Source organism: Rhinoderma darwinii, chromosome 1, assembly GCF_050947455.1.
Source record: "Rhinoderma darwinii isolate aRhiDar2 chromosome 1, aRhiDar2.hap1, whole genome shotgun sequence".
Classification (NCBI taxonomy): domain Eukaryota; kingdom Metazoa; phylum Chordata; class Amphibia; order Anura; family Rhinodermatidae; genus Rhinoderma; species Rhinoderma darwinii.
The window spans coordinates 44,978,472-45,122,650 of record NC_134687.1 but is presented as its reverse complement, the minus strand read 5'-3'; the positions used below and the strand labels follow the sequence as shown (position 1 = coordinate 45,122,650).

Below are 144,179 nucleotides of genomic sequence, written 5' to 3'. Positions count from 1 at the left end.
TATTTCAATACCAGCACTATTTACTTTGCTTTCATGCTGTTCTTAAGTGCTCGTATGTTAGCCGCCCCGAAAAGGGCGAGCAGCGCATGAGCATGGAGGAATAGCATGAAGGTGAAGTAAATAGTGCCGGCATTGAAAGATAAGCAGAGAATGAACGGGTCGGGCATTGAGGCTGTGGACCAATAGGATGCCTGAGACCCGGGCAGGGCCGGCCTTAGGGGTGTGCGACCTGTTCCATTGCACAGGGCACATCACTCCAGCAGGTGGAAGGGGACACTGTGCTGGCTCCCTTCCACTGCTTGTTTCAGAAGTGCCCGGGCCCAGTGACTCAGCAGCCACCTTTCTGCCTGGGCGCTTCTTCACTCAGTGGCGTCGCTACCACTCTAGCAGCCATAGCAGCTGCTAGCGGCGACACCAGGCATGAAGGTACCCAGGACTGCCCCCCCCCCATGGCCGGCGGCGCCGTTAGTAGCGACGTCACTATAGCAGAGCAAAGGGGTATCTTCCTGCTCTGCTATCTACTAGCGCCACTGTAGCTCCCTGAAGGAGCGGAATCCCCGTGTGGCCAGGGATTCTGTTCCTGGACAGAGCGCTTGATGTCTCTGTCTCTCGATGTCTTGATGTCTTTGTCTGCTTATGCTTCAATGCCGGCAACATTTACTTTGCTTTCATTCTATTCCTAAGTGATGAAAGCGAACTAAATGGTGCCAGCATTGAAACATAAGCAGAAAATTAATGGAGTGGGCATTGAGGCTGTGGACCAATAGGATGACTCAAACCCCGGTCTACGTCAGAAGTCCAGGGTTTGAGGCATCCTATTGGAGCACAGCCTCCTCAATGCCAGCGCTGGTCATTGTCTGCTTATGCTTCAATGCCGGCAACATTTACTTTGCTTTCATGCTATTCTTAAGTGCTTGTGCACTGCCTGCCCCAAAAAAATGGCGAGCAGCGCACGATCACGGAGGAATAAGCATAAAAGCCAAGTAAATGGTGCCGGCATTGAAACATAAGCAGGCAGGCATTGAGGAGGCTGTGGACCAATAGGATGCCTCAACCCGGAACTTCTGACGTAGACCTGGGTTTGTGGCATCCTATTGGTCCACAGCCTCCTCAATGTCAGCGCCGTTCATTCTTTGCTTATGCTTCAATGACAGACCTGTGTCGGTACTCAGTGAGGTATCGACACAGGTCTGTCTGCATAATAATGCTCGTACATGAGCGTGTGTCGAAGTAAAAAAATGCATAAATGAAAAGCTGAACATCCGGATGGCAAAAGGTAGGGGGAATAGGAACAAATGTGTTCCGATTTTTGACACAATTTATATTATGAACTTTATTGAATTTAGACATAGAATATAAGTGTAACAATGTTGTATCCCTGGAAAAACCCCTTTAAAACTGCCTGAGAGGTTCCTATCAAACATACAATGAATTGAAAACAATTCCATCTTCCCTGAAATTTTGTTATTGTAAATATATCCTACATAATTACAGCTCTGACATATATACAATACAAGAACCAAGCTCAATACATATATACAGCACCAAAACCAAGCTCAGTACATAATGTATATACAGCACCAGAACAAAGCTCAGTACATACATACAGCACCAGAACAAAGTTCAGCACATGCATACAATATCAGAACCAAGCTCAGTACATATATACTGTACCAGAACAAAGCTCAATACATATATATACAGCACCAGAACAAAGCTCAGTACATAAATACAGCAACAGAACAAAGCTCAGTACATAAATACAGCACCAGAACCAAGATCAGTACATATATACAGCACCAGAACAAAGCTAAGTACATATATACAGCATCAGAACCAGACCAATACATAAATACAGCAACAGAACCTAGATCAGTACATAAACACAGTACCAGATCCAAGCTCATTGCATAAATACGGTACTAGAACCAAGTTCAGTACCTATACACAGCTCCAGAACCAAGCTCAGTACACAAATACAGCACCAGAACAAAGCTCAGTACATATATACAGAACAGAAGAAAGATCAGTACATATATACAGTACCAGAACAAAGCTCAGTACATAAATACAACACCAGAACAAAGCTCAACACATAAATACAGCACTAGAACCAAGCTCAGTACATAAATAAAGCACCAGCACAAATACAGCTCAATTTAGTGCAACCCCTGCCGTATAGGTTTGTAGAGCGTAGAAATACAGCTCCCAGCATGGGCCGAACTATGGCAAGGATATGCTGGGAGTTGCTTTTTCACACAAAAAAATCATACCACCCATCATCTCACTGCATATAATACAGTGACCATAGTACTGATTAGAGGCAGAATAAACATTCACATTAAGTAACTCACAGGTGACATCTCAGATTTTAGTTGTTATTTTTCTCTTTTCTTCTCCATCCGGTCCAGACCTCTATGATGACTTCTCCCAGCCACTGTCCATTTCTGTAGTTTGCCCCTCAGATGTCTTCATCTTCTCACTTTTCAAAGTGCCCCACGCACACACAGAGCCCCCTGTAGATGGTACCCCCACAAAGCTCCCTGAAGACAGTGCCCCACATAGAGCCCCCTGTAGACAGTGCCCTACATAGATCCCCTGTAGACAGTGGCCCCCTTAGATCCCCCTGTAGATAGCAGCCCCTGTAGATACTGCCCCTCATACAGCCCCCTGTAGTTAGTGCCCCACATATAGCCCACCTTAGATAGTGCCCTACATATAGCCCCCTGTAGATAGTTCCCCACATATAGCCCCCCTGTAGATGGTGTCCCACATATAGCCCCCCTATATATAGTGAACCACATATAGCCCCCCTGTAGATAATGCCCCACATATAGCCCCCTTGTAGACAGCGCCCCACATATAGCCCCCTGTAGATAGTGGCCCACATATAACCCCCCTGTACCTAGTGCCCCACATAGTTTTAACAGAAAAAAAAAACGTTACATACTCACCTGATTCTGTTCCCACGTCGTCCTCTTGCAATGCAGACCTGCTCTCTTCTGAGCATGTCTGCTGGGGCCGAGCAACACAAGCGGCACATTGACATCATCGCTCCGCTTGCGTCATAGAATGGCGCTGATTGGCAGGGTGCCTTGCCCTGTTATTCAACTACGCAAGCGGCGTGATCACGTCATTGTGCCGATTGCATCATTAAAAGGCGCCTTGTCATTCAGTGCTAATGCAACGCGTATGCAGGCAAATATATCTGCGTCCTATAGACGCAGGTATAATTATAGTGCAGGTGGGGGTGGCGGCGGGCTGGTTGCTGATCTCGCCTAATGGGCGGTGCGGCCCTGACTACAATTTACATAATGTGCCTCTCTAAAGGGCCAGAGAATAAAACATTTTTTGTGGGAGTGCTTCTTTAATGTGTATGTGCACCCAGATACATTCATTTTTTTTAGTATATTCAATACATAGAGACATTTTTTGATAAATGCTTTGCGCACATACAGATAGAAAGTAAGCAGAGGAACCTTGACTAGCTACTAAACTATGGTAAATTTATGTGGGCCAAAGAAAAATACCACATTACATTACAAGTTTAGATGTGTAGTTACCTTGAAAGTATGATGTAACTATGGAAATACACACAAATTTGTATATTGTAAATCATCATAGGGTCAGATAGTTTAGAAGCTATAGAGAAGAATGTTCACTCTGAGGCTCTATTCACATTGCGTTTGGTTCATCCGTTTGACATATAAAATACCCTCAAGTATAACTCCAACGGATGCCTCCAATGTATACATAATGCTATACTGTTTTGCCCCCATTTGTAAAAAATAAGTATACTTTTTTGCACTGCCCGGCTATGTAGGAAAGTGCAGCAGGCCATGCTTTTCTTATGCAGTGAAAAAAAAGATATACCAATATATAACCACTCTTGGGTCTATGAAAATGTTTGGCATATGTGCTAGTAGTATTTCCTGGCACATACACTGATCTTACACTGCAAATGCAGAGTGAATAGACCATAAGATGGTTGGTTGCATATTGGGTTAGAGCATGGGCAAAAGGGTCAATTGCCCTACCATGTTCCCACCATGCAGGTTCTGCTCTAAAGATTTTCCCTGTTAGGTCTAGAACTTACACCATGATACCATCTGTGATATTATTTAGGCAGAGCAGAGCATTATTATTTTGGCCACTATATTGTACTACTATGCTTTTTTTGCATTCCACTATCATGGGAGAATTATGTATTTACTGTTTTTAATAGGTACAGAAACACGTCTGTCTAGAGTGACTAATGGTCTCCAACCTATACTCTCCAGCTGTTGCAAAACTACAAAGTCAAACATGCCCTGACAGCTGCAGGGCATGCTGAGCATGGAGAAGCTGGAAAGCCTCAAGTTGGAGTCCATTGACCTAGACAAATGGGCAAGAATTCTTGAATTTGGATGTATTCTGGACTGCAGAATGAGTATTCAATAGCAAGACACAGTTTGCAGAAATAATGGTCCCCCAACATTTGCTGCACTCTGCAAAAGTTATTCATGGACTAGCTGGAAAATATAGTAGGCACACATGTACTATCTTCTAGCCATGGCAGAGGTTGGTGCAGCTGGTGTATTTTGTTGAGCAAGCTACAGTAATAACTTTTAAAAAAAACTTTTTACATGTAAAAGTGACGTGTCAGAAATTTTGATTAGTGGGGGTCCGAGCACCCCCACCGATCACTAAAACAAACCAGCAGAAGTGGTCGGACGGGCACTATGCCGCTTTAGTTCAAAAGGGTTTTTATTGTGCAAAAGTCGTAAAACATAAGAAACCTCTACATATGTGGTATCGCCGTAATCGCACCGACCCATAGAATAAAGGTAACATGTTATTTATGTCGCACAGTGAATGGCGTCAATTTAAAAACGCATAGAACAATGGCAGAATTTCAGGGTTTTTTTATAATCCCCCCAAAAAAAGTTAATAAAAGTTAATTAAAAAATTATATGTACCCAAAAATGGTGCCATTAAAAAGTACAACTAATCCCGCAAAAAACAAGTCCTTATACAGCTATGTAGATGAAAAAATAAAAAATTTATAGCTCTTTGAATGCGACTATAGAATAGCTTGGTCATTAGGGCCTAAAATGGGCTGGTCACTAAGGGGTTAAACTAAATCAAACACACACCGTTATATAAGAAAAACTTCTCTGTTCCAATGGACAGGGCACCTAGAAAAATTTGTAGTTACTGGGTACATTGTATTTGCACTTAGTGTTACACTTTTCAGCAGGATTTGTATCTTGTTTTGAGCTGATTACCTGTAACAGCTCCTACTCACAAAAATATACACAGATTCCATATGTTTATCTGACAAGTGTCTCAAACCAATTTTTTCTTACTCTGATTTGTATTGCATGGGAAGGCCTCTCTCAAGATCCCTTCTCTTCGTGGGAGGCGGGTATGATAAAGTTGGCACCGGTCTGCCAGGACTGTTCTGAGGCAAATCAAACAGCTCTAACAGAATTTAGCAGCAACAGTTGTAAAACCTGGGACATACCAATTAGATCTTACCAAATCGATCCTTGCAGTCTTGGGGGCATATATGAGGTCACACACCGTCAATGCAAGTGCCATCAAGAGTGCCTTGGGTGCTACCGGCTTACCTTCCTTATCAGTCCATATTCTGTTAGAATCTGGTTTTCACGCCTTCCGCTCCCAGTTGGACACTTACTGTGGATAACAATCTTTTCATTGCATAATCATTAATTGATCTTAATCAGATAATTCAATTTAAGAAAAACATTAACAAATAACATCCTTACATTAAACGTTCACATTGAGCAGTAACTAGAAGTGATAGATGCAAACAAATTTTTCCTCTTTATATATATATATATATATATATATATATATATATATATATATATATATACTGCACCGAATTTTCTGCTCTAAAATTTTACTTTCACAAAAAAAAAATTTTTTCAAATGGGAATATTCCACTGCTGTACTTTTTATCTGACGCATGCCTCCAATAGTCCAATGCTAAGGCACGCTGGTCTAGAACTCTACATAAAACTTAACCTTAGTGTTTAATATTCCCACAACACTTCTTGAATATCATTATTAACCAAACTAACTTTTGAATTACATCTGGAGAACTGCTGATATATTATCATTGTACAAACACCATTTCAATACTTGGGGTAAAAACTGTTCCCCTCTCACTACACACAACTTCTGCAGTGGGGAAGATACTGGCCGGGCTTCAGGCCACCCTAAGAACAGGTCTACACATACGAGCACATTTTCATACACACCTACCTCGGGTAGTTGTATGTTCTGCAGTCACTGGAACAGGTTATCTGGCCGAGCTGCACTTTTCACAGGTACCTTTGCTGTTTTACCTATGTCATGCCATGTGCACATCATGCAGGCTGCTACAAACCTAGTGGTGGCATTATTGAATCCAGGGACAAGCCAATTTTCTATTACCTGGCTGCACATACTCTTTTTGTCAGATCTGTTATCTCTTGCTCTCTCAATTGGCTTACCCGATGATCCAACAAAGGTCCTACTACCAATGGGCTCATAATTGTGGATGATGCCAAAAGCGTACCTAGAGTCAGTGTAAATGTCGGCCGTCTTACTATTGCCAGGTTACAAGCCTCAGTGAGCACCTCCAGCTCCGGCTTCTTGAAATGAACAAGAAGGTGAGAGTGGTTTCTGGATGATTTACCTTGTGCCTCATATCCTGTCTTGTACATACTGTATATGATGAAGAATCTCTACATTTCAAATTTACATTGGAAACCCATATCGACAGATATTTCAAAAGGGTGGAGTCTTATTTTTCCACATTCATCTGATGATCCAGAACACTTATAAATCCCACCCCCACCAGGTCCTGTAAATACCTGATTAATACAAAAACAAACAAATTAATTGACTAAAATCAAGCATAAAATCAACAATGTTCAGACAAGTTTTGCCTCCTTCCCATCTAAATCTGTAAAGACTCATCTGTGGGTGGTGTCACTTCGGCCTCCTGTGCAGATTTGCTGGAAGGGGATGGTCTCTTACACAATACCTCATATTGGGTGGAGACTACAGCACAGCATACTCCACTGTCAGACGTATGATGGAAACCATGAGTAGACATCAAGAACATGAAACATATTTATGGATGTAAATGTGCCCATTAGTTTAGCCTTGCCATATTACAACAAAATTTCCAAGATACAACCTACATCTAGTACAACGATCGTACTATATCCATTAAAATTTACATCACAATTACAATTAGAGACAAAAGAGGCACAATAATTATCTGAATTCATTCAAAGTAAATCAGCACAGCCATTGTAGTTTGCAACCAGACATTTCCATTGGTTCTTGTAGATATAAGAGTTTGTAACCTCCTTCTCGAAAATTCCCCTTTTTCTTGCCACGAGGCAAGTTTGTCATATAAATGGCTTTCTTTAAATATTTGCAATGTCACACAGATTATACAATCCCCTGCAGAGCGCTGCATCAATCCTCATTTCAAATTACATTTTCAGAAAAATTGATTCCAACACATTTGCTCGTGAAAAAACAGAAGGCTAATACAAAACAGAAAATGTCAGGCAGCAATAAAGTCTAAAATGTGATGGAAACTCGGTGTAAAACTAATAGCACATTCTATGTAATAAAAACTGTGATTCAGAACAGGAAGTCAATTTACTTATCTATTCAGGTAAATTAACTCCTTGAAGCCACATACCTGAAATAGCACAGCATCCTCTATAATATAAACCATATGATGCCAATTTAATTAAAATCAAATTAAATGGAGAAAGAGTCCCCCCACATTAGAGTATCAGTACAATGTCATATCAAGAGTAAACTAATTGATCCTCTAAATGGCTCCACAATATATCAATCTGAGGTGCAGTAGAATAAGACCATATTCACATTACGTTTTTGGTATGAAAAAGCTTCCGATGCATAAGTTAAATGGATGCCTGTGGCAAATGCCATAAGAAGCAACCATCAACAATAGGCTATTATGGAATCCGTTAAACAGATGCCTGCGACGGATGCCATAAGGTGGAAACCATTGCCCATATGCACACATATTAGAAGAACGTATACTGTACAGTATAAGTTTTTTTTAAATTGAATTTTGGTAAATGAAATAGCATAATCTACAACGCTATTCCATACCTTTTTCTTTTTTTGCTGTGTACTGACATATACTGTACCAGCCACGTAGAGGCCAAAGGGACACCTTTTTATTATTTTGCTTCCATCGGGCTAATGTAATTCTGAGGACACATCTAGCGTGTACACCGGAAACTTTCCTGGCATACATGCTAAACGTACTTTACATGCTAAACGTACTTCCCACATGTGATGTGAACAGGGCCTTATACAAAGGGGGAGATTTGTCAAACGTGCTGCAAAGTAAAAGTGGAGAAGTTGTATAACTAATCAGATTCCAGGTCTCATTGTCTAGAAGCTTTTGAAACTTTGACTGGTTGATATGGGCAAGGGACTTTTTCCCTTTGCACTAGTTTTGATAAACCTACCCATTTATTCAAGCAGCCCTAACATACTTGCTTACTTTTTAGAATTACTTATGGAGGACAGAGTGAACAGGCTGCAGAAAATTTTCAGACATATGTCCTAGCCCTTAAAATAGAGGTCATGCCCTCAATCTAATGCCCTTGAGCACACAACAGTGCCAGCCGTAGTACCGCCACAAAAGTGCCAGACATAGTGCCCTTAAAATAGTTTCAGCCACAGCACCCCTAAAACAGTGAAAGGTACAGTGCCCCCAAAATAGTAACCATGAAAGTGCCAATTTTAAAGTGCCAGCTACAATGCCTCTTATCTTTTATTGGTGGTTAAGTGATGACAGCAAGGACCACAATCCCTGCTGCCATCACTGAACCACCAATAAACCAAGCTAATCCAGTAGAAAATCCTTTTCTTCCAGGAGTCCAGGAGGTCTCCCCTTTTTTGGGGAATCTCAGGACATTCTGGAGGGTAGGTATCCTTAGCAAAACAGGAGTGGCTCACTTATTCTGTCCACTAGTTTGCACTTTATTGGGGTCATTTTCTGAATACATTTGTGGCCTATAGTTCAGATTTGATAAGATATTCTATATGTCCCCTAAACATAAGGGAACCTGCCTGGGTGGCAAGTCTTAAAGTGCATGTCTACCTTTTAAAACCATGTCATTTTTAGGTGCAACTTCCTGTGCTTATTAATTTCTTAACATATCTTTATAGTAATAAAGGTCAAAATCCCCTTCATAGACCAATACAAAGCTTACCTATACCTTTCAGTGACTTTTCAGAATAAGCTGTCGTGTGTGTACATAAGGAATGACTGGTATCTTGCCATTTTCAGCAGTTTCCCCCTTTTATAGGCTCTATTTTAATTGTCAGTTTTCCTTAACCTCAGTTCCAGAGAAATAGTCTGTCATACACAGTCTCTGTGAAGCGTATAGGAGACATGAAAGCAGCTAGGGAGAAGAGGAGAATCTTGCTCCCCTATCTCTACCTATCACACTTATAGAAGAAGCAGCAGCATTTTGCCCTGGGCAACTTCATACAGCAGTAATGAGCACTGTAGCTGTGAATCCAGCTCTGGACTAAGATAAAACACTTACGAGAAGCTGCAGCAGCGTAGGTGTCTCTCTCCTCTATGTTCCTATAGTATATCCCTCCTCCTCCCCTTTCCATAGACTTATATGAGCAGAAGCTGTAACCAGATGTCTCAGAGTACGGATTCTTGTGTACGGATTCTTTTAGTAATTTCTGAGTAGGTGAACAGTTCGAGGGAAAACAGCTCCTGATTTTCAGACGTTTTTTGAGCAACTCGCGTTTTTGCTGCATTTCACGGCCGTTTTTGGAGCTGTTTTCAATACAGTCTATGAAAAAACGGCTCTAAAAATGTCCCAAGAAGTGTCCTGCACTTCTTTTGACGAGCTGTCATTTACAGCGACTCGTAAAATAAAGGCTCGTGGGATCAGAACATCGTAAAACCCATTGCAGGCAATGGGCAGATGTTTACAGGCATAATGGAGAAATCTTTTCAGGCGTAATTCGAGGCGTAAAACGCCTGAATTACGTCCGAAAATAGGTCGTGTGAACATACCCTTAGGAGGTGGAGAGAGGAGTTTGATTTTACACGTTTAATACTATAAGCATTCAATAGGTACCTGGGAAACAAGGTCTAATCTATTTGCCTTCGGCAATATTGATGTGTTGAGTTTGATAACTGGAGCGAGAAGCATTTTCTTTTTTTAATAAGATATATTACAACGTTTTTTATATTCACATGTACTATTTAGTTATAAGAAAAAAGTGTAATCTATAAGAAGTAAAAAAAATATAGCTACCAGCACCTGCCACTAGAGGGAGCTCAGGTGCTTGCTGCATACTGTTTTATTATTGAGTATATAAACTTATGCACTAAGCTCCTATGCTTGCCCTTTTGGAACGTTTTAGATAAACAATAAATACCATGGTGCTTAAAGGGATTGTTTGAAGATTAAATGTTGTCTCCTAACCACAGGATAGCTGATAACATGCTAATCAGTGGGGGTCTGAATGCTGGGCCCTGCCTGAGATAGCCGAGTGGTGTACTTGGCTATCTCCGGCAGTTCCATAGACAGTGAATGGAGCAGCGGTGGGAATGCGCGACCTGCCGCTTAGTTCATTTAGAAGGTCCCAGCGGTCGGACCTTCACCGATCAGTATGTTATCAAATATCTCATGGTTAGGAGATAACTTTTAATCTTGAGACAGTACCTTTAAGAGTTTACATGATTCATAGTGTGCTTTTTAGCACAAGCTGAACTGAGGCCATTATGTGGCTTATGGTATGCATAAATTTGCATTAAATCAGGAATGTGACAGTAATTTTACCTATTTTTAAATGACCTTTGTCAAAAAATTATTTTTCTTTCGCTTCTGTTTATAAATGATAGAAGCGCCATGAAGGTCTTGTGTAAATGATGAAGATAAGTACTTACATGTTTACATAATTGTTTATTAAATGTGCTAATCAAATAAAGCGTCAGAAAATTGATTCATAATAGCTATGACCTTCACAGCATGTCAGCAATAATTGATGATATGTCAAAGCGCCGACTTTTAAAAGCAAAATATAATTAAATTGGGTTAATATACAGTATTAAAAAAAAATACGTAGCCCGAGTAGAACGGTGGATTATTTCATATTAGAAATAAAGTAATCAAGCATAGCAATTTTTCAAAAGGATGACATTATAAAATATTAATTGAAGGTCATATTCTAAGGATTTAATATATATGCTTTATGAATCACTCATCATATACCACTCAGAAAGCAATTTTAAAGCCTGCTCACTAACAGAATGCTGTGCTGACAGAATAGTAAATATGTGGCCATGTATCGCTCAGTTAATTGACTTGCTAAAATATATGCATTGACGTAGGGATCTTGATTATTTTGCACATATATACGCAACAAGCTGGAATCGAAGATATAAGACATAAAGAGAGTGATAAAGGAGCAAGGATGTATGTGAGTATTGTGACGCTTGGTGCAGCAAGAGAAAATGATGCTCCACATTTGTAGTCTGGCCCCATGCACACAACCGTAGATTTACGGACCCATTAATATTTACTGGAAGGTGTCCGTGTCATAGAAACCTTCCATAAAAAATAGGACATGTCCTATTTTTTTATTTTACGGACCGTGCTCCCATACTTTATAATGGGAGCACGGCTCGCACATGTGGACGGCTGTCCGGCGGCCGTGCCCGTAATCATGGACCATGAGAGCGGGCACGGTCGTGTGCATAGGGCCTTAGTGTGGTGAGCTCCTTGTAGAAACACACTGTAGTTTATATATACAGGTGTTACATGGTGGTTTTATTTATTTATATTTTTAACACTTAGCAATGTATAGACATTGTAATATAGACATTGTAATATATCTTTACAATATTCTGATTTCTGTTTTTCTTTTACCCACCGGCAAATTACTGTGAAGAATCAAATTACATCCTACAGTGCTGACTCCCATACTAGAGACAGGAGCCTTGGAGACAGAGCAGGACGCCTGTCTCCTGATGCATACTTATGAGCGGCCCGCAGCAGGGACTAAGGTCGGTTTATGCTGCTATATAGAAGCAGAATCTGCTATACAATTTATTTTGAAAAACGATCATTGTGCACACTCCTTACTGCATGCTGTGTAATTATTAAGATTATTATTGTTATTATTTTTGATATCGTGTACTAACCAATGTTCCCTCTAAGTCTTGGCAGCTCCTGAGCGGAGCAGTTAGGGAGCTGGACAAGTCTCCATCAATGGTGGGTGATCTGATGACCAAATGTCATACCCCCAGTAAACGCTAATGTAGCGACTAAATAAGAGAATAAGAAAACTTATTTAAATTTGTTTTAATAACTTTTTTAAATACTATAATATTACAAGTCCACCAGTAAAATAGAAAGTTATAAACACCAATTATAGGCATCAATGAAAGAACGCCTCTTAAACAATTGTCCCCATAGATAGCGCCACACAGACTCCCTATAGAAAGCCACACAGACCCCCTTGTAGAGAGTGCCACACAAACCCCCTGTAGATAGTGCCACACACAGCCCCGTTGTGTATATATAGTGCCACACAGCCCCCATGTATATATAGTGCCACACAGCCCCCTTGTATATAGTGCCACACAGCAATCCCTCCTGTATATAGCGCTACACAGCCCCCCTCCCCACAGCTCCTTAAAAAAAAAAGATTGTACTTACCCCTATTTCCGCGACACACAGTGCGCTACACTGCCTCTCCGGCGGGACGCATGCGCAGACCGGCGTGACATGACGTCATCACACCGGCCTAAGCGACTGCCAGCGCCTTGTAGGCTGCAGGCTTAAAGTGGTCTGCAGCCTATACATGGGTGTAACTAAAGGCTCATTGGCTCCGATGCAAAAGTTCCTCTTGCCCCCCCCCCCACCAAACTTCTGATTGCCGATGGCCCGCAGCTTTCAGCTGCATCGCTGAAGTCACTAAGGACTTAAAACATCAGGGGGAATAGCCCCAATACATATGTGCCCCCCCAACGAAATGTGTGCGTATATGTACAGTGAAAGAAATAAGTATTTGATCCCTTGCTGATTTTGTAAGTTTGCCCACTGTCAAAGACATGAACAGTCTAGAATTTTTAGGCTAGGTTAATTTTACCAGTGAGAGATAGATTATATTTAAAAAAACACAGAAAATCATATAGTTAAAATTATATATATTTATTTGCATTGTGCACAGACAAATAAGTATTTGATCTTAATACTTGGTGGCAAAACCCTTGTTGGCAAGCACAGCAGTCAGAAGTTTTTGTAGTTGATGATGAGGTTTGCACACATGTTAGATGGAATTTTGGCCCACTCCTCTTTGCAGATCATCTGTAAATCATTACGATTTCGAGGCTGTCGCTTGGCAACTCGGATATTCAGCTCCCTCCATAAGTTTTCGATGGGATTAAGGTCTGGAGACTGGCTAGTCCACTCCATGACCTTAATGTGCTTCTTTTTGAGCCACTCCTTTGTTGCCTTGGCTGTATGTTTCAGGTCATTGTCGTGCTGGAAGCCATTTTTAATGTCCTGGTGGAGGGAAGGAGGTTGTCACTCAGGATTTGACGGTACATGGCTCCATCCATTCTCCCATTGATGTGGTGAAGTAGTCCTGTGCCCATAGCAGAGAAACACCCCCAAAACATAATGTTTCCACCTCCATGCTTGACAGTGGGGACAGTATTCTTTGGGTCATAGGCAGCATTTCTCTTCCTCCAAACACGGCGAGTTGAGTTAATGCTAAAGAGCTCAATTTTAGTCTCATCTGACCACAGCACCTTCTCCCAATCACTCTCAGAATCATCCAGATGTTCATTTGCAAACTTCAGACGGGCCTGTACATGTGCCTTCTTGAGCAGGGGGACCTTGCAGGCACTGCAGGATTTTAATCCATTACAGCGTAATGTGTTACCAATGGTTTTCTTGGTGACTGTGGTCCCAGTTGCCTTGAGATCATTAAGAAGTTCCCCCGTGTAGTTTTCGGCTGAGCTCTCACCTTCCTCAGGATCAAGGATACTCCACGAGGTGAGATTTTGCATGGAGCCCGAGATCGATGTCGATTGACAGTCATTTTGTATGTCTTCCATTTTCTTACTATTACACCAACAGTTGTCTCCTTCTCACCCAGCGTCTTACTCATGGTTTTGTAGCCCATTCCAGCCTTGTGCAGGTCTATGATCATGTCCCTGACATCCTTAGAAAGCTCTTTGGTCTTGCCCATGTTGTAGAGGTTAGAGTCAGACTGATTAATTGAGTCTGTGGACAGGAGTCTTTTATACAGGTGACCATGTAAGACAGCTGTCTTTAATGCAGGCACCAAGTTGATTTGGAGCGTGTAACTGGTCTGGAGGAGGCTGAACTTAATGGTTGGTAGGGGATCAAATACTTATTTCTCTGTGCACAATGCAAATAAATATATATCATTTTGACTATGTGATTTTCTGTTTGTTTTTTTTATATAATCTATCTCTCACTTGTAAAATTAACCTAGCCTAAAAATTCTAGACTGTTCATGACTTTGACAGTGGGCAAACTTACAAAATCAGCAAGGGATCAAATACTTATTTCCTTCACTGTATATATATATATATAATATATATATATATATATATATATATATATATATATATATGTATATATATATATAGAATCCAAAAATCAGGCAGCACTCCAAGGTATAAGCAAGGTAGAAAAAGGTGCTTTATTGGTCCATATACACACAACATTTCAGCTCAACACAGGAGCCTTTCTCAAGGCTCCTGTGTTGAGCTGAAACGTCGTGTGTATATGGACCAATAAAGCACTTTTTTCTACCTTGCTTATACCTTGGAGTGCTGCCTGATTTTTGGATTCTACTACAGCAGGTCTGTTAGCCCTGACCTGGGCAGGTCGGCACCCACCTACGATTTACAAGGCTGTGCGGCTGACATTGTATTTGGACTTTTATATATTTATATATATATATATATATATATATGAGACAGCATATCTATAGCAATACGACCCTATATGAATAGGATAAGATACAGTGGCTCAGCAGACAGTATCACACATTATAGGATTAGGTACAGTGGCCCAGCAGACTGTATCACACAAGATAGGATTAGATATAGGGCCCAGCATGTAAGGGGGTCGAATACTGTACTTCCCCTTACATAAAAGAACTGAGTGTATGCTTTTTATTATCTCCTTCCCGACCGCCCACAGTCTTTTGACGTCGTGTACATTAGGCTGATGAGCGCCCGTGTGAGCGCTCATCATCTAAGCAGGAGCTGTAACGAACAGCTGATCTCAGAGCAGCCTCCTGAACACAGCTGGGGTCGGAAAACATTCGGACCCCAGCTGTTTAACACTTTGATTGCCGTGGTTCGTGACTGCGGCATAATCAAAGGGAATTCCCCTCTTTAATCGCATCACTGATATTCCGGTGAAGCGATCAAACATCGGGGAATCCCTCTGCAGTCAGCCCTCGGGACCTACAAAGGACCCCAGGGCTGTCTGTTCCGTTTGCCTGCTGTTGGGGCACACTATGTGCTGCCCGACCAGCAGCCTGTGTCATAGTGACACAGGGGAATGTATTAGCATACAGGAGTATGCTAATACATTATAAGTAAAAAATAAAGTTGTAAATAAAGTTATCCCTTAATGGGATTTAAAAAAAAGTAACAAAAAAAAAGTCCCAATATAAAGACATTTTTATGCATTAAATATATTTTATTGCCCCCACATTACGTAAAAACAAAAAAACCTACACATATTAAGTATCTACACGACCATAATCACCTGACAAATTAATTGAACAGGTTATTTATCATGAAATGTGAACAGGATAAAAAAGAAACAAGAAAAACAATGCAGAGAATTGCTTTTTCCTATATTCACGGCGCAAATTTTTTTTTACCCTCAAACTGCGTGGAAAAAAAATACAATTTCTCTCACATAAAACAAGGCCTCATACAGCCACATCAATGGAAAAAAAAAAAGTTATGGCTGCTGAAAGGCAGAGAGGCAAAAACAGAAATATTTAGTAAATACTTGGATTGCTAAGCGGGGCATAAGCCACGGAGTACTGCTCGAAGTGTATGCCAGACGGGGCGGGAGCCGTTAAGGGCTGTAAACAGCCGGATTGCCAAGCGGGCGGGAGCCGCTGAATAGGCCTAAGTGCTGGATTGCCAAGCGGGGCAGGAGCCGCTGAATAGGCCTAGTGCTGGATTGTCAGGCAGGGCGGAAGCCGTCAAGGGCTGCAAACACCCGTATTGCCAAGCGGGGCGGGACCCGTTGAATAGGCATTAGTGCTGGATTGACATGCGGGGCACAAGCCGTCTAGGGCTGGTAATGACCAGGTTGTCATAATCACCATCAGCCAAAGTATATAGTTGCATTTATTAAGAGACTGTGTTATTGCATTTGTAACGTTGAAGAATTCTGCCTCTCCAAGAGAGTTTATCTCCAGTAAAGTTTGAACATTGAATCAACTGTGTTTGACTTGTACCTGTATAAAGGGGGCCATCAATTTCTCCTGGTGTGGACTATTTAGTTGCAAACCAGACCTGATAAGTTAGCCATGTGCGACTGCGGTCCCGTCCCCGTCCCCGTGTACCGTCTAACAAGCAGACTGTATCTCGCATGATAGGATTAGATACAGTGGCTCAGCAGACAGTATCACACATGATAGGATTAGATATAGGGCCCAGCAGACAATATCACACATGGCCGGCCTTAGCTACGTGCGACACGTGCGGTCGCACAAGGTGCCGAAAGCCATGCTCTAAGGGGGCGCCAGCGGGTGAATTTCTCCTGCTCTGCGGCTACTGCACTCACTGACCTCACTACTGGCTTCCCCGTGCCGCTCCTACCACTCCCCCTCCTCATCTTACGTCCCAAGTGATAATCAGGCGTGATAACATCACTCATGACGCAAGACAGGGAGGAGACTATCTTACCATGCGCTCCTGGTCTGGCTATTTCCCCAGGGCTCCACTCCAGCAGCGTCAGCGGGCACAGTGCACTGTAAGAAGTCCAGCAGGTCAGTCAGACTGTGGGCTTTGGTTGTATGGGGGCACTGATGGGGGTTTAAAAAAGGCAAATGGGCAGAGGATTCAGTACCACCTTGGTGCCCATTTGCCACTTATTGCCCCTTTAGTGTTCTGTTCAGTGTCCCTTCGATGCCCATTTGCCATTTATTGTTCTTCTGTGACAGAGGGTACTAAAGGGGCAGTAAAAGGCAAATATGAATCAAGGGGGAACTGAACATAAGGACACTAAAGTGGAAATAAGTGGAAAATGGGCACCAAGGTGGCACTGAACAACACTGTTAATAAATGGCAGATGGGCACATTGTTCAGTTGCTCCATAGTGCACATTTACCATTTGTTGCCTTTTTAGACCCTGTGCACATTACGTTAAAGTGGTTAAAAAAAAATTCTGTTGAAGCAGTAGAGGAGAAGTTCAAATTAAAAAGACGTTATACTTACCTTTCTCCTCCCAAACGTTCCTGCGCTGGGGTCTCCCGTCACCTTTCTTCACTGTTTGTATACAGAGCAGCTGCAGCGGTGATGTACTGTCGACGTGATGTCACCACTGCAGCCGCTCTGTATACAAACCGTGAACCAGGAACCAGGAACCGTGAACCAGGAACGTCTGGGAAGAGAGAGGTAAGTATGGGCTGCTTTCTTATTTTAATCCTTTCAGGACTGAGACATTTTTTGCTTTTTCATTTACGTTTTTCACTACCCGCCTTCCTAGAGCCACAACTTTTTTTTATTTTTCCATCAATAGGGTGGTAGTTATTATTTGCGGCATGAGTTGTAGTTTCTATTGGCACCATTTAAAGTACCATGTAATGTACTGGGAAACTTAAAAAAATTCTTTGTGGGCTGAAATTAGAAAACAACTGTGATTCCTCCATAGTTTTTTGGGTTTCGATTTTACGACTTTCATTGTGCGGTAAAAACGACAACTTAACTTTATTCTGCGGCTCAATACGATTACGGTGATACCAAATTTAAATAGGTTTTTTATATATTTTACTACTTTTACAAAGAAAACTATTAGTTAAAAAAAAATATGTTGTTTCACCACATTCTGAGACATAACTTTTTTTATATTTTGGTCTAAGCGGTGTGAGGGCTTATTTTTTGTGGGACGGGCTGTAGCTTTTATTGGTACAATATTTTGGTACATGCAACTTTTTGATAATTTTTTATAAATTTTTTTTAGAGTTAATGTGAACAAAAAAAGTGATTTTGGCTATTAACTTTTATTTTTTACGGCCTTTACAGTGAGTTGAATAAGAAGTAATAAAAAGTACCAACATAGCCCACGTGGACAGCCGTTTTAATAGTTTTTCCTGTTATACAAAAGATAGCCTTTGAGTAAACGGAGTAAGGGCAAGTTCACACGTTGCGTAAATACTGCGGATTTTCCGCAACGGAATTCGTTGCAGAAAATCTGCAGCAAATACTGTAGTAGCAAAGTGGATGAGATAAAACAAATCCAGGTAAATACAGAGCGTAAAAAACTGACCTGAGGTGCAGAGTTTTATTCTGCAGTATGTCAATTGTATTTGGTAAACGCGCCTTATTTGTTGCAGGTTTTCCCCATTGTATTCAATGGGGAGGTAAATTCCACACCAAATAGCAGTTGTTGTGTTTTTTGGGGCGGGTTCGCAGCGATCCTGCCGCAAAAAAACGCCACTCAGAAAACAAACAATATATTATACTTACCTAGGAATCTGTGTTTTATCCTCCTGGGATGACGCTTCATCTCATGTGACATCCGCTGCAGCCAATCACAGGCTGCAGTGGCGGTCACATGGATGAAACGTCATCCCAGGAGGCCGGCCTGGATGATGTCAGAGGGCCAGCCTCCTGGGATGATGCTTCATCCCACATGACCGCTGCTGCAGCGGTCTCCTGGGATGAGAGGTCATCCCAGGAGGCCGACGTGCAAGCAGGCTGGCTAAGTGCTGCAGTTTTCCGGAGCAGATATTCCAGGCGAGAAACTGCCTCACAGTTTGGTGCTGTTTTTCACCCCAAATTCCCTGTGGCGCACAGGGCGAATACACTGCGTTCTTTTACGCAGCGTATCCTCCCCGTGTGAACTCAGCCTAAGGCCTTATTTACACGAGCGTTGCACACCTCGGACGTGAAAAACGGCAGTTTTTCACGCCCGAGGTGCATCCGTGCTCAGCGCTGAAGGAGGCGATGTCTCGCATCCCCCATAGATGAGTCTATTGAGGAATGCGTGAAGCGTGAATAAATAGGACATGTTCTCTTTTCTCACGGACCCTTCACACGGTCCGTTGAAACAACGGCTGTGTGAACGGCCACATTGAATTACAAAGGTCCGTGGGACGGCCGATGTTTGAACGGCCGTCACACGGACATTTAACACGCTAGTGTAAATAAGGCCTAAAGGTAATTTCACATTACATCCTGCCCATCCGTGTAATGTATGCACCGGGAAAGCTCCCAGAACGTAAACAGACCCATACACCTGATGGAGGTTAAAAAAGTCTCAGTTCGGGTGGGACTGCGCAATTTTATGTAGTGGTGTCCAGTAAAAAAAAATTATACTGCATGTTTTTTGTGTCCATTTAATGTATGCGCCAGGAGCTTTTCCGCCGCATATCATAAATGGACAGGCAGGACGTAATGTGAAAACAGCCTTACCAAAACATAGGCCTTGTTCACACTGTGCTAAAAACGGCGGAAAAATTGTAAGCGTTTTTTACGCGGCCGTTTTGCAAAACGGCCGCAGAAAAATACGGCCACGAAAAAGAAGTGCATGTCACTTCTTCAGCCATATTTGGGGCCGTTTTTCATAGACTCTATATAAAAACAGCTCCAAAAACGGCTGTTAAAAATGCAGTGAAAAATGTGACTTTGAATAATTTGAGTATTCATCGCGTTTTTTGCACGCCAGAACTCCCATTGACTATAGAAATTAGGTGCAATTTTGGCGCATTTTCGGCACGTTTTACGTGCAAAAGAATTGACCTGACGCTTCTTTTTTTACGCGACACATTTTTAAACAAAATGTGTCGTATGCACTAACGGCGCGCTATATCATTGATGTCAATGGGACGCTTAAGGCTGGGTTCACTCGACCTATTTTCAGACGTAAACGAGGCGTATTATGCCTCGTTTTACGTCTGAAAATAGGACTACAATACGTCGGCAAACATCTGCCCATTCATTTGAATGGGTTTGCCGACGTACTGTGCAGACAACCTGTCATTTACGCGTCGTCGTTTGACAGCTGTCAAACGACGACACGTAAAAATACAGCCTCGTCAAAAGAAGTGCAGGACACTTCTTTCAGATGTAATTTGAGCCGTTCTTCATTGCATTCAATGAAGCACAGCTCAAAATTTACGGCTGTCAGAGAAGCCTCGCAAAATGCGAGGAGGAGCATTTATGTCTAAAACGAAGCAGCTGTTTTCTCCTGAAAACAGTCTGTCTTTTCAGACGTAAAAGCCTGCTACCATGTGCACATACCCTAAACCAAGCATTTTTTACGCGTTTTTAGGCGTGACAAATGCACAAACAAAAGCACCAAATGCCGACAATACATTACAATGATAAATGGAGTGGGGGGCACCAAAGGGCAATTCCGCACGGGGCACCATGTAGCCTAAGGCCGGCCCTGATATCACACATTATAGGATTTGATACTGTGGCTCAGCAGACAGTATCATACATAATAGGATTAGATATTGACATTACAGCTCCAGCGCTGGACCCAGGGAAGGTAAGTATAAGAATTATTTTCCTTTTTTCTCTGTTACTAATTATTTTTGTGTGTCTGTGTTTTTTTACAAGTTCAATTGTTGGACTACTTCGGATTTAAGGACTTCGATAACTGCGTTTTTTTTTTATTCTCAATAAAATATATAACGAGGATTGTGCGTGGGATTTTTATTTCCAATAAAATATTTTTTATATGTCTTTGTATTTTTTTAAACTTTATTACTACCACCTTAGTAATGGCTGCTGGCTGATAGACAACGCCCATTACTAAGGCGGGACTTAATGTTAGCAGGGCTTAATAGGAACACAATGATGGCAGAACTAAGAGCCGTCTTTAGGCCCCCAGGCTGCCATGATGACCATCGGCACCCCGCAATGTCATCGCGGGGAGGGAAGATGGCATGTCAGAGGGACCCCCCAATCTAATGACTTAGATGCTGTGGTCGCTATTAACTTCGGCATCTAAGGGGTTAAACGAGCGGTCGTTCTATGGAGTGGGTTCAGCCTGTGTTCCGCTATAGACTCCCCCACCCGACCTCCGCCGTGAATATACCGCGGATGTCAGGAAGAGGCTATATTATATTCTCAGTCTATATTGGACAAAAGAGATATTTGTGTTTAGCCTCTACACAGGTGACTCTTAAACTTCCCCTAGAGGTTATACAGGGGATTTGTAGCTCTGTATAAATTTTTATTTTAGAACTGAAAACAATGAATACAAGGAAAACATTTACTATAAATCCGTCTTTATTAAACTGACCTTTTACCTTGACAGACCCATTGCCATTAGGAAACCTTAAAGATAACCCAATAATGCTTAATTCTCCAATCCCCCTCTCAACACACACACACTTTAGTCACACTGGCTTTAGTCACAATATTGGGCTCCTCAAGAATAGTCTCAAGAATAGCCTTGTAATATATGGAAGTTAAATGGGGTTACCTGGGTTCTGAATTTTTTTTAAATTTTTTTGGTAATGGCTGCAAATGAGATAAATAAGCAAAAGAAGCAATACTTACCTATCCTTTTCCTCCATGATCCAGCGCTGACGCTCCGGTGGCACTCGCTATGATTGTTGACCTACACAAAGCATGTGACCGATGCAGTCAACTAGAGGGCTCAGCGGTCATGGGTTGTATTTCTGGTATTAAGCCAGAAATACAATTATTCAGTCCTGAGCCCTGCTGAGCCCTCCGATTGGATGCAGTGGTCACATGCTACATGAATGTAAACAATCACCGTGAGTGCCTCTGGAGCATCAGCGCTGAATTGCCAGGGAAGCGTAAAGGTAAGTACTGCTTCTTTTGCTTGTTTATCTCATTTGCAGCCGTTAGCACAAAAAATTTTTAGAGCACGGTTAACCCCTTTATGGGAAAAAGTGATCTCTTAAACATCAATCCCATCTAGATACTCGAATGATAATTTTGTTGTTCTATTAGAAAATGTTTTATTTTTTACCTTGCTGCAGCAAAGGGTAGAGAGATGTGGTATAAATATGTGTGTTGATGTTAGCACAAAAAATCCTAAGTCTCCAAAGTGCCAATCAGGGGTCTGGAACGCAGCTTTCTATATGTGCCCCTGCCCCATGTGGGCCCTCTTAGTTTTTAGCATTTTGAATGGATACGACATGCTTTAGAACAATCCTGACTCCTAAGAAATAGGAGGTTAGTTACCTGTTATCTGAAAACGGCAAGCTTCATTTTTTCTAGGCCCCTTGCCTGGCACTTCAGGGAGATACTTTATCGTAGAAATTGTATTATTTTCACACCTTTTCAAACATAAATGGGACAGAAGCAATTCCAATGACTGCAGCCTATATTGCAGCAAAGGAAAAATCCACTCAATTATTTATTCCAGAAAGAGTAATGACTACGGGGAAGGAATCGCTTGTTCAGAGATTAGTATTTTTTTTTTGCTATACTTTGGTTATTTTTCTAGGTCCCAATACTGTGAGCAAATGTCAACCGATGTCTGTGTGTTACAAATTTCTTGAAATGTATCATTTTAATGTCATCTATATAACTTTCTTTGACAAATGTTATCATTTTAGGGTAGCAACTATATAAGTGACCCTACATCTATTAGATGCCACTCAAGTCATGCACTACCAGGGACGACTAAAGTGTTTAACGAAACTGCCGTGGTAGGAGCAAGCCAATTGTGTATTGGCTAAACTGTGTTAACTCCTGATTGGATAGGACAGGTTTGGTGAATGGGTGTCGGGAGAATTTAAATACCTTCTCTCCCAGGAAGTGGGTCTCATTGGCCGCCGGCAGCATTGAAGAAATTGACCGCCCACCCTGCCCCTATTGTTTAAGTGTGATTTTTTTCTGCTTGTTTTCTTGTTTTGCAGATGTCACAGCTCGGCGGGAAGTCTTGCCCTAAAAAGTGTCGGGCGCTACACTTACCTACTTGCTGATCGCCAGCGATTCAGCATTTTGTGAGATTGTTTATGATTTACGGCAAGCATAACAATGTTAATATATTACTATGGTTACAATGTTTAATGAAGCCACTCTCACTTTACCAAAAAGAGTTGAGTGTTTTTCTTATTTACATATATTAGCGAATGCTGGGGTTTTTTCTGCGGTTTACCTTTTTCCATTCAGTCCATACCACTTCAATGGGATTACACAGAATCCTTAAAAGAAAATCCCTTAAAAACTAGAAAGTGTCCAAAATTTAATTTCAACTTCCTAGCTATGTAGGACTATTCAACTCTACAAATTAAAGTTGTACCTTTTTATCTTCAAAAACGGCTTATAGAAACCAAATGGGGAGAAGAGGGCAGTGAAGGAGCCAACAGTAAAAAGGACAGGTCAGTTTTCAGGATTCTGGGATATTAATGGTATGTTCACACGCCCTATTTACGGACATAATTCAGGCGTTTTACACCTCGAATTACGCCCGAAAAAACGGCTCCAAACTATCTGCAAACATCTGCCCATTGAATGTGTTCTGTGCAGATGGGCTTTTTTTTTACGCGCCGTCTTTTGACAAGATAAAGTGCATGTCACTTCTTGGGACGTAATTGGAGCCGTTTTTCATTAACTCCAATGAAAACCAGCTCCAATTACGTCCGTAAAAGACGCCGCGAAAAACGCGTGCACTTGTCAAAACGTCTGAAATTCAGGAGCTATTTTCGACTGAAAACAGCTCTGTAATTTCAGACGTAATTGGCGTTGCCATGTGAGCCTACCCTTGTAAGGAGTTGATGCTCAATTTAGTATAACAAAATGAGTTGACGAGTTTGTTGATGTGTTTCTAAAGTTCCACCGACCATGTTCTGACCTCATCAAATTCCAGAGTCCTGCTACTCATCCGCCAGTTGCGTTATAGTGTCAGGAACCTGGTGATATCAACCATTAAAGGGGTATTGTTAGCCGCCATGCTGCGATATTCCCTATCTAACCTTTGGTCACTGCGCTATTCTAATTAAGTGCCATGATGTTTGCTCCATTTTATGGTACTGGTTCAACCTCTTGTCCTCATCTGACTTTGTCTTTCTTCTTGGATAAGCCTTTGGCTTGGTTCTGGTCTGTCCCTATGGTCTGTTTTTTGGATATGACTTTGGCTTCCTTATGTGACCATTCTTATCTGTTAAGTTCATTCTGCCACTCAGCTTCTGGTAATGACTCTGGTAACATCCCAAACCATCTCTTCAGTTTTAACATTTTTCTCTCCTGGTATCATATCAGAGATTATTTTCAAGGCCACGGCCTGGAAATTCCCAAGTAGGAGTAAAACTTGCCTCATTACAGAAATTAAAATTATAGACCAGGGTTTTCATATATTATGTTCCTTAGTCTAGCCTGAGGATCCCTATCCATGTCCATAGCAATCACACTTTTTTATTATTTGACAATTGGTTTAGCTGAGAAGGGACAAGGTGTGTAGCAAAGTCATTTTTGAAAGAGAAGATTCCTTAGGACCCTATAGTGTTTAAAAGCTGTTCCATGTAAAATGATGTTGTTTTATTAGATGCATGGTGCATAGAGCATCAAATGTTGCATGCCTATAGTTTTACCAAAAACCGTCTTGCTACAGCATGTGTTGAGCACAAGATTTGCGGTCCCAGCACGTGGCAGAAGTGAATCTGACTTGCTGGCATTTCATGGAGGAACCTTGGTTAGCAGTAATTTGTCGACATCATAGAAGGTTTATCAACAGGAGAATGCTGTAGATGTGGAGTTTTGTGCACTTTTTATGTGTTTAAGGCCCCATGCACACGACCGTGTTTTTGCGTCCGCAATTCCCCCGCAAATCCACGGGAGAATTGCGGACCCATTCATTTCTATGGGCCCATACACACTATCCGTGTTTTCACGGGTCTCCGCATGTCCGCACATCCGTGCCGCAGAAACTCCGGACATGTCCTATTATGGGCCGCAAATGCGGTGCGGACATGCCAATAGAAGTCAATGGGCCCGTGGAAATTGCGGATACACCTCCGTGTGTCATCCGCAGTTTTGCGGATTTGCGGAAGTGTTGCTAGGCGACGACCGGGAATGAGTTCTGTCGTCATCATGTTTTACCTAGGCTTTTTTTTTTTCATCCGCATTTTGCGGATTACATACGGATGAACTGCGGAGGACATACGGATGAACTGCGGATGACATTTCACGGAACACGGTCCTGGAATTTGCGGACCAGAAAAACACTACGGTCGTGTGCATGAGGCCTAAATGTGGAGAATGTCTTCTCCACATGAGCTTTACATGTCATCCTTATAGAAACATTCCTCCATTTGGGCTTCCTATTTGATATTTCTTGAACTTGACGTAAAATATAGAAATCCTGGGATTCTTTTTTATTAATACTGTAATAGTTCTATATCCTGTTGTTGTACATAGGAACATGTTTTTATTTATATCAAAATCTATAAGAAAAATAATTGGACTAAATGTAATAGAAGATGCCCCCCCCCCCCCCAAAGACCTTCATTCTTATTAGCTAGAGAGGAGAGTGGCTAAAAAAGAGTGTCTCTCAGTCTGGAGGACCCAACAAATCCATGTATTACACAAACAGCCTATTGATTTTAATGGGCACTGTGTAATGCTTCATTTCTGCTGTGGGGGTGCTGCAGGGGAATTCACACACACAATTAACAGCTGATTTTTGGAGGTCCCAGCAGTGGGACACCCTGTGATCAGTTTATCATTGGATTAACAAAAAGCCATTGTTAAAAAACGCAACACTTTTAAGACATTTTCATCGCTTTTGCTACATTATTCCGAAAGGATTTTTTTTTTTTACACTGCATTTATTCAAGTTTTCTATATTTAGGTCTCTTATACAGCAAAGAGAAGAAGGGGTGAAGAGATAGGAAGAAGGGAAAAAGGAACTTTAGGGATGAGGAAGGTTGTATTGTTGGGGGGCTTCTAACCTACCGTTCCTTAGAACGTCCTAAATGGCAGGCCTGACATTAGAGAAATGGCCACATTGTGCATGGGGAAAAATCACATGACAGCGTCCAAAGTTTAGATTCTATAAAGCAGGAGTCAGCAACTTTCGGTTCTACATTTTTTTTGAGAAACAACAACTCCCAGCATGCCCTGACAGACAAAGGCTTTATTATTCCAGCCCAAGGCCGTCAGGGCATGATGGGAATTGCAGCTTTAAAACAGCTGGAGTGCCGAAAGCTGCTGACCCCTACTGTAGAGAATCACAGAGGCTGGAGGCTGGAACTTTTTGACCTTAGACTGGTTTACAATTATTTCTTAATCCGCCTTAGCCTCAGTACAACAAAGTTTCTGATATAGAATTAGTCTGAAAATGTTTCACAAAACTGTACGGCTTTATTTTTTATTTGGCTGCAATGCTTTATTCATTTGCAAGGCAAACAATCATCAAAGTTTTTGTACAATAGTGGTTTATATGGGTTACCGCCACTGACCAGCATAGTATGGGGGTCCTAGTAATCCTACATGAAACTGTTTAAAGGTGAGTCATCTATTTAATTATGAAAGAAATGCATGAAACGTGAAATGGGATGAATTTAGAAAGTCCCAAAAAATTTTGCAAATCTAATTTTAAAAAATAGAATTAGTATTATCCTCAAGGTAAAGCAAAAAGTATTTATCAATCTCCATGACCCAATGCAGCTTGTGTACCGTACAAAGCAAATTAGATCTCCACACAAGAGAAGCATTCAGCTTTGACCAGTCTCCTCTGAGTCATAAACTGCAGAAAAACAAACAAGAAATGTAAATGTGCAAACATTCTGGCCATAATCAGATCATTGGAGATATGAGTAGTCTGAAATCTTGCCTTCATTCTTTCACAAAGGTCATCTTTTTAACTAAAATGGGCACACAACCAAAAGAATAAAAGGAAAGTTTCCTCTGCAGCTTCAGTGAACTTGGCACATCACAGTGAAATTAAACGCCATGCATATAGCACTACGCAGGTCGCCTCAAGCACAATAACATTTTAATTGCGAATTTAATCCATTATGCAGATTTTGTATTTATGATGCTGAAAGGGAAAGACTGCCATCTGCTGGAAGCCAGGCGACCTGCAGAAAAATCTCAAATGTATACATTTATACATGTACCTGTATTAAATATTATACTGTGACTTTTATCTACATGCATAAAAAGACCAATACACTTAAATATGCAGCTTCATTGTCATCAAATGTTTGTAACCTCCAAAAAAATACGTTTTTTTTTTTGTTTCTCCCCCAAGAAATCCGTGGACATACAAAGTTTTTTTTTACTACTGATCAATGGCACAACAATGCAAGATACTCTGCTATGTTATAACTTTTATTACTATGATTCGTTTAAGTCCTCTAGACTAGATCATATACATAATTGTGAAGAGCACAGCAGATGGATTAGAACAATCACCACTGGGAGGATGGCTGTGATTGAGTCGGCTGAACCCATCAATTTTTTAAGCACCACAATCAATACTGATCCTAGTGCTGTCAAGGGGAGGGGGCTTTCTCTGATGCTTCTCCCAGAGCTGTCCAGTAATAATGTCTGTTAGGGCATACTTTACTTGATCAAAGTCATAGACTAGTAGCCCCCCTTCTCCAAAGTATAGTGTGGCCATTATCCTTACCTCCCAACTTTTTGGGTGGTCAAAGAGGGAAACTTATGGTTCACTTGTTTGAAAGATCCATTTTTTTTATCCACGTCTACATGTTTGAATAGTTTTTCATAGACATGTAACACAAAACCAAAAAAAGAATCTGAATGAAGAAATTGTTAACGTTCAAATTGAATCAGATTAGGAAATAATGTACATGTTGTGGGTTGGACCCAATCTGAAGCAATATGGTAAATATATTCATTTAAATCTTTTTATCAGTTCAAAAAGAGGAACATCGAAGGAGCAAAGAGGGACAGATGGATTTGGGTTAACAGTAGAAGGGATTGTCCCTCCAAAAGAAGGACACATAGGAAGTATGCATTATCTGGCATCTGCCTAGACAGCCGCTCAAGTATAACCCAGGTCTCGACAACTGATTTGGTTTGACACCCTAGATCATATATCGCCACACCCTGAAAATCCTTGTGGCAAAATGAGGATGTCACTAATGAACCACACCAAATTTCTAGAATTTTTTCAAAATTTTTTAATATAAAGAACATACACACAGATAGATAGATCGATCGATCGATCGATCCAAAAATCAGGCAGCGCTCCAGAGATGTAGCAAAAACGTTAAGGTGCTTTATTTAATCCATCAGTCTGGTGATTGACTGATAAAGCACCTTCACGTTTTTGCTACATCTCTGGAGCGCTGCCTGATTTTTGGATCTACACACTTGGGTGACTTTGGTCATTACCCTGGTGGGCTTGCACCCTATCACTATTTTTTGACTGTGCAGCTGACATTTTTTTGTATTTTTATATATATATATATATATATATATATATATATATATATATATATATAAACAGCTTAATAATCTTACAGGCTATAAATGAAAGGGGTTTTCCAGAGGAAAAAAATGCCCAAGATGTTAAAAATTATAAAATTCCCAATATACTTAAAGAGGCTCTGTCACCAGATTTTCCAACCCCTATCTGCTATTGCAGCAGATCGGCGCTGCAATGTAGATTACAGTAACGTTTTTATTTTTAAAAAACGAGCATTTTTGGCCAAGTTATGACCATTTTTGTAGTTATGCAAATGAGGCTTGCAAAAGTCCAAGTGGGTGTGTTTAAAAGTAAAAGTCCAACTGGGCGTGTATTATGTGCGTACATCAGGGCGTTTTTAATACTTTTACTAGCTGGGCGCTCTGACGAGAAGTATCATCCACTTCTCTTCAGAACGCCCAGCTTCTGCCAGATCACGCTGTGACGTCACTCACAGGTCCTGCATCGTGTCAGACGAGTGAGGACACATCGGCACCAGAGGCTTCAGTTGATTCTGCAGCAGCATCGGCGTTAGCAGGTAAGTCGATGTAGCTACTTACCTGCAAACGCTGATGCTGCTGCAGAATCAACTGTAGCCTCTGGTGCCGATGTGTCCTCGCTCGTCTGACACGATGCAGGACCTGTGAGTGACGTCACAGCGTGATCTGGCAGAAGCTGGGCGTTCTGAAGAGAAGTGGATGATACTTCTCGTCAGAACGCCCAGCTAGTAAAAGTATTAAAAACGCCCCAATGTACGCACATAATACACGCCCACTTGGACTTTTACTTTTAAACACACCCACTTGGACTTTTGCAAGCCTCATTTGCATAGCTACAAAAATGGTCATAACTTGGCCAAAAATGCTCGTTTTTTAAAAATAAAAACGTTACTGTAATCTACATTGCAGCGCATATCTGCTGCAATAGCAGATAGGGGTTGGAAAATCTGGTGACAGAGCCTCTTTAACTTTTTTTCGTTAGTAAACTTAACTTTTTCACCATTGCTCCAATGTTGGAGGACCCACTGTTCAGGTCCTGCACCACATCCTACACAACATCTCTCTTTACACTCTTTTGTGCTGATGTGTCACATGAGCAAGTTGGCCACTGTTGATCACAGTGACGTCAATATAGTGGCCTGTTACTGGCTGGCCCAATGTGATGTAATGTGTTGCATCATGGATGACACGTCATCACGCAGTCGTGATAACAGACATGCAGCGGGGAACCAAACAGCAGAAGCAGGGAAATGAAGAACTCAAAAGGTATTAGAATACATTAAGAATTTACCTTTTGAACATCTCGGCCAATTTTTTATTTTATTTTATCACTAGAAAGCCCCTTGAAGGTGAAGAGTCTGGTATATATTCCTGATTGGTCATTGATACCAGATCATGTTTCACACTCTACAGGCATAAATGCAATCAAACATGTCATTACGTTGAGAGCTATGGCATTGACTGCCCCATGATTGACTGCCACGGGGGCCTGGGAGAAGTAAGGTAAGGACTCTCTGGCTTACCAAGTAACAATAGAATTAGCCCTATGAGAGCCAATATGGCAGACAATGGTAGCTTACAAATGGACACAGCCAGGCCAGAAATGCTGATGAAAGGGCGAGCAGGTGCTTTAAATAATAATAGCCACTCCCACTAGTCTTGAGGGGAGTGGTATGTGGTGCATGGGATGTGTAGTAAGAAATAATAAATGAATAGTGTGTGTGCAAGTGTAATACTATAAGTGAAATATAGGGGGCAGTAATAAATGAAGTGCCTCAATAGAAATAAATGGATAATGGGGTGCAAGTGAGTGAAACATGGAGGGATAGTGTGTACGTCATGAGGCACAACGTGTATAGCCAGGTAGAAGCCTATTTGTGACGCCTTGATAATTCATAGAGTGGGCTACCCTGCTTGCTATGCCAAACAACAACACACCATGCTCTCCCAGCATCAAAGACCCGGCTGTGTCCAAGAGAAGCGAATATACATAATAATCAAAAATACCTGGGGTATTGGTAATCATTTTGGCCAAAAGGACGCAAGCTCGCAATCCACGACAAGGATCCCCAGACTTGCGAGTCCCTAACTTCTTAAATGGAACAGAACGTTCCTGATGTACAAACAGGGCCGATGAAAACAAGGGGACATATACGAAAACACAGAAAAAGGCCATACTTACAAATGGACACAGCCAGGTCAGAAACGCTGATGAAGGAATGAGCAGGTGCTTTAAATAATAATAGCCACTCCCACTGGTCTTGAGGGGAGTGGTGTGTGTGGTGCATGGGATGTGTAGTAAGAAATGAATAATGTGTGTGCAAGTGTAATACTATGAGTGAAATATAGGGGGCAGTAATGAGTGAAGTGCCTCAATAGAAATAAATGGATAATGAGGTGCAAGTGTGTGAAACATGGAGGGATAGTGTGTACGTCATGAGGCACAACGTGTATAGCCAGTTGTTGTTTGTACATCAGGAACGTTCTGTTCCATTTAAGGAGTTAGGGACTCGCAAGTCTGGGGATCCTTGTCGTGGATTTCGAGCTTGCGTCCTTTTGGCCAAAATGATTACCAATACCCAAGGTATTTTTCATTATTATGTATATTCGCTTCTCTTGGACACAGCCGGGTCTTTGATGCTGGGAGAGCATGGTGTGTTGTTGTTTGGCATAGCAAGCAGGGTAGCCCGCTCTATGAATTATCAAGGCGTCACAAATAGGCTTCTACCTGGCTATACACGTTGTGCCTCATGACGTACACACTATCCCTCCATGTTTCACTCACTTGCACCCCATTATCCATTTATTTCTATTGAGGCACTTCATTTATTACTGCCCCCTATATTTCACTTATAGTATTACACTTGCACACACACTATTCATTTATTATTTCTTACTACACATCCCATGCACCACATACCACTCCCCTCAAGACTAGTGGGAGTGGCTATTATTATTTAAAGCACCTGCTCGCCCTTTCATCAGCATTTCTGGCCTGGCTGTGTCCATTTGTAAGTATGGCCTTTTTCGGTGTTTTTGTATATGTCCCTGTGTTTTTATCGGTTCTGTTTGTGCATCAGGAACGTTCTGTTCCAGTTTAGGATTTAGGGACTCGCAAGTCTGGGGATCCTTGTCGTGGATTGCGAGCGTGCGTCCTTTTGGCCAAAATGATTACCAATACCCCAGGTATTTTTCATTATTATGTATATTCGCTTCTCTTGGACACAGCCGGGTCTTTGATGCTGGGAGAGCATGGTGTGTTGTTGTTTGGCATAGCAAGCAGGGTAGCCCGCTCTATGAATTATCAAGGCGTCACAAATAGGCTTCTACCTGGCTATACACGTTGTGCCTCATGACGTACACACTATCCCTCCATGTTTCACTCACTTGCACCCCATTATCCATTTATTTCTATTGAGGCACTTCATTTATTACTGCCCCCTATATTTCACTTATAGTATTACACTTGCACACACACTATTCATTTATTATTTCTTACTACACATCCCATGCACCACATACCACTCCCCTCAAGACTAGTGGGAGTGGCTATTATTATTTAAAGCACCTGCTCGCCCTTTCATCAGCATTTCTGGCCTGGCTGTGTCCATTTGTAAGTATGGCCTTTTTCGGTGTTTTTGTATATGTCCCTGTGTTTTTATCGGTTCAGACAATGGTAGCTCTCAGATAGCTACTTACTGTCCCAGGAACTGGAGGAAGCAGAAATCTACAGAACAAACTGTTAGACTTACAAAAGAAAGACTGCACACCGGGGTGGCCAAACATCCGTAAATTTACAGATAGTCCACAAAAAATGTCCGTAGTGTCCGGCAGAACAAAACACCGTCCGGGATTTATCCACCATCCCCCGAAACCTTGCACTCCGCATGCGACAAAATGTGCATGCGCAGTACAAACAAGGGAATTGTAGGCCGCGACCCGCGGCAAACGCATTTAGGATCAGGAAGAGGGCGCACGGAGCCAAGTGAATGATGGTCTGAGTGACGTCGGTGCCAGGAGTGGACCGGTCCAGTCACCTGACCTAAGCCACCTGACCTCACATTTGTGACGTGAGGTCAGGTGACGCAGGTCTGGTGACTGGACCAGTCCACTCCCGGGCATGCACCGGCCTCACTCAGACCGACACTGCGTCATTCACATAGTTGCAAACAGTCCCGAATTTGCCAGGACTGTCCCGAATTTACAGAGACCCGGCAAATTATTGTCCAGGACGTGTCTTGGCAACTACCATATTCAACTGTATCTGCATCTTCAGGCTGCAGATACAATTGAATACTATGGCAGAGCAGGAAACTATCTGCTCACTGCTCTGCAATTCACTCCTCCGAGAGCGGAATCCCCGGCCAACTTTTCTGTGCCACTTTTCTGGCAACGCATTTACTATGATTTATGCCGCAAACTGCCGTAAATTGTAGCGCAAATCTAATAGGTTATCAAAGAGGGAAATTTCTAATTTCATTCACTGGAGCCTAGGAAAGTTGGAGTTCCGACAAATCTATTAAGAGGGTTTCACCTCTTAATAAATTTGTTGCCTCTTGCTACAGCTTGTTTCCTATTTGGACTGGCCAGTCTTAATAAATTCCCCTCTTAGTATACGTAGGCCAGTTACTAAGGATTCGGGAAAAAACTTTCTGAATGTAAGTACACTTTAGGCCCACTTTACATCCCGTTTGTGCTCTACATTTATCGCGTACGTCGGTATAGCTCCCGACATGCATGACAAATATATTGACATTTTTATTAGACGACAGAGACCAGTAGAGTGTTTTTTTGGTCTTTGTTATGCTGGTATGGGTCTACGTTATTCCATCCTGAGGGGTCCCGCAAAAAACACATGCCGCATGGTATACATTCTTTTAACATGTGAGCCTATGGGTGACAGATGTCACTGTATGGCATCTGTCACAGGTACAGTGAAGGAAATAAGTATTTGATCCCTTGCTGATTTTGTACGTTTGCCCACTATCAAATTCATGAACAGTCAATTAATTTTTAGGCTAGGTTAATTTTACCAGTGAGAGATAGATTATATAAAAAAAAAAAAAAATCACATTGTCAAAATTATATATATTTATTTGCATTGTGCACAGACAAATAAGTATTTGATCCCCTACCAACCATTAAGAGTTCAGCCTCCTCCAGACCAGTTACACGCTCCATATCAACTTGGTGCCTGCATTAAAGACAGCTGTCTTACATGGTCACCTGTATAAAAGACTCCTGTCCACAGACTCAATTAATCAGTCTGACTCTAACCTCTACAACATGGGCAAGACCAAAGAGCTTTCTAAGGATGTCAGGGACAAGATCATAAACCTGCACAAGGCTGGAATGGGCTACAAAACCATAAGTAAGATGCTGGGTGAGAAGGAGACAACTGTTGGTGCAATAGTAAGAAAATGGAAGACATACAAAATGACTGTCAATCGACATCAATCTGGGGCTCCATGCAAAATCTCACCTCGTGGGGTATCCTTGATCCTGAGGAAGGTGAGAGCTCAGCTGAAAAGTACACGGTGGGAACTTGTTAATGATCTCAAGGCAGCTTGGACCACAGTCACCAAGAAAACCATTGGTAACTCATGACGCCGTAATGGATTAAAATCCTGCAGTGCCCGCAAGGTCCCCCTGCTCAAGAAGGCACATGTACAGGCCCGTCTGAAGTTTGCAAATGAACATCTGGATGATTCTGAGAGTGATTGGGAGAAGGTGCTGTGGTCAGATGAGACTAAAATTGAGCTCTTTGGCATTAACTCAACTCGCCGTGTTTGGAGGAAGAGAAATGCTGCCTATGACCCAAAGAACACCGTCCCCACTGTCAAGCATGGAGGTGGAAACATTATGTTTTGGGAGTGTTTCTCTGCTAAGGGCACAGGACTACTTCACTGCATCAATGGGAGAATGGATGGAGCCATGTACCGTCAAATCCTGAGTGACAACCTCCTTCCCTCCACCAGGACATTAAAAATGGCTCGTGGCTGGGTCTTCCAGCACGACAATGACCCGAAACATACAGCCAAGGCAACAAAGGAGTGGCTCAAAAAGAAGCACATTAAGGTCATGGAGTGGCCTAGCCGGTCTTCAGACCTTAATCCCATTGAAAACTTATGGAGGGAGCTGAAGATCCGAGTTGCCAAGCGACAGCCTCGAAATCTTAATGATTTACAGATGATCTGCAAAGAGGAGTGGGCCAAAATTCCATCTAACATGTGTGCAAACCTTATCATCAACTACAAAAAAAATATCTGACTGCTGTGCTTGCCAACAAGGGTTTTGCCACCAAGTATGAAGTCTTGTTTGCCAAAGGGATCAAATACTTATTTCTCTGTGCACAATGCAAATAAATATATATAATTTTGACAATGTGATTTTCTGTTTTTTTTATATAAAATCTATCTCTCACTGGTAAAATTAACCTATCCTAAAAATTCTAGACTGTTCATGTCTTTGACAGTGGGCAAACTTACAAAATCAGCAAGGGATCAAATACTTATTTCCTTCACTGTATATGTTAGACGTATACGTCTGAAGCTCCCGACATCACTGTCTATATATGGACAGTGATGTCAGGGGCATCTACATAGCCGGAATCTCCAGTCAGAGCATTGTTGACGCTCTGGCTGTGGACTACGGTACCGTAAAGCTCTTGACAACACTGGACAGTTACACATATATGGACAGTTACGTCGGAAGCTTCCTTGGGCACAGCGCTTCAGCAAGTGCTACCTGGGTGTAGAGGCGACGTATCCCACTGCAGCTTTCTGTCGAAGTATACGGTATGTCGGGAGTCCTCCCAACGTATACCTCCGATGGAAGGCAAAACTGTGATGTGAAGGAGGCCTTACCTTAAAAAATTTTAAAAAAAAGAATTAAAAGTCACACCATACTTAATATGGGATAATCTACGCCCTACTATAAATTAAATGAATATTAGAATCACCAAAGAGCCCCATCACTAAGGACCACTCGGCTGCAAGATCACAGAACTCATAGACGACTCCTAATATTCTTATAATTTATAGTAGGGGGTACATTATTCCTTATATTACACCCCTCATCTGCTGCAGGACCTCTTTATGAAGAGCAAGAAGGAGCTTTCTGTCCACTCTTTCTCAATATGAAACACCTTCCTCTTTATAAAAAAAGATGTGCAGCATCTGAGGTAAGTATCAGGCGGCTGAGTTCACACGGGGCGGATACGCTGCATAAAAGCATGCAGCGTATCTGCCCTGTGCACCGCAGGGAATTCCGGGTGAAAAACCGCACCAAAATGTGGTGCAGTTTTCGCCCGGAATGTCCGCTGCAGAAAACGGCAGCATTCAGCTTTGGATGGCGTTTCATCCCAGGAGATGGCTGTAGCCTGTGATTGGCTGCAGTGGTGGTCACATGAGATGAAACATCATCCCTGGAGGCTGCCCTGGAGGAAGAAACACAGATTTCAGGGTAAGTATAAGATTATTTTTTTTATGAGTTGCATTTTTTGCGGCGGAATCACTGCATACCCTCCGCAAAAAAATGCAACAACTGCGATTTGTTGCGGATTTTACCTCCCGATTGAAATCAATGGGGAAAACCCGCAACAAATAAGCAGCAAATACAATTGACATGCTGTGAAATAAAATTCTGCACCGCATGTCAATGTCTGAGCGCTTTTTCCGCTCAACATTTACGCAGCGTGTGAATAAGATTTGTTTTATCTCATCCACTTTGCTGCTGCTGTATTTTCTGCGGATTTTCCGCAACAAATTCTGTTGTGGAAAATACGCAGTATTTACGCAACATGTGAACTGACCCTTAAAATGTTGTGAAGAGGCACGGAAACAGGACTGTAGACTCCTGAAGAAACTCTTTTTTTAAATAAAGTGAGCACTCATGTCAGGCAATCAGCGATTGCCACAGGAGATGGAACTTCCTGCAAAAGCAATCTGTGAGAGACTGCTTCTGCAGGAAAAGATAAGTAGTGCCTACGTAGCGCTTCTCATCTCAATAGTACAATAGTCAGGCTCCAATATCAGAATGTGATGTTTCTACTGATATTATTTACAGATATGTCAATGGAAAGTTACCGCTGCCACACATTATAAAGCAATATGTTTTTCCCAAACAAACAACCCTTGAGGAGTAATGTACGGTAAAATGACTTACGCAGCAATCCATGGAAATATTGCAGGGTTATATATCCAGGATATAGCGACGAGCTGCGGTATTACTTACTGGAGATTATAATCATCGGCTGAGAATGGTCAGCACTAAACAATTATTTAATTCTCTTTCTTTCAGCAGTCACTTTAAAGCTCCAGGAAGTTTTCGGCTTCCGCGTGACACAGATTGGTAGTGACAAGGATTGCTCTGTTTAATTTCAGTGTGAGAAACCAAGAAGCAAGAATCTCTCAGTAATTTCCGTTTTGTTCCAGAAATCACTTAAAAACTTATTGAAAAGTATTAAAGGTGTCAGCAGTAAGACCATTACATGCCAGATAGAATAAAAGCCTTCTTTTCTTAGTAAGGGACCTGTTGTCTAGTCACAATTTTCATCAGTGCCAACTATTCTGCTTGACAAAGGCCTTCCTTTAAGAGCTGCTGCATCTCATTGACTTGTATAAAATTACTTCCCTTCTTTGGAAAACGGAAAAAAAACACAGAATAATGTTGGTTCTTTTGCTGCTTTTTAATTGCTAGGTTAATAAAACTATATAGATGCCTACATTTCCATTGAGATGTCCGTACTAACTCACTGTGGTAAGTCTATGTCTAGGAGAAAGGAACTGAATGCTTATGTGAAAGCTGAATGAAATGTATCGGAGACCGGGGATAAGTAGTAACATGAGACACTATTTATTCAAGGATATAAAATAACTGTGTGAAATAAAGGTAGCAGAGAAGCTGGAGGAAAAAGTCGAGATATGAGGTCACTGTGGTAGTGAAATTCTCACATTCTACATCTATTTTAACTTATTTATGTTGATAAATAGGTCTCAGTGTCATCTTATGTGTTTGAACCTAACAGATTTATAATAATTGCTGTGTAGGGGGCGCTAAGGAGCACATAAACTGACCTGTAAAGACAGGGGGAAATTAAAGCATACCCAACTTTTCAGGTGACTTTTCAGAATAAGCTGTCATATGTGTGTACATGAGGAATAACACAAGTTCTGGCCATTATATGACATGTATTCGGCATTATTAAGCAGTTTTCCCCCCTGCAGGCTTTACCTCTAATTCTCAGTTGTCTCTGAGCTAGTGGGCGGAGCCTAAGTGCTATCATGTCTTCTATACACAGCTCACATAGAAGAGGAGAACCCTGCTCTCCTATCTAGCTATCACACACACACACACACACACATATATGTGTGTATATATATATATATATATATATATATATATATATATATATATATATATATATATATATATATATATATATATATATATATATATATATATATATATATATATATATATACAATGAAGGAAATAAGTATTTGATTAGTATTGATTCCATCTAACATGTGTGCAAACCTCATCATCAACTAACAAAAAATGTCTGACTGCTGTGCTTACCAACAAGGGTTTTGCCACCAAGTATTAAGTCTTGTTTGCCAAAGGGATAAAATACTTACTTCTCTGTGCACAATGCAAATAAATATATATAATTTTGACTATGTAATTTTCTTTTTTTTTTTTATATAATCTATCTCTCACTGGTAAAATTAACCTAGCCTAAAAATTCTAGACTGTTCATGACTTTGACAGTGGCCAAACTTATAAAATCAGCAAGGGATCAAATACTTATTTCCTTCACTGTATATATATATATATATATATATATATATATATAAACTGCAGCAGCATCGAGGAGCAGTAATGAGCAGTGTAGCTGAGAATCCAGCACTGGGGTGACTTAGAAATCTTACCAGCAGCCTGTCTTTTTTACTCTCTCTCTGCTTCCTCCCCCTTCTCCCCCCTCTCCATGAACTTGTATGCAACGTATTTGTTGCTCTCACTCTCTCTTTCTGCTCCCTCCTTCTGGTCCCTCTCCTCTCTCCATAAACTTGTATGCAGTTTGTCTGATGCTGTCTTACTCTCTCTCTCTCTCTGCTCCCTACTCGTGCTCCCCATCTCCTCTCCATAGACTTCTATTGGCAGGCAATGAAGACACACCCCCACTTTCTGCAGCCCGTCAATTCTGCTCTGTAACCAGGGACGGGCAGGGGGTGGACAGCAGATTACAGGAAGGAGAGACCTTGTGGCAGTAACTTTACACAGAATTTGCATCGATATCATAACTACATTTTAGCATTAAGTAAATTGGAAAGTTGATCTATATGAGGTATACTATTAGTTTAGCAAAAGTTGTTTGAAATGTTACTGTCCATTTAAAGCTGGTCATGCAGACAAAAATAATTCTTCTAAACAAACATCTTATGCCTCATGCACACGACCGAGTGTGCCGTCCGAGTCCCGTCATTGATCCGAGGAAAGATAGGACATGTTCTATCTTTACTCGGATCGGAGACTCGGACCATTCACCCGCTAAAGTGAATGGGTCCGTGAAGACTATCGGGGGGCCACTCGGACACCACTGTATAGGCATACCTCAGCCATTGACCACAATGTTAAAAAAAAATGCATAACACACGGTATATGTTTTTTGTGGTGGTCCACTAGATAAGAAAATGCAGTCTGCTGTGCTTTCCTATACAGTAAAAAAAAGTATGCCGGTACATACCACCCCGACAGAGGCCAGAAGAACACTCTTTTGACTTTTGTCAGGTGAATTAGGGCCTATGGCTATGAACAGGGCTGGCCTTAGGATAGATGGCGCCCTGTGCGAAATTTTCTTATGGAGCCCGACTGCATCATAGGAAAAAAAATGCCCCGTAAAAGAGTATAATACCCCCACACAGTATATTGCCCCACACACAGCATAATGCCCCTTTAGTGCCCCCCACACATTATAATGCATCTTTAGTGCCCACCACTCAGTATTATGCCCCTTTATTGCCCTCACACTGTATAATGCACCTTATTGCACTCCTCCACTGTATAATGTCCCCTTTAGTGCCCCCCACACAGTATAATGTCTCCCAAGTGTCCCCACAAAGTATAAATTTTGCCTTGGAGGCCTGGGGAGCAAGCGGTGGTTGGTTTTCACTGACCACTGGACGCTCCTCTGCTTTGGCCCCGGCAAAGTTATTGTATGAATAATGCAGAGAATTCAGAGGGCGGTGTGCAGAGAACTGCATCACGGATTTCTAGCGCCTCCAGGAGTGTTGAAAGCCACAAAGCATATGTCCCCCCTCTCACACAAAAAAAATAAATAAATATATACATACACAGTTATTAAATTTTAGCACTATACCAGATTAAATATTACCTGCATACTGTTACTGAACACAACTCACTATTATAAGACCAATATTACAAATAATAACACAATGTAAGGTCCAAATAATACCGCCACACCATAACCACATAGTGACGGAATAATACCCCCATACTGTTACTGAATAATACTGCCACACCATAACCACATAATGACTGAATAATGCCCCCATACTGCTACTAAATAATACCGCCACACCATAACCACATAGTGACTGAATAATACCCCCATATTGTTACTGAATAATACCACCACACAGGGGCGTAGCTAAAGGCTCATGGGCCCTGGTGCAAGAATTCAGCTACCCCTTCCCAACAGCTCCAGACCCCTGTATATGCCTATACCCAGCCGCCATGCCCGATAGACCCCATGAATGCCTCCACAGTATAATGCTCCCCATAGCTGACCCCACAGTATAATGGCCCATAGCTGCCCCCACACAGTATAATGACCCCTAAGCCGCCCATACACAGTATAATGCCCCCCATAGCTGCCCACACAGTATAATGCCCCATAGATGCCCCCACACAGTATAATGCCCCCCCATAGCTGCCCCCACAGTATAGTGCCCCCCATAGCTGGCCCCACAGTATATTGCCACCCATAGCTGCCCCATACAGTAAAATGCCTCCATACAGTATAATGCACTCCATACAATATAACACACCCATACAGTATAATGCCCCCCATAGCTGCCACATACAGTATAATGCCCCCAATAGCTGCGTGATACACTATAATGTCCCAAACAGTATAATGCCCTCATAGCTGCCTTATACAGTATAATTCCCCCATAGCTGTCCCATACAGTATAATGCCCCACACAGTATAATGCCCCCCGATAGCTGTCACATAACGTATAATGCCACCATATTGTATAATGCCCCCATAGCTGTCCAATACAGTAGTGTGCCCCCATACAGAATAATACCCCCCATAGCTGTCCCATACAGTATAATGCACCCCATACTGTATAATGCCCTCCATATCTGACCCATACAGTATAATGCCCCCCCATAGCTGACACATACACAATAATGTCCCATACAATATAATGCCCCCCATAGCTGCCCCATACAGTATAAATCCCCCCATACAGTATAATGCCCCCATAGCTGTCCAATACAGTATAATGCCCCACACAGTCTAATGCCCACCATAGCTGTCCCATACAGTATAATGAGCCACACAGTATAATGCCCACCATAGCTGTCCCATACAGTATAATGCCTCCCATAGCTGTCCTATACAGTATAATTTCCCCCATATAGTATAATGCCTCCTCAACAGCTACCATATGAGCCCCCCTCCAATACTCAGTATAATGCCCCCATATGTACGTACCTAATAGAAAAATAATAACATAATTACTTACCTATCCCCTTTCCCACGACGGGTGGAGAACTCTTTTTTCCCGTTCTGTGCTGTGAGTGACTCGGCGCAGACAGGCGCGATTACGTCACTACATCGCGCCTGCCTGCGCCGAGCAAGGCTCCAGCATTGCACTAAACTGTTTTTGCCTCCTGAGGATGCAAATTCAGTTGGAAGAGTGGTCAGCGCACAGTGGGACCCCCAGTCTTGGGGGCCTGTCCGCAACTGCGACCGTTGAGACCCCTATAGCTACGCTACTGCCGCCACACCATAACCATATAGTGACTGAGTAATATCCCATACTGTTAATGAATGATACCACCGCACCATAACCACATAGTGACTGAATAATACCCCCATACTGTTACTGAATAATATCTCCACACAATAATCAGATAGTGACTGAATAATACACCCATACTGTTACTGAAGAATACCACCAAACCATAACCACATAGTAACTGAATAATACCCCCCACATTGTTACTGAATAATACCACCACACCATAACCACATAGTGACTGAATAATACACCCATACTGTTACTGAATAAAGACAACTATACAAAGACCAATATTACCACCATATAGTTAACATACAGTGGTAGATGCAAATTATATACTGTACAGGAGCTCTGCAGTCTATATAATATTACCACCATATAGTGACCATATAGTGGTAGATGGCAGTTATACACAGGAGCTCTGCAGACGATATAAATGATTATAGCACATTTATATCCAGTGACTCACAGGTGATGTTTTCTCTGATTAGAGTCGTTGTCACGTAGGGTTCGTGGACCCACTTGGCCGTACCACCTTGGCGGTATGGCAGCTGGCCAACAGGGTCCGGGTCAGAGTCTATAGTTTATATAGGGTACCTGTGGCAGCTCGGACAGTAGCAAGGCAGGCTTGGCAGGAACTAGGCAGCAGATAGACGTCAGGCGTGGAGAAGCAGGACAGGCGTGGTATACAGAACAGCACGGCTACAGCTAAGCACGGCACTAAGTCAGGATACAGGTTACAGGATACAGGAACAGGGAACACTGGGAGCAGGAAACACTAGAGGACCATTTGCAAGACAGACTTGGAATACAACAACAAAGCTCAGGCGTGGGAGGATGGGGCTGGGACCTTCTTATAGCCCAGGGTGCTCTGGAGCAATTAGCTCAATCACCAACATGCGCGCGCTCTGGCTTCTTAAGTCTGGACTGAGCACGTGAGCGTACCCTGGTGGTCACTGTGGAACAGGACAGCCGTATGTGCAGACATCTCTTGAGAGAAGGGCGTCGACTGGATGGAAGGAGTTCGTGGTCAGCGACCACGGACGTTACAGTCGAACACTTTCCCTTTTTTTTCCATACAGCCCAGACCACTGTGAAGACTTATTCCAGCCACGACTCATCCCTGCAGAATTTGACACACAGACATGTTGGTTTCTTCCTTCTCCAGTATCCTCCACACCTACACCCCATCCTCTAAACCAGGGGTGGGGAACCACCGGCACACGGGCTCGCTGGATCATTTGGTCCGCCCGACCTCACTCTGACCACTGCTGCCGCCGTGAGTCCACCCTACTCACTCACATTTAGGAGCAGGAGAAGGCGGATGGAGCCAAGTATGGCGACGGCAGCGGCGGTCTGAGTGAGGTTGGTGCGTGCTGGCCCAAGAGTGGATCAGTCCGGTCACCTGACCTGAGTCAGTGACATGAGGTCAGGTGACCGGACTTGTCCACTCCCGGGCAGGCGGTGGTGTAGCCATAGGGGTCGCAACGGTCCCGCTTCCAACTGAATCTGCATCCGCAGGACGCACATTCAGTTCAGGCAGGCGCGATGTAGTGACGTCATCGCACCTGTCTGCGCCGAGTCACTCACAGCACAGTGCAGAGGAGGAAAATGATCTCCTCCACCCATAGTGGGAACGGGGATAGGTAAGTAATTATGCTATTATTTTTCTATTAAGTACATACATATGAGGGCATTATACTGGGTACTGGAGGGGGGGCTCATATGGTAGCTGCTGAGGGGGCATTATACTGTATGGGGGCATTATACTGGTTATGGGACAGCTAAGGGGGCATTATACTGTATGGGGGCATTATACTGTATGGGACAGCTATGGGGGGAATTATACTGTATGAGGTGCATTATACTGTATGGGGCAGGTATGGGGGGCATTATACTGCGTGGGCCATTATACTGTATGTGGCAGCTATGGAGGGCATTATACTATATGGGGGCATTATACTGTATGGGGAAGCTATGGGGGGCATTATACTGTATGGGGGCATTATACTGTATGGGGCATTATAGTGTATGGGCAGTTATAAGGGGCATTATATTGTATGGGGGCATTATACTGTGTGGGAGCATTATACTGTATGGGGCAGCTATGGGGGGCATTATAGCTGTGGGGGCATTCATGGGGTATGTCGGGCAAGGCAGCTGGACATGGGCGTGCGCATGGGGTCTGGTGGTGTTGGGGAGGGGTAGGGGGCCCAAGCTGAATTCTTGCACCAGGGCCCATAAGCCTTTAGTTACGCCACTGCGGGCCGGCACAGTCCAGTCACCTGACCTCACGGTAACTGGACTGGTCCACTCCTGTCACAGCATGCCCCGACGTCACAATGACCGCCGCTGCCGCTGTGTCATTCCCTCCTTTGCGCCCTACCTACTCGAAGTGAGGTCAGGTGACTTAAAGGGGCCTTTTTCATCAAGGACATTTATGATATATCCACAGGATATGTCATAAATGTCCGATAGATGCGGGTGCCACCTCTGGGTCCAAGATCTATCTCAAGAACAGGGCCCCCTAAACATCAATCTACCTCTTTGTGTTGTGGCTGAAGCGTGTGATTCCCGTAGATGAAGACGAAAACAGTATAACTTGCTGAGCAACGCTGTTTCCGTAAGTCCCATAGTACTGAATAGTAGTTACGGAATCAGCGTAACTCGCACGCTACGCTGCTTCCGTAACTGCGATTCACTACTATGGGAGTTATAGAAACAGCGCAGCTCAGCAAGTTACGCTGTTTTCTTCTTCATGGTTGGGAATCAGCTGGAACACAGAGAGATAGAACGGGTTTAGGGGGCCCCATTCTAGAGATAGGTGCGGGTCTCAGAGGTGGGACCTGCATCTATCTGATATTTATGACCTATCCTGTGGATAGGTCATAAATGTCTCTGATGGGAAAACTCCTTTAATTAAGTAAGTCGGAAAAACTTACTGCTGCAAGTTCTTTTCAAAACATATCATTGTTAAGCGTCAACTGCGCTCCAGACTGACCGACGCAGTAGTAACATCATCAATTCCAGCTAACCCCACACGCCTCACAATAGAGAAGCAGTTACAGCCATTACATTAGGGGTGATTTAATTAAATGTTTGACCAAATATAGCAGGCTCATTTTTAAGTTGATAATTTTGTATGGCCCACAAATGGAACTTGGCAGAACCACCAAGCCCCACCCCTGTTCTAAACAAACTCGTAATGCACAGTGCCCCAGATGGTAATATTGATCCCTCAATAAATGTCCCTCAGTAACCGTGCCTCCACACAGTAATAATGCCCCCCTTTGTGCCCCTTGTCGATCGTGCCACAGTGTCTCCCATAGATAGCGCCACACACAGCCCCCTATGGATAACGCCACACAGAGCCCCCTGTAGATAGCACTACACACACAGAACCCTGTAGATAGCGCCACACACACAGCCCTCTGTAGATAGTGCCACACAGCCTCCAGTAGATAGTGCTACACACACAGCCCCTGTAGATAGTGCCACACACAGCCCCTGTTGATAGCGCCACACACACAGCCCTCCTCTTGTAGATAGTGCCACACAGCCCTCCCCTCTGTGTAGTGCCACGCAGCACCCCCTTTGTAGATATGCCACACACCCCTTGTAGATATGCCACACACCCCTTGTAGATAGTGTCAGTAAGCCCCCCTAGTAGATAGTGCCACACAGCCCTCCCCTTATATAGGGCCATACAACCCTCCCTGTATAGTGCCACACAGCCTCCCCTGGTAGATAGTGCCACACAGCCCTCCCCCTGTATAGTGCCATATAGCCCTCCCTCCCAGTACAGCACCACACATCCCCCTTGTACATAGTGCCACACAGCCCTCCCCTCTGTGTAGTGCCACACAGCACCCCCTTTGTAGATATGCCACACACCCCTTGTAGATATGCCACACACCCCTTGTAGATAGTGTCAGTAAGCCTGAATACCAAAAATATACCTGATATAAAAATAATAACTTCAATAGACAATGATATAACAAATATAAATCTTTATTGTCTCATAAGGGAAAAATTACCCCCCAAAAAAACATACATTTAAAACACAGAAAATTAAAAACACCCTGGTTTGGAATGTCCAGAGTATCCCATAATAATAGCCATGAAATATTTCAGTGTTACAATGTCATAAAAGGTTTATTGAAGATCAGATATCTAGAATGATCTACTAACTATGGCATGAATATTGTACAGACCTCATATGTAAATATACGAAGTCACATGAGTATCCAAATAAGCTATTTATTTACCTGGGGTGGACATGTTAAAAGCTACCCAATCCGAGGACCACCTCGACGCGCGTTTCGCTTCCTTCGTCAGGAGATGAATATGCTAGTTGTTTCCCCTCCTTAAGTACAAGCTCAAATGAGATGATGTTAGTCGGCGCATGACAGATCACGCCCATCTCCATGCGTCAGACCATTATTATTATTATTATTTTTATATCAGGTATATTTTTGGTATTCTGATTGAATTGATAGTTATACCTGATGGTATAATGTATGCTTAAAGATACATTTTTGTTGCGTGTCAGTAAGCCCCCCTAGTAGATAGTGTCACACAGCCCTCCCCCTTGTATAGGGCCATACAGCCCTCCCCCTGTATAGTGCCACACAGCCACCCCTCTGTAGAGTGCCACACAGCCCTCCCTGTATAGTGCCACACACTCCCCTTGTAGATAGTGCCACACAGCACTCCCCCTGTATAGTGCCATATAGCCCTCCCTGTATAGCGCCACACATCCCCCCTTGTAGATAGTGCCACACAGCAATCCCCCATTTTAGATATACAGCCCCCTTGTAGATAGTGCCACACATAAAACCCCCCCTATTTTAGGTACACAGCCCCCCAAAAAAATTAAAATGTTGTTGCTTACATAGCCCTGTTCCCGCGACGGACGGAGTACTCCACGGCCTCCAGACAGGACACATGCGTAGACTAGCGTGATGCAGTGACGTCATCATGCCGGCCTATGAAGGAAGTCGCTAGCACCGGGGGCCCCCCCATGCTAGTGACACTACCGGGCATGAGGGGGACGGTGCCGCCCAGCCCATAGGCCACGTAGGGTGGTCCTTATTTTTCAACTTTCTAAAAGTTTAGCTCCCACCCCCCTATCTGTGCAAAATTTTAGCTCAATCGGACAACTGCGAGGCGACCCTCATCTAACATGAAGTTTTGACATTTTCGCCCGGAAAGTAATTTTTTCAGACCAAAAATGTTTTTGTTATTTTATTTGTAATCACTTGTAAGCACTAGTAATGGAAATTAATGTTAGAGTTTGCATTAATTTAACTAGCATGCAAAAAAAAAATTCCCGATATCATGTGACTTGCTATTGCTAATTTAACATGACAAATCACCAAATGTTTGCCGTGTGACCTGTTATGCGATTTTTTATTAATATTATTAGATAAACTTATATTATTATTATTAGACTTATACTATTATTATTATTTATTCAATTATTATTAGATAAACTTATATTATTAGATAAACTTATCTTATAACCTCTCCGTTTTTATAATGTTATGTGGTTCTTTTACGTATTTTGTTACCAAATATGATGTCGCCTTTGATGAATGATTTTTCAATTATTGTTTCAGAAGTGTTTGTGCTGCTGGTGTAAACGTGTTCTTCCTAGACTTCTAAAATGGCATCAACTTCTTCAGGTAGTTCGTCACAGAAGTTAAGAAAATATTTTTATGTCTCTCTTGTTGGCTACATTTCCAATCAAATTGTTGGAGCCAAACGACCTTCGAACCGGCAAGTTTTAAGCAATTTTTTCTACAATGTAAGAGTTGTAAATCTTACAACGAAGGAAAGTGCAGCATTGGTGATTCGAGAAGTTTCCATTTTTTGGCAAAAAGCACGAATTCCTACTAGAAGAACTGACCACTTCGTTGATAAGTTACTCAAACTTCTTAGATGAATGGAAAGGTTTACAGAAAAATTTGACTAGAACTGCAGGCAAGGAAAAAGAAAAAAGAGATCTTTTTGTGGAAATGACGGACAATCTCTTTGACAGCTCATTCAGATGCTTTGGGAGTGATGAAAAATGAAGAGGATAAGAATTTCTTAATGCTTCAGCGGCAAAAAAAGACAACCACGCTCCATGGATGGTGTAGATAAAAAACTAAAACACACGGAAGAAAGAGCACTGAAGCGCACTGCAATGGAAACTGCCAGGAAAAAAAGAACTTATGAAGAAATGGAACAACATTTTGCTACTCCTCAGCTTGCTACGTCAAAAACTGATGATTCAACATCAAGCAACCAAAGCAGTGATGGAGATGACGACAGTGAAAATTCCTCTGTCATCGTTCAGCAAATATCAGCAACAGCAACAACCGCAGCAGCATCAACAGTTCCAGGAACTCGAGGTACAGTACATTGCAGACCGTAAAAAATAACCAACTGCAACTAAATCCTCTCTTAGGAGAAAATAATGTTCAATGTTCGTTCGTTCGTCCGTCCGTCCGTCCGTTCGTTCGTTCGTTCGTTCGTTCGTTCTTTTACATTAATTTTTTTATTCTATTGTTGTAAATAAAAATGCGTTTCTCTTATAGAAGTTGTGCGCGTTATTAAAAAAAACTAATATTTCTTACATTTTTCGTGTTATTTCAGGAATTTTTCAAATTTACTTTTGGGAAATTAGATTCAGAATGTTTTAAACAATTGCTGGGGTTGCCTGGATGTGTCCACATAATTTTTTCTAACAAGAAAAAAGAAAATTGTCGAAATAGGGAAGAGTATACAGCTTTTGAACAGAATTACTCGTTGCGTATACTATGTTCCAACTTCAAGGTGTTTGAGGGTCGCCTAGCAGTTGTCCGATGGAGCTGAAGTTTTTCACAGCCCGTTTTTTTGTTGATTGGAACAGGATTAGGGGGTGGGAGCAGCAAAATAGTAACTTTCGGAAAATTACCTATAGCTAAGTGCCACCATAGGGCAGTGTGCCCATGCCGTGGGCCCCATAGCAGCCACTATGGTTGCTAAAATGGGCAGGGGACCCTGGGCAATTTCCACAGTTTGCCCTCCTCTTAACGCCGGCACTGGGGCACCAGCACAGCACCCCTTCTTCTTGCTGGAGAGATGCGCCCTGTGCAGTCGCACAGGTAGCACACACCTAATTCAGGCTGTGGCTATGTATGCTCCAGTAGCTTTCATGGCACATATGTCAAACGTGTTCACATAACGTGTTCACATAATGTGATGTGATCATAACCTTAAATGGCTTCTTTTTAAATTGGCCGTGACCGTGAGTGACTGTACTACTGATTTATTGTGGGTGTGAGAGGAGTTTCGTGAGACAGAAACCCTAGGGCATGGGATAGCTGCCACGAATAGTGCCACTAGTCGAGCCACCACTAGTGCCATCAGCCAAGCCACTATTAGTGCTATCCCTTGTGTCACCAACTAGTGCAATATTATGCCAGTGTATAGCTAGTCAAAGCATGAACCCTCTAAGAGACTGAGGACTCATGTGAACATGACAGGCCTGCAAGGGAGAGGATGCCAGAGGTAATTTTGGCATGGATTCGGGCCCTTGAGTGTGACTCCTTGCAAGCGCCAGGAACTCTCTCTCTCTCTTGGCATGATAGGTGTGGTGTGTACACTGGACTTTGCCTTAATTCTGAAGGTATTCTCTATTACTTTTAGCTACAGTGAGGAAATGGAAATGCTTCCTGATATAAGGTGCTCACTTCACCTCAAGTACAGTGCATCCCTGCATCCACTCTTGCTAAGATTAATAGGTTCGATGCTGTTGGTTATAACTTCATTCATTTTCCATTGCTTATATAGTGGCAACATTTCTTGTAGCGCTGTACAAAAATTGTCATCAAATCAATCCCTGTCCATAATTGGTCTCTCAATCTAATTGAGGACAATTCCATAGCAAGCCAAGTAACCTATGAAAATGTTTTGGGGAAAGCATGGGAGGAAACAGGAGAACCCGGAGGAAACCCATGCAGAACATACAAACTCCATGCAGATGCTGTCCTTGGTCGCGGTTCGTTGAACTCAGGACCCCAGAGCTGGTAGGCAACAGAGCTAACCACTGAGCCACCGTGCTGGCTGTGGGATGTATTGTGGTACTACATACATTGTGGTGATTTAATGAATAGCAAGAATCATGTCCTTCATTTTTTGCCTTTGAAGCTTTTTATAAACATTTTATCCAACTTCTGACATATCAAACATCATAAAATAGATGGTACGAAGACAGGAGCGATGGCAAAACATGTCTCTCAGACCGGTGATAAACTTCTACTAGAAGCAATCTGCCAATAGCACTCTGCTAATAGCACCCTGCCAATAGCACTCCACCAATAGCACTCCACCAATAGCACTCCACCAATAGAACTCCACCAGAAGCTCTCTACTAATAAGACTCTACCAATAGCACCCTGCCAATAGCACACTGCAAATAGCATATTACCAATAGTAATCTGCCAATAGCACTCTACCAATAACACTCTACTAATAGCACTCTACCAATAGCACTCTACCAATAGCACTCTGCCAATAGCACTCTGCCAAAAGCACTCTGCAAAAAGAACTCTGCCAATCGCACTCTGCCAATCGCACTCTGCCAATAGACCTCTGCCAATAGCACTCTACTAACAGCACTCTTTAAATAGCACTCTACCAACAGAAATCTGCCAATAAGACTCTACCAATAGCACTCTGCCAATAGCACTCGGCCAATAGCAATCTGCAAAGAGCACTCTGCAAAAAGCACTCTGACAATAACACCCTTGAAATAGCGCTCTATCAATAGAAATCTGCCAATATGACTTTTTCAATAGCACTCTACCAATAGCACTCTGCCAATAGCACCCTAACGGCACTCTCCTAATAGCACTCTTCTAATAGCACTCTTCTAATAGCACTCTGCCAATAGCTTTCTGCCAATAGCACTTTGCCAAAAGCACTCTGCCAGTAGCACTCTGCCAATAGCACTCTACCAATAGCACTCTACCAATAGCTCTCCGCCAAAAGCACTCTGCCAATAGCACCCTTGAAACAGCACTTTGCCAATAGAAATCTGCCAATAGGACTTTTCCAATAGCACTCTACAAATAGCACTCTACCAATAGTACTCTGCCAATAGTACCCTGCCAATAGTGCCCTTCCCATAGCACTCTGTCAATAGCACTCTACTAACAGCCCTCTCCTAATAGCACTCTTCTAATAGCTCTCTACCAATAGCTCTCTGCCAATAGCTCTCTGCCAATAGCACTCTGCCAATAGCACTCTGCCAATAGTACCCTGCCAATAGTACCCTGCCAATAGCACTCTGTCAATAGCACTCTGTCAATAGCACTTTGTCAATAGCACTCTGTCAATAGTGCTCTGTCAATAGCACTCTAACGGCACTCTTCTAAAAGCAGTCTTCTAATAGCACTCTTCTAATAGCTCTCTGCCAATAGCATTCTGCCAATAACACTCTGCCAATAGCACCCTGCCAATAGCACTCTGTCAATAGCACTTTGTCAATAGCACCCTGTCAATAGCACTCTGCCAATAGCACTCGGCCAATAGCAATCTGCAAATAGCACTCTGCAAAAAGCACTCTGCCAATAACACCCTTGAAATAGCACTCTACCAATAGAAATCTGCCAATAGGATTTTTCCAATAGCACTCTACCAATAGCAGTCTGCCAATAGTATCCTGCCAAAAGCACTCTGTCAATAGCACTTTGTCAATAGCACTTTGTCAATAGCACTCTGTCAATAGCACTCTGTCAATAGCACTCTGTCAATAGCACTCTAACGGCACTCTCCTAATAGCACTCTTCTAATAGCACTCTTCTAAGAGCTCTCTGCCAATAGCTCTCTGCCAATAGCTCTATGCCAATAGCACTTTGCCAATAGCACTCTGCCAATAGCACTCTACCAATAGCACTCTACCAATAGCTGTCCGCCAAAAGCACTCTGCCAATAGCACCCTTGAAACAGCACTCTGCCAATAGAAATCTGCCAATAGGACTTTTCCAATAGCACTCTACCAATATCACTCTGCCAAAAGTACCCTGCCAAAAGCACTCTGTCAATAGCACTCGGTCAATAGCACTCTAACGGCACTCTCCTAATAGCACTCTTCTAATAGCACTCTTCTAATAGCTCTCTGCCAATATCACTTTGCCAATAGCACTCTGCCAGTAGCCCTCTTGCAATAGCACTCTACCAATAACACTCTACCAATAGCACCCTTGAAACAGCACTCTGACAATAAAAATCTGCCAATAGGACTTTTACAATAGCACTCTACAAATAGCACTCTACCAATAGCACTCTGCCAATAGTGCACTCTACTAACAGCATTCTCCTAATAGCACTCTTCTAATAGCTCTCTGCCAATAGCTCTCTGCCAATAGGCAGGGGTGTTGCTAGGGTCTTAAAAGATCAGGTGCACAAGCCCCGAGACATATATTTAGCCCCCCCCCCCAAAAAAAATACCCTTTTACATACATATCGGAGATAGCATATCTATAAGACTAAGGCTCCTATAGCTACACCACTGGATAGAATTGGATGCATTGTCTCAGCAGACAGTATCATACATGATAGGCTTAGATACATGGCCCCAGCAGACAGTATCACACATGATAGACTTAGGGCTCATTCAGACGAGCCTTATTATAGTCCGTGTGCTGTGCGTTGAAACAACGCCCAGCAACACGGACCCATTGATTTAAATTGGTCTATTCACACATGCGTGAGTTTTCACACAGTGACTCACTGCATGTGCTATATTGGTGTATTTCACGCACCTAGTCGCCCATTGAAGTCAATGGGTGCGTGAAAAACCACGGACAGCACACGGACGACATCCATGTTGTCACGAGGCGGGTTGTGGACCCACTGGGCCATACCGCGTAGCAGGATGGCAGCTGGCCAAACAGGTATGGTACAGAGTCTATAGTCCAGAAAAGGGTACCTGAGCAAGGCAGGCTCGGCTGGGACCAGACGGCGGGTAGACGTCAGGCGTGGTGCAGTAGAACAGGCGTGGGGATGCAGCAAAACATGACAACAGCTCAGCACGGCAGTAGACCAGGATGGTACTGATAGCACGGGAAACAGGATACAGGTACGGGGAACACTGGGAAGCTGGAAGACACGGAGACCATTTGCAAGACAGACTAAGAGAAACAACAACAACGCTCATGCGAGGATAAGCTGGGCGGTGACCCTCTTATAGTCCAGGAATTCATGAGTTGCTGCTGATGATGTTCAGGTGCGCGCATTGGCCCTTTAAGAGCGGGCACGAGCACGCGCACCCTCTAGGAGACAGGCTCGATACCCGGAAGTGAGTGCCGGCGCCTCACAGGGGGACGACGCAGCACAGCAACAGGACATCCATGGCCGCGGTTTTCGAGAGGTAAGTTAGAACGACAGACCGTGGCCACAGACGATACACATGTGCTGTCTGTTACACTGAAAAAAAAAGTGCTTGCAAGTGCGTGAAAAACACATGCCACACGCAGAGCACACAGATGCAAAAACGCAACGCACACGGACAGATTTATGCACGTTTTTACGCACGTAAATCTGTCACGCTCATGTGAATGTAGCCTTAGATACAGGGCCCCACCAGTAAGTATCCTTGAACTAAACCTCAGAGGCAAATTTGGCATTTCTGGGACCCCAAGCAAAGTTATGTCTCAGGACTCTAATCAAGGACACCTGTATAGAGTTCCCCACACAATGCCCCCTGTATCTAGTGTCACAACCCCCTGTATGGTCCCGCACACAGTCCCCCTGCCATACATCGCCCTTGTAGACAGTGCCATGCAGTCCCCTGTAGGTAGTCCCACAAACCCACCTCGTCTCAGCAGACAGTATCATACAAGACAGGCTTAGATACAGGGCCCCAGCAGACAGTATCACACATGATAGGCTTAGATACATGGCCCAGCAGACAGTATTACACATGATAGGCTTAGATACAGGGACCCAGCAGTAAGTATACCTGTAACTAGTAACTAACATATGTTCACCCCCCCCCCCCCCAAAAAAAAAGTGTGTGAATACCTATATATGGGACAGCATATCTATAGCACTGTGACCCTATAGCTATGGATAAGATTAGATACAGTGGCTCAGCAGACAGTATCACCAGCGCTGGACCCAGGAAAGGTAAATATAAGAATTGCTTTGCTTTTGTATGTGTTACTAATTTTTTGGGTGCATTTGTGTTTTTTTACAGGTTCAGTTGTTGGACTACGTCGGAATTGAGGACTACTTTGATTACGGCTTTTTTATTCTCAATAAAATAGTTAACGAAGATTGTGTGTTTTTTTTTTATTTCATTAAAATATTTATCTATGTCTTTGTATTTTTTTTAACTTTATTACTACCGCCTTAGCAATGGCTGCTTGCTGATTGACAACGCCCATTACTAAGACGGGGCTTAATGTTAGCCGTTGAAAAGGCTAAGCCAGATTCACACGAACGTGATTTGCGTCCGTGCAGCCCGTGCCCGGGACAGTGCAGACAGTCCGTGATTTTTGTGCAGCGTTAGTCCGTTGCGTAAAACTCGCGACATGTTCTATATTACGGCGATTTTCGCGCATCGCGCACCCATTGAAGTCAATGGGTGCGTGAAAATCACGCATGCCCCACGGAAGCACTTCCGTGGGACAAGCGTTATTCGCGCAACAGCAGTAAAAGAATGAATGTAAACAGAAAAGCACCACGTGCTTTTCTGTTTACAAACATCCAAACGGAGTGTCATAATGATGGCGGCTGCGCGAAAAGCACACGCACACAGAGCTGACACGCTGCTGCCACGAGCGCAAAACGCAGCGTTTTGTGCGCGTGCAAAACGCTTGCGTTCGTCTGAATCTGGCCTAACACTAACCCCCATTATTACCCTGGTACCCACCTCCACCAGGGGTACCGGGAAGTGCCGGCTACGATCCAGTACCCGACCATCTGTAGTGATGATTGGGCACTGGCACGGCTGCAAGCCGGTATTATTAGGCAGGGAAAGGAATATAACAGTGGCCCTTCCCATCCTGGTAATGCCAGGCTTCTGGGACCGCACCATGTTTATTCCATTTAAAATAAAAATAAAATATGTGGTACCCCCCCCCCCCCCCATTTTTGATAACCAGCCAGATACAACACAGCCCAGTAATGCCAGCCGGCCCGCGCCAGTGTCCTGCCATCACTACAGATGGTCGGGTACTGGATCGTACCCAGCTCTTCCCGCTACCCCTGGTGGTGGTCTGTACCAGGTTAATAATGGGGGTTAGCGTTAGCCTCTGCAGCAGCTAACACTCAGCCCCGCCTTAGTAATGGACGCTGTTAATCAGCCAGCAGCTATTAATAAGGCGGTAGTGATAAAGTTTAAAAAAAATACAAAGACATAGAAAAAATATATTTTATTACAATTATAAACCCCTACACAACCCTCACTAACCATTTTATTGAAAATAAAAAAAGCCATAATCGAGCTAATCCTCAAATCCGAGTCCAACAACCAAACCTGTAAAAAAACAAAACAAAACACAAAAACCCATTAGTAACACATGTGGTAGGCTTAAATACGGGGCCCATGTGTGATACTGTCTGTTGGACCATGTATCTAAGCTTACCACAAGGCAGGCTTAGATACAGGACCCCAGCAGAGAGTAATCTTATACTGTATACGATTACTGTCTGCTGGGGCCCTGTTTCTAAGCCTACTATGTGGCAGGCTTAGATACAGGGCTGAGCAGAAGACAGTAATTGTATACAGTATAAGATTACTGTCTGCTGGGGTCCTGTATCTAAGCCTGCCTTGTGGTAGACAGTATCACACATGGGCCCTGCATCTAACCCATGTGTGATGTTGTCTGTTGTACCCTGTATCTAAGCCTATCACAAGGCAGGCTTGGCATTAATGATGTTACACTTAGCCAGGTTTTTGGTGCAGCGGATGTCCCGACACCATCCAGCGTCGTTACATCATGTGAGGCGCACAGCGTCGTGACGTCATGATGCGAGATGTCAGGACTTCCGCTGCGCTCGGGATGGAGGGTAAGTAAAGTGGTATTACTATAGTAACAGGGGCCCGTGTATTTTATGACATAGTCCCTAGTTACTATAGTAAATTTCTATAGACGCGGGGGCGCGGGGCGCCGCTGGGTCGCAACCACGACCGCTGCCCGTTCGCAATTGCGAACGCTGCGACCCCTGTAGCGGCAGTCGCCTGGGGATCCGGGGCACTGGGCCAAAGATCCGGAGCTCCCCTGCCAATAGCACTCTACCAATAGGGGGACCCCACAATATTTTTTTAATTATTATTATTTATTTATTTTTTAAACAATGTGTGGCCCCCCATTTTTGATAACCATATAGATACAAGAAAGCAGCAGCCTAGCATTACCAGGGTGGGAAAGGCCACAGTTTTTGGTGTTTTCCGGCCTAATAATAGCAGCCTGCGGCCACCCCAGTCGCTACAGGTTGTCGGGTACTGGATCGTACCCGCCTCCTCCGGGTACCTCTGATCGCGGTGGGTACTGGGGTAATAATGGGGGTTAGTGTTAGCATTTTCATCGACTAACAGTAAGCCCCGCCTTAGTAATGGACGCTGTCAATCAGCCATCACCACGCAGTAGTATTAACGTTAAAAAAAAAGACACAAAGAAAAATTATTTTATTGAAATTTATTGGTATAAACTGTGTGTCCATTCCAAAAAACTTTCCCTTCATCCCATCTTAACTCCATAAAGTTTCCCTTAAAATGTATGTCCAATTTGAACATCTAATAACAATGTCTATATAAATGTAATCTATATGATAAGTTGGTTTACTTTGTAAATATTTCACTTTACATTTTTTACACTGATCCTGAGTTACAACCCGTACTTTCATCGATATCTATGCTATTACCTAGCTCTTCCACTAGAGGTCGCACCTGTTTTATAATCAAGTAATCTACTGCGCAGGTCTATAGTTTAACCCTGTTCTACCACTAGAGGTCGCCTGTCGCTCGTAATGCCTGTCAATCCAACAAGCGCACGTCCTCACCATGATCCAGCTCCACCACTAGATGTCGCACCTCTCCTACACTCGCCGTCAGTCCGCTGACTGGTTTCTCTTTCTTTCACAAACATTACATTTTCCCAGAATCCCCCGGTGCTTCCGGGTCAGGGGTCGGGTGCAGCGGTTGCGTTTGTTTAGGGTGATGAGTGGAGAGGTGGTCGCTGCATAGCTCTGAAAATCATGGCCAACCTGCCGCCCGGAGATCCCAAGCTGGTGTCGCTGATCGTCAATCACCTCAAGAGCCAGGGCCTCTTCGATCAGTTCCGTAGAGACTGCCTGGCTGATGTAGACACTAAGGTGAGGAGGAGGAGGAGGAGGAGGAGGTGTGGGGGGCGGCGCGATGCGTGATTATTGTGGAGGTCCCGATACAAGATATTATTAACGGTTTCCTTCCCAGAAGGTGTGTGGGGTCTTATATTGCCACTCTACTGTACAGGGTGACTAGGTCGTCATGGTGACTGTATAGCGCTCAGTGTCAGGCGGCTGCGCTACAGGAGTCCCATTGTTGGTTATTGTGGATCAGGTGTAGGATCTCATGGAGACATTGCACGGCTTTTCCCCACCAACATAGGACCCCAATATAGGACATGCAGCGGACTCCCGCCGCCTGAAAACTCACGCATGTGTGAACGACCCCATTGAAAAAAATGGGTCCGTGTGCTGCGCGTGGTTTCCCTGAGCAGCACACAGATGTTAGTCACGTTCGTGTGAATGGGCCCTTAGCCAGACATGCGTTTTATTTCTGAAGGAGATTAGTGGCTGCTGGACACTTGTGATGCTGCTTATTTCTAGAGATTGATAGCATAGGGTTCATGTGAATTGACATATGGTCACGTAGTAATAATATAGTGTGTATGGAACTTTAGTTACTGGAAAAATAGGTGTTCTCTGCATCACATTTTGAGTGTTCCTTTTGCGTCTCATATGGGAGATCTGTTATTCCTGGTGTCTTTTTAGATCATAAGGAGGATGGATGTGCGGCTCGAGGTAAAGGGAAATCATTCCCACCATAGGAGGTGATGGCATCGCCAGGATAGACCATCACTTACTGATGGGCAGGGATTTAAATACCTGCCCCCCAGGATCCTTAATGGAGGCCCCTGTCCTATTATGGGCAGCATGTTCCAGCTACGGGTCAGTACTCCTAGTAGCCAAAGGGCCACAAAAAAATAGCTGAAAGAATTCACAGGACTCCTAGTTATTGGTCCACTGTACTCATGAGCGTTCCCGCATTCGCTTCTATGGGAGTTACAGAAACAGCGTAGCTCAGCTGTTTACTTACTCCCGGCCACCTAGTAATTCAGAGACTGAGCTGCGGCAGAAGATAGGACGGAAGTCAGGGGGCTCAGCTCCAGAGAGAGGTGCAGGTCCAAAAGGCAGGACCGGCATCTATCGGACATTTATCCTGTTTATATGCCATAAATGTCCGAGATGGGGTAAACTCCTTTGAGGATCAGCGCGGCCTGGAACTGTCATGTGGCTGTATACTCTATATACATAGATTTGTGTAACGTGGGAATGGCGTTTGACTGAGTGTTATTTCCTTTCCTTTGCAGCCTGCATACCAAAATCTGAGGCAACGGGTTGACAATTTTGTGTCCAACCACTTGGCAAGCCACACGTGGAGTCCTCATCTGAACAAGAACCAACTGAGGAATAACATCAGGCAGCAGGTGCTCAAGTGGGTATAAAGCGGAAGTCCGGTGATCTGTTGGGTATCAGGACTTCTGGAAGGAGTGCTTTGTATAGGGGTTGTCTAATTTAGTGGGGTATATGAAAATGTATTTTCTAGAGAATACTCATGTAATAGAGGGGGTTCCTCCGTTCAGGGTCCTCATCTCTTGACCAAAGAGCGTCTCTCGTTCTGGAGGGCCTGTCTTGTCCTGCATTACATGGACGACACATTGATATGAATGGGCACTGTGTAATTCTTAATTTCCCTTGTGGTGGCGCTGCAGGGAAATTAAACACTGCAAGACTTCTCTATAGATTATAGATGGTCGCTGGGGGTGCTTGCAAGGGAGACACTTCGATCAGCTTACTATCAAGGGACCCTTCTACCAAGTAGGGATTGTCCTAAGCGGAGAACCCCTTTAATGTCTGTCTGCCTCAATCCACCCCATTCACTTGCATATTTAGGAGAGCAGTGACTACCACCCTCCATTCGGTGCCACTGTTCTCCACAGGGAATCCTAATATTTCGTAGGTGATCTCCGACTTGTTCAAAGGCTATGTGAACCTTTGAAGACTTTCTTTTAATTTAAAAAAATCTATACTTTTTTGGATACGATTCTATGTATCCTGTATACAGAGCAGCCGTGTCTGGTGCTGAAACCTGAATCTGTCAGGTCAGAGGGACTGACGGCCTCGGTGACAGCGGGTCCTGAATGTCCCTGACACAAAGGGTCCACATGTTATCGATTACATCGACGTTCCTTATTTTACTACTGCAGAAACAGCCGGTTCCCTTGCTAGTAATTTCGCTGTACTGTGATGTTTTGGGGAAGTAATCCGGTATGGGATCCGGTATGAGGGCGTAACCTCATCTTCCTCAGAGAGGCTCATCACCATTTTGATATTGTGAAGGTGGATAAATCGATTTATTGAGTTGTTTTTTTTGTTGTTTTTTTTTTACTGTCCCTAGGTCTGGAATGCTTGAGTCTGGAATTGACCGCATTATATCACAAGTTGTCGACCCAAAGATAAATCACACTTTCAGACCTCAAGTGGAGAAAGTTGTACAAGATTTTTTGGCCACGCTAAACAACAAGGAAGATGCAAATGCGAATCACGAACAAGCTGAAGAAAAATCGGAGTCCTCTCTGTCTGTCACTGGTACTCAAGATTTATTATTTACACAACATCATTCAGTGTGATGTGGCTTAAAGGGCCTGTACCAGAGTGAAAAAATGATCCCCTATCCAGAAGATTGGGGATCATTTTGGGATTGCTGGGACTCCCATCAATCGTGAGAACGGGGGTCATGAACCGCTTGATTTTACTGCATTCTAAGCCTTGTGGAATGACTAAAACAGCCAATCAGCGCTTGGTTATTTCTGTCATTATTTTAGACAATGATTGGAACAGCAGGCAAGTGCTCGACCGTTGCGTCATTCAAGATCCTCGCTTCGGGGGTGCGTTGAGCAGGAACGGGGCTTTGGGACCCCTGTTCTTGCAATCGGTGGGGCACCAAGCGATTTTAGATAATTTTGACCACCTCTGTGGATAGGTGATAATTGTTGATTCTGGGTATGCCCCTTTTATGTTATGTTCACACGCTGTGTTTTCAGCAGTTTTTCGGGGGCGTAAACGCCTTGAAAAAACGGAAGCTGAATGCCTGAAAAAATGGAAGCTGAATGCCTGAAAAAATTTGTCCATTGATTTCAATGGTAAAAATGGCATTTCGTTCAGACAGTGTTTTGTTTTTTTTACGCGGCCATTTGAAAGAACGGCGCGTTAAATGAAGCGCATGTCACTTCCTGAGATGTTTTTGGTGCTGTTTTTCATTGTCAATAGAAAAACCCCTCCAAAAAACGCATCAAAAATCATTTGATGCTTTAAAAATGGCTGAAAATCAGAGGTTTGTTTCCCTTGAAAACCACTCCGTATTTTACAGCCGTCTTTACTTTAGCGCGTGAAAGTAAAGTGTTTTCCTGGGTGCGGTGGCCCTTTTATTGCAATGGATGTATTAATAAATGGCGCCTCCAGCAGTAATGTTGCTCCAAGTCCTTCAGAGTAATAGTTGCAGACGCTCACACCCCTGGTTAATGAAGGGAAAGCTACTGTGACTCCCATAAGCCTAAATAGACAGATGGAAAGGTGTTATCCTGACCAGACAACCCCTTAAAACAAATCCTAGACTATTGCTTTCGTTTCATGAGGCAGAGGCGCTTTGCATACTTTGAGCTGTGCAACTTTTTCCTGCTAGAATCCCCCTCCCGCAGACGTAAATGCTCCCCATCCACTATCGCTAAAGGGCGACTCGGTTGCATCCCTGTGGATGAAGCCATTGCCCAGTCCAGGCCTCAAAATATATATATTTGTATTGGTTCCCAATCTGGCAGGGGTTTCCCTGACTATTTATTTTTGCTTGTTTTTCTTCTGCAAGTGAACAATGGTTGAAGATGTAAACTGTAAGACACACACAACATCTTTACTTTTTCCGCGGCGCACGTCTCATTTCTAGGTGAATTCCTATTTGTTATCTTATTAGAATATTTTTGCTGCCTATGTTTGCAGTAGTTTATTTTATAAATGGAGTAGCATTTCTTTAATCCGACATTGTATTTGTTGGGTTATCAGATAATTGAGATGTCCGGGTGTCATAGAAAATTATGTGACGGTGACTTGAAAGGATTGAGATACCAATTGAATAGTATAAGTGCTTATCTGTGCTCAGTTGTCCGGTCCTGGTCTCACAATTCTGACTGTTTTTTACCGTTCTGTACCAGAACCAACCATTTTATTGTACTTTTAGGACTGTTTTGTATGAATTGTTTGTTCTCTTCTTTTCCGAAGGATCTGCATCTATGGTTGGACCCAGCACCAGTGTTGCTAATGATGCAATGTCTATTTTGGAGACCATAAGTTCGTTGAATCAAGAAGCTACGGCTGCCTGGGCCTTGTCAGAGAATCCGAACCCTAAGAATGCCGACAAGGTGTCCAGAAAGCCACTTCCACAGCAGAGCATTGATGTCTCTACAGAAGAGCCACTGGAGATTGACAAGTCCACGTCTGAAGCCTCAAGTGAAAGTGCGGAGCCACTCATCAAGGAAGAAGATATAAATGACATTTCACTTCCCACTGAGGACATTAAAAATTCAGTCAATGAAGCAATTAACTCCACTCCAAACAAAGACGCTGCAAATGACATTGACGAACAGAGACCTAAATCTGCTGAGAGACTGGAGAAGAAAATCGAGGTCAGTGAGAAATCAGACCGGAAGGAGGAGAAGAAAGAAATCAGGACAGAAAAAAGAAATGAACACGTGAAGAGGAGCGATGACAGCACACGGCTGAAGGAAGAGAAATCCGGGAAGGAGAAGGAAAGTGACATGGAACCGGCTAAACTCTGTAATGCCGAAAAGAGTAGCGGCAAGCCGAAGGCTGCGGACTCTATAAAGGAAGGTAGGCGATCACCATTTCACCATTTGCTTTTTGGCAGTCGGAATAGCGTAGTGTGCTGAACTATTTTATTTAGGTAAAACAAAGAATAAAACGTATCATAAAGGATCCGTCCTATACATTATGGAACTGGAAAACGCACAGCACTATTCAATGATTTTTTACTAGCATGGCCTTGCAGTGAAAAATGATGCAACCGTTTAAATTATTTGCAAGTCCCTATAATAAAGAAAGGCGATGTTTCTTGCTATTTTCAGTTCTTTGCATAGTTTTGGCTTCTTTTGCCCAGCGCAGTCTCTCCTTTTAAGAGTTGAATGAAACAAGTCGCATTAGATTGCTGTATGTTATTTCTAGACTATACGCGTGCTGCATATTAGACTGCTGCTATGGCTCACGGGAAGCAATATTCCTTCCCCTTTCTGCAAAGGGTAGGCTTGAATCGGGCTCCTTTCTCTCCTTCGTACTGAGATCTCTATAGCAATGGGAATCATGTTCCACTTGAAAAATTGTTCCGATTGCACATGCTTTCCCTCTTCTGACACGAGTAAAGTTGTTATCCATAGAATATGACGATAATGTGTGATCTGTGGGGGTCCGACCACTGGGACTGGGATAAACGAATGCAGCAAATAATTGCCTGACCGCAGATACTGTGCAAAGTTTTTGTTACAACTTACAATTATCTGTCGGGTCATCTTCGTTTTCCATCTTTCAAGTGGTTTCTCTCGCTGTGCTGTATTACAAATCTTCTGTCATTTTGCAGAATGTGCCTTACCTGATTCTGATGTGGATGCTTTTTCGGACGTGACGGTCAGCTCTGTGCACACCAGTGACTTATCCTCATTTGAAGAAGACAGTGATGAAGAAGATACTGTGTCTGACAGTACAGAAGAGGGAGAAATTACTTCCGATGGTAATTTTCACAGTTTGAAGTGTTAGCCGTCATCTGTTGTGATGTCTTTGTTTGTCAGCTGTGCGGTGTTTCGGTAAAATTTTCCTTATTTTGCCGAGCATTCACTTCTGTTCTCTCGTGTCTTCATGGCAATATTATAGGTAGGGGTGCATACACATGCTTAAAGAGGCTGTCTCATAACATCAGCGGATCACCGTGGGTTTAGCTTGGCTTGTAGGTGGAAGATGCTGTGATCTGCTGGTTACCCCTGCAGCCGCCACTAGGGGGAAAACGTAGCATTACTTGTGACCATTCAAGTCTGTCACAGCGAGAGCCGCCGCTTGGTGGCGTCTCTCCGCTCTGGCTCATAGAGGGGTGTCCCGAGGAGCAGATGCTATAATATTGGATATGGACCTGGTTTGTCCTGTCACCGCCTTTTAATGCTGTCTGTATGGTGGCACATAATTGCACTTTCCAAAAGGTCTTACAAAGCAGCAAACCTTTTAACAAATCTGATCCGGCAAGACCTCCTAAACCAAACCATTGTTATAAGGAAAATCTGAGGTTTATTCACGTTAGACAGAAATTCACATTGGTGGCCCTTGAGCGGAATTGATTGCAGTGCTAATTTCAATGGAGAAATGGTCGCACCTGTGAGCGTTGTCACCTTTAATTTCTCGTATCGGCCTTGTTTGGCCATTTCTCAATTGAAATAAGTGCAGGAATCCAATTTGCTTAAACATTCGTCTTTGGATTGTGAAGTGTCCTAAGTGATCATTTGCACGTATTTTCTATGGTAAAAAAAAAAAAAGGTACATTGGCTGAAGGCAAGTGCGGACTTTATCTGCATGAGACACTTATACACTTATACACTTATCTCTGTGTCATGTAAGATGTATTGAAACCCTATGATGGTCCTGGGGCAAAGTCTGCACCACCCCACCAACTGTTCCCTCATAGCTGTGGAAATCCTAGTTAAAAATGCCATACCCTGCAGACTGTTAGTGCTGGAGTAGGGCACATTGGGGCAGATTTATTGATAATGGCTTAAAGATAGATAGTCTAAAGCCAGAGGTGCTAGGCTGAAATTGCGCCCAATTTTTCAATGACGTGCACCCGGTTTGATGGTTTTAGTACATGTTAGACTCCTTTCCCTTCATAAGTCCACCTATTGGGTGGTATACTTTAAACCAGTATTTTGTGCCACAAAACTGGTGCACACAAGTGTTACATCCATGGCTATATTCTAAGTATTTGAGGCAAGGTGGTGAGCGTGTTTCACATCAAGGTACTTTCTGGCGGACGTATTAATAAATTTGGCAAACAATATATGCACCAAGAAAATAGGCGCACGAAACGCTAGAACCGAGGCTCGAAGACTATCCTGAATCTGCACTATTAGCCTCACTAGAATGTTTTAACACATTCCTTTCCAGAGAGCACAGGTTAGAGAGAACACTGGTCACAACACATTGGCCTTCACCCCTACAAAGCCGAGGAACACCACCAAATATTATGCATCAATAAAGATTAATTTTTTTATTAAAATGAGACCACAAATCCTAAAAAAAAAACAAACTTGATCAACCAGGAAGAGTCACTCAAGGCAGAACAGGGCATGACCCCCATGTTTCCAATAAAGAGCACGTGACAACAGGTCTCTAATACTATAAAACATGATTGCACATAAGCCAGGACTATATATATATATATATATATATATATATATAGCAGACCAGGTTGTATGGCCCTTGTATTTACTATAAGTTAATAAGCAAACAAAGATCGTGTAATAATAATTGGCATGAATATACATACCCATAAAGAACTGAATGGTCAATACCAGAAGGAATGCTCTCATACAGGTGTAGGCCACAGGGTTGTATACGTTAAAAAAAAAAAAAAAAAGTAAAAATCTTTGTATGGAGGATCGGAATGGTTTAATTGAAATGTGTGCTCTTTTTTTTTTTTTTTATTATGCAATATGCGCAGTGTATAACATTTTCAACAATTTATCACAACTTATTTTAGATGAAGAGAACAAAGTAGACCCAGAGAATAAAGCCAAATCATCTGGTGAACACAACGAAAGAAAGACAAAAGGCACACGGCACGCCTATGTTCATAAGCCTTTCCTGTACTCTAAATACTACAGCGATTCAGATGATGAACTGACCGTAGAACAACGTCGGCAATCTGTGGTGAGTTACCTGACTGTGTAGACTCTGTGTAGACTTATTTGTCTCGTTGTAATATCAGTGGGGGATGGGGGTGTGATCTCTGCAGTGAGGGGTAGCAGGAAAAAATGGTGAGTTCCAGTGCCATAGAAAGCATTTTGTACAGCCAGCCTGTAAACATGACCACGGAGTGAGTACTACGCGAAGACCATGGGAGGAGGTGGTCAGAGAGTTTGCAGAGGAAGTCTGTGGTGTCCTGGACATAACTGGGTGTGAAACTCACCACGGGCTTTAGAAGATCTTCCACCCAGCCAGAAATATTCCCAGTTAAAGAGGCTCTGTCACCACATTATAAGTGCCCTATCTCCTACATAATGTGAGCGGCGCTGTAATGTAGGTAACAGTGGTTTTTATTTTCACCAAGTTATGACCTATTTTAGCTTTATGCTAATGACTTTCTTAAGACAACTGGGCGTGTTTTTACTTTAGACCAACTGGGCGTTGTGGAGAGAAGGGTATGAAGCTGACCAATCAGCGTCATACACTTCTCCCCATTCATTTATTCTGCACATAGTGATCCTGCGTTGTTCACTATGTGCTGTCACGTACTCACACATTAACGTTACTGAAGTGTCCTGACAGTGAATAGACATCGCGTCCAACCAGGACGTGATGTCTATTCACAATCCCGACACTTCGGTAACATTTGTGTGGGTCACACAGCACATCGAGATCACGCTGTGCTGTCATTTACAGCGTGATCTCTTGAGATTACGCTTGCTGTGCTTTAAGTCCCACACAAGTTACCAAAGTATGGGGATTGTGAATAGACATCCCGTCCTGGTTGGACGCAATGTCTATTTACTGTCAAGACACTACAGTAACGTTAATGTGGGTGTATGTGACTGCACATAGTGAACAACGCAGGATCACTATGTGCAGATCACATGAATGGAGAGAAGTGTATGACACTGATTGGTCAGCGTCATACACTTCTCTCCACAACGCCCACTTGGTCAAAAGTAAAAACACGCCCAGTTGTCTATTAAGAAAGTCATTAGCAAAAATCTAAAATAGGTCATAACTTGGTGAAAATAGATTGTTTTTCTAAATAAAAACCACTATTACCTACATTACGGTGCTGATCACATTATGTACAAGGTAGGGCACTTATAATGTGGTGACAGAGACTCTTTAAAGTCCCAACACCTGAAATGATTGGTCTCCCTGGATTTCCTTCTTTATGTATTTTGGGTAACATGTAGAATGTACCTGTTCTGGGATTGTCCGGTATAACGTCCAGTACATTGTCTGACACAGAGTTGAAACTATTGATGATATGGACAAGTTCCTCTGTGTATTGTTTGGTGGGGGTCTTTTAGCAGGGTGTAGTATTTTCTGTCTGAGAGTTGTCTGTGTGCCTCCTGCATGTAGTCTGATGTATTCAGAATTACTACAGCGCCTCCTTTATCGGCGGGTTTGATGATGATGTCTCTGTTGGATTTTAGTGATTTTGTGGCGTTCCTTTCCTCCGTACTGAGATTGTGCGTTACTTTGTTCTGTTGGTCCAAGATCTCAGATGTAACTGTTTCTCTGAAGCAGTCTATGTAATAATCCAGAGTTTGATTGTATCCAGGTTGTGGGGTCCGGTTCGTCGTCGTCTTTCTTGATGTTTCTTTTCCCATCCCAGCTTGTCATGTTATATCTGTTTTATCAGAAAATCTAACACCAGGATTTATGAGCCACTACATGGACACACGTCACATCCCCCATCAGACTGACTCCAGATCCCTTATCTCCTAAGTCATCACCCCTATAACCTCCGTTTTATTGCCCCGGCTTATCTTAATGATGTATCAATCACCTCATGTACTAATTGTCTTTGTGTAACATCTTAAACGTTGTGCTTTTTTTCTACGTTTTTTCTTCATTTGTAAACTTGCCTGAAGAAGCGGCCTGTGTGCTCTGAAAGTTTGCATGTATCATTTTTATGGGTAGCCAATAAAGGCATCATACCTTCTATACTTTAGTCTTTTTTTGACACACAAGTATTTAACATGGCATATGGTTTCTGGCTAACCTGGTACTACGCTGTTTTTTTTCTAGGCCAAGGAGAAGGAGGAGAGGCTGTTAAGGAGGCGAATGAAGAGGGAGAGATTGGAAGAAAAGCGCAAACACAAAGCTTTAGAGAGGAGCAAGGCTTTGAAAATGAAGACTCATGGTAAACCACCTGATATAGATAGATGTGTGTGTATATATATATACCTCTCAAACTGTGAGCAGGGCCTCATCTTCTGATTTCTAGTCACTCTATAAGCATACTAATAGGTTAATTTTGTGTGCGAAATTAGATTGTGACCCCCTAATAGTTTAATATTAAGTAGCATCAGCACAAAGGGAATATTTTGCAGGTTTAATATTGTCCATCTTTCTCCTGTGTGCTATGACTTCTATTTATCTGCTAAATCGCTGGATAGGCAAGTTCTTAGTAGGCCGCCTTCTCCCCTGTGAGTGTCGGAGACTAGATATTTTGGCAGACGGTATAAAGAAAATAAATCCTAAACAATACTCTGGATAGTCTGAAATAATGCATGGGCAATATCACTCCTAGTCATTCGGTAGACTACAAAGGTTTTTATGTTTAGTGTGTGTTATGGAAAGTAGCCCGTGTCATGCTAATAAAATAAGTGGTTCCGTATTCTTTGATATATGACGGTGTTCTTCATACATTGAGAAGTATTTATGGTGACCTAGTTGGGTTTCAACTTTACAGTTCGCAGCACAAATGTTTTGTATTTTGTTTTTTTATTTTTTTTTCATGTAGAGGTAACAAGTGCGGCCGACAAGCCTTCCAAAGGTCTGAAGCCAAAATCCAGCAGTTTAAAGGAAGTACTCAAAGAACAAATGTTTTTAGAAAAAAAAGTTGCACTGAGCAAAAAAAAGAAAGGCGAATTGAGGTGAGATTTATTTTTGTGACCGTCATTGTTTACTCTGTGGACATCCGTTTTCATTGAATAATTAAAGTGAAGTTCGACATTGTGTTGGGGAATGACGTAGTAGAAGTTCGATGACCTGTGTAATTGCCTTGTGTTTTCTATATGGTCACCGACTCATGGATTATTATTTTTTCTTTAATTTACAGTAGGGCTGCGTTATCACGTATTTTATTGTATTTAGATACACACACAGTGTTACGAGAAACTATTAGAGAGCTTTGCATTATGTGTAGGTGTCGTTTTTTTTTTTGTTTTTTTTAATTCTTTAGTGACTGTTAGAACATTTTATAGATTGTCTAAATCCTGTTTTAACCAACTTTGGTTTGTTTCTTTTTATCTAGAACTGACCCTTCTAGCAGTCTAAAGTTAAAAAGTGACTTTCATGATGAAGATTCAAGGGATACCCTAAAGTCGAATGAGGTAAATAATTAGATAGGTAGATCTATATCTTGGTGTATAGATTCAGGGTTAAAACAAAATTTACAGAACCTTAACCCCTAATGCATTGTCATGTACATACCAAATTTATATAGTTATTGGTTATCGCCAAAATCATATCAACCCATAAAAGAATGTTAACATACCTCACAAATATTTTTTCCCGTTTCCCAGTACATTAAATGTAAAAAAAAAAAACAAGCTCTCATACGGCTACGTCGAAAGAAAAATAAAAAAGTTATGGCTTTTTGGATGGCAGGGAGGAAAAAAACTAAACTGAAAAAACAAAAATTGGCCCGGTCATTAAGAGGTTAATGGAATTGTCTCATACTGACAACCCTTTTTGCAAATTAAGCTGGCTTAGCCATTAGTTGATCGCCATGAGTCCAGCTTAAGAAGCTGTGCCCAGCCAGACCAGGGTTACCATCCATGTAATACATGGACGTGCCAGAGTAAGAGCCTATCTTCATTGGCGATCCACTGTTTTGGCTCATATAGGGAGAGTGGGGGACGCTCTTTATACTGTCCATATGCACTAATAGGGGTGCAGAGTTTAACCGAGATCGGCGCTATAATGTAGGTGACAGTAATACTTTTTGTTTAAAAAAAACGATCTATTTTCACCACTTTATTAGCGATTTTAGCTTTATGCTAATGAGTTTCTCAATGGACAACTGGGCGTGTTTTACTATTGACCAAGTGCGCGTTGTACAGAGGAGTGTATGACGCTGACCAATCAGTGACCAATTAGCGTCATGCACTTCTCTCCATTCATTTAGTCAGCGCATAGGGATCCTTTTAGATCCTTCTCTGCTGTCTTATACTATATAACGATACTGAAGTGTTTAGACAGTGAATAGACATTCCACGGGATGTCTATTCACAATCTCTGCACTTCGTTACTGTTTCTGTGGTAGATACAGCAGAGCAAAGCGTAATCTCGTTGTAACCTGTCATCTACAACGTAATCTCGCTTTGCTCTGCTGTAACTACCACAGAAACATTAACAAAGTGCAGGGATTGTGAATAGACATCCCGTGGAATGTCTATTCACTGTCTAAACACTTCAGTATCGTTAATGTGTTAGTATAAGACAGCACAGAAGGATCCCTATGCGCTGACTAAATGAACGGAGAGAAGTGTATGACGCTCATTGGTCACTGATTGGTCAGCGTCATACACTCCTCTGTACAACGACCACTTGGTCAATAGTAAAAACGCCCAGTTGTCCATTGAGAAACTCATTTGCATAATCTAAAATCGCTAATAAAGTGGTGAAAATAGTTTGTTTTTTGTTTTTTAATAAAGAGCACTGCTGTCACCTACTTTCTAGCGCCCAACTCCTCATGTAGGAGACAGGGCACTTATAATGTGGTGACAGAGCCTCTTTAATAACCATAAACTACAAATATCATTATCACTGTTTTACTAATTACTTTACTTGTATGAAAAGTATCATTGGTTGTATTCGTGGAATACTTGAAATGTTTCATTTGATACATTATCGTCTGAACACGTTAGAATGATGTATTTGGTTTATTAAGACTGACTTTTTTCATTTTACTTCTCTTTGCTAGTCCCTGGACAGAACATCGTCATCCTCATCCGCTAGAGAACCCAGGTCTAACGCTGCAAGGAATGACACTAACAAAGCATCAAGAAAATTGCTAGAATCTACAGAGTATAGCAAAAATGATTCCAGAATCGATAAAGAATTTAGGAAAAAAGCATTTTTAGAAAAAACAGACAATGAAACCTCAGACACTCGGAAACATGTAGACCGATTAGACTCCACTTCTGAGGATTATCCAAAGCCTAAAAATTTGAGCAGATCTGAAAAGTATTCAAAAAGGGACAGCAATGATGGAGATTCACAGAATGCCAAGGGTATTCCAAGAAAGGAACCGAAGTCTCATAAAAATGAACGTGAAAGGACTTACTCAGAGGAGCGTTCTTCCTCCAAGCACAGACACAAGTCAGACGGTCTACATAGACCAGCAACTGATGAGTTTGATTCCCAAAAATCTAAGAGGACTTCAAAAGAGGATGAGCAGTTGAGTAAACACAGTCTAAGTAAATCAAGCTCTGAAGAGCGAACTGATCGGAAAAATAAGCAGAAAAGCGATGGAAAGTCTTCATCATCCAGCAAGGATGAGAGATCAACTGATCATACAGGCAAATTAGATGGCAGTAAAAGAGAGAGACAACAGTCTGCCGAAAAGTCCAGACCTGAGAACCGGAATAAGCGATCAACCAGTGATCCCAGGCAACACAGAGAGCTTAAAAGGGCACACAGTTCATCTGAGAAAAAATCCAAATCTTCAGCTGATGATAAAAATGAAGCGGACTCAGCCAACTCGGATAATTCAAGGCAGGAAGAAAGTGTTAAAGACAGGAGAAGAACGCACAGCTCTTCAGAAGAGAAGACTCATGCCAAAGCGAAGTTTAAAAGCCGTAGTAAATCACCTAAACAGAATGACCAAGAGGAGGAAAACCAAAAGGGTGAAAAAGAAAAGACTGTGGTGGAAGTGTTGACAGAGAAGTATCGAAAATCGAAATCTGAGGATAAAGAAGATGACCGAAGGGAAAACGCTGTGCCTCCAAGTTCAAGCAGTGCAGCAAAAGACACCAGTCACAAGTCCAAACATGCTAGTGATAAATTGAAGGAAAGAGCTCGACCGGACAGCAAGGATCGGGACCCACTTAAGTTGGATAAGAAATATTCTGGTGAAATCTCTAAAACAAAGCATAGTTATAAGGATGAAAGACGAAAGAGCGAGAGTGGCAAATTGGAGGATAGGTCGTCTAAGTATCTAGAGGAGAAGAGAGTACAAGACCGTTCAAACAGCTCAGATCGGAAGTCAAGTAAAAAATCAGGTTCTGAGCATAGAAGTGAAAGCTCTAAAGGAGGCCATACTAAAAAGGGAATAAAATTAGAAATTGAAAGTGACATTCAAAGTATTACGATTTCCTGCGAGTCAAAAGATGTTGAACGAACTAAAGAGAACAAAAAGCCTGGAAAGATACAAGTGGAGAGCACAGAAAGGGCAAGTACTGAAGGAGCAGAATCGATCACAAATTTTGGTAACTTAATCCCTTATTCTGTTGCTGAAGCTTCTACCTCAAAGAAATCTCTTGCACTCAAATCCAAGACAAAACATGGAAGCAGTGATCCAAAAGATAGTAGTGCCTTTAAAAATATTGCAACTGCGTTCCAAGTTGAAGCTACTAATTTCAGTAACGACTCAACAGCATCATCTGTAGACAAAAGTGAACATCATAAAATTAACATACCATGTACACAAAACTCTGCAGCTAATCAAAATGAGAACAATCCAGGAATCCCTCCCACCAAATCAAGGAATTCAGATTCTGAAACCTGCGGTAGAGCTCCCTTGCAACCCAGAGAATTCGATAATTCCGCTCAGGGGCTGAGGGAATTTGCTTCAGAACCAAATAATATTGACCATTCTAGTTTGTCTCCTGATGGAGTATACTCTGAAATAACCGATTCCAACGATGGGGAGATTTCCACAAGTGATCTGGCTGAAGAGGATGGAAAATGCACTAAAGAGGCCGTCAAAAAGGAAAGTCTAAACGTTCCAGTTCAAATTGATTCCGTGGAACGTGATAATCTAGTTACTGGAAATAATGTGGAAGGGGAAGTTTCTGCTATGGAAATTGATACATCGGAGATGGAACCTTTTGAGAGATGTAATGCAGCTGAAGATGACTCTGCAGCTGTGGAAAGAGATGCTTGTTCTGTGAACGTGACTTGTACAGAAAGAAATGTGGGAAGTAGTGTTTTTGAAGCCAGTCAGGGGCAGGCTGGCAGCAATATTTCTGGGATTGATAATCCCAGTGTAAAAGAAATTGAAGGTGAAGACGCTGCTACTTCTTCCAGCTCTGTTATAGAAACTACCAATAAATTAAGGCTCCTTGGTGAAGACACTGCCACGTCTTCCAATACCACATTAGGGATTCGGACAGATAAAAGCTGCCATGAAATGGACCCTGCAAACCTTGATAATAGCAGAGGCTATACTTCTTCGGCTTCTGCAGATGGTAACTTTGTTGAAGATGATGAAGATTTTACTATGTTATCAGAGAATAGCTTTGAAGATGCCACTACTACTTCAAGCACTGATCGAAACGTATTCCATGATCCTTTGCTCTCCTCATTAAGAAACACAGAAAGTTCAGAAACATGTTCTCAAAGTACAAGTGATAATCTCTCAGAACAAGTGAGTATCATTACCTTTAAGCCCGCGACCTCAAGTGCTAACCGAGAATCTACAGAAAGTAGTCAGGAGAATGCAGCCTCTTCTTCTAACCATGCAGAAGGCTCTCTTACTTTAAGAGGATCTCACAATGATACTCACACAGCAACATCTTCTGACGCCACCTCTGAAAACGAGGGATCTGAAAGTGCTATTATCCATATAGCCACGTCTTCAGAAAGTTACTGTGTGCTTGCCATTTCTGAAAATATAACCACACAAGCAGCAACCTCTTCAATTGCTGCTAGAGAAATTGATGGTGGTCTGGGGGTGTCCGAAAGGCACACCGCCACCTCTTCAAGCAGTGTGATCAATAGCAGGAGAGGGTTGAATTTTGAAGTCTCTCTGGTCTCATCTGAAATAGATAGTGAACATGTAGCTGCATCCTCTAGTAATTTATTGGATAACAGTATGACTGATGACTCTTTAGAAAGAGAAAGCGACAATGCAGCAAGTTCCTCCAGTAGTCTGCCTAATACCTGCAGAAATAACCATCATTTTGGTAATGTCGAAGAGAGTAAAAATACACGAGCCACGTCCAGCACAGAGCAAGATGGCATGAATGATGCATGTCCAAACTTTATCTCTTCTGGAACTTCCAAAGAGTATCCAGGAAACTCATCAGATCTTGCCATGGATAGTAGTACCGAAGTATCCATTGGCAGTGACCTTTACTCTGGAAGCACCTCAGGCTGTTCTAGTAGTGGACGAGGTCAAAGTAACAAGTATGTGAAACAGAGTAAGCAAAAGGATAATACAGCATCTTCAAGCAGTGGAGATCCTTTAATTCTCACACAGACTTCTTCTGAAGAGGCAGCATCCTCCTCCAGTTCTTTCAGGAAAACCAGTACAAATCACCCAGCAATGGCAACCTCAGAAAACACAGAAGCGACAGCATCTTCAAGCGTTGTGATGAACATCAGTACTGATCGGTTTGACAGATCATCTCCTGGAAATAGTAATGAAAATACAGCAACTTCATCAAGCAACTCGACTAGAAATAGTGGCAGTTTACATCTGTATCCCAATACTCAACCCAGTGCATCTTCAAGTGTTGCTATGGACAGCAGTACAGGAGAGGATTTAAGCATGAGATGTGCTATGGACATAGATAGGGGTACAGGTACTGCAACATCTTCTAATGTTTTGGATGGAGTATGTACAGAAAATACAGTGAGAAATGATGAAGTGCCTGCATCGTCAAGCACAATGGCTGCGGATAGGACAAAAGAGAACGTGGAAAGTGAGTTTGGAGATAAGGCGAGTGAGCAGACCGCTACATCCAGTGATATTATGGATAGTAGCATAGAAGATGATAAAACGTGTGCTGCTATTGCCAACCATGCTTATTCCACATCATCCACAACCATTGACCATGATTCTGGTGCAATTAAAGATCGTGAAGCTACAGCAGCCAGTTCAAGCAATGCTATGGAATCTTCTTTTGATAATGACAATAATGCCACATCATCAGATTACATCATGGGCAGCAGTTTAGAAGGAGACATACAGACTTTAGGGCCATGCAAAAATGATGAAGCTGCCAGTTCTTCAAGCTTTAGTGATGGTGTAGTCCAAGAAATCCAAATGGAAGCCTCAATCGACCGACCTGTTGATGATGCAACAACGTCTTCCAGCACAGAAAGAGAGAATGACATTGGTGAAAGAGATGAAAGTGTAGGGAATGAAACCAGCTGTAGAGCTTTAGAGATGTCAGTGGAATCAAGCTTTGCAGATAACCACAGCAACTCTGCAATTTCTGGGACTACAGAGGTGGCTGCAGTTCATCTGTCGGCAGCAGATGCTAACAATGATTCAAGATGCACTGAGGCAAATTCAGATGATGGAGAGAATGATGTAAGCTATGAAAAGGAGGATGCTGTGAGCAGCGCAAGCTCTGAAGAGCAAAAACATGTCTGCAGTGTATCAAGGCAGCTAGGAGATAGAGAAACTGATGGTGTGGTAACTAGTGCCAGTACAGGAGCAAGAGTGTCTCCTGGGAATAGAGACAATTCGGAAGCTTATGGGCATGTAACTTGTGCAGACAAAGGAGTCTGTTTTGACACAGGCAATATTACAGCGTACTGTCCAGTAGAAGTGGCAGTTTCACACACAAGTGATCTTGATATAAATGAATATGAGGAGTCTGAGGCATCTGCTGATAACAGGGACACTGAAGATCCAGAGAGAGATGCTTCTGCTGAGAATGCACAGCCTGAGAACATTGCAGATGTAGTAACAGAGCATGAAGCTTCTAGACCAGCTAACCAACATGTGTTGGAAGAAGGTGAAGGTGCTGTCACCAGTACGGGCATTTCTGAAGAAAATTATGGCATTAAACAAGATAACAATGCGTGTTGTGCCACAGAAAGCACTGAAAGTAGCAATATCATGAGTAGACCAGCAAGCATAGATTCCAGAGTTACTACAGAAGATGATGAAAGTGCTATCACAAGTACTGGGGCAAAAGAAGATGAAGAAGAGGGGGAAGGTTTTGTGACCAGTACTGGAACTGCAAGTGAAGATTCTTCATTTTCAATGACTTTAGAACATAGTTCTAGTAATTTAATGCATACTGGAGAAGTCCAAAGAAATTCCATGAACAGCAGGGTTGAAGAAGTGGCAGTGGTACGAGTTGAAGAGCAGGCACTTGACCAGGTGGAAGAGGCAGTGGAACGGTTTGATGAGGGGACACAGGTCGAGGAGGTGGCAGTGACACGGGTTGAAGAGGAGGAGGCAGTGGCAAGGGTTGAAGAGGAGGAGGCAGTGGCAAGGGTTGAAGAGGAGGAGGCAGTGGCAAGGGTTGAAGAGGAGGAGGCAGTGGCAAGGGTTGAAGAGGAGGAGGCAGTGGCAAGGGTTGAAGAGGAGGAGGCAGTGGCAAGGGTTGAAGAGGAGGAGGCAGTGGCAAGGGTTGAAGAGGAGGCAGTGGCAAGGCTTGAAGAGGAGGCAAGGGTTGAAGAGGAGGCAGTGGCAAGGGTTGAAGAGGAGGAGGCAGTGCCAAGGGTTGAAGAGGAGGCGGTGCCAAGGGTTGAAGAGGAGGCGGTGGCAAGGGTTGAAGAGGAGGAGGAGGCGGTGGCAAGGGTTGAAGAGGAGGAGGAGGCGGTGGCAAGGGTTGAAGAGGAGGAGGAGGCGGTGGCAAGGGTTGCAGAGGAGGAGGCGGTGGCAAGGGTTGCAGAGGAGGAGGCGGTGGCAAGGGTTGCAGAGGAGGAGGCGGCAGTGGCAAGGGTTGAAGAGGAGGCGGCAGTGGCAAGGGTTGAAGAGGAGGCGGCGGCAGTGGCAAGGGTTGAAGAGGAGGCGGCGGCAGTGGCAAGGGTTGAAGAGGAGGAGGCGGCAGTGGCAAGGGTTGAAGAGGAGGCGGCGGCAGTGGCAAGGGTTGAAGAGGAGGAGGCGGCAGTGGCAAGGGTTGAAGAGGAGGAGGCGGCAGTGGCAAGGGTTGAAGAGGAGGAGGCGGCAGTGGCAAGGGTTGAAGAGGAGGAGGCGGCAGTGGCAAGGGTTGAAGAGGAGGAGGCGGCAGTGGCAAGGGTTGAAGAGGAGGAGGCGGCAGTGGCAAGGGTTGAAGAGGAGGAGGCGGCAGTGGCAAGGGTTGAAGAGGAGGAGGCGGCAGTGGCAAGGGTTGAAGAGGAGGAGGCGGCAGTGGCAAGGGTTGAAGAGGAGGAGGCGGCAGTGGCAAGGGTTGAAGAGGAGGAGGCGGCAGTGGCAAGGGTTGAAGAGGAGGAGGCGGCAGTGGCAAGGGTTGAAGAGGAGGAGGCGGCAGTGGCAAGGGTTGAAGAGGAGGAGGCGGCAGTGGCAAGGGTTGAAGAGGAGGAGGCGGCAGTGGCAAGGGTTGAAGAGGAGGAGGCGGCAGTGGCAAGGGTTGAAGAGGAGGAGGCGGCAGTGGCAAGGGTTGAAGAGGAGGAGGCGGCAGTGGCAAGGGTTGAAGAGGAGGAGGCGGCAGTGGCAAGGGTTGAAGAGGAGGAGGCGGCAGTGGCAAGGGTTGAAGAGGAGGAGGCGGCAGTGGCAAGGGTTGAAGAGGAGGAGGCGGCAGTGGCAAGGGTTGAAGAGGAGGAGGCGGCAGTGGCAAGGGTTGAAGAGGAGGAGGCGGCAGTGGCAAGGGTTGAAGAGGAGGAGGCGGCAGTGGCAAGGGTTGAAGAGGAGGAGGCGGCAGTGGCAAGGGTTGAAGAGGAGGAGGCGGCAGTGGCAAGGGTTGAAGAGGAGGAGGCGGCAGTGGCAAGGGTTGAAGAGGAGGAGGCGGCAGCGGCAAGGGTTGAAGAGGAGGAGGAGGCAGCGGCAAGGGTTGAAGAGGAGGAGGAGGCAGCGGCAAGGGTTGAAGAGGAGGAGGAGGCAGCGGCAAGGGTTGAAGAGGAGGAGGAGGCAGCGGCAAGGGTTGAAGAGGAGGAGGAGGCAGCGGCAAGGGTGGAGGAGGAGGAGGCAGCGGCAAGGGTGGAGGAGGAGGAGGCAAGGGTTGAGGAGGAGGAGGCAGCGGCAAGGGTTGAGGAGGAGGCAGCGGCAAGGGTTGAGGAGGCAGTGAGGCATGTTGAGGAGGAGGCAGTGAGGCATGTTGAGGAGGAGGCAGTGAGGCATGTTGAGGAGGAGGCAGTGACGCATGTTGAGGCGGAGGAGGAGGCAGTGACGCATGAGGAGGCAGTGACGCGTGTGGAGGAGGCGGCGGCGTCAGTGACGCGTGTGGAGGAGGCGGCGGCGTCAGTGACGCGTGTGGAGGAGGAGGAGGAGGAGGCGTCAGTGACGCGTGTGGAGGAGGAGGCGTCAGTGACGCGTGTGGAGGAGGCGGAAGGGACACATGAGGAGGAGGAGGCGTCCGTGACGCATGTTGAGGAGGAGGCGTCCGTGACGCATGTTGAGGAGGAGGCGTCCGTGACGCATGTTGAGGAGGAGGCGTCCGTGACGCATGTTGAGGAGGAGGCGTCAGTGACGCATGTTGAGGAGGAGGAGGCGTCAGTGACGCATGTTGAGGAGGAGGAGGCGTCAGTGACGCATGTTGAGGAGCAGCCGTCGGTGACGCATGTTGAGGAGGCGTCGGTGTCGCATGTTGAGGAGGAGGAGGAGGCGGCAGTGACACGGGTTGAGGATGCCGCCCGGGTTGAGGAGGAGACTGAGTCAGTGGCCCGAGTTGAGGAGACGGGGGAGGAGGAGACTGAGGCTGTGGCCCGCGTTGAGGAGGAGGAGACGACGGAGGCAGTGGCCCGGGTTGAGGAGGATGCAGGGTCAGTGGCACAGGTTGGAGTAGAAAAAGTAGGTGAAGAAGTGCTTGAAAGCGTTATAGGTGTCCGTATCACTCCGGGGATATCATTGAATAGAACATCTGAGAATGAGTGTATTCTGTATGCTTCAGTGAAGAATGTTGATGTGTCTGATTGTGCATCTGAGTCCTTTGCGTCTGCAGAGGTTTCTGAGCAGAAACTTGAGGATTTTGAGGAGGAATACCAATGTACAGGTGACCTGGAAACTAGTGATTTGGTTGAGTCTCAAGGTTCTCTTACAGAAAGCCGTAGTGGGTCAAGCAACACATTTTTTGATGGAGGGACGTTGCATTCTGATGAAGTAGCACATCACGTATTTGAAAAAAATATAGTTCACACAGCTTTGATGGAAGAAAATTCCGAACCCTGCAAAGTACACGTTATTTCTGCATACAGTAGTGAAGCTGCTCCCCTCAACAACAAACTTGAAGTGTCTGAGGAAACTTCCAAGAAAAATGAAAACCTTCACTCTAATAAGCAAACAGAAGAATTCCAGAACTCTACCTCAGCTGATGCCTCGGAAGACCAAATATCAGTACTTAGTTTAGGTAGGTCGTATTTTTGCATGAATTTACACAGGGCATACTATATAATAGATTTGAATGTCCTAGTTGAGTACAAGAAATGTTCTAAGGTTATTGGTACTAACACTATTTCCTATTGGCTGCCCTGATGACGCATTGAAGAGAATCAGTTGGGGGTTTTTTTTGTTCATTTTTTTTCTAAATGGCAAAAGGGTGTCCATCACGATTTACATTGGTTTGTCCCTCCATGTTTTCATTGCCATTTTAATTTTTATTGAAGGATTTAGTTGACTTGTCCCTAACCAGCTATTTAAGCCTAGGTGAGGGGATCTAAATGTTGTCCTGGTCAATATGCTTTGCATACCTTAAAGGCCTGTTTGGGGAGCTTGTTTGTGCGCATGAGCTTTTGAAGATCTAACTACATTGACTTGGACCCTAAATTCTTCATCGCAAACGATAAATCATCGATAACCTCCTAAAAATAATTGTTTTATTCATTGAAGATATTATTTTATGTATGTAATGGCTGTTATAATAATCTTTGTTAAATATATTAGGAAATTGCCTCAAATGATTTGCATCCGAGGGTTAAAAATATTCCTTATATTTATAATTTTGTTTGTCCAATTACTTTCGAGCTTGTGAATATATGGAGGGGACTATGTAAAAAATGGCTGTAATTCCTAAAAGGTTAAAGGGGTTTTCCCACGAAGGACATTTATGACCTATCCACAGGATAGGTCATAAATGTCAGATGCGGGACCCGCAGCTAACTATAGAACAAGGCCCTTTAAACCCCGTTCTAGCTTTGCCTGCGATCACGGACTCCCGGTCACTTCCTGACTTTATGGTCGGGAGTTACGAAAACCGCATAGCTCTCTGAGCTATGCTAGTGAATAGCTGTTACGGAAGCAGCGTGGCATGCGAGCTACACGGTTTCCGTAACTACCATTCAGTTCTATGGGGCTTAGGAAAACAGCGTAGATCAGCGAGCTACGCTGTCTTCACCTTCATGGTTGGAAATGAGCCGACACACGGAGGTAGAACGGGGTTTAGGGGCCATATTCTAAAAATAGGTGCGGGTCCCAGCGGTGGGACCCACATCGATTTGACGTATCCTGTGGATATGTCATACTTGTCCCTCGTGGGAAAACCCTTTTAATGTAATTTTTGTGCCACCCCTCGAATTAAAGCTGAAAGTCTACACTTTAATCACTTCTTCATTGCTGTGTTTCAAATCCATTGTAGTGTACAGAGGCTAAATGTTGAAAATTGTTACTGTCTAAATACTTCTGGAACAGTCTGTAAACTTTGGCCAACTTCCCTGAAAAGGGCAGCCCGACAGCAGTAACTTTAACCGAAAATCATTTGCCCAGACCATAGGCCAATTCCTCTAGTCCATCATAAAGCCCATCGGCACACTGGCCTGCAGGTTACTATCCCCTATACTAGAATATAGGAAATGCTTATGATAATAACATTATGGAATTGTTTGTGATTCCCAAATATAGTCTTTTAAAGTGGCTCCAAAGGGCAAACTTCACTTTTTTTTTTAACATGTTCTGGTGTACAGTTCTAAACAATAGATGTCTTTTGAGAAAATCCATTTATTGTTTTTGTTTTTTTTGCAGACACAGTCATAGGGAGTGTACAGTCTGAGCAGGATGCTGAATCTCGTGTGAGTAATCTGTCCATTTGGTGTTTGTGATCTCTGTAGTTGGTTTGTGTTTTTAAGACCTTTTGTTTTTTCTGACTTCAACATTGTGGCCTGTCAGCCATATTTCCTAGAATAATGCAAGGGTCAGGTGCGGCATTATCCGTATGCATCTTCTTCAGGCTGGCAGGTACCATGTCGGTCACACAGAAGTAAGGCGCACCCTTGTTGGCACCCATACTCATTGATATCCAATGTCCTTAAAGGGTAACTAAACTTTTAAAAAAACTTCTGACTTAACTTTTGACATGTCACTATGATTTCATCAGTGGGGGGCCGAGCACTGAGAGACCCACCGATCCCTAAAACAAAGCAGCAGAAGCACTCGGGTGAGCGCTGTGCGGCTTTGTTTCTGATCGGCTTTGCGAGGAAAGCCGAGGTAAGAGTCCGGACTCATTGACTTTCTACTGAGCCCGTACACCACCTGCTCAGAAACAATCATAAAACCGCCTTCAAAAACAAAACGGCGCAGCACTCACCCGAGCACTTCTGCCGCTTTGCTTTAGGGATTGGTGGCCATCTCCATTCTCGGATTCCCTTCCCACTTCTTTAAAAATGTAGTTATCCTTCAGCTCCTTCGTGCACCACGACGTAATAGCACGTCTTGATGCGGGGGGTGATGTATGGAGCGGGTTCACGCGCTGAGCACGCGCCATATGCTGCGAGTGTCAGTTGTGTTTTACAGCTGACACCTGGGACTAACGGCCAGGAACAGCGATCGCGATCGGGCTGTTCCTGGCCTTTTAACCCCTCAAATGCTGTGGTCAATCACGACCAAAGCATTTGAGGTGTTCAAAAGAGGGGGGTGACTCCCTCTGACAGCTCATAGGGCGCCTATGCGATCGTGGGGTGCCGATGGTTGTCACGGCAGCCCAGTGGCCTAATGAAGGCCCCCAGGTCTGCTATAATTCGGTCTCTGTTGTCTGTAAAAATTACAATACACTGCCATACATTAGTATTGCAGTGTACTGTACCAGCGATCTAACAATCGCTGGTTCAAGTCCCCTAGGTAGACTAATAGAATGTGGTAAAGGTATTAGTAGTGAAAAAATATATATATATATTAAAAGTTCAAAAGAAACCTTTTTCCTCTGAAGTAATATAAAAAACAAAATTGGTATCTCTGCGTCCGTAGAAGTCCGAACTATTACAATAACTCGCACGGTTTTTTGGTGAACTTAGCGGTCAAAAAAAGTTTTATAAGAAGTGATCAAAAAGATGGTACCAATAAAAACTACAGCTCGTTCCGCAAAAAAATAAGCCGTCACACCGCTCAATCGATGAAAAAATAAAGTTATGGCTCTCAGAATGTGGTGAAACAAAACTTTTTTTTTTTTTATAACAAATAGTTTTCTTTTTGTTTAAAATATTGAAAAAAAACGATATAAATTTGGTGTAGCCATATTGAGACGCAGAATAAAGTTGATGTCGTTTTTACCGCACAGCGAAAGCCGTAAAAACTAAACCCAAAAAACAATGTAGGAATTGCAGTTTTTTTTCCTAACTTCAGCCTGCAAAGAATTTTTTTCAGTCTCCCAGTACGTTCTATGGTACTTTAAATAGTGTCAATATAAACTACAACTCCTCCCGCAAAAAATAAGCCATCTCACCGCTCTATTGACGGAAATATAAAAAAGTTATGGCTCTTGGGAGGCGGGGAGTGAAAAACAAATTAAAAAGGCAAAAAGGGGATCAGTCCTGAAGGGGTTAATGTATTCAAGAAATTCACCAGAGGTCCCATGTTAAAGAACTTGGATCCATTATCCTGTTATCTGTACTGTAATTTGATGGTGTTTTTATGTTTTTTTGTGCTTAGGTCCAGAACCTCAGTGTCAAAGGCGAATTTCTTTCAGTAAAGATGGAGAAATCAAAAGAGCCTGAAAGTATTACAAAGCAAGAAGGTCCGTACAGAGCACGGCTAGGAAGACCACATTGCGATATCCATATTAGTTGTGCTGTTTGACTGCCTCTGTTGTAAATGCTGTTTAGGATCATGTCGGGTGTAAATCTGTTTTTGTGCTTTCTTCATAACACAGATAATGACCCGATCAGAAAAAGTGAGGAAATAAAGGAAGAGGTGAAAGCGGAAAGAGCAGAGCTAGCAAAAACGGAACAAGTTGTAAGCAATTTAACCTTTATAACCTGCTGTTTGTTTCTTTTACTACCTGTACTATGGGATTTATTTTTCTTCTAAACTTTAGGTGTCTGAGCCTAAACCTGAACCCGAAAAAAGAAAAAGGGGCAGGCCCCCAAAGAGACGTAATCTGCTGTCATCTATTCTTGCTCGGGCTGGTAAGCGTGGACTATCTTGTCCGTCTATTCTGACCAGTTCTTTTCATCCAGTGATCCTCACGTGTTTGTGCTGTTCTATCATAGAGTCCTCCGTGAAGAAGCCGTCCTCTGAAGCTCACCGCCCTCTAGATGTACGTATTGCAATCTTCTAAAATATTGAATTCTGGTTCTGGTTCTCAACTGTTGTGTCCGATCTTTTCTATATACACCATGTAGGATTTCTTTATTTGAGAATACGTATAACTTTTATTTTTTAACCCCTTCCCGACATCCGCCGTATATATACTGCGCACGCCGGGTGGGGGAATATGGAGCTGGCTCACAGGCTGAGACCACTCCATACAACCTGTGTGTTACAGCCGACACTTCCGGGTAACGAGCGGGATGCCGTTCGAATAAGATCCCTCTTGTTTAACCCGTTAAATGCCGCGTTCAATAGCGATCGCGACATTTAAATGACTAAAAACATGGGGTCGACCCCCTGTAACGTCCCAACGGCACCCCCGCGGTGAGATCGAGGGGAGCCGTTGGTTGGCACAGCAGCCTGGGGGACTGACTAAGTCCCCCAGGTCTGCCATCTTTGTACTCCTATGAAGCCCTGCCTCATAGGATATAGTGCAAGCGATCTAACGATCGCTGGTTAAAGTCCCCCAGGGGGACAAGTAAAAAAATATAAAACAGTCAAGTTTTTTTTAAACAAATAATAAAAAAATTAAAAGCTCTAAAAACTCCCCTTTTCCCAATTTCCCTCAAGCACAATGCAAAAAAATAAATAATAAGCTAACATAACTGGTATCGACGTGTCCGTAAAAGTCTGAACTATTATAATATATCATTATTTAATCCGCACGGTGAACGCCATAAAAATTAAAAACATCAGAATTGCTGTTTTTTGGTCCCTTCTTCTCCCACAAAAAGTGATCAAAAAGTCTCACGTACCCCAAAATGGTACCAATATAAACTGCAGCTCGCCCCACAAAACATAAGCCTTCACACGGCTAAATCGACAGAAAAATAAAAAAGTCATGGCTCTCAGAATGTGGCAACAAAACTCAAATTTTATTTTTAACAATCAGTTTTTTCCTTGTAAAAGTAGTAAAACATTAAGAAAACAATATAAATTTGGTATCGCTGTAATCGTATTGACCCGCAGAAAAAAGTTAACCTGCAGTTTTTACCGTACAGTGAACGCCGTAAAAACAAAACCACCTAAATGGTTGAGGAATCGCAGTTTTTTTTCCTATTCCATTCCACATATATATTTTTTTTCTCGTTTCCCACTACATTTTTATGTACCATATAATGGTGCTGTGACAATCTACAACTCGTACCGCAAAAAACAAGCCCTCATACCCCAATATTGATGGAAAAATAAGAGTTATGGCTTTTGGAAGGTGGGGAGGAAAAAACAAAAGTGAAAATCCGAAAAATGGCTGTGGAGGGAAGGGGTTAAAATCTTAATCTTTCTCCGACATGCAGGCAACATGAATTTGAGAGAGTGCGTCAATATCTTTGCTTCACCAACGCTTACTACTAAATTACTGCCGAAGTGGGAAATGTTGTGTGAACTAATATAAAAAATGGAGCCGCTGTACAATTCTTGGTTCAAAAATTCTTATTTTATTTCTACAAAGCAGGACTATGCGTGTCCATGGTAACAGACTACAAACAAACCCTGTGTAGTCTGATTCTGTAGCTCTGCTCGCTTCTATCCAAAATATTGTGATTGCAAGATCTGAATCCACAGGGGTTTTTTGTTGTCTGTTACCATGGACGTTGATTTGGTTGGAGTAGGTCTCCCCTAACACACAGGGGGAGTACCCCACTCTCGTAATTATATTCGACAACAGGATTGTGTAAACACAAGCCACTGAAGGACTCCCGCTAGCTGTGTGATTTATATTTATTAAACCAAGAAAACTTTATTTATATAATCAAAGGAAAAATATTTTGGTGGTTAATACAGTAACTAAAATATTTTTCCTTTAAATCACACAACTTATGGGAGTAATTTAGTGCCTTGTGTTTACACAATCCTGTTGTCTAATATAATTTTGTTACCATGGAGACTTATAGGTCTGTATAGGAGCTGTAAACACCAAATAGACATTTTTTTTAATCGAGACTTTTTGCAAAATTGCTTTTATTAAAGGGTTTTCCCATTTCTTTAATTCTATTTAAAATGGCAGTCCTTAAGGATGCAGCCTAGTTTTAGCCTTAAAGAGGCTCTGTCACCAGATTTTTCAACCCCTATCTGCTATTGCAGCAGATCGGCGCTGCAATGTAGATTACAGTAACGTTTTTATTTATGACCATTTTTGTATTTATGCAAATGAGGCTTGCAAAAGTCCAAGTGGGCGTGTTTAAAGTAAAAGTCCAAGTGGGCGTGTATTATGTGTGTACATCGGGGCGTTTTTACTACTTTTACTAGCTGGGCGTTCTGACGAGAAGTATCATCCACTTCTCTTCAGAACACCCAGCTTCTGGCAGTGCAGACACACAGCGTGTTCTCGAGAGATCACGCTGTGTCATCACTCACAGGTCCTGCATCGTGTCGGACGAGCGAGGACACCTCGGCACCAGAGGCTACAGTTGATTCTGCAGCAGCATCGGCGTTTGCAGGTAAGTCGATGTAGCTACTTACCTGCAAACGCTGATGCTGCTGCAGAATCAACTGTAGCCTCTGGTGCCGATGTGGCCGACACGATGCAGGACCTGTGAGTGACGACACAGCGTGATCTCTCGAGAAAACGCTGTGTGTCTGCACTGCCAGAAGCTGGGCGTTGTGAAGAGAAGTGGATGATACTTCTCGTCAGAACGCCCAGCTAGTAAAAGTAGTAAACACGCCCCGATGTACGCACATAATACACGCCCAGTTGTACTTTTACTTTTCAACACGCCCAGTTGTACTTTTGCAAGCCTCATTTGCATAAATACAAAAATGGTCATAACTTGGCCAAAAATGCTCGTTTTTTAAAAATAAAAACGTTACTGTAATCTACATTGCAGCGCCGATCTGCTGCAATAGCAGATAGGGGTTGCAAAATCTGGTGACAGAGCCTCTTTAAGGCTCAGAGCCCATTTTTCAAATCTGACACATTTCACTTTATGTGGTAATAACGTCGGAATGCTTAAACCTATCCAAGCGATTCTGAGATTGTTTTCTCGTGACACATTGGGCTTCATGTTCGTGGTAAAATTTGGTCGATATATTCAGTGTTTATTGGTGAAAAATTGCAAAATGTAGAGAAAATTTTGAAAAAATAGCATTTTTCAGAATTTAAATGCATCTGCTTGTAAAACAGACGGTTATACCACCCAAAATAGTTACTAGTTCATATTTCCCATATGTCTACTTTAGATTGGCATTGTTTTTTGAACATTCTTTTATTTTTCTTGGACGTTACAAGGCTTAGAACATAAACAGCAATTTCTCATATTTTTAAGAAAATTTCAAAAGCCTTTTTTTTAAGGTACCTGTTCAGTTCTGAAGTGGCTTTGAGGGGCCTATGTATTAGAAACCCTGATAAAACACCTCATTTTTAAAAACTAGACCCCTCAAAGTATTCAAAACAGCATTTAGAAAGTTTTTTTTAACCCTTCAGGCATTTCATAAGAATTAAATCAAAGTGGAGGTGAAATTTGCAAATTTCATTTTTCTTGCTGAATTTAAATTTTATTCAATTTTTTTTCTGTAACAAAGAAGGTTTTACCAGAGAAACACTACTAAATATGTATTGTCCAGATTCTGCAGTTTTTAGAAATGTCCCACATGTGGCTCTAGTGCGCTCGTGGACTAAAACACAAGCCCCAGAAGCAAAGAAGCACCTAGTGCATTTTGAGGCCTCTTTTTTTTTTTATTCGAATATATTTTAGGCAGCATGCCAGGTTTGAAGAGGTGTTGAGGTGCCAAAACAGTAGGAATCCCCCAATAGTAACCCCATTTTGGAAACTGCACCCCTCAAGGAATTAATTTATGGTTGTTGTTACCATTTTGACCGCACAGTTTTTTCACAGCACCTATTTGAATTGGGCTGTGAAATTAAAAAAATGTAATTTTTTCCAATAAGATGTCATTTGTGATCAAAATTTCTTATTTTCACAGGGAACAAAATACCCCATTTTGTTGCCCAATTTCTCCTTAGTGCGGCAATACCCCATTTGTGGTGATAAACTGCCGTTTGGGCCCATGGGAGGGCTCAGAAGGAAAGGCGCGCTATGTGTTTGTTAGTCCAGATTTTGCTGGATTGGTTTTCGGGTGCCATGTCGCATTTGCAGAGCCCCAGAGGTATCAAAGCAATGGAAACCCATCAGAAGTGACCCAATTTTGGAAACTACACCCCTCAAGGAATTCAAATATGGTGGTTGTTACAATTTTGACAGCACCTATTTGAATTGGGCTGTGAAATGAAAAAAATGAATTTTTTTCCAATAATATGTCACTTTTTTATCAAAATTTCTTATTTTCACAGGGAACAAAATACCCCATTTTGTTGCCCAATTTCTCCTGAGTGCAGAAATACCCCATTTGTGGCGATAAACTGCCGTTTAGGCCCATGGGAGGCCTCAGAAGGAAAGGAACGCTATTTGTTCTTTGGAGTCCAGATTTTGCTGGATTGGTTTTCGGGTGCCATGTCGCATTTGCAGAGCCCCACAGGTATCAAAGCAATGGAAACCCACCAGAAGTGACCCCATTTTGGAAACTACACCCCTCAAGGAATTCATTTATGGGTGTTGTGACTATTTTGACTCCATAGTTTTTTCACAGAACTTATTTGAATTGGGCTGGGAATTAAAACAAAATAAATATTTTCCAATAATATGTAGTTTTGGCTGAAAATTTCTTATTCTCACAAGAAATAAAATACCCCATTCTGTTGCGCAATTTGTCCTGAGTGCAGCAATACCCCATTTGTGGTGATAAACTGCCGTTTGGGCCCATGGGAGGGCTCAGAAGGAAAGGACCACCATTTGGCCTACTGGGGATTTTCTAGTGCGAAGTCATGTATGCAGAAGCCCCTGAGGTACCAGTACAGTTGAAACTCGAAAGAAGTGACCCCGTTTTAAAAACTACACCCTTAAGGCATTCATCTAGAGGTGTAGTGAGCATTTTGACCGGAGACATACACCCCATAAACTGTAATGTGGGTTCTCCCGGGTATGGCAATACCCTACATGTGGCTGTTATCAGCTGCCTGGACACACAGCAGGGCCCAGAGGGGAAAGACGAGGGGGGATAAGCTGTGCGGAGTGCATCAGGGTAAGTAAAATTGGGGTAAATTATAAACCAAGGGATGTATGATCAATTTTAAAACACACTTTCATACAGATCTTTGGTTTTTCGGGACACGTGTCACATTGATATATTGTGTCCTCCCTTATCCCCCTCTTATAGCAGACTTTGCACCTCTTTTGACTTTTTCCCTTCTTGCCAGTTTGGGGAACTTCTCCTGGAAAGTGTTGCCCTGGTACGATGCGTGTGGCCTCGCTTCCAGAAGTACTGGGTGTCCCCATTCTTGGTCCCTAAAGATTAGGTTCTTGATAATCACCTCTTGAAATTCCAGGAAAGTTCCTGTCTGGCCTGCACATCGATGTAGCACGTACACATTGTACAAAGCCATCGGTATGATGTGCACGGCCAGCTTCTTATACCACACCGCATGGCGCTGTAGAGCTTCAGGACTTGATCTGACAAGGCCACCCCTCCCATGTACCTATTGTAGTCCAGGATGCAGATGGTGTGGGGGTCTCTGTACTGGTACCTCGTACTGGTACATGGGTACTGGTGTGACATCTCTCTTGTCTTGTACTTGACACACAATATGTTGCTGCTAGAATGTGCCCTGCTCTCACCCCTTCTTGTTTGCCCAAGCAGAGTCTTAGGGAGGCCTCTCAGATTTCTTCTAGCAGTGCCGCATGCCGCAGGACTGGAAGCGAGGCAGTTGAAGAGTGGGACGCTGGTATAAAAATTATCCAGGTAGAGGTGGTAACCCTGGTCCAGCAGTGGGTGCACCAAATCCCACACAATTTTTGCATTAACTCCCAGTAAGGGGGGGGCATTCTGGGGGCTGATCACTGGTGTCCTTCCCTTCATATATCCTAAATCTGTAGGTATACCCGGATGTTCTCTCGCACAGCTTATACATCTTCACGCCATACCTTGCCCTCTTACCCGGCAGGTACTCGCGGAATTGAACCCTCCCTTTAAAATGTACCAGGGACTCATCAATAGAAATACACTTCTCGGGGGTGAATGCTTGGGAAAACCGGGCACTGGAACAGTCTAATAGGGGTCTCCGTTTATACAAACGGTCAAAACTGGGGTCATCTCGGGGTGGGCACTGCTCATTATCAGTATAATGTAAGAAGCGAAGTATTGCCTAATTTATTTATTTTTTTAGGTTCCAGTTCAGTTCTGAAGTTGCTTTGAGGGGCCCATATATTAGAAACCCCTATCAAACACCCCATTTTAGAAACTAGACCCCTCAAAGTATTCACAACAGCATTTAGAAAGTTTATGAACCCTTTAGGTGTTTCACAGGAATTTAGAGCAAAGTAGAGGTGAAATTTACATTTTTTTTTTTTGTCAGAAAATCCTCTTTATACCATTTTTTTTATAACACAAAAGGTTTTACCAGAGAAACGCAACTTAATACTTATTGCCCAGATTCTGCAGTTTTTAGAAATATCCCACATGTGGCCCTAGTGCGGTAATGGACTGAAGCGCCGGCCTCCGAAGCAAAGGAGCACCTAGTGGATTTTGAGGCCTTTTTTTTTTATTAGGCACCATGTCTGGTTTGAAGAGGTCTTGTGGTGCCAAAACAGTGGAAAACCCCCAAAAGTGACCCCATTTTGGAAACTAGAGCCCTTGAGGAATCCATTGTAGTTTTCTTGGGGCGCATGCGACTTTTTGATCAGTTTTTATTCTATTTTTAGGTGGCGTGGTGACTAAAAAAAACGCAATTCTACTATTGTTTTTTATTCTATTTTTTTTACAGCGTTCACCGTGCGCTATAAATGACATATTCACTTTATTCTGCGGGGCGATACGATTACGGCGATACCAGATGTTTATAGTTTTTTTTATGTCTTATGTCGTTTGCACAATAAAATACGTTTTGTAAACAATCATTCACTTTTTGTGTTACCTTATTCTAAGAGCCAGAACGTTTTTATTTTTCCATCAATAAAGCCGTGCGAGGACTTATTTTTTGTGTAACGAACTTTAGTTTCCATCAATACCATTTTTCGGTACACGCGACTTTTTGATCTCTTTTTATTCCATTTTTTGGGAGGTGAAGTGACCAAACAATTGTGATTGTGGTACGGTTTATTATTTTCTTTTACGGCGTTCACCGCGCGTGATAAATAACGAAATAATTTTGTAGTTCAGGCCGTTACGGACGCGGCGATACCAATTATGTATAGTTTATTTGTTTGTTTATATATTTTTATTAATCATAAAGGACTGATAAGGGAAAAAGGGGGGATTTTTACTTTTATTACTTTTAAAACTTTTATTTTCTTATTTTTACACAACTTTTTTTAACTTTTTTTTAACTTTATTACTTTGTCCCACTAGGGGACTTGAGGGCAGGAGGCCCTGATCGCTATTCTAATACATTGCACTACATGCGTAGTGCAGTGTATTAGAACTGTCAGCTACTCACTGACAGCAAGCATAGTGTGACTTCGTCAGGACCCACTAGGCTTCCGTCGATGGCATATCCGGACGCCATTGTTTGGTGTCCGGTTGTCATCGTTACCATCGCCAGCCGCCATCGTGTAGCAGGCTGGCGATTGTAGCTCAACCCCTAAAAAGCAGTGATCACTATTGAACACGGCTTTTAAGGGGTTAATCAGCGGGGACACAGCGATCGGTCCCCGCTGTAAAAACGACATATTCACCTTATTCTACAGGTTGATACAATTACGGCAATACCAAATTTAGTTGTTTTGTTTTTATGTTTTACCATTTTTTATTTTAAAAAAAAAATAAAACTGCTAAAAAAAAAAGATTTTTTTATAAAAAAATTTATTTAAGTGTTTTTTTTTTTTTTGGTTTTTTTTTACTAGTCCCCCTAGGAGACTTGAAGCAGCGATCGCTTGCATGATATACTGCAATACTGATGTGTTGCAATATATCGTGATTCTGACAGCCTTCTTTGAAGCCCTGCCGGAGGTAGGGCTTCAAAGGAGTACAAAGATGGCAGACCTGGGGGCTTTTATTAGGCCCCCAGGATGCCATAACAACCACTGTAAACGTCCGATTGCGCCATTGAGGGGGGCTGGCGCGTTTGTGGGTGTGCCCCCCCCCCTGATTCTAACAATTTAAATGCCGTGTTACGATTGACATGGTCTACATTTTCCACCTAAATTTTTTTTTATAATATGCTTTTCTCTTATTGGAACCATTAGAAGGATAAATGCCACATTAATGCCCCAAAAAATGGGGCTTTCTGCAGTTTAAATAAAAAATGAACCATGCCCTAAAACCACCTCGCTCTTCACCACATCCCATTTACTATCATCTGCAATATTTAACGAAAAAAAAATAGCAGTGGAAAAACACACAGAAACCTGCACGTTTTTTTTTTTTTTTTGTTTTCTGTTATGTATTAACTTTTTTATTTTATTTTTTTTTATCGTTTTCCTCATTTCATGTTTTTTTTTTTTTGCTCAGGAAAAACATAAATCTGAGGATAATGGCAAAGGGAATAAAGGTAAGTAACCTAGGAAAACGTATAAACCAGAAACTTTTTAAAACCTTAGATAATCCTCTTACTTTGGCTTGCGATGACCATCCCTAATGCAGAAGGATCACAGCACGTATTTGGTACAGCGCACGCCAGAAAGTATGTGGACACCCCCTTGTAAATAGGCTTGAGGAAAGCCCTGCAACCTCCATAGAAGACTATTATCAGTAGAATGTGTCATATGGAGGAGCTCGGAGACAATCATTGTGGCACTGCCATGGGATGCCACCTCTACAGCATAATAGTTTTTCTCTGCCCATGTCAAGTACAACTTTTATGTGTGCGTAGAAATGTCAATCAACAGATCAACTTCATAGGCCACACAGGCTTAAAGAATAGGACTGCAGAGCACCAAGCACATAAGTGGCAACTGACCTGCTCCCCGATAAAATAAGAACTGGTGCTTTCTGGGTTGATTTTTATGGTCAAGCAGCTGCACACGAGCCAAAATATCTATCCTTCTGCTTATGATGATTGTTCTTAAGTAGACCAATTTTTTTTTTTTTCCGTTAGATTTGTCTGTCAAGAATGAGACTGAGCTGAAAACATCTGAGGTACGTCACGAACACATGAAACCATTGACAAAATAATGCTGATGGGCATGAAATCTAATGTGCTGTCATGTTTCAGGAGAGAAGTTCAGACAGAACGCCAGTGGCTGTGCCCAGGAGAGGAAGGCCTAGGAAACGTTCACGAAGTCCTTCTGAGACAGGTATGAGATCAAAGTTCTTTTAATATCCCGTATTATGTTATAGTATATTGCTAAGATATGCCATAACTTATTGATGAGTGGGAGATGACTGGTGGGTCCCCCAATTTCACTGGAACAAAGAGGGCACAGTGCTTGTAAAGAACAGCAGACCCTTCAGTGTTTATTTTCTTTGCACAGCGCTCCTTCCTCACCCGGTGCTGTTCATAGTACTGCAACTCCATTTACTTGAAGTCGGCTGTGTTGCAGTTCTCTGGTCGTTGTCTGGTTGGTAGTGGCACTATACAGAGAAAATGCAAAAGGGGCTGTGACCCCTTTATCCTAGGGGAAATTGGAACCCCTATGTATAGACTGTACAATTAATAATTACACCTACAACACTACACACAATTTTTCCATCTCTTTTTTTTTTTTAAGAAGACTTGAGGTTCAGTTTGTCTTTACAAAGCTGTTACAATGACCTTACAAAAAGCTGCAATCATTAGAATGAGGGGACCTATTCCCATACACAGAGGCCTCAAATGTTCAGCCACTCTATATGAAATTATTGGCATTTATGAAAATGGCTTGGTGTTTTACTCTAACCCCCCCCCCCCCCCCCTTAATGGTGATTTCCATGCATTAATGGCCCCTTCCATAGGCTAAGCCATCAATGTTTGCTCGGTGGGGGTCGATCAGCAAAATGAAGGGGATGGGCCGCTGTGCCTATGTAAACAATTAAGGTGCCACGGCCCTTGCATTCTGCTAATCGACGGGGATCCCAGGGGGTGGAGCTGCCACTGATTAAACAGTGATCAACAATCCTAAGGACCAGCCATCAATGTTTAAGTCCTGTAAAACCCCTTTACTATATTGTATAGTTAGGCCAGCTGGGTTGTAAAACTTTCAGACCTGGGCTGATTTACTGGATCTTGCAGTTCTCAACAATGGTAATTAGTATTTCCTTATAAAGTAACGTAAAATATATTTACATTGTCGCTGCATAATGTTCAGAACCAGAAGCAAAGCGTAAGAAGTCCGAATGTATTGAGGAGGATCAAGGTGAGAGTGGAGAAGATGAGGATAGTGAAGATGAGGAAGACGATCATCGAGGAGCCACAACTCGAGCAGCGTCCCGTCTAGAAGCACAGAGGTAACAAAGATGCATTTCTTCATGACACTTGTCATGATGCCCTTTGGATGTTATGTACTTGTTGCCAGGACTTATTGAATGTCATAAACTGATCATATAAAACCTATATCTGCAATTTAGAAAACTGCCACACAAGCCAACAACTCGAGCAGCATCCAAGTTAAGCAGTCCTGAGAAATCTTCCCCAGCAGAGAGACGGCGCAAAGTTGGATCACCAGAATCAAAGACTGGCAAAACAACAAAGAATCGGTGAGTGTCTTAATTTAAAGAGATTCTGTCACCACATTATAAGTGCCCTATCTACTACATAACGAGATGGGCGCTGTAATGTAGGTGACAGCAGTGCTTTTTATTTAGAAAAACGATCTATTTTCACCAAGTTATGACCTATTTTAGCTTTATGCTAATGAGTTTCTTCATGGACAACTGGGCGTATTTTTACTTTTGACCAAGTGGGCGTTGTGGAGAGGAGTGTATGACGCTGACCAATCAGTGACCAATCGGCGTCATACACTTCTCTCCATTAATTTAATCAGCGCATAGTGAACTTGCTAGATCACTATGAGCAGTCACTTAGTTACACATTTACGTTACTGAAGTGTTTAGACCATGAATAGACATTCCTTCCAGCCAGGACCTGATGTCTATTCACAATCCCGAGAATTCGATAACTTTTGTGTGGCACTTACAGCACAGCAAAGCGTAATCTCGCGAGATCACTCTGTAAATGAAATTTACAGCGTCATCTCGCGAGATTACGCTTGCGCTGCTGTAAGTACCACACAAACGTTAGCGAAGTGTCGGGATTGTGAATAGACATCAGGTCCTGGCTGGAAGGAATGTCTATTTAATATACACTTTACTTTTTCCGGCATTTTTTTAAGGCATTCCTGCCTTATCCCCTTTTATTTACCTAGACTTGCACTTTAGGAATATTACCGTTGATCATCTATTTTGGCAAGGGCCTTAACCCCTTGCCGCTGATGCCATTTTTTTATTTTAGTTTCATTCCTCCCCACCTTCCAAAAATCATAACTTTTTATATTTTTCTGTCGACTTTAGCCGTATTCAGGACAAGCTGTAGTTTTTAAAGGCACCATTTATTGTACCATAAAATTGACTGAAAAACAATTCTTTGTGGGTAGAATAAAAAAAAAAAAAATCCCAATTGTTTTTTTTGGGGGTTTTGTGCGGTAAAAACTGCTTCATAACTTTATTCTGTGGGTAAATAATATCACGATGATACTAAATGTTATAGTTATTTGTAGGATTTACTACTTTTACACACAAAAAAATCAGTTGAAAAAAAAAGTTTTGTGTCGCCATATTCTGAGACCCATAACTAATTTACTTTTTGGTTGATGGACCGGTGTGAGGGTTTGTTTTTATGGGGCGAGCTGTAGATTTTATTGGTACCTTTTTGGAGTACATATGACTTTATGAGGACTTTTTGTTTGAATTTTTTGGGGGAAAGCTAAGGTGACCAAAAAACAGTAATTCTGGCGTTTTTGTGTTTTGTTTTTTAAAGCGTTCAACCTGCGGGTTAAATGTTATATGGTAATAGTTCTACTGTTACACTGCAATACCAATTATATGGGGTTTTTAATTTCTTTTTTTTTTTATTTCTTTTTTTAACATTACTTAACTCGTTAGTGACCGCCAATACACTTTTTTCACGGCGGCCACTAATGGGCTTTATTCCGATGCATACGCCTCTCCACGGCGTTGCATTGGAATAAATAAACCGAGCAGGGAGCTGTTAAATCTCCCTGCTCTCAGCTACATCCAGTAGCTGAGGGATGGGAGCAGCCCTGCTCGAATGGGTAAGATCGATATCCGTATCGATCTCGCCAGTTTAACCCATCAGATGTGGCGCTCAATAGTGATCGCTGCATCTGAGTGGTTTTGGAGAGAGGGAGGGAGGGAGCTCCCTCTCTCACCCCACCGGCATCCTGCGATAAGATCGCAGGGTGTCGTTCTCTTCTATGGCAGCTGACGGGCCTAATAAAAGCCCCCAGGTCTGCCACTAGTTATGCCTGCTAGGCCATGCCAGAGGCATGGCCAAGCAGATGCCGGTCTGTTTTACACGGACAGGCACTAATACACTGCAATACAAAAGTATTGCAGTGTATTCTAAAAGCAATCGGATGATCGCTAAGTGAAGTCCCCTAGTGGGACGAGTAAAAAAGTTGAATAAAGTTAAATTAAAAATAAGTGGGGAAAAAAAATAAAAACCCACTTTTTCCCTTTACAAAATGCTTTTATTATTAAAAGAAAAAAAGTTGCAGATTCGGTATCGCCACATCCGTAACGACAAAAAAAAATGTGATAAAAAGTGATCAAAGTCGCATCTACTCCAAAATGGTACCAATAAAAACTACAAGTCATGGCTCTTGAAATATGGAGAGACAAAAACATATAATTTAAAAAAAAAAAAAGTGTTTTTACTGTGTAAAAAGTAGTAAAACATACAAAGTCTATATAAATTTTGTATTGTTGCAATCGCAACAACCCGCTAAATTAAATTATTGTGTTATTAATACCACACGGTAAACGACGTACATTTAGGACGCAAAAAAGTGAGGTAAAATTGCTGGGTCCCCCCCCCATAAAAACAGTTGATAGAAGTTAATCAATAAATTATATGTACCCCAAAATGGTGCTATTAAAAAATACAACTTGTCCCGCAAAAAAACAAGACTTTTTACAGCTTTATCGACACAAAAATAAAAAAGTTATAGCTCTTTGAATGAACTGATGAAGAAACGTAAAATGTAGAGGTCATTAACCCCTTCCCGCATTTTCACGTACATGCACGTCGAGGAATGCAGCCTGTTCGCGCATTCCCATGTGCATGTACGTGATGGAGATCGTGCGGGCACAGAAGCTGTGCCCGCGGGAGGCCGGCTATGACTGACGGCCGGGCTCCCGCTGCAACTGCCGCAATTGAAGAAACCTTCAACCTCAGCCGTTTAACCCATTAAATGTCACCCATTGGCGGCACGCGAATGCGATCTCCGGCCACCAATGGGTTGCCATGGCAGCCGGGTGTCTAACAAAGACCCCCAGGCCTGCCCTGGCTGAATGCCTATTACACGCTCGTGTAAACGAGGCCTGTGTTTTGCGCACGCAAAAAACGTGGCGTTTTGCGTGCGTAAAAGGCACTTAACCGCTCCGTGTGTCAGCAGCGTATGATGCGCGGCTGCGTGCCCTTCGCGCAGCCGCCATCATTATGACACTCAGTTTGGATGTTTGTAAACAGAAAAGCACGTGGTGCTTCATCCTTTTCACTGCTGTTGCGCGAATCACGCGCGTCACACGGAAGTGCTTCCGTGTGGCATTGCGTGATTTTCACGCACCCATTGACTTCAATGGGTGCGTGATGCGCGTACAGCGCACAAATATAGAACAGGTCGTGAGTTTTTTGCAACTGACTCACGTTGCACAAAATTCACGGACTGTCTGCACGGCCCCATAGACTATTATAGGTCCGTACGACACGCGTGAAAATCACGCATGTTGCACGGACGAATAACACGCTTGTGTAAACAAGCCCTTAGGCCGTGCTGGAGGCATGTCCTAATAGATTGCCTGTCAGTATGCCAAAGCATTATTGCCTGTCGGTGTAAAACTACGTATACCAAAGCATTATATCTGCGATCAGAAGATCGCATGGTGAAGTCCCCTAGTGGGACTTAAAAAAAAATTAACAGTCAAAGTTTTTTTTAAATATATAAAAAAAATCGTGAGCAGTAAAAATAAAATCCATTTTTTCCCATAAAAAGTGGTTTTATTTATTAAAAATGTAAAAAACAAACATGAAAAGTACACATATATGGTATCGCTGAAATCATAACACAAATAATAAAGTTAACACATTAATTCAACTGTATAGTGAACGTCGTACAAAAAACCCGTTAAAAACAACGTCAAAATCACTTTTTTTCTGCATTCCCCCAGCAAAAAATATAATAAGTCAAGTCCCATGCACCCCAAAATAGTAACGATGAAAACTACACCTTGTCCCTCAAAAAACAAGCCCTCATATGGCGGTATCAACAGAAAATTAATATACCGTATTTTCCGGACTATAAGGCGCACATAAAATGCTGAGAATTTCTCAGAAATAGAAAGTGCGCCTTATAATCCGGTGCGCCTTATATATGAAACCGACAGTAAAGAGAGGGGTTCATACAGGATCCTTTACCTCTATCGTGGGCGGCAGGGGTCGGCGGCGGCATACCACAGCACACACCATGCTCCTCCCCCCCCCGTGCGCCTATGAATTTATTCTTCACTTGGGTTTTTACAGTATCCATAAATGGATTGAGCATTACGGCCACCGTAGTCAGGAGCCACACTGAGTGATACTTACAGCTCTGTGCGCAGGATCCTTGCAATATATCTGTGCTTTAGCGTTAACTATACCCACTACCCCAAAAAATGCCTCCTGTTAAGAGACATGCTTATGATGCAGGTTTCAAGCTTAAAGCTATAAGTTATGCAGTAGAGCATGGAAATAGGGCAGCTGCAAGAGAATTCAACATTAATGAATCCATGGTGCGTAAGTGGAGAAAACAAGAAGATGCCCTCCGCCAAGTAAAGAAGACCAAACTGAGTTTCCGAGGAAACAAAGCAAGGTGGCCACAGTTGGAGGACAAAATAGAACAGTGGGTTATGGAACAGAGAAACGCAGGTAGAAGCGTCTCCACTGTCTCTATTCGACTCAAAGCCACTGCTTTAGCACGTGACATGGAGATCAAGGACTTTCGAGGAGGTCCTTCATGGTGCTTTCGTTTCATGAAAAGGCGTCATCTCTCCATTCGCACCAGAACTACTGTGTGCCAGCAATTACCAAAGGATTATGAAGAGAAGCTGGCCATTTTCCGCACCTACTGCATAACCAAGATAAATGAAAAGAATATCCAGCCAGAACACATTATTAACATGGATGAGGTTCCCCTCACTTTCGATATCCCCGTAAACCGTACTGTTGAGAAAACAGGGACCAGTACGATATCTATACGTACCACAGGAAATGAGAAGTCATCTTTCACTGTAGTTCTCGCTTGTCAGGCTAATGGCCAGAAACTACCACCCATGGTAATTTTCAAGAGGAAGACTTTGCCTAAAGAAAATTTTCCTGCTGGTGTCATCATTAAGGCTAACCCAAAGGGCTGGATGGATGAGGAGAAGATGAGTGAGTGGCTGAGGGAGGTCTACGTCAAGAGACCGGGTGGCTTTTTTCACAAATCCCCATCCCTATTGGTCTGTGACTCGATGCGCGCCCACGTGACCGATACTGTCAAAGCCCAAGTGAAGAAAACTAATTCGGAGCTTGCTGTCATCCCTGGTGGATTAACCAAAGAGCTCCAGCCGCTAGATATCAGCATCAACAGGTCATTTAAAGTTAAATTGCGAGCTGCATGGGAGCATTGGATGACAGAAGGTGACCACACATTCACCAACACAGGGAGGCAACGCCGTGCGAGTTATGCCACTATGTGCCAGTGGATCGTGGATGCCTGGAAGAATGTATCAGTCTCCAGTGTCATCCGAGCTTTCAGGAAGGCTGGAATCACCACTGAAGAGCCTAGCAGCAGCAACGAGACCGACTCGGATAATGAAGAGGAGGACCCCATGCTTGATGCCGAAATCGCCCAACTGTTCAACTCCGACACTGAAGATGACGGATTTGATGGATTTCTGGTGGAGGAATGAACTGAAAAAGTACGGTAAACGTTTTGATTTGCAATTACAGCTGAACCAGTTGCAAGTTATTGTTAAAAAGTGTAATAAATTTTGACTTGCAGTCTGAGCAATGGTTTATTTAACGGTAATGTGCTGCGCCTTATAATCCAGTGCGCCTTATATATGAAACAAGATTGCTTATACGGCGCTCATAGAAAGTGCGCCTTATAATCCGGTGCGCCTTATAATCCGGAAAATACGGTAGTTATGGCTCTTGAAATGCGGTTATGCAAAAATGTATTTTTGCTTTAAAAGTTTTTTTTTATTGCGCAAACGTAATAAAACCCTAAACATATGTGGTATCGTTGTAATCGTACCGACCCATAGAAGGTAACATGGTATTTATGCCACATAGTGAACGGCGTAAATTTAAAACGCGAAAAACCATGCAGGAATAGCGTTTTTTTTAAATTCCCTTCCCCCCAAAAAGTTAATGAAAGTTAATCAATATAATATATGCACCAAAAAATTGTGCCATTGAAAAACACAACTCGTCCCGCAAAAAACAAGCCCTCATATGCCTATGTTGATGGAAAAATAAGTTATAAATCTTGGAATGTGAAGATGAGAAAAATAAAAAGATTGCCAAAATAGGCCTGGTCGTTAAGGGGTTAAGGCCTAAAATAGGCTGGTCACTAACTGGTTAAGGAGCAAAATGGGACAAGGGAGGTTGTTTTGAAGTTTTAATATTTTTATTTTTTTTGTACAATTTGTGTCACTAGGTGACTCGAGCAAGCAATCGTTAGGAGCACCAAGATGACAGACCTGAGGCCTTTATTGGGTCCCCAGGCTGCCATGGCAACCATCGGTACCCCGCAATCACTGTGCGGGGAGGGGGGGTTGATCGCGTGACCGAGAGGGCACCCCCCACCACCTCTAACTGTTTAGATGCCGCTGTTGCTATTGACCGCATCATCTAACTGGTGTAACATCCGGGTGCTTTTTGATTCCAGCTGTTAGTGCAAGGTGACCACTGTAATACACGGCTGACACCAGCGGCATATGGAGTGGGTTGAGCCTGCGAGCCCGCTCCTTACTCAACACCCCCTATAGACTATGACGTACATTTACATCAAATATTGTTAAGGGGTTAAAGAGCCAGAACCTGGGTACATTATCAAACGCCATTTTCTGCATTTACTGTTCTAATTTCCTTATTAGCCCAATCCAACATGGCAGATATCCTTCTCCGATTCTTTATCCCAGGCTCCCTTTCACAAAAGGTCATTGGCTAATTTGTATTCGATTGGGCATTAATATTGTCTCCTATTTGCCAGTATCTATGAAAGATATTCAATCACTTGATTCACCAAGGACGTTTGCCGATGGTGTCTTGGATATAATGGGCCACTCTGGTGTCAAAGCTGTGAGACATTGGTACAAATAGCCCTCCGTCTAATGCAAAATATATATGGAACTTTTTCTAAACTCTTATTTCTAACTGTCAGGTCCACCACACCGCAAGCAAGTGGAACAAAGAGAAGGAGAGAAGCCAGCCCATCAACACCAAGGACACGAGGTCAACACACGTCAGATGAGACCGCAGCAAAAAGAATAAAGCGCCAATAACTGTATAAAGTTCATGTTTTTGTATTATTGTATTCTAATTTAATACACTGTGTAAAAAAATTTGTTTTACTCTGTTCAAACATTGTTGAAAAGGTGCTTAAAAATGTAAATTAATATACAAGATTGGCATCCGCTTATGGGGCACACGTTTTTTCATATTTTGTTTAGTTGTATGTAGAGGCCTCATTGATATTTGGACTTATGGACTGAAGTCATAAAGTTATGACAAGTCCCCCCTCCGTGTTCCTGCAATATATTGTATAAATATGTAACATATGGGTTGAAAGATTATAAATAGATCATTTCTCTTTCTTAATTCACCTCTCTCTTGCCTGTCTAGCATTATTTCATATACCATCACCATACCTGTGGTGTAAAAAATACAAAGATAGAGCTATATCATACATCAGCTGTAAAGTTACCTACTGGCTTCAACAAATTTCTCACATCGTAGGAACATGCAGAATTTTTCATTGTATTAATGGTTGTCCTGAAAAAAATCAAATAAATAGGGCTGAGCTGTAATACCGGATATAACACATGGAGCGGCGCTGTTTCTGGCAAAAAAACGGTCCCTTATTTCTAATTCCACTTAAGGATGGGATCTCCATCTATTTCTTAAAGCGCTTCCACCACTTTTTAGCACCTTGCGTTTTCAGTTTTCAGCTCGAATTGTCCAGCTAAAAAGCCGTTCAGAAGAGAGCCAGGGTCCTTGTGTTCTAGTTCTTTGTGGCCCAAACTCACACCCAATGCAAACATCTGACCTGTGTCTATTCCTTATTTAAACTTTGTGTGAACTCCCCCCTTAAAGTGACCATCTAGTTTTGACAGTTTTTTGACGTGGAAACCGCGTCCGAAAACGCGCCAAAAAAATTCTGAAAATGCCTCCCATTGATTTCAATGGGAGGTGGAAGCGGTTTTTTTTCCCGCGAGCGGAAAAACTAGCTCGCGGGAAAAAGGGACATGCCCTATCTTCGGCATTAATTGGCATTGTCATTGACATTAATGGGAGGCAGAGAAAGCTTATTTCGCTACGTTTTTGCCTGCAGCGCTCAATGTCCGCGGGCGAAAAACGCAGCGAAAATCTGCCTCCAAACGGAAATTTCAGGCAGATTTTCCTCCTGCAAAAAAAACTCAGTGTGAACCCAGCCTAAGGTATGGTATTGACCTAATTGTACTTGTAGACTAAAGATACTGAAATGACCATTTTGGATTGATGATCAGTCCAACAAACGTGGCTGCTTCGTTGCAGAAACCGTGCCACGCTTGTCCATAGGCTGTCTCTCTGGTATTTGTAGCTCAGCCTATCTAAAAAAAGCTTCCACCATGATCGTAATGCGATCAAGATATCACATGGTGGGGTCTTAGACCTCGGACTCCAACGTTTGTCTATAATGCATTGGTCATGAAGTCCTCTATGTACTGAAAGCGACTCTAGTTCAAAAAGCCTAGAAGTGAGAACTGTAAATGTGTGTGCTGGGACCTTCTCATTTAAGACATTAATGGAGTGCCAGCTCGTGGACCCCAAAAATTTTGATGTATAAATGACACCTTTGAAGCTTAGATCCGATCATGGGGAACCTCATTTATTTAATTGGTCAGTAATCTCATTGCAAATTCCTTAAAATCTTGTGTTTTTAAGAAGAGTTGCCGTTCCGCATAATTGTATCTTCAAGCAGATCATCTACATTTTCATCTTCATTGTACAAATACTGCGTTTACTGAAATATTTAAGAGGGTTTTTTTTATTAGTGGTTAGATATTTTTGAACATCAAGGAACCAATACAACCAAATCTGCTTTTGCTGAAACTTTGGGTGCTTCTTATTCCTTTATTTACTTTGAATTTTGTAAACTTTGTTTTTTGCGCTCCAATTTTTACCTGCACAGTTTGTTCACTAGTATATGTTATCTGTAAATCTATTGCTTTCAGATGAGCATAGTTTTCGCGGAAGTTACTCATTTTCAGGTTTTTATTTTTTGGGGGTTTTAAAGAGGCTCTGTCACCACATTATATGTGCCCTATCTCCTACATAAGGAGATGAGCGCTGTAATGTAGGTGACAGTAATGCTTTATATTTAGAAAAACGATCTATTTTAAACCACTTTATTAGTGATTTTTAGCTTTATGCTAATGAGTTTCTTAATGCCCAAGTGGGCGTGTTTTTACTTTCGACCAAGTGGGCATTGTACAGAGGAGTGTATGACGCTGACCAATCAGTGACCAATCAACGTCATGCACTTCTCTCCATTCATTTACACAGCATCGCGTTCTTACTAGAACACGATGTGCTGCCACATACACACACATTAACGTTAATCAAGTGTCCTGATAATGAATATACATTACCTCCAGCCTGGACGTCATGTGTATTCAGAATCCTGACACTACTGAATCTTTTCTGTGAGATTCCAGCAAGCCACGCGTAATCTCGCGAGATTACGATCTAAACGAGATTTCGTTTCCCTTGCTGGAAATCTCACAGAAAAGATTCAGAAGTGTCAGGATTTTGAATACACATGACGTCCAGGCTGGAAGTCATGTATATTCATTATCAGGACACTTGATTAACGTTAATGTGTGTGTATGTGGCAGCACATCGTGTTCTAGTAAGAACGCGATGCTGCTGTGTAAATGAATGGAGAGGAGTGCATGAGGCTGATTGGTCAGCATCATACACTCCTCTGTACAATGCCCACTTGGTCGAAAGTAAAAACACGCCCATTAAGCAACTCATTAGCATAAATCTAAAATCGCTCATAGTGGTAAAAATAGTTTTGTTTTTTTTTTTAAATAAAAAGCACTGCTGTCACCTACATTACAGCGCCGATCTCCTTATATAGGAGACAGGACACTTATAATGTGGTGACAGAGCCTCTTTAAAGAGAATTTCCAAGGTGTAACATTGATTTCAGTTCCTAAGGCCAAAGGGATGCCATCAATGTGTGATTGGTGGATGTCTGCCTGCTGGGACCACCAATGATCATGAAAAGGAAAGGATCTTGTTGGAGTGCCACTTCCCCCTTCATGCTTTTACCCAGCACCCTGGTTTCCATGAGCTGTGTCTGGTATTGTGGCTTAACCCCGCTTTCAAATAAATGGGGAGTAGCTCCAATACCAGACACAGTGTCTTGACCATAGCAGTGCTAGTTCTGTAAATAAAGATACATAGGTGGAGTACCAGTTTTTTTAATTTATTATTATTATTATGGTGATTTTTCGGTCCCAGTGGTGAGATTCCTACCATTCTATCAACCTCTTACAACTAAGAAAACCCCCTTAATAGGCAACTTGCCAAATGTAATGATTAGGCTATGTTCATACGGCCTATTATCAGCTGTTTTTTGGGGTGTAAGCGCCCCGACAAACGGCTAAAAATACAGAGGCTGAACGCCTCCAAACATCTGCCCATTGATTTCAATGGGAAAAATGGCGGTTCGTTCCCATGGCGTGTAAAAAAGTGCATGTCCCTTCTTGAGACGTTTTTCATTGTCTCAATAGAAAAACGGTTCCAAAAGTGGCCGTAAAAAATACATTAATAAAACGCTTGATGTATAAAAAAAAAACACGGCTGAAAAGTAGAGGCGATTTTCACTTGAAAACAGTTTTACAGCCGTGTGAACATACCCTCAACGTTGCAACTTCCACATGTATTATTTCTAACTTGTATGTTGGACCTTTCTGGGGGTTTTTTTTTGTACAGTTGATAGTTTGTGAAAAATTATTCCTTAAGAATTTTTTTCTTTTTTTTTTTTTATATTATAGACTGGTTCCAAACAGAGTTACTCTGAAATACTTATTTATTTGAAATTTAAGTGTTGATGTTGAATGAAACCCAAAATGCTAGATTGTTTGAAGCGTACGTCCAGACCAAAATGACAATATTATCTACAGTAACTTTTCAGGGCTTTACTATGTAAGTTTAACTGTTCTTCAGGTGTTTATTACGCAACACTCGGACCCCCTGCTATTCTTGAGAACTTCAGTTAAGTCTACCATCATCTTCTGATTTACCACAGGAGATCCAGGTGTTGAGTCGGTCATACAGGCACAAAAAAATCACCTGTATTACACCCATGTAAAAGGCCTGCGTTTACAGGGCAAGAAGAAGCTCCCTGGCAGCTACTTCCTGTCAGCCATATCCGCTCTTATGGGGCAATTTTCTCTGTCACCCAGAGGGTCCTTTTTCTCAGGTAGACGATTAGTCCGAGAACCTTTCCCCTCTCGTTTCTCTTACTAACCATCTATAGTGTGATATACTAGTGAGGGTTTTGTTTTTGGGGGTTTAGGTTGGGGAAAAACAGAAGATTGGAAGTGTAATTCAGGAGATAGAAGTGATAGGAGTAAGTAACTAGCTTGGGTTTCAATATCTGCCAGCCTGGAGGTTATCTAAGAAGCTAGAGTTTTAATACACTCCTCAACATTCAAATTGCAACACGAAGCCGAAAACGGTTTGGAATTCTGGAAGTCACAGGATGGATAGACATGTTAATGATATGCAAATTTATATAAAATTGGAAACAAAATATTCAAAACATCTTGATTTATTCAGTATCGAGTATGAGCGCTATGCTCCGAAATACATACACTTACGCGCCTTGGCACGCTATCAATGAGGTTCTTAACTCCTTAGTGACCAGCCTATTTTAAACCTTAATGACCAAGCATTTTTTTTATTTTATTTTTTTTTTTCCATCGTCTCATTCCAAGAGCTATAACTTTTTTTTATTTTTGCGTCGACATAGCTGTATAAGGTCTTGTTTTTTGTGGGACAAGTTGTATTTATTAATAGCACCATTTTGGGGTACATATATTTTATTGATTAACTTCTATTAACTTTTTTGGGGGGGTAATGGAAAATAAAACAAAACATAAATTTTGTCTTAGATTAACGCGGTTAACTGTGGTATAACTAACATACTAACATGAAAACTTTAGTCAATGAGTCATTACGATTGTGGCGATACCAAATTTGTATAGATTTTGTATTTGTTTTACTAATTTTACACAGTAAAAACACGTTTTTTTTCAAAATGATTTGTTTTTGTGTCGCCATGTTTTAAGAGCCATAATTGTTTTATTTTTATGCCGATGCAGCTGTATGAGGGATTGTTTTTTGTGGGCCGACTTCTAGTTTTTAATTGGTACCATTTTGGAGTACATGTGACTTTTTGATCACTTTTTCTCCAAATTTTTTAAGGCAGGATGAACAGAAACCAGCAATTCTGGCGTTGTTTTTTTATTTTATTTTTTACGGCGTTCACCGTGCGGCTTAAATAACGTAATCGCTTTATAGGTGGGGTAGTTACGGGCGCTGCGATACCAAATTGTATAATTTTTTGGTTTTGTTTTTCCATATTAAAGTATTTTATAAGGGAAAAAGTGTTTTTTTTTAGTTTTTTTTTATTTGGGATTTTTCTTTATTAACTTTATTAAACTTTTTGATAACTTTATTTTTAGTCCCACTAGGGGACTTCACTATGCGATCTTCTGATCACTTTTATAATACACTGCAATACTTCTGTATTGCGGTGTATTATTGCCTGTCAGTGTAAGGCCGTATTCACACGAGCATGTGCGTTTTGCGCACGCAAAAAACGCGGCGTTTTTTGTGCACAAAAGGCACTTAACAGTTCCGTCTGTCATGATCATATGGTGCGCAGCTGCGTCCTTTTCGCGCAGCCGCCATCATTATGACACTCTGTATGTTTGTAAACAGAAAAGCACTTGGTGCTTTTCTGTTTTCATTCATACTTTTGACTGCATTCATACTTAGACCAGCCAGGGTGGATGTAAAAAGTAATACATTTTACTAAAGAAAAATTATGTGATTATTTTAGGTCATGTGACACCTTATTGGACCAGGTGTTTTGCTTAGGTCTTAGGTGACATTTCCAGACTCTCCATACCTTGGTTGAGTCATGGAGCGCCTGCCTATCCACCCAGATAGTGTCCGAACTTAATGCCCCTCCACCTACTCCCAGGGTTTATATACAGTCTCAAAAAAAGAAAGAAACAAGATCCGGAAATATTCAAGGCACTCTTTAGGTATAGAAAAATATATTTATATTTTATTTATTTTCATTTTCTCTGAATTAGTTTAATTTCTATATGTATAAGAAAGGAATTTTTTCATAAAAAAAACCCTTGTAATACTTTTACCAACAGTTTACAATAAGAAGCAATACAAGTTACCTGGCCAGGTTCTGCAATAATTTCCATAAATACATAAAGTGATACATCAATCAGAGTTATCGTGAATAATATATATAGAGGTATACATTTATATATGAGTAAGGACTGGTACAAAACAATAAGATTAAATTTATTAACTTCAGTGCCAAGAAATCATTGCACCCCTCACAAATTTTCAAGGTAATTTCTTTGGATCATAGGTCGAACAACAAGTCAGTCCCGACTATATAGAGTTAGGCGTAAACGAGGCGTATTATGCCTCGTTTTACGCCTGAAAATAGGGCTACAATACGTCGGCAAACATCTGCCCATTCATTTGAATGGGTTTGCCGACGTACTGTGCAGACGACCTGTCATTTACGCGTCGTCGTTTGACAGCTGTCAAACGACGACGCGTAAATGGACTGCCTCGGCAAAGAAGTGCAGGACACTTCTTTGCCACGTAATTTGAGCTGTTCTTCATTGAACTCAATGAAGCACAGCTCAAGATTTACGAGCGTCTCAGACGGCTCGCAAAATGCGAGGAGCATTTACGTGTGAAACGAGGCAGCTGTTAACAGTCTGTCTTTTCACACGTAAATGCCTCTCATCGTGTGAACATACCCTTATAGCATCGAGTGTTAGATTTCATTCACACTTGTGATTGGATTTTACATTTGCTAAGATCTTAGTATAGAATTAAGTATTGCACAGAACCAAAGGATCTTTTGGACCAAGCACAGGTACACTACCGTTCAAAAGTTTAGGGTCACTTAGAAATTTCCTTATTTTTGAAAGAAAAGCACAGTTTTTTTCAATGAAGATAATGTGATCGCAATTTGAGGTCACGTTACGCCTTGATCTCCATGCAGGTTCAAATCAGGTGGGGGGGGGGGCGAGCTGCTCGGAGAAGTAACAGATACACTGAGACGTTTCTCAAGGCAAAATACTTCTGACTTTATTTAACCATAGTGGTCGCTTTTATAGCATCACAACAAAAACATTCCATAACATATGAGTCATCTGTATATTCAATAAAACCCATTGGTGGAACACAAGGTATTCCCTTTTATGCTTAGGGGGGTTGGTCAAGTGATTGACTGCCATCTGTTCGCAATTTCAAGAGACAGCAGAGCAGCTGCAAACTATTTCCTCTCTTACCCTTTCTAAAATACCCATTCTATTGTAACACATGTTCTCCTCTATAACATTTCACTCCTTGGGGCCCCAGATACATTATACATATATTTATTCCATAACAATCCCTCCTTTTGTGATTTTACCAACACCTAAATTCCAATGCTACTTCTATCTCCTGATAGCAAGGCTTCGATCCATTTCTTCACTTGATTCACACAGGTATGTAGGTGGGGTAATCTCACAACACTCTTTCATCATAATGTATAGGCCTCTGTTTGAATGCTTCCCTTATTTTGCAAAATGTATAACAATTGAAACATGTAAGCAATATAAACAATATTATGAAACATATCAAGGGTTGGAATAACACATGCAGTATCTTAGTGGCAGTGGGGGAAAATCCTGTAAATATGTCATACCAGTGATGGGCACTGGCATCTTTTATTGCTGACGATAAATTTATTACTTCCTTAGCTGCTATTGTAGCCAATACTTTCACTTTACTTAGAGTTACATTATGGGCTGCTATCAATTTCTTTACGTCTTTAGACTTTTGTAACACTTGTTTTAACTCTTCCAGTGGCAAACTAAAATTTCCATAGGGCAAAGGTTCAGGTACCCATACAGTGGACATTATTTCTTCTAAAGTAGGCAGGAACACTATAGTTTGGTTCCCCCAAGTCAAATGCGTCACATTGTATAGACATCCTGAAAATGGTCCTATGAGATTAAACTGGCTAAGGGTCTGCTTGTCGTTAGTTATTAAACATACATGCTGTGGACCTACTTCAATATATACCTGTAGGTTAGCTTCTGGGATTATAGTGAGTGCGCATACATTATCCTGGTGCTGCATTAGACAGGGTTCATATATCCCTGACTGTTCATTACATACATATCCATGCTCTGTTAATTGGCACAAATCTATATTCCTTGTCTTATTTTGAGAATCTATGTGTGTTCCTTTCATTTCTGGCATCCAATATTGTCCTAATAATGTCACCGGATCAATCATTACCTTTGGCATAACAATAAATTTGCATAATAGAGTAGGATTTTTCACATGAAATGCTATTAGTCTTCCTGCACACCATTTAGGTGTACACTCAGTATACTCAGGCTGTAACAATAACCATGTATCATTTCTCTCTCCTACGGGCAGAATGTCTGTCCATTGCCTAACATGACTACTAAACAATTTATTCTTACAATTATTCATCTGTTCTTGTTGCCACATCGTTTTAAGCGTACATACTGTCCAATTTACAAAAGTTGATACATTCTGTAATGTTCTATATTCGGTTAGCATACTTTCATTAAAAACATTTAGAAACAGTTCATCTATAGTTAACCCTTTTTGCTGTAAGTGAAAGGTAGTAGGTAACCATGAGGCACCTATCCTTAATGCAGTAGATGTGTCATCTCCCACTGAGTTTCATTTGTTCATAACTGTTTCTAACTGTATACCATTCAATACTCCTAATCCCGTTCCTACCCCTCCTAATAGCGGGTCATGCCATTCTCTTTTTTGTCTATGACAGCTGGGGGATTCAGGGAAGGAAATATTGAAGTGTACATTCTCTTTCTGCTGTTGGGTTACAGCGCTCTTACAAGTGTGTGCGATTCTTTCCAGACTTTGTACTGTTATATGTGGCTTAAAACTATCTCTTAAAATTGTTATCAAGAATACAAAATATATTCTATTTCTTATTTCGCTATTATTCATACATAATATCATCCCATCAGTTTCTTTTATTACAATCGTAGAGTTGAGCCTCTCCTTGTTGCATCTTTCATAAATCTTATTTATCATTTCATTTCTATTTTTACTGGTTGTATATTTCTATAGATACTGTAAATCTGGTTCATAACAACAAAACCACAGCCGTCTCTTCTTGTATGCTAATGTTGGCTGTTTTGTCTATGTGAAGGTACACAGTCCCTCCATGTGGTCCTTTTTTCCAAGTCCCTTCGGTTGTAGTCACATTTGTAGTATAACACGGGTCATTGGCCTTACAGGTGTAGTTACCCTGCTTTCTATCCACTGTGGCATTCGCCCACACTGTCCTGAACTGTTCCAGTGATTCTGTACTGATTACGTGTACAGGAGTAGCAGTTCTGCCTTTTTGTATAAGAGCACACGCAACAACCGCCGCAACAACCGCAAAGATCTTCATTCTTCTGTCTGAAGAACCTTTTTACAATGACTGGCGTGAATCCAGCTTGCCTTTCCTTCGAGCTTCACTGAGGTGCTTGTAACGAGTAGGACTTGAAAAGGACCATCAAACCTTGGCTCAAGGCTCTTCCTCACGTGTCTTTTGACAACGACCCAATCTCCTGGTTCTAGCTTATACGTCAACTGAATCAGGACCTGGAATGGAAGCAAAGACTTGTGCATGCACCTTGGTCAATTGTTTGTTCAGCGTTGATACATAATCTGTTAGTCTACCATACTGCATTTGGAGCACCTGTGGAAAATAACATCCTAATCTGGGAGCCGACCCAAATAAGATCTCATATGGGCTGAGACCTGTTCTTTTTGTGGGCGTGTATCTTACTGAGAACAAGGCTAATGGTAGACACTCGGTCCATGGTTTCCCGTTTTCTACCATTGCTTTTTGGATTTTCAATTTGAGAGTCCCATTTAGTCTCTCAACCTTCCCACTACTTTGTGGATGGTATGGTGTATGTAGGGCTTGACTTATGCCTAGAGCTGACAACACATAGTTCATGATTTCACCCGTAAAATGAGTTCCTCTGTCGCTCTCGATCACCTCTGGAACTCCATATCTGCACACCACCTCGTTGATCAGTTTCTTTGCTGTGGCTACGGCTGTAGCTTTGGTTACTGGAAAAGCTTCTGGCCATCCTGAAAAGAGATCAATACAAACAAGCACATACTCATAGGTACCGACTTTTGGTAATTGAATATAGTCTATCTGCAGTCTCTGGAACGGATATATAGGTCTGGGTGTGTGCTTCTGTGGTACTTTTACAGTTCTTCCAATATTATGTGTTGCACAGATCATGCATCCTTGTGTAAAACTGCTGGCCATCACACTAAACCCTGGAGCATACCACACCTTGTTTACCAAGTCCATCATTGCCGTTTTTGATTGGTGAGTCGCTCCATGTGTTATTTGGGCCATCATTGGGAACATTGTCTTAGGCAGGCACAGTTTATTCTTGCATTGCCAGAGGCCATCTTTTCGTAGCGTTGCTCCTTGGGCCGTCCACTTGTCTTTTTCTTCTTTTGTTGCTTGTCCTTGAAGTTTTTGCAGTAGTTCCGGGCTTACAGCTGGTCTTGTTTCCTCTGGATCTTTTATCTGACATACGGCTGCTAACACGGGTAGCTTCTGTGCTGCTTGCTTTTGCTGCTTCGTCTGCCAGGGCATTTCCCCTTTTGTCTCTGGTGAACTCACCTTAGTGTGAGCTTTAATTTTTACTACTGCTACTTCTGTGGGTAACATCAGGGTCTCCATCAAGTATTTTACAAAGTCTGCATTCTTTTCAGGTGTACCTGCAGAGGTCAAAAATTGTCTTGCCCTCCATATGGGGCCATAATCGTGTGCAATCCCAAAAGCATATCGAGAGTCAGTGTATATATTTGCTGTCTTTCCTTCTGCATGTTGGCATGCTGCTGCCAGGGCCTTAAGCTCCGCTTCTTGTGCTGAGCGGGACGCTGGTAAGGAGGCTGCTTCTAGGACTACATCTTCGGTGGTTACTGCATATCCTGTAAGAAAAGATCCTTCTACACAATACCTTGAACCATCCACAAAGAGTCTGGGTTTTGGAGTGGGGTATCTTTTACATGTGCAAACCCCACTGTTTCCTGGGCCATAAGGGCCATACAATCATGTTCATCAGTTTCAGGCAAAAATTGTGACCATACTTTACCTACGTCTTCTCCCCCTTGCTCCAAAGGCAGTAAGGTAGCTGCGTTCAATGTAGTACAGCTATGGAGTGTGACCTGCTCAGGGAGAAGGAGTGCACAGGTTAATCTCAAATGTCTTGCAGTTGACAAATGCTTAGGTTGTACTTGAGTTAGAATAGCAGTAATATACAAGTTTTGTTTTGCCTTCTCCCTCATCTAAATCCATAAAGACTCGTGTGAGTGATGTCACATCGCCTCCTGTGTAACTTTGCTGGAGGGGGATGGTCTCTTACACATAAACCAAAATTGTACCTAATCAGTTCCTTCACCCTTCCCCCCTTTGTGGACTCTGCGAGAGTGATGTAGCAGAGTTCAAAACTACATCTCAACATAACACTAATTTAACCCCTTGTAATGTACAACAGCCTGAAACAAAAATGACTTTTTCCTGACAAACATTTGATCTTTACAATGACATAATTCATGTGTGAAATCAAAAATAAAACAATTGTAGTTAGTTATTCAATAAAACAGAAAATATTATCTCTGATAACATTAATTACTGCAAACCAATAAACAGTATAACGGTGGGGGCACATACATTTTCAAAAACCCCGTGTCTCACAGTATCTGTAGTCTAATACATCTGAATTATCAAAACACATGAAATCTGATCACATCATAACACATAATTATCGTAACTTTTATAACCAACAGCGCTTGCGCAAAAGAGAAGAAATGTATTTAGGTTTGTAGACATTACTGACATATATATATCTCAGCAGTGCATATTGAGATCCCTTTGTCTCATCAGCCCTGCAGACTGCACCCAGTCAGCCCCCCTCCTCCTCCTCCCAAACACAGCACACTTTAGAGGGGAGGGAGGGGGGTCACAAACTCACAGCTTCTCACCACTTCTCACAACTTCTCACAATCTTAACACTTTCAATGCCGGCAAAACAAGATACGTATCTGCAATCATTCATCACACCATTGTATAGGAATTATCTATGTTAATGTTTAACCGTACAATCTGTCGGCCACCATCTCTATCTTATAATTACGTGTTGTTTCATCAGTGAACTAGACTGGAACTTCTGTAAAATAGAAAAAACACTACAAATAACAAAATTAACAAGGTGATTATTTCATACTGATTTGAATGGGCCGGGCGTGGCCACATCAGGGGCAGGGGGGGGCAGCCTCTCCCATTGGAAACAGTGCGCAGGGGGTTTCCCACCAACAATGAGGACACACTCAACATGAGGTACGGACGCCATTACCGGGCGTCGGCTGGTCCTGTTTTCTAATACATACAATATGACACAAAGTCATACAAAATATCTATATCAGCATTTAATATTGTGTCCATTCATTTCAAGAACAAGATTACATTTCTTATCTCACTAGCAGCTGTTCTCCACCTCCCCCTTCTCTTATCACACTAGTTGATTCTAAATTATACCATATGGGAATTTACTATAAGGTCATTTGCAACATTAAAACAGCTACTACTTCTATCACTTCCTTTGCTTTAAACTTTACTTTATAAAATATGAATTTCCTCTGACACTTTTCATCTTTCAGCCATCCACGTTTTGTGTCACAACATTCATTCCATTTTTCTGCGTCTAACCGTCCATGGGATTCTAGACCACATGCTTTCATAAAAAATTTTTTTTTGTTCCCTGCGTTGCCTTTTTACCTTCTCTTTCTGCTACTACCTGTTTGGCGGTTTGTCCTTTGGGGTGCTCATCTCATACTCTTGTTACAGATTCTAGCTACTGACAGATGAATTCCATTCTCATCTGTTTTATACAGTTTCTAGTTTCCGTACTTACTCCTGTTACAGATTTTAGCTACTGATAGATGAATTCCATTCTCATCTATTTTAGACAGTTTCTAATTTCCGTACTTACTCTTGTTACAGATTTTAGCTGACAGACGAATTCCATTCTCATCTGTTTTAGACAGTTTCTAATTTCCGTACTTAATAGGGACACCAGTTCCCCATTGTCTAGTTATAAGTGGTCGCCTATAGGCAGACCCTAAGTTATGTAGGGGGTAGTTTTCCTGATAGGTGAATTTCTGGATTTACGATCCCCTAGTAAGCTTACACCCTTTTAACAGGTGCTTGCTCACCCATATGCCATACCTCAAACTCTCGTTTGCCGTGACTGTTTCCCATAGCCCTGCTATGATGGAGGGGACTCTTACCCTTCTCTCTCAGTTTTTATCTTCACTAACAAACACTATGGCTATTGGCTGTTAGGGAAAGTCCCACACTAACTTTCTCACCTATTTTATACAGTTACTTATCCCCTCAAAACCCTTTTAAACCTTCTTCTACTCTGGCCAGAGAATTAAATTCCTTTTATAACTAGCTTACTTTCTTCTTATTCACTTTAAGCACCACTCAAGGAGATATCCTCCACACCATAACAGTAATATGACAAATATTCCTGATCCAAATAACAAGGAAAACGTAAAATCAAGCTGTTCATTTGACATGCCGGATTATCGGATTGCAGAAAATTCTGGAATTTTGAGCTGAAAATCAGTGCATGATAATCCCCGCAAGTACCTCAATGCTGTACACACATTTTCGGTATTTTGCCGGATTATCGGAAGTTTTTTCCAAAAACAATTTCCTTATTCTAAAATGCATTTGTGACACAAAACTGGGTTTCTACAACATTCATACAAATACTGTCATGGAGATCAGGCACTTTATCCTGAGGGTAGGATTACATATAGACTTGACCAGATTTTTACACTAAAAATACCCTCATGTGGCCCCTCTATCCCTCAGGAGTACTACCGGGAAGGTGACCTACCAGACAGGAAGGTGCAGAGCAGAGTTTGTAAGAATTAAGTCTTCTTACCTTGCTGCAGCAGTGGTCTGCACGTTCCTTCGTCCGGGTGGTCGCCATTCAAGTCCCGGGGGATCCCCTAGGTGGGGTGCCGTCCTTCTGGTCAAGTCCCTGGTTCGGGCGCCAATTTCTGTGATCGCAATTTGAGGTCACGTTACGCCTTGATCTCCATGCAGGTTCAAATCAGGTGGGGGGGGGGGCGAGCTGCTCGGAGAAGTAACAGATACACTGAGACGTTTCTCAAGGCAAAATACTTCTGACTTTATTTAACCATAGTGGTCGCTTTTATAGCATCACAACAAAAACATTCCATAACATATGAGTCATCTGTATATTCAATAAAACCCATTGGTGGAACACAAGGTATTCCCTTTTATGCTTAGGGGGGTTGGTCAAGTGATTGACTGCCATCTGTTCGCAATTTCAAGAGACAGCAGAGCAGCTGCAAACTATTTCCTCTCTTACCCTTTCTAAAATACCCATTCTATTGTAACACATGTTCTCCTCTATAACATTTCACTCCTTGGGGCCCCAGATACATTATACATATATTTATTCCATAACAATAACATTAAATTAATCAGAAATACACTCTATACATTGTTAATGTGCTAAATGACTACTATAGCTGCAAACGTCTGGTTTTTAATGCAATATCTACATAGGTGTATAGAGGCCCATTTCCAGCAACCATCACTCCAGTGTTCTAATGGTACATTGTGTTTGCCAACTGTGTTAGAAGGCTAATGGATGATTAGAAAACACTTGAAAACCCTTGTGCAATTATGTTAGCACCGCTGTAAACAGTTTTGCTGTTTAGAGGAGCTATAAAACTGACCTTCCTTTGAGCTAGTTGAGAATCTGGAGCATTACATTTGTGGGTTTTATTAAACTCTCAAAATGGCTAGAAAAAAAGAGCTTTCATGTGAAACTCGACAGTCTATTCTTGTTCTTAGAAATGAAGGCTATTCCATGCGAGAAATTGCCAAGAAACTGAAGATTTCCTACAACGGTGTGTACTACTCCCTTCAGAGGACAGCACAAACAGGCTCTAACCAGAGTAGGAAGAGAAGTGGGAGGCCCAGCTGCACAACTGAGCAACAAGACAAATACATTAGAGTCTCTAGTTTGAGAAATAGACGCCTCACAGGTCCTCAACTTGCAGTTTCATTAAATAGTACCCACAAAACGCCAGTGTCAATGTCTACAGTGAAAAGGCGACTCCGGGATGCTGGCCTCCAGGGCTGAGTGGCAAAGAAAAAGCCATATCAGAGACTGGCTAATAAAAGGAAAAGATTAATATGGGCAAAAGCACACAGACATTGGACAGAGGAAGATTGGAAAAAAAAGTGTTATGGACAGACAAATCGAAGTTTGAGGTGTTTGGATCACACAGAAGAACATTTGTGAGACGCAGAACAACTGAAAAGATGCTGGAAGAGTGCCTGACGCCATCTGTCAAGCATGGTGGAGGTAATGTGATGGTCTGGGGTTGCTTTGGTGCTGGTAAAGTGGGAGATTTGTACAAGGTAAAAGGTATTTTGAATAAGGAAGGCTATCACTCCATTTTGCAATGCCATGCCATACCCTGTGGACAGCACTTGATTGGAGACAATTTAATCCTACAACAGGACAATGACCGAAAAGCACACTTCCAAATTATGCATGAACTATTTAGGGAAGAAGCAGGCAGGTGGTATTCTATCTGTAATGGAGTGGCCAGCGCAGTCACCAGATCTCAACCCCATAGAGCTGTTGTGGGAGCAGCTTGACCGTACGGTATGCAAGAAGTGCCCATCAAGCCAATCCAACTTGTGGGAGGGCCTTCTGGAAGCATGAGGTGAAATTTCTCCCGATTACCTCAGCAAATTAACAGCTAGAATGCCAAAGGTCTGCAATGCTGTAATTGCTGCAAATGGAGCATTCTTTGACGAAAGCAAAGTTTGAAGGAGAAAATTATTATTTCTAACCTTGTCAATGTCTTGACTATATTTTCTAGTCATTTTGCAACTCATTTGATAAATATAAGTGTGAGTTTTCATGGAAAACACAAAATTGTCTGGGTGACCCCAAACTTTTGAACGGTAGTGTCTATATTGCAGTGAGATTATGGAAAGTAACCAGGCGTACTCCTCTGATCTTGGAGTTACGTGGTACGTTTCCTCTGATACGTCTGAACAGTGCTTTTCTTTTTCAACTGTTGTCAGAACCGTAGATAATCCGGAGGTAAACTATTTTCTCCTCCAATCTCTCTGGACCGGGCCCGGTCTAAGATGTCTCTCCAAGAGGTTTTTCAATAAAAGTGTTCCAACGGAGAGGCCTCCAACTTAAAAGGTAAGTAGGGACCTGGATCAGAGTGAACTCAGGTTCTTTCCAAGTATCGTGTCTACCACATCGTGGTTGCTCAGGCAGGATTGACGTCACTACCTGCTCTGAGCCTCTAATTAGCAATTCAGCTGACGCGTTTCTTCCCGGATAGGGATTTCTTCAGAGCTATTCCAATCTCTACAAAGAAGTATGGCATCTTTATAATGCCTGACTTAAAGGGAACGTATCCCCAATTTTTTTATATATACAAAAATATACATATATATATTATTTAAGCAATACATACATATATATAGCCAAATAGACTGCAATCAGTCCCTTAAATAGATAATTTCTTACATATATATGTTTATTTTTATTCAACCTTAATTTTTCTCCCTCAAATACCTTCTGAATAGAGGTCTTGAGCCATTTTAAAACAGATGTTCTTCCAAGAAACATATATTAAGTGGTAAAACTTTGAATACAGTTTACATTGAATCAATAGTTCGAGATGTCCCTCGTCAAAACAAAAAATCCTTCTGTTAAATAAATATAAAAAGAAAAGAAAAAAAGGGAAATAATATAAAAAACCTAAAAAAAGGGTTGAAGGCTTGCCCAGGGATGGCAGGGAAAATGTCCAGGGCCCGACTTGGACCGGGGACCGGGTCCCCACCCGCCCAGAGCAAATCCTAAAACCGCACAAAAAAACCTTCATCTGAATGGATCCTATATACTTGGGGTCGTTCATATGTCCTTATGCGGAGTAAGAAAGTAGATATACTAACAGATGAGATGACTCGAGACACTGGTATACAGTCATCCCGGACAACGTCTGTGCATCCACTGTCATATAGCCATTCATAGAAACATATTAAATTTTATTTCATTATTCAAACCCCTAGCGGATAATGTATCTAAATTCTAGATCCACATAGTTTCTTTTTAGGAAGAAAAAGCTGCTCCTCTGAACGGGCGCTCAGGTGTGGATTGTACTGGTATCTTCACAAAATCGTCAGGGTTTATTTTCAACGATTTTATTATTAAAACAATATAAAATTTGATTGCTGCAACGCGTTTCAACCACGCACTGTGGTCTTCGTCAGGCATGTAAATTTGGTTACAATACATCATCTTATATACTTGTATCATATGCTTCACTTCCAGGTTAAACTGGCAAGGTGAAGGTTCATCATGGGCGTTTCAGCACAGGTGTGTGTATGTTTTTTTCTTTTTCACACTAATTTTCTCTTGATTGCTATTTCTCCTCTTTTCTACCTTTTAACCATCTATTTTCTACCAAATGATAGATATTCTTAGCTTTATTATAAAAGAAGATACATTTTATATATATATATATATATATATATATATATATATATATATGTTTATATGCAGGTGACCGTATGCTTCAAAAAAATCATCATCGTCCGCGTATTCTCGCCGCTGACAGACAGTGTGAGTACTCTTAGTTTCTTCGATAATTGTGTTTATTCTTTCTAATAGTTTTGATGCTATCCTTTATTCTAACTAAGATAATTAAATTGCTAGTAAAAAATGCTTCTAGTTTAATTGCTGTTCATTTGAATCTAATTGTCGGGAGCCGGGCGCTCCTGGTTTTTTTTTTTATATATATATATTTGATTTTAAAAAGAGAAATGTTCCCATTATGAATAATGGTTATTATTTGTTCTTTGTAGGTGTATTACACTCAATTTTATCCTATTATCTTGAATACAGATGTCATTGTATTTTAATCGATCGTTCTATTATAATTTCATATAGTTCGCTAGCCCTTCACTTTCCTGGATTCCAAAAGATTACCTATACTTTTCATAGATTACAGTACAGAGTTGTTTTTTTTAATTATATATATATATTTCAGACATAAACTTAATTCTATTTTTATTTGTTAATGCAATTCAATCTCATTCCTTTTGATATTTCGAACTACACTTGATCAATTTTTTCATTGAGTCCGTTTGGGCTCAAGGTCCCAAATTTAAATATCCAGAAGGACTCCCTTTTGTTCAGGGTACAGATTCTGTTGTGTGTTTTAACATTTACTTGTTCGATTGGGGAAATTTTTATTTTAGAAAAATCAGATGAATGGTTATATAATAAATGCCTTGATAAGCTATGTTTGAGAAAACCGTTTTTTGCATTAAAGCGGTGACCATTTAATCTCTTTCTTAGTGTTTGGGTTGTTCTTCCAATATATTGCAATCCGCACTCGCATTCAATCATATAAATTACATAATCAGTTTCACAGTTCATATAAGTGTCAATTTCAAATATTTCTTGTGTTACGTTTGATGTAACTTGAGTTTTTCCTTTGTTAATATTAAAACAACACAAACAGTTTCTTTTCCCACATTTATGGATCCCTGCTGGTTTATAATAATGATCTTGGGTAGAGGTGGGGATATTCGTCTTCAACCTACTAGGTGCTAATATATTTTTAATAGTTCTCCCCCGACGGAATGTTATCCCTGGTTTTATAGGGATAATTTTATTTAAAATCGGATCATTTAAAAGTACATTTCAGTGTTTTTGCAATGCACTTCTAATAACATTATGATCTTTATTAAATGTTGTAATAAAATTATTTGAATGTCTTTTCTTTAAAACATCCTTGTTATGTGCTATATGTACTTTTTCTACAAGGCATGCTTCTTGAGATGTATCGAAATTTTTTTGATACGCATGTTTAAGGAGATCTTGGGGATATTTTTTCTCCTCAAACTTTGCTTTGAGGATTTTGGATTGTTCTTTGTATCCATTGACAGAGGATCAATTTTTTCTTATTCTCCTATACTGACTGTATGGGATATTTGTTATCCATTTTTTGTAATGTGCACTTTTAAAATTTAAAAAGCTATTTTTATCTGTGTCTTTAAAATGTGTTTTTGTTAAAAATTTGTTATCAGAATGACTGATTTCTAAATCTAAAAATATTATTTTTTCTTTTGATATATTTTGTGTGAATTGTATTCCCCACATATTCTTATTTAAAATATTTATGAAGCTGTTCGCTTCCTCCCAAGTACCAGACCAGATTAAAAAAAGATCGTCAATATATCTTTTATAATAGACAATTTTATTCCGATATATATATGAGCATTCTTTATATGTGTTATTCAAAATGCCCCATGAATAGGTTGGCATAGCTAGGGGCAATTTGTGTCCCCATAGCTGTGCCCCTTATCTGTTTATACAATTTAGAATTTGATTCTATATCTTAATGACATAGATAGACCCACCGCAGATCCTACCACTCCTGAAATAGAAACATCGAACTCTACAATAAATAGTACACTAACCAATATATATTTTTTAGAGTTCCCCCCAAGTTCGAACATCAGTCCTCAAACACAAAAATCCAAGATATCACCCCCTATAGGGAATCATGTAATCACAAAATATTTTCAAGCCCTCCCAAATCAAATGCATCCATCCAGATCTACGAAAAGAAAAGAAAGATCAGAGGATGCAGAGGGGGAAAAAAAAGAAAAGACATTCAAATAATTTTATTACAACATTTAATAAAGATCATAATGTTATTAGAAGTGCATTGCAAAAACACTGGAATGTACTTTTAAATAAAATTAAATAAAATTATCCCTATAAAACCAGGGATAACATTCCGTCGGGGGAGAACTATTAAAAATATATTAGCACCTAGTAGGTTGAAGACAAATATCCCCACCTCTACCCAAGATCATTATTATAAACCAGCAGGGATCCATAAATGTGGGAAAAGAAACTGTTTGTGTTGTTTTAATATTAACAAAGGAAAAACTCAAGTTACATCAAACGTAACACAAGAAATATTTGAAATTGACACTTATATGAACTGTGAAACTGATTATGTAATTTATATGATTGAATGCGAGTGCGGATTGCAATATATTTGAAGAACAACCCAAACACTAAGAAAGAGATTAAATGGTCACCGCTTTAATGCAAAAAACGGTTTTCTCAAACATAGCTTATCAAGGCATTTATTATATAACCATTCATCTGATTTTTCTAAAATAAAAATTTCCCCAATCGAACAAGTAAATGTTAAAACACACAACAGAATCTCTACCCTGAACAAAAGGGAGTCCTTCTGGATATTTAAATTTGGAACCTTGAGCCCAAACGGACTCAATGAAAAAATTTATCAAGTGTAGTTCGAAATATCAGAAGGAATGAGATTGAATTGCATTAACAAATAAAAATAAAAATAGAATTAAGTTTATGTCTGAAATATATATATATAATTTTTTTAAAAACTCTGTACTGTAATCTATGAAAAGTATAGGTAATCTTTTGGAATCCAGGAAAGTGAAGGGCTAGCGAACTATATGAAATTATAATAGAACGATCCATTAAAATACAATGACATCTGTATTCAAGATAATAGGATAAAATTGAATGTAATACACCTACAAAGAACAAATAATAACCATTATTCATAATGGGAACATTTCTCTTTTTAAAATCAAATATATATATATAAAAAAAAAAAACAGGAGCGCCCGGCTCCCGACAATTAGATTCAAATAAACAGCAATTAAACTAGAAGCATTTTTTACTAGCAATTTAATTATCTTAGTTAGAATAAAGGATAGCATCAAAACTATTAGAAAGAATAAACACAATTATCGAAGAAACTAAGAGTACTCACACTGTCTGTCAGCGGCGAGAATACGCGGACGATGATGATTTTTTTGAAGCATACGGTCACCTGCATATAAACATATATATATATATATATATATATATATAAAAAATGTATCTTCTTTTATAATAAAGCTAAGAATATCTATCATTTGGTAGAAAATAGATGGTTAAAAGGTAGAAAAGAGGAGAAATAGCAATCAAGAGAAAATTAGTGTGAAAAAGAAAAAAACATACACACACCTGTGCTGAAACGCCCATGATGAACCTTCACCTTGCCAGTTTAACCTGGAAGTGAAGCATATGATACAAGTATATAAGATGATGTATTGTAACCAAATTTACATGCCTGACGAAGACCACAGTGTGTGGTTGAAACGCGTTGCAGCAATCGAATTTTATATTGTTTTAATAATAAAATCGTCGAAAATAAACTCCTGACTACTGGTGAAGATACCAGTACAATCCACACCTGAGCGCCCGTTCAGAGGAGCAGCTTTTTCTTCCTAATCTGCATTACTTCAAAACCGCAAGGAGAGGAGTTCCTGATACGAATTCACCCTATGCGGTTATGGCTCCAGAGGCAAGCACAGTGTGATCGAGCGTGTACAAGCTAAAAAGTCAAGTTGTGCTGGCGACATTGCACAACTCACCAAGGTGAGCTCCATTCATTAAGTTACTTACTATCCTACAAATACCAGAACGATATTACCTTAGAGGAGCGTCGTTTTTCTCTCTTTTTTATTCCCCTTTTCATCTTAAGAATAGTTTATTTTTGTAAAAGCAGACGATTTCGATCTCCACCTCTCCTATCACCAAATAACTGATAAATTCCCATAAATTTAAGACCAGAGGGTGATTGTTTATGGTGGGTTTTACCCCTTCCCCTCGTAAACAACTTTCACATTTTCATTTTCGTTTTTTACTCCCCACATTCCAGAAGCCATAACGTCTTTATTTTTCCGTCGATATAGTTCTATGAGGGCTTGATTTTTGCGGGACGAGTTGTAGTTTTTCGTAGCACCATTTATTTTGCCGTATAATGTACTAGGAAACGGGAAAAAAATTATTTGTCGGGTAGAAAATGAAAAAAACAGCGATTCCTCCATGGTTTTTTGCGCGCCGTTTTCACGGAATTCACTGTGCAATTAAAACAACATGTTAACCTTATTCTGTGGGTCAATACGATTACGGCGATTTCAAATATATATAGTTTTTTCTATATTTTACTACTTTTACATGTAAAAACCTACGTGTAATAAAGAAAATTTATTCTGCGTCTCCAAATTCCGAGAGCCACAACTTTTTTTATTTTTCCGTCGATTAAGTGGTATGAGGGCTTATTATTTGCGGGATAATCTGTAGTTTTAATAATACCATTTTGCTTTAAATGTGACGGTTTGATCACTTTAAATTTCATTTTTTGTGGAAGATGAGGTGATCAAAAAATAGACATTCTGGCATTTACAATTATTTTTTTTTACGGCGTTAACCGTGCGGGTTAAATAATAATATATTGTAATAGTTCAGACTTTTGCGGACGCGGTGATACCAATTATGTTTATTTATTTATTTTTTTACTATTTTTTACTTTTTTTATTAGTCCCCCCGGAGGCAAGGCTTAATAGGTGTACAAAGATGGCGGACCTGGGGGCGTTCATTAAGCACCCAGGCAGCCATAGCAACAATCGCCCCCCGCCCCGCAATTGCGTTGCGGGGGGCGCGATGAGCTGTTAGAAGGGGTCGCCCCCCTCTTTCTGACTATTTAAATGCTGCGGTCAGTATTGACCGCAGCATTTAACAAGTTAAACTAGCGGGATCGCGCTCGAGCGCGATGCCGCTAGTTACTCTGAAGTGTCGGCTGTAACATAAAGCCAACACCGTCATCGTATGGAGCAAGCTCACTGCGTGAGCCCGCTCCATACATCCCCTACCCGACTTTGGTGTATGGATACGTCAAATGTCGGGAAGGGGTTAAAGTGTACAGCCAATGGATGTTTCATTTTTCCTCTTGTAATGTCATATATGTGTTCCCCAATACGTATTTGTAGCTCTCTCTTCGTTCTTCCAACATATAGCTTTCCACATGGGCAAATAATTAAATATATCACCATAGTGGAACGACAATTAATAAAGTTAAGGATTTTATATTCTCTCTTAGATTTACTATCGTGAAACACATCAGTTTTCAAGACATATTTACAGTTGTTACATGTGCCACACATATACATCCCTTTTGGGCGAGTCATTAGCCAAGATTGGTTATTAGGGGTCTTTCTCTTAAATTCCGAATTCACCAAAATATCCCTCAATGTTTGTGCTCTTTTTATGAAAAAATTCCTTTCTTATACATATAGAAATTAAACTAATTCAGAGAAAATGAAAAAAGTGAAAATAGACTTCCGGTTCCGGCGCTGGGGATGCAGGACGCGAGTGACTGAGCTCCCGCTCCCGCCCAGCCTGTTTGCTCGCAATAGTCGCTTTGGCGACGACAATCAGCGGTGAAGTCACCAGCCCTGCACACGGAAACATCACCAGTGGTGCCTGTATGGACAGGTACCTCCTCAGAAGCGCGCAGAAGCCAGCCATGGAAGACTCAGCCGCGGCCGTGGTAAAGGGAGGTAAGATGGTGGCGCTTCCCGCCACTGCGACCCTACTATACACACAGGAAGATGAGCTGCAGCACCATCAGTCTCAGCTTTCAAGCCCGACAGAACACATAATGTCCGCTCATGCGGAGCTGGCACAAGTCACTATCAGAGCTGATGAGTTAGAACAGCGTATGACGCTGCTGGAGGATGAAAATGAGCGTCTGCAATCCAAACTTAGAGGGGTGCTGTCTGTTACTACGCAGTTGGGGGACAAGGTGGAGGATCTGGAAAACCGCTCCAGGAGGAGCAACCTGCGACTGGTGGGGCTGAAAGAAGCGGTGATATCTTCTGATTTGCAACGAGTTTGTGAGAGGACATTGCCAGAAGCTTTAGGTCTTCCCCGTCCCTGCCGGGTGGAGAGGGCGCACAGAGTGGGGCCGGCCCCCAGAAACCTCCCAGCAACAGACGACCACAGTTCGCTATGTCCCAGACAAGTAATCTTTAAGTTGTTGGATTACAATGACAAGGTGGCACTCATGAAAGCTTTCCGCAGCAGATCACGTCCTTTGGAAATAATGGGCATGAAAGTGCTACTTTTTGAGGATTTCTCGGCAGAGGTTGCAAAACGAAGACGGGCTTTCAGCAAGATCTGCACCGCGTTGTTCCAAGCGAAAATACGCTTTAACCTGCAGTACCCAGCCATCTTGCGGGTGTATCAAGAGAACGGGCGGAACAAGGTTTTCAACACGCCACAGGAAGCGGAGGACGAACTTACGGAGCTTTGTAGGCACAGACCCCAGCAAGAGGAGCGTCACAGTCCAGTACACAGTCCAAATCGCAAGTCGAGAGAAGCCAAACGGAACCGACTAAATATGGAGCGAACCTGGGCAGAAGCTTTAATGCCCACACCTGGAAGATCCCGGGGGGGTCGAGCAGGAAATGGAGGGGACTCTCCGAAACCGCAGAGGCGAACGCGGGACCGCACCCGATCCACGTCTCCTGATTTACGGACGAAGTCCTTTTCAGCACATTTTATTTAAGCTGATGTGATGATGATTTTGTGGACGCTGTAGACCAATTGCAGATTCCGACCAGCTACAGATAAGTTTACAGATAATTTGAAAGTTTTGAGGGAGATATTTGGCGGTCTTATACGGCACTCTGTACCGGTCAGCAGTTGACCTATTGTTATAATGTTACAATGTTACAAGGTTGAAATGTATGCATTCTGGTATTTCCCTACATTTTCACTACAGGAGATTAGTGAGGGAGTTAGATCAGGTTCTGAGATTTTTCCTTGTAGGCGGGATCGACCGGGAATGAGACAATGCCTCCCTCACGCAAGGGTTTAGTTATAGCTGTCACAGATGGCGGATTGGGGGAAATTGTGGTAGGAGATCTGGGAAAAGGAGGTAGGGAAACCTTGAGGCGCAGCAAGATTCATGTGGATATGTGAGGATATAATCCAAACGGACTCTAGGCTGTTAAATTAAATTGACGATAGGGGAATGTATAAAAGTGTGCACAGGCGACAAAGAGGTAATGAGGTGGCAAGGGCAGGTGCTACTTTCTCATGGAAGGAGCCATATATGCAGGCTGGGGGGGGAGGGGGAGGGAGGGTCGTGTTTTGACAAAACAGAAAAAAGTGAAGTCACGTACACCAGTGGGTATTAAGGGGTTACTAACCCTTGCCGTAGGTGATTTTATGGTTTGGTTAGATAAGGGCCGGTTGGCCGTGACATGGAGTTTGGTTCTGGCTTATAAGCCGGGTTTTGGTTATGTTATTAATGTTTATACATGGCTCTTGGAAAAAGACGGATCTGACTCCCCGAACTTAGCACGACTTTTAGGCACTTTAGCTCATCTTATACACGGCCCAATAACATGAAAATAGTCTCTTGGAACGTTAAAGGGCTGAGATCCCCACAGAAACGGACCAAACTTTTGCGACACATGAAACGATTGCACCCAGATGTGGCTCTATTGCTGGAAACTCACCTTACCGAGCCGGAGTTTAAGTATTTGCAAAAATTCTGGGTGGGTCAGGTTTTTGGCTCGTCGGCAAGGGAGGGTAAGGCGGGAGTTATAATTTTGGTACATAAAAATTTTGCGTTTACGCTGGTGTCCCAGGAGCGGGATGACGAGGGCCGTTGGATCCATCTGGTGATGGAGCATGCAGGGGAAACCATCAGTATTCATAATGTTTATGGCCCAAATACGGTTAACACAGTTTTTTTTGGTCATTTGGAAACCCAACTCCAGCAGGATCGCACTAGGTTTTTGATTCTAGGGGGAGACCTTAACACTGTAAGGTCTTCAAAGGAGGATAGGAGCGCAGGGACTAGTTCGCAGAGAAATAGAGATAGGATCTTGCCCGACTTTTTAAGACACACGGCCCTAATAGATGCGTGGAGGAGTCTACACCCAGATGCGCGGGAATATACACATTTCTCCCATGTTCATCAGTCATGGTCGCGTATTGATTACTTGCTAGTTAGTGACGCATTATCGCGGCATTTACGTGAAGCGGCAATTGCAGATCTAGTTATTTCGGAACATGCTCCGGTTACCATTACCTTGGCCGACACAGTAGCTAGAGGAACGGATTTTATTTGGAGGTTTCCCGCCTTTCTGGCAAAGGATGAGGGCTTTATACAGAAGCTTAAGGGGTGGTGGATGGAATTTGATGGGGATAATGTATCACATCGCTCGGAACCGTCATTGTATTGGCATACAGCCAAAGCGGTAATACGAGGGAAAATTATGCAATATATGTCTAATCTTAAACAGAAGACGACCGAAGGATACAAGGCAGCGAGCGACAGATTACGGTGTGCATACACAGCATTCCTACATGCTCCATCACAGCCATTGGGGGAGGAATGGAGGGAAGCCAAGCGACAGTTTGATCAATGGTTAGACAAAAGAGAGAGTATTTACCGGTCCCAATTTGATGCCGATTTAATGCGTTTCGGCAATAAAGCGGGTAAATTATTAGCGCGATTAGCGAAGGGGAGGTATGCACCGTCACACATTTCAACACTTAACGAATCAAATGGAACGCCTACCTCAGACCCAAAAAAAATCAACACCATATTAAGTAAATACTACCAAGCCCTTTACTCAGAAACACCCATAGATCTCCAAAAGGGAAGAGAATTTTTGGAGAAGGTGAAGCTGCCAGGGCTCACCCAGGAGCAGAATGGTCATTTGAGCGCAGAGATTACATTAGAGGAAGTTTGGAGTGCCATTAAGACCTTATCTAACGGAAAGGCCCCGGGTCCGGATGGATTCACAGGGGAGTTTTTTAAATCTTTGAGAGAAGAAATCAGCCCTACCTTGGTGGCATACTATAATATTTTACTAGGAACGGGGGCTTTACCAGCAGAGGCCAAGGTAGCGCATATAAAGGTGTTACCTAAGAAGGGGAAGAATCCTCTTGACCCGGGGTCGTACCGTCCCATTTCACTGATAGACCAAGATCAGAAATTGCTCACAAAAATTTTGGCCAATCGGCTGGCTATGTATCTACCCATACTGGTGGGAAAATCCCAAGTAGGATTTGTAAAGGGCAGGGCAGCAGTGACGAATCTCCGCAAAGTGTTGACGGTGCTAGAAACAGTCAGGCACGATCCCCAGCCAGGTACCAGGCCGGCACTTTTAGCGCTAGACGCAGAGAAAGCCTTTGATAACATACAATGGGAATGGCTGGGGATGGTGCTAGACAAAATGAACATTCAGGGAGACTTCCGGGTCTTCCTGAAGGGAGTCTACAATAGCCCGCAGGCACGTGTTCATTCCTCAGGGTTCCTATCAGACCCTTCCAATTGCATAAAGGAACACGACAGGGTTGTCCCCTGTCGCCCCTGTTATTCAATCTTGCATTGGAACCTATGGCTAGATTCCTGGAGGAATCGGATATGTTCAAAGGCATTCAAGTAGGGTCTTGTGCAGTGAAGGTTTTTTAATTTTTGCAGGAATTTGGGCAATGCTCGGGATATAAAGTCAACATAGCTAAGAGCGAACTGCTGGAGTTGGGCAGGCCATTGAATAAGACCTTTTGGCAATCCTTGGGTTGCGGGATATCACCGGTTGAGCACTGCATTACTTATCTGGGTATCAGAATAGGGAGGGTACCAGACACTCTGTATGACCTAAATTATCCCCCGTTAATTAAAAAAGTACAAGAGGAACTCACTAGATGGGGCCAATTGCCGTTGTCCCTCCTGGGAAGATGCCATCTGATTAAGATGGTTAGTTTCCCCAGAATGCTATACCCTTTTCAAACACTTCCTCTCTTAGTGAAGCATGTGGATGTCTCGAAACTGACGGCTTCATTCACTAAATTTATATGGGCAGGAAAAAGGCCTCGCATAGCACTTACCAAGCTCATGATGGGTAAACAAGAAGGGGGTGTGACCTTTCCGAATGTCAGGGGTTATAACGTGGTCTGTCTTTTTCGCCATGTAGTAGATTGGCTTCATGAAACAAGCAATTATTCCAACTTAGATCTGGAGGGGGAGTATGCCTCACCCTGGGACCTGAAAGCTTTGTTACATTGTAGAGTTGCTTCTCTTCCGTGCCGTCTCAAAACCTCCATTGTATTGAGAGATACAGTCCTAGCTTGGAAAGTGGTACGTAAGCAGTTTGGGTTACCTCACCTGGTATCGAAATATATGCCGTTGAGCGGACACCCGGAATTTTTACCAGGAATGGACAAGGGAGACGGAATTGCCTCATGGGGGAGGGTAGGCATTGGCAACGCAGGGGATCTTATGCACACAGAGGAAAAGAGGTGGTTAACTGGGGAGGAAATCACCACTAAACTCAGACACATAGCAGGGAGGGTCAATTTTTTGCAAGTACTTCAGGTATGAGCATTTTGCACCTCCAGGCTCAGGGATTTGAGTAAGGAAGCTACCTCGCACACTTTGGATGAGGTCATAGGTCCAACAACTGGGCGGGCGACCATTTCAGGGCTGTATAGAGCATTGAGAGATAGTTTTGTTCGTCCGCAATTAAGGATTAGTTTTAAAATCTGGGAACGGTGGACCCAGGATCCAGATATAGGAGAGATCATACTGGGGGGTTGGGAGATGGTACGGAAGAGTGTTATAAATGAGAGCTGGAGGGAAACCTATTTTAAGTTGATGCATGCAGCTATATATGGCTTTAATATTTTGCCTTCACAATCTTTCCCTGACAGCATTACAAGTTGTCCCAAGTGCAATACACCACTGACAAATTTGTGGCATGGAGTGTGGGGGTGTGTACATACGAAACGATTTTGGGGGATGGTACAGAAATATATTGAGGACCATTGGAAAACGAATCTCCCAATGACGCCTCAAGCGTTACTATTCCATCAGGCGCAGCCGCCGGAGGAAGAGAGTGCTCGAGGAGTGAGATCACCTCCCGTGCTGGTGCACACGACCTTACTGGTAGCCTTGAGATGCCTCCTGAGTAAATGGTTAGAGGCAGATACGCCGGGGTTAGAATTGATTGTGTCACGGCTGAAACAGTTATTGGTTCTTGAGAGGGTGGAGGTGGAAAGGCGGAAGGAAACGGGAACCAAGAAGCTATTTGATAAGTGGCAAATATTCATAGAATCGCAATGTACAGCAGCCGAAATAGCGGAAATTGTTAAGCCTTTCCAGTACACAAAGTGGTACTGCACACAGCACTTGGCAGGCACTTTAGGGGGGTTGCAACTTTGAACTTTGAACCAGCTGGGAGATAAAAGATGAGTAGAAACTTAGTGATGACCTAGGTCGTGTCGGGGTTGGGGGAAGTCATGCTTTCAGTCCATTTGAAGATCGACAATTATGCCATGTTTATATGTTTATATGTTTATATGTTATGTTGAATTTAATTCAAAGTTAATTCCATGACAGTTGAGTGCTGCGCACTCATGATGTAACTTTTACGTGAAATGTTTGTAAGAAAATGTGAAAACTGACAATAAAAAGGATATTTAAAAAAAAAAAAAAAGTGAAAATAAATAAAATATAAATAGCTTTTTCTATACCTAAAGAGTGCCTTGAATATTTCCGGATCTAGTTTCTTTCTTTTTTGTTTTGTTATTGTTATTTCTCTGGAAATGGCACCGTGCAATATGTATTGCATTTTTTAGGAAATCTTATTGGATAAAATTCTCCTATATTCTTTCTTGCATAATATACAGTGTACCTCTGGTGGTAGATCACATATGAGGCGCAGAGGTGCCAGGAACAAGTCCCGCTCCGCTTCAGGTTCCCTCCATGGGTTCCCCATCAGGGTCATCAAGGTCAAGCTGCTCCCAATCAGGATTAGTCTATTTCCTCCAGTATACAGTCCTGGCCAAAAGTTTTGAGACTGAAACAAATTTTGGTTTTCACAGACTTTGCTGCTTCAGTGTTTTTAGATATTTTAGTCATATATTTCTATGGTATACTGAAGTACAAGAATTTTATACGTTTTAAACTTTTATAAGCAAATACATCAAGTTTATGCAAAGACTCAATATTTACAGTGTTGACCTTTTTCAAGACTTCTGCAATTCGCCCTGGCATGCTGGATATCAACTTCTGGGCCAAATCCTGACTGATGGCAACCCATTCTTGCCTATTCAGTGCTTGGAGTTTATCACAATTTCTGTGTTTTTGTTTGTCCACCTGCTTTTTGAGGATTGACTACAGGTTCTCAATGGGATTGAGAACTGTAGTGTTTCCTTGCCATGGACCCTAAATTTCAATGTTTTGTTCACCAAGCCACTTAGTTATCACTTTTGCCTTGTGACATGGTGCTCCATCATGCTGGAAAATGATGAACGTTGGGAGAATTTGATCTTGGAGGAAGTTTAGATACCATTCTTTATTCATGGAAGTGTTCTTGGGCAAAATTGTGAGTGAGCCCACTCCCTTGGATGAAAAGCAACCCCACACATGAATGGTCTCTGGATGCTGTACTGCTGGCATGACACACGATTCATGGTAGCGCTCACATTTTCTTTGGACAATCATTCTTCCAGATGTCCCAAACAGTCTGAAGGGGGCTTCATCAGAGAAAATAACTTTACTCCTGTCCTCTGCAGTCCAATCCTTGTACTTCCTGCAGAATGTCAGTCTGTCTTTGATAGTTTTCTTGAAGAGAAGTGGCTTCTTTGCTGCCCTTCTTCACAACAGGCCTGCCTCCAAAAGCCTTTGCCTCACTGAGACTTGCCTGCTGCCATTCCTGAGCAATCTCTGCACTGGTGTTGAACCGATCCCGTAGCTGAATCTTCTTTAGGAGACGGTCCTGACACCTGCTGGACTTTCTTGGGCGCCCTGAAGCCTTCTTCACAGCAATTGAACCTCTCTCCTTGAAGTTCTTAAATGAACAATGTCACGAAAAAATTTTTTTTTACATCAGTTTGATTTTAGTGTTTTATTAAAAACTTTTATATTTATTTGTGTGTTTGTGTTTTACATTTTTTTATTTTTGAACTTTTTCTTCCCTATGGGGGCTGCCATTTTTTTTTCCATTTCTGTATGTGTCGATTAACGACACATACAGACATGGAATACGGCAGCTAGAGTCCCATAGTGAATGCGAACGGGGCCCGTTCCATCCACTATACGCCGCTCCCACACAGTCCAAGTTGAACTGTGCGACGTCCGGCGCCATTTTCCTGTGGACCGGAAGTCGCGGCCGAACAGTAAGATTACTACTTCCGGTCGCGGCTTCCGGACTTGTGCACTTGGAGCGGGAGGTAGCAGACGGACCGGACGGACCGGAGAGAGCGGCGGTGGCTGGAGCAGGTAAGTTATTTCTGTGTATGTAAGTGTTTTACTGTGTGTTTACAAGTGTATGTAAACCTACTACACTGTGTGTTAGCTCAAAAAATGGCGACACACAGTGTAGGAGGTTTGACCGTTCAATCCTCTCGTTTCTACCGGCACTAGCCAGGATAAAGGAGGGGGGGGGGATTCTGAGAGCTCACTAGAGCGAGTGAGTTTTCTCAAATTTTGCAGCATAAAGCAATGTGGTTGCTTTACCACATGCAATGCTGCAATTTTGGGAATTTCTCCATCTAGTGACCAGCACTGGGAAATATTATAAATTAGAATCTAATTTATAATATTTCCTGACTCGTGAAAAAAATTAGAACAATGTTTAATCACCTATACACTAATTGTTTAACTAAAAAAAATATACATTTTTTTCTAGCGTCACATTCCCTTTAATGATAAATGGTTGATTTAGGGGCAATCTTACAAGCAGCAATGTCCTTGTCTGTAAAACCCTTTTGATGCAAAGCAATGACTGCATGTGTTTCTTTGGAGGTTACCATGGTTAACAGAAGAAGACAATGATTTCAAGCACCATTCCCCTTTTAAAGCAACCCGTTTTCCCTTATAATTCAATCAGCATGACGGAGTGATATCAGCTGATTTGTCCTCATTAACACTTTCCCTTCATCTGACAAGAGAATCACTGAAATTCTGTTAGCAGGTCATTTTGTGGCAGGGCTGATGGATTGGGATGGAGTGGATATGGGGTTTATGTGATGAAGTTAATTTTCATGGGTAGGAATGACACTGCAATTAATTGCAATTCATCTGATCACTCTTCATGTCAATCTAGAGTTAATGCAAATTGCCACTATAAAAACTGAAGCATCAAACTTTGTAAATACCACAAATTGTGTCAGTCTCAAAACTTTTTGCCAGGACTGTATACGCCGATTCAGAATCAGAGCAGCACTCATGATTGACAACTGCCATGCAAGTATTGATATGTGCTGTCAGGGACACTTTTTGTGTAAAGGACGATCCCAACACACCTCAGAAGAACACACCCTTACAGTGCCCACGGTGCCAATGGCTATGTATGCTTTCTAAACCATAGCAAGTTTGAAGACATTCTATCCAAGGTATGGTAACATCCTGACAGGTGTCTGGCCGTTTTGCAGAACATTGGTTCTGTGTTTGCTTTCAAGGAGGCCTTGATCTAAAAAATGGTCACTTTCTCTTTCTGTAGATCCACCTATCTCTCAGCTGTTAAGAGCACCACCCTACCACAGATGGGGCATTGCTTTGTGACCAGGGGCGGATTACAATGAGGTCAATATGGGCAAGTGCCCGGGGCCCGAGGCTGGAAGGGGGCCCAGTTTGCCCCGGTTCTCCCTTACCGGCTGTTAAAATTACAGCCGGTTCAGAGAACCGGAGTGAAGCGGGACCGCTCACCCAAACAGTGGCTATACACTACACTACTAACTACACAATAAAAAAGTTACTATAGTAACGGGAGCCGCGGCTTGTTACTATAGTAACTACAGTACTTACCTTCCTGTTTCCGGTGCGCAGCGCATGACGTCACCCCGCACCTGAGTCAGGACATCCACCGCGGCTGAAGAGCAGGGTAAGTTTGATACCCCTTCTGCTTGAAGCTGATGGCTTGGGGTCCGACTCCCAGGACCCCGCCAATCACCTGTTTTGAAGGGGACGCAGCGCTCGTACGAGAGCTGGTGCTTCCCCTTCATTCCGGTCACTTGCTCACACTGAATCCGTGTGGGCGATTCACAGTGTGAGCGAGTAAGTGAAATGAAGGGGAAGCAGCTCTCGTACGAGTGCTGCGGCCCCTTCAAAACAGGTGATTGCGGGGTCCCGGGATACGGACCCCAAGCCATCAGCTATTGACGGCCTATCTTGAGGATAGGCCATCAATGTTTAGGGACTGGACAATCCCTTTAAGCCTACGATGTTGCAGGCTTAGAGGGCCCATGAGACAGGATCACAGATTGTGTGATCCTGTCTGCTGGGCCCTGTATCTAAGCCAATCACATGGTAGGCTTAGATACAAGGCCCATGTGTGATCCTGTCTGCTGGGCCCTGTATCTAAGCATTCAAACATAAGCACATGGTAGGCCCTATATATAAGCCTACCACACGTGTTACTAATCGTTTTTTGTGTGTTTTCTTACAGGTTCAGTCGTTGGACTACGTCGGATTCCAGGACTACTTCGATGACGGCGTTTTTATTATCAATAAAATGGTTAATGAGGGTTGTCTGTTTATTTCAATAAAATATTTTTTCTCTGTCTTTGTTTGTTTTTTAAACTTTATTACTACCGCCTTAGTAATGGCCGCCGGCTGATTGACAGCGTCCATTACTAAGGCGAGGCTAAGGTACATTCAGGTACAGAGGCTAACACTAACCCCCATTATTACCCCGGGACCCACCGACACCAGGGATGCTGGGAAGAGCCGGGTACGATCCAGTACCTGACCATCTGTAGTGATGGTCGGGCAATGGGGCGGCCGCAAGCTGGTATTATTAGGCTGGGAAAGGCCAAAAACTGTGGCCCTTCCCCCCTGGTAACGTTAACCTGCTACTGCTGGCTGGTTATGAAAAATGGGGGGGACCCCGCCAGATACAACAGCAGCAGCCTAGCATTACCAGGGGGGAAAGGGTCACTGTTTTTGGCCTTTCCCAGGCTGATATTACCAGCCTGTGGCTGACCCGGTACCTGACCATCACTACAGATGGTCGGGTACTGGTTCGTACCCGGCTCTTCCCAGTACCACTGGTGGCGGTGGGTACCGGGGTAATGGGGGTTAGTGTTAGCCTCTCTGCCTGCTAACATTAAGCCTCGCCTTACTAATGGAGGTTGTCAATCAGCCAGCAGTTATTAATAAGGCGGTAAAACTAAAGTTTAAGAAAATACAAGGACATAGAAAAAATATCTTATTGAAATAAAAAAACAAACACAACCCTCATTAACCATTTTATTGAGAATTAAAAAAACGCTGTCATTGAAGTAGTCCTCGAATCCGACGTAGTCCAACAACCGAACCTGTAAAATAACACAAACACACAAAAATAATTAGTAACACATAAAAAAGCAAAACAATTCTTATACTTACCTTTTCTGGGTCCAGCGCTGGAACCGCAATGTCAGCGAGCTGGTCCCTATATCTAATCCCATCATATGTGATACTGTCTGTTGAGCTACTGTATCTAATCCTATCATGTGTGATACTGTGCTGAGCCACTGTATCTAATCCTATCCATAGTTTATAGGGTCGTAGTGCTATAGATATGCTGTCTCCTACACACACGCACACAGACACACACACACACACACACACACACACACACACACACGCACGCACGCACACACACACACACACACACATATTCAGGGGCACAGTGTATAGTGCTATTATATTCAGGAGTACAGTGTATAGTATTATTATATTCAGGAGCACAGTGTATAATACTACTATATTCAGGAGTACAGTGTATAGTGCTATTATATTCAGGAGTACAGTGTATAATACTATTATATTCAGGGGCGCAGTGTATAATACTATTATATTCAGGGGCGCAGTGTATAATACTATTATATTCAGGGGCGTAGTGTATAGTACTATTATATTCAGGGGCGCAGTGTATAGTACTATTATATTCAGGGGCGCAGTGTATAGTATTATTATATTCAGGAGCACAGTGTATAATACTACTATATTCAGGAGTACAGTGTATAGTGCTATTATATTCAGGAGTACAGTGTATAATACTATTATATTCAGGGGCGCAGTGTATAATACTATTATATTCAGGGGTGCAGTGTATAGTACTATTATATTCAGGGGCGCAGTGTATAGTACTATTATATTCAGGAGCGTAGTGTATAGTAATATTATATTCAGGAGTACAGTATATAGTACTATTATATTCAGGAGTACAGTGTATAGTACTATTATATTCAGGAGTACAGTGTATAGTACTATTATATTCAGGAGTACAGTGTATAGTACTATTATATTCAGGGGTGCAGTGTATGATACTATTATATTCAGGGGTGCAGTGTATAATACTATTATATTCAGGGGCGCAGTGTATAGTACTATTATATTCAGGAGCGTAGTGTATAGTAATATTATATTCAGGAGCGTAGTGTTTAGTAATATTATATTCAGTAGTACAGTGTATAGTACTATTATATTCAGGAGCACAGTGTATAGTACTATTATATTCAGTAGTACAGTGTATAGTAATATTATATTCAGGAGCACAGTGTATAGTACTATTATATTCAGGAGTACAGTGTATAGTACTATTATATTCAGGGGCGCAGTGTATAATACTATTATATTCAGGAGTACAGTGTATAGTACTATTATATTCAGGAGTACAGTGTATAGTACTATTATATTCAGGGGCGCAGTGTATAATACTATTATATTCAGGAGTACAGTGTTTAGTACTATTATATTCAGGAGCACAGTGTATAGTACTATTATATTCAGGAGCACAGTGTATAGTACTATTATATTCAGGGGCACAGTGTATAGTACTATTATATTCAGGAGCACAGTGTATAGTACTATTATATTCAGGGGCGCAGTGTATAGTACTATTATAGTCAGGAGTACAGTGTATAGTACTATTATATTCAGGAGTACAGTGTATAGTACTATTATATTCAGGAGTACAGTGTATAGTACTATTATATTCAGGGGCGCAGTGTATAATACTATTATATTCAGGAGTACAGTGTATAGTACTATTATATTCAGGAGCACAGTGTATAGTACTATTATATTCAGTAGTACAGTGTATAGTAATATTATATTCAGGAGCACAGTGTATAGTACTATTATATTCAGGAGTACAGTGTATAGTACTATTGTTAAAGGGGGCAATTGACTATCTGTATTATCTCCCTTTTCTCCGTTCCTAGTCCGTTACCTTTGTTTCTCATATAGTCCGCTTACTTTGTACTGTTCACAATGTGCACACACTCCAGTCCTTCACACACCACAGGAGTAACATACAACCCTCGCAGATACTTAAATATATAAAAATACTTTACTCATAACATAGACGTGACAAACCAATATACACTACATCAAGATACAATACATTACATAGACAACACAACCACACACAGCGGCCTCTCTTCCTACCTTCCCTGAACACTTTGCACATGTGACTAGTAATGTGTATGTATATATAATATAGATCCAGGTCCCAACCTTATACGGTCTCCTGGTACTACCACTATAACCAAAGCCACATACAGCGCCTGACCATTAGTACATGTACATATAGAGACTCATGCATAAACAGCATATATATATCTACTCATCTATAATCCACATAAGATTCCTAGAATATCTCTATGTACACATATAAAGTCTGCGGTAATATAATTATACTTATATACATACACAGAAAGCACACATATAATAGAACTTAGCTTGCTCCTGATGTTAAGTGCTGAGCGTCCAGGGCTGGCAGGAAAGAGCGATCACCAAGAGCTTCCCATGACCTATATGTTCCTATCCCTGGGTTGAACCCACCCATTCCATTGACTCCGCCTTATGACCACCCATACACCTTCCAATGTGCATCTGTACAGTATAGGTAAATCTATTCCCAGTATGCTCAGCTGTCTCTACATCCAGTTTACAATGGCTCCTTCCTGTACTGAGGTCCATTGTAATGCTAATAAGGCAGTAGATAAGAATCTATGACCAAATGGCTTCTGAGCATACTGCCACCTCAAATGGTGAACACCACTGAATAATATCAGTATATACTATATCTATTTACCAGGTATATTTTATGTGGTCATAAGACAGAGTGTCTGGATGGGAACAATATTCTCCTGTAACAACTATTATATTCAGGGGCGCAGTGTATAATACTATTATATTCAGGAGTACAGTGTATAGTACTATTATATTCAGGGGCGCAGTGTATAATACTATTATATTCAGGAGTACAGTGTATAGTACTATAATATTCATTGTATGATACCATTATAGTTAGAAGCATAGAGTGTGGCATCATGAGAATTTTATCTTCGTTTACAGGTGCGGAAATGTTGGAAAAGTGAGGAGCCGAAGACATCTGAGCTGCAAACTGCAGAAATGGGCCGTGCCCGGGAGAAGTCATCATAGAGGTCTGGACCGGATGGAGAAGAAAAGAGAAAAAGAACAAAAAAGAATCTGAGGCATCACCGGTGAGTCACTCAATATAAATGTTTATTCTACCTGTGACTGATCAGTACTGTAGTCACTGTATGATCTGCAGCAAGATGACGGATGGTAGCATTCTTTTTGTTAAACAGCAACTCCCAGCATATCCTAACCATTGTTCAGGCTATACTGGGAGCTGTCGTTTTATGATGTACAAATTTATATGGCAGGGGTTTAACTGAATTTGCAAATGATCTCTGTACTGAACTGTATTTGTTCTGGTGCTGTATATATGTACTGAGCTTGATTCTGGTGCTGTGTGTGTGTATATATATATATATATGTACTGAGCTTGGTTCTGGTGCTGTATATATATATATATATATATATATATATATATATATATATATACTGAGCTTGGTTCTGGAGTTATATATATGTACTGAGCCTGGTTCTGGCATTGTATATGTGTACTGAGCTTGGTTCTAGTGCTGTATATATGTACTGAGCTTGGTTCTGGTGCTGTATTTATGTACTGAGCTTGGTTCTGGTGTTGTATATATGTACTGAGCTTCGTTCTGGGGCTGTATATATGTGCTGAGCTTGGTTCTGGGTCTGTATATATTTACCTTCTCTTAAGGTAAAAGTATATGTTAAATCTACTTTTACCTTAAGAGAAGGTAAATATATACAGTAAAAACTGAATCCAAAAAACCATGGAGGAATCTCAATTTTTTTCCAATTCACCCATTATATGGTACTTTACATGGTGCCAATAAGAACTATAACTCCTCCCGCAAAAAAATAATCCTTCACACACCACTCCATTGACGTAAAAATAAAAAAGTTATAAAGCTCCTGACCACTTCAGTGTCTCAAAGTATTCTGCTTTCTTTCTTCTATATGGCTCATTCTGCTTTCACAGCTAAATTAAAACCGTGCCAGGTCTGTGGCCGCCTAAACAGAAATCTGCAAATATATACGGTACAGCGTCTTCGGAGTTCGCGGGGGTGGGGGGGGCCCAGACCTGAAAAAGTGCCCGGGGCCCATGGTACCCTTAATCCGCCCCTGTTTGTGACCGTCTGGATAAGAAAATGGAAATCTATAAGCATTGCTATGGAGTTGGTCCCCCGTCTGCAGCTACAACTTCCACTCTTCTGGAAAGGCTTCCTACAAGAGTGAGTCTGGGGGGATTTTTGTCCATTCATCCAGAAGAGGATTTGTGAGGTCTGACACTGTCAGGGCTCTGTGCGGGCTAGTCAAGTTCTTCAGCACCAAACTAATCCACCAATGCCTTTATGGACCTCCACTTAACTTTACAGTTGGCACAGCCAGGTAACGTTCTCCTGGCATTCACTAAAAACAGACTTGTCCATCAGACTGCGAGATAGAGAAGCGTGATTCATCACTCCACAAAACACTTTTCCACTGCTCCAGAATCTAGTGGCAGCGTGTTTTACACCTGTCTATCCAACGCTTGGCATTGTGCTTGGAGATATAAAGCTTGCATGCAGCTGCCGAGTCATTAAAGCCCATGTCATGATGCTCCTAGGCACATTTTTTTTGTCCAGTTCTTAATGCCAGAAGAGATTTGGAACTTGCAGTTATTGAGTCAGCTGAGCGTTAATGACTTTCATGTACTATGCGCCTCAGCACTTGGTGACCCCGCTCTGTAACTTTACAAGGTCTCCACTTTGTGGTTGAGTTGCTGTGGTTCCTAAACACTTCCACTTTGTAGTAATAATAACACTCACAGTTGATTGTGAGTTGACTTGTTGTAACGATGGCATCCTTTTGCAGGTGTGTAGCTAGGGGGGGGCAGGCGGGGCCAGCGCCCCCTCCTCCTGCACTATAATTGTACCTGTGTCGCAAGGACACAGGTACAATTAGAAGCAATGAATGACCGGGTACGTTCCGTGCCCGGCCATTCAGCGCCTTTCCACGAATTAAGCAACTGGTACCTTTTGTACCAGTGAAGCTTCCGTCGATGAAAGGCGCTGACTGACTGACAGGGAAAGTCATCCTGCCCAGCCAATCAGCGCCTATTATAGATGCCGCGTTCAACCCCCTGGAGACCTGCGCAGAAGAGAGCAGGTCTCCATGGCTGCTGGACGGCGTGGGAGCGGGAATAAGGTGAGTTTGAATAGTTTTATTTTTTTATTTTTTTAATTGTAATAAAAGTGTGGCTGTATCTGCGGGGGGGACTTTGTCTACACGCGGGGGGCTTTATCTACGGGGGGGTGTCTACCTACAGGGGGACTATATCTACAGGGGTGGGCTATATACAGGGGGACTATATCTACAGGGGGTGGGCTATGTACAGGGGGACTATATCTACAGGAGGTGGGCTATATACAGGGGGACTATATCTACAGGGGGTGGGCTATATACAGGGGACTATATCTACAGGGGGTGGGCTATATACAGGGGGACTATATCTAAAGGGGGTGGGCTATATACAGGGGGACTATATCTACAGGGGGTGGGCTATATACAGGGGGACTATATCTACAGGGGGTGGGCTATGTACAGGGGGACTATATCTACAGGGGGTGGGCTATATACAGGGGGACTATATCTACAGGGGGTGGGCTATATACAGGGGGACTATATCTACAGGGGGGCTATATCTACAGGAGGGCTATATCTACAGGGGGGGCTATATACTGGGGTGGGCTATCTATGGAGCACCATATACAGGGGTGGGCTATAGCTACAGGGGGGGCTATATAGTATATAGCCCCCTGTAGATATAGCCCACCCCTGTATATGGTGCTCCATAGATAGCCCCCCCTGTAGATATAGCCCCCCTGTAGATATAGCCCCCCTGTATATAGTCCCCCTGTATATAGCCCAGCCCTGTATATAGCCCGCCCCTGTAGATATAGCCCCCCTGTAGATATAGCCCAGCCCTGTATATAGCCCAGCCCTGTATATAGCCCAGCCCTGTAGATATGGTCCCCCTGTAGATATAGCCCACCCCTGTATATAGCCCACCCCTGTATATAGTATCCCGCAAATAGCTCCCCCTATGTATCTGCGGGGGGGACTTTGTCTACACGCGGGGGGCTTTATCTACGGGGGGTGTCTACCTACAGGGGGACTATATCTACAGGGGGTGGGCTATATACAGGGGGACTATATCTACAGGGGGTGGGCTATATACAGGGGGACTATATCTACAGGGGGTGGGCTATATACAGGGGGACTATATCTACAGGGGGTGGGCTATATACAGGGGACTATATCTACAGGGGGTGGGCTATATACAGGGGGACTATATCTACAGGGGGTGGGCTATATACAGGGGGACTATATCTACAGGGGGTGGGCTATATACAGGGGGACTATATCTACAGGGGGTGGGCTATGTACAGGGGGACTATATCTACAGGGGGTGGGCTATATACAGGGGGACTATATCTACAGGGGGTGGGCTATATACAGGGGGACTATATCTACAGGGGGGCTATATCTACAGGAGGGCTATATCTACAGGGGGGGCTATATACTGGGGTGGGCTATCTATGGAGCACCATATACAGGGGTGGGCTATAGCTACAGGGGGGGCTATATAGTATATAGCCCCCTGTAGATATAGCCCACCCCTGTATATGGTGCTCCATAGATAGCCCCCCCTGTAGATATAGCCCCCCTGTAGATATAGCCCCCCTGTATATAGTCCCCCTGTATATAGCCCAGCCCTGTATATAGCCCGCCCCTGTAGATATAGCCCCCCTGTAGATATAGCCCAGCCCTGTATATAGCCCAGCCCTGTAGATATGGTCCCCCTGTAGATATAGCCCACCCCTGTATATAGCCCACCCCTGTATATAGTATCCCACAAATAGCTCCCCCTATGTATCTGCGGGGGGGACTTTGTCTACACGCGGGGGGCTTTATCTACGGGGGGTGTCTACCTACAGGGGGACTATATCTACAGGGGGTGGGCTATATACAGGGGGACTATATCTACAGGGGGTGGGCTATATACAGGGGGACTATATCTACAGGGGGTGGGCTATATACAGGGGGACTATATCTACAGGGGGTGGGCTATATACAGGGGACTATATCTACAGGGGGTGGGCTATATACAGGGGGACTATATCTACAGGGGGTGGGCTATATACAGGGGGACTATATCTACAGGGGGTGGGCTATATACAGGGGGACTATATCTACAGGGGGTGGGCTATGTACAGGGGGACTATATCTACAGGGGGTGGGCTATATACAGGGGGACTATATCTACAGGGGGTGGGCTATATACAGGGGGACTATATCTACAGGGGGGCTATATCTACAGGAGGGCTATATCTACAGGGGGGGCTATATACTGGGGTGGGCTATCTATGGAGCACCATATACAGGGGTGGGCTATAGCTACAGGGGGGGCTATATAGTATATAGCCCCCAGTAGATATAGCCCACCCCTGTATATGGTGCTCCATAGATAGCCCCCCCTGTAGATATAGCCCCCCTGTAGATATAGCCCCCCTGTATATAGTCCCCCTGTATATAGCCCAGCCCTGTATATAGCCCAGCCCTGTATATAGCCCACCCCTGTAGATATAGCCCCCCTGTAGATATAGCCCAGCCCTGTATATAGCCCAGCCCTGTATATAGCCCAGCCCTGTAGATATAGCCCACCCCTGTATATAGCCCACCCCTGTATATAGTATCCCACAAATAGCTCCCCCTATAGTGCTCCACAGAAAGCCCACCCCTGTATATAGCCCCCTTGTACATGTAGTCCACCCCTGTATATAGTGCTCCACAGATAGCCCACCCCTGTATAATCTAGTGGAGCACTATATACAGGGGTGGACTATATGTACAAGGGGGCTATATACAGGGGTGGGCTATCTGTGAAACACTATATACAGGGGTGGACTATATGTGGAGCACTATATACAGGGGTGGGCTATATCTACAGGGGGGCTGCATACATGGTTGGGCTATCTGTGGAGCACTATATACAGGGGTGGACTATATGTGGAGCACTATATACAGGGGTAGGCTATAACTACAGGGGGGCTATATACAGGGGTGGGCTATCTGTAGAGCACTATATACAGGGGTAGACTATATCTACAGGGGGGCTATATACAAGGGTGGACTATATGTACAAGGGGGCTATATACAGGGGTGGGCTATCTGTGAAACACTATATACAGGGGTGGACTATATGTGGAGCACTATATACAGGGGTAGGCTATATCTACAGGGGGGCTATATACAGGGGTGGGCTATCTGTAGAGCACTATATACAGGGGTGGGCTATCTGTAGAGCACTATATACAGAGGTGGGCTATCTGTAGAGCACTATAGGGGGAGTTATTTGTGGGACACTATATACAGGGGTGGGCTATATGGGGGCACTATCTACAGGGGGCTCTATGGCAGGCACTATCTACAGGGTGCACAGTGTGTGTGTGTGTGGGGGGGGACACGGTGTATGGTGCTATTATAATTAGAGGTGCAGTGTATGGCGCTATTATATTTAGGGGTGCATTGTGTGGTATAATGATAACTTTATATTTATTTATAGGTGCAGAAATGTTGGTAAAGTGAGAAGCTGAAGACATGTGAGCGGCAAACGGCAGAAATGGTCTGTGACCGGGAGAAGTCATCATAGAGGTCTGGACCGGATGGAGAAAAAGAACTAGAATCTGAGACGTCACCGGTGAGTCACTTAATGTAAATGTTTATTCTGCCTCTAATCAGCACTGTAGTAACTGTATGATCTGCAGCGAGATGATGGGTGGTATGATTATGATATGATTTCTTTTTTTGTGAAAATACATCTCCCAGCATATCCTTACCATTGTTCGGGCCATGCTGGGAGCTGTAGTTTTACGCCGTACACACCTATACGGCACGGGTTGCACTAAATTGAGCTGTATTTGTGCTGGGGCTGTATATATGTACTGAGCTTGGTTCTGGTGTTGTGTATAGAACCATATTGCTTGTAAAATGTACAAATGTTTTTATGCTCGCGTTACATAAAAAGAAATGACACGTCGATTGGTAGAGAAAACAAACACGGCGAGGGGGAAGGAGATGTCGGGAAAGAGGTTGGGGGGGGCGCCATACTGAATCTTTGCCCTGGGTGCTGGAGAACCTAGCTACGCCTCTGCCTTTTGCAATACCACGCTCAAATTCAGTGACCTTTTTAGAAGACCCATT

General features: G+C 42.4%; 1 protein-coding gene across 1 annotated transcript; it reads left to right on the top strand.

Annotated features, from left to right (window-relative positions):
- Window positions 1–56,809: 56,809 nt before the first annotated feature.
- Window positions 56,810–100,728, top strand: BOD1L1 (biorientation of chromosomes in cell division 1 like 1). Its single transcript, XM_075858209.1, has 22 exons — window positions 56,810–57,114; window positions 58,374–58,498; window positions 59,462–59,652; window positions 61,336–61,944; window positions 62,705–62,854; window positions 64,865–65,034; window positions 67,117–67,231; window positions 67,835–67,967; window positions 68,348–68,426; window positions 70,022–75,865; window positions 77,939–78,509; window positions 80,117–80,163; window positions 82,016–82,100; window positions 82,236–82,318; window positions 82,401–82,491; window positions 82,576–82,622; window positions 91,175–91,214; window positions 91,761–91,801; window positions 91,878–91,959; window positions 92,950–93,088; window positions 93,209–93,337; window positions 100,288–100,728. Exons 1-22 carry the CDS (start codon window positions 56,998–57,000, stop codon window positions 100,406–100,408), a joined length of 9,009 nt encoding a protein of 3,002 aa, XP_075714324.1. The 5' UTR covers window positions 56,810–56,997; the 3' UTR covers window positions 100,409–100,728.
- Window positions 100,729–144,179: the final 43,451 nt, after the last annotated feature.

Bases quoted from the DNA above. Each gene is read 5' to 3' on its own strand.
- BOD1L1 (XM_075858209.1), top strand. From the start codon at position 56,998: ATGGCCAACCTGCCGCCCGGAGATCCCAAGCTGGTGTCGCTGATCGTC. The intron at 93,089-93,208 runs GTAACAAAGATG...TCTGCAATTTAG, and splicing joins TCCCGTCTAGAAGCACAGAG to AAAACTGCCACACAAGCCAA. The intron at 93,338-100,287 runs GTGAGTGTCTTA...TCTAACTGTCAG, and splicing joins GGCAAAACAACAAAGAATCG to GTCCACCACACCGCAAGCAA.